Source organism: Mesocricetus auratus, unplaced genomic scaffold (assembly GCF_017639785.1).
Source record: "Mesocricetus auratus isolate SY011 unplaced genomic scaffold, BCM_Maur_2.0 Super-Scaffold_100010, whole genome shotgun sequence".
Lineage (NCBI taxonomy): Eukaryota > Metazoa > Chordata > Mammalia > Rodentia > Cricetidae > Mesocricetus > Mesocricetus auratus.
Genome location: NW_024429194.1, coordinates 58608928 through 58753106, shown reverse-complemented (window position 1 = coordinate 58753106; position 144179 = coordinate 58608928). Strand labels below are relative to the sequence as shown.

General features: G+C 40.0%; 1 protein-coding gene and 2 long non-coding RNA genes across 5 annotated transcripts; 2 read left to right on the top strand and 1 right to left on the bottom strand.

The window, feature by feature from the left end:
* Positions 1-27455: 27455 nt before the first annotated feature.
* Positions 27456-34922, bottom strand: LOC121142835. The gene is made up of 2 exons (XR_005879945.1): positions 34320-34922; positions 27456-27838 (listed from the first exon to the last, which is right to left on the bottom strand). It is a non-coding gene; the product is annotated as an uncharacterized LOC121142835 (long non-coding RNA).
* LOC121142836 lies at positions 32693-37357 on the top strand. Its single transcript, XR_005879946.1, has 2 exons — positions 32693-33889; positions 35384-37357. It is a non-coding gene; the product is annotated as an uncharacterized LOC121142836 (long non-coding RNA).
* A 41403-nt stretch (positions 37358-78760) lies between these two features.
* Positions 78761-143756, top strand: Gls (glutaminase). Of its 3 annotated transcripts, XM_021235576.2 has the most exons (18): positions 78761-79303; positions 88850-88946; positions 89270-89391; positions 93401-93530; positions 94362-94441; positions 96014-96177; positions 101131-101189; positions 108599-108631; positions 108715-108773; positions 112601-112667; positions 113304-113354; positions 115379-115555; positions 116994-117125; positions 118139-118231; positions 137966-138027; positions 138770-138846; positions 138936-138999; positions 141215-143756. In XM_021235576.2, the coding sequence occupies exons 1-18, from the start codon at positions 78912-78914 to the stop codon at positions 141369-141371; spliced, it is 2016 nt and encodes a 671-aa protein (XP_021091235.1). In that variant the 5' UTR covers positions 78761-78911; the 3' UTR covers positions 141372-143756. The 3 variants fall into 3 exon arrangements, with proteins under 3 accessions (XP_021091235.1, XP_021091236.1, XP_040609597.1); XM_021235577.2 differs by lacking the exons at positions 137966-138027; positions 138770-138846; positions 138936-138999; positions 141215-143756 and adding an exon at positions 119204-121665; XM_040753663.1 differs by lacking the exons at positions 137966-138027; positions 138770-138846; positions 138936-138999; positions 141215-143756 and adding an exon at positions 119145-119278.
* Positions 143757-144179: the final 423 nt, after the last annotated feature.

Sequence of the window (144179 nt, the reverse complement as noted above, 5' to 3'; positions counted from 1 at the left end):
CTACCCAGGCCCAGAAGCAGGGTTATGTTGGCCCATCCCAACATCCACCCCATCTGTGAGCTACTGGCTCATGGGTGGCGGTCAGTCCCATGGACCAGGGCAACAATGGGATGTCCAGAAAGAGTCCTAATGAGGGCTCAGTGTTGATGTTGCCACAGACACTAGGGGCCTCAGATCAGATCAATAATTCTTTTCAATAAAGTCCTGCATGTAAAAATATACGGATAAAGGGGTTCACTCAGTGATTCACTGTGTCACATCGCAGCCTCTATGGCAAGACTTTCTCCCTTCTTTTTCTTTCTTTCTTTTTCCCCCTCTTTTTCTCTTAAATTCTATTTTGGTTTATTTTGAGGTGGGGAGGGAGATGGGTGGGATAGGGAGGAATGAGGTGAAAGACACAAAGAAGGAAAAACAGAAACTAATGTTATTAAATAAAGGAATCCGTTTTTTCTTGAAAAACAAAAAACCTGGTTCAGCGGTGCAGCCTGCTGGGTGTTCCTGGCATTGCAAAGGAGAAAGTCGAGCTGTCACTGTGTAATATACTTTTATGAAAAATTCTTCACTGGTTATTAAAAACATCCTGTACATGCTTGTCAACAAAGAACATCAAAAACTTTGAGGAGTTCAGTGTTTTCCTAGCTTTGTGGCCTTCCCTGATATGAGATTTTGGACAAGTTGATAAGTAATCAACTTTTGAGTAGAAAATGTTTTTAATTTTTATTTTTATTTTGTTGTTGTTTATTTTATTTATGTTGTGTGTGCACATGTCCACCAAGGCACACGTGTGGAGATCAGAAGACAGGTAAGTTTTGGAATTGATTCTCTCCTCCTTCACAGGTGTTTCAGTCTGAGGACTTCAGTCAACAGGCTTGCTCTAGAGCAATTGCCTTTACCCACTCAGCCATCTCAGTGCCCCTGAGTAGAAAAAATTGAGAGAAATGAAAGGATAGTATTCTGTCCCCTCAAATCATGATGACCCATGTGGTTCTCGAACCTCCACGTGCGTAACACTCAGTGATATTTGTAAGAACATAGTCTCCTAGACTCCTGAAAAACTACCTAAACTTTAGATCTGCCTCTGTACAATGGAGCAACACCAGAATTTCCACCCATAATTTAGATCAATTAAATTCCCACTACAACGCAGGGCTCAGTGTAAGACCATACAGATTTGCATATATACATGTGTATATGTCTGTGTATGTGCATGCACATGCTTGCATACATACAAACAGAAAGACATCATCTTCTGCTCTTGAAGAATTTATCAGGACATGCGTGGACTTCGTGTTAATGTTTCCCTGCATTTTTGTCTTGACAGTTCTGTGCTTCTGTGAATTAAGAAAGAGGGCACTAGAAGAGTCATATAATTTTGTAGGTATTAAATACTGATCATGAAGTAAAGCTTCCTACCTGAATAACTTACTGTTCTAATCCTTACTCATGACAAAACAGGAAAGGAAGTCACATTAAACTCTGATGCCACTGGGCACCAACTATGCTTAGAAACTCATATCGTGAGTCCCTTGTGATCTGCACATTCTCCAGTGGTTTCATGTGTACATGGGAACAGGTTCACTTGTTTTCCGTTCTAGCCTCCCAACCGGTCAATCCAGACTCAAAATTCAGTGATCTACATGAGAGACCAGGCCTTAAAACAAACATTCCAATGAAAGGTAATGGTTAAACTATGCAGGGAAAAAATGGCTTGTTGTGAAGAATAGAATAGAATCAAGTAGAATAATAGTCTGTGGAAATGCTCATGGAATATCAGTTATTATTGGTGGGGGTGGGACACTGTGTATCAAGTTAAAGGTATCCTGAGCATTCCACCTTGCAGATTGCAATGACATAAAATGCCTTTTATGCAGTGGAAGACAATTACTCCTTGCAAGGAGAACTGTACACACACACACACACACACACACACACACACACACACACACACACGAAAAAAATCAATAAACACTAATAAAATGGATTCATCAAAAATCCCCACGTTACCTGGTACATCAAAGGTAGAAGCTCAATTAAAAGATATATTTCCTTGTCATGTTTTTGACAAAGCAATCATCCCAAGCCCTACATACCCATCTGTTGAAGCCTGGTGACTTGGCAGAAGGAATTGGGGGAGTTCCAGTCCAGATGTGCACAGGAGAGATGAACTACCACGTTTTCAGATGTATCAGCTCTGTCAGTCTCCTATGGTGGCTTATCAAAATCCCACCCCATCAACATTCTTAAAATAAAGTTGTGCTAGGACTTGGATGAGGCTCTGGTGAAGAGAGAAGCAATGAGGACTCAATGTATTGAGTAATTAATAAAGGAATTAGAAAGGTTCTGTTAATGGTTAAGGGTTCTCCCTTTGAACAATCCTGCATAGTCATCCAGTAATGTGGACTGAGCATCATAGATCAGATGGCAGATCTTTCTTGCATTTAATTAACACAGGGTGGATTTTCCCTTTGCTGACTCAGTGAAGTCTATAAGAAATAAATGGCACCATCTCTCTTCTAGGATCAATAGAAATGTTATTGGCATGTTTTATTTTTAAGTCAAGAACCTATGATGGAAATATCATTAGGACTAGCACTAATGAGCAATCTGGGAACGCGTGTGAAAAGAGTGATGCTCAAGAACTATTAGTGAGTGAAAAAAGTTTGATTTGAAAAATGATTTTAATCTGCTGAAAATACTTTAGGGAACATTCATCATTTCCTCTTGCTATGAATTTTAAGTACATGCCCCAAACACCTACTTCAGAACGAGTGTAACACAGAGACATGGTATGTAGGGTAGTGTGATGCACTCTCGGCCAGAGGAACAGCTTACTCAACCTCAGTGAGAACTAGGGTGTGCCATGTTCTTCCAATGCCATCTAGTGGAGGGCTCAAGTGATTTTTATTATCTGAGTTTGTGTGGAAAATCAGCAATCTCTCTTTCCAACTTTTAATTCATAAAGCATTATACCTAGTAAATGGTACGTATCAAGTCACACATTCAAAATAAACTAAACCCAAGGAGGTAAAGTACAAACCATGTTGAATGTCAAAGACAACTTTATGACAGGGTATGCTCATTTCCAGCTCACGCCACTAATGATGTGACAAATCACAAGGTCATCACCAGTATCACTAAGGCATTCTATTATGGTGTCATTCTATTATGACACATCCTGATTTAGTCAAGAAAGAACATTCTTAAGGACAGAATTATGGACTTTAACATATAATATCTTACACATTGATGTCTGTCTTCCTTCCCTGACTCATCCATCCCCTTCTTTACAGGAAGAAAAGCCCCTCTTTCGCATGTCACCTGATCGACTCTGAGGCTGCCTTGTGAGTCAGCCTGCATATGGCATAGGCTCACTCCAGCGGGACTAACTGGTCCTCCCAACATGGGAGCACCTTGTTCCTACATCTCTGCTACTCCATCAAATCCTACTGTAGCACCCAGAGATTACTGGGCTGGTTAAGGGCTGTTTGAGTCTCTTAGAGCTGCTTCATGTTCAGACTCCCCATAATTATCAGTGCAACAGAACCCTATCAGATAGCATCCTGCTTCCTTGTTCTATTTGCCCTGGGTCTGATTGGACTGAACGCCCCCTGAAGACAGAGGAGGTATTTAATCTTGAGAGAGAGCAAACACCCATGTGTGTGCACACATGCCTGCTCATGGTTGCATGTGTGCCTTTCTGTGGAGGTCAGGGGTCAACCTCTGCAGCTGTATCTCAGGAGCTGTGCTTTTTGTTTGTTTGTTTTGTTTTGTTTTCGAGACAAGGTGTCTCACTGTCCTGGGCCTCTTCAAGCAGCTTAGTTGAGGAGGCCTATGAACCCCAGATCTTCCTGGCTCTGCCTCCCCTGCACTGGGGTTATAAACATGTACCACCACACCCACGTGCCACCACGCCCAGATTTTTATGACAGGCTAGGGATTGAACTCGGGTCCTCAGGCTTACACAGAAAGCACTTTGCCATCTGAGCTATGTGTTGGTCCTAAAGTAGAGCCCTAGTAAACTCTGGTTAACTGAAGGAAATACCTGTTACCTATATATCCTTCATTATATTTTTCTTTCACATCTACTCAGGTATATGGCTTCCTCTTTCCTGCATGCCAGAACTATCAGACCTATTTTACAGAGCATTGTGTTCTTACAGTCTTCGTTACTCAGCTTCCCTTGAGTTGCCCTGGAAAGTGAACTTCGGAGTAGAGTGAGGTGATCAGACCTCACTGAAGAGAGAAACTGAAACTGAGTGTGTCCCACCCAGGGAGGAGCATGGGGTGGGGTTAGGGGCAGATGAACAGGTCATATCCCAGCTGCAGGAGTCACAAGGTCCGTGTATCCACACAGGGAGGAGCAGGAGGGAGGGGCAGATGAACTTGTCATATCCCAGCTGCTGGAGTCTGAAGGTGTGTCACAGTCATACTCTAAATCAAGGTGATCTTACAATCGCAGCATCCTCAGTATCTTCTCCTTCATTTCCCAGTTGCAGACAGACAACAGTCTCTGGCATCTGTCCCCTGCCCAGCAAACCGAGAAAACAACAGTGCTATTGAAGGCTAACTTGCCATTTTTTCATGGTTGTGGGTTTTATTTTCTCAAACTGTCCATTGTTCAGACTAAGAGTATAGGACTCAATGTGCAAAACGCACTTGAGATCTATAGAGTGTGTGTTAGGTCACAGCTGATGAGTGATATGGCCAGAGGACCCCAGTTAAGACTTGTTTTGGAGAACCACAGACAAGGGAGATGTGTCCAGCATCCTGACGCCTGCTTGTATTTTCAGTGAGTCCAAGTCAAAAACTTCACAGTCTGCTTTCTCTCTCCCATCACATCCAACATCCAACTGTCTGTCTTGCTGGTTTGGGGGCAGATTCCGTCAAATAATGGCTAATAGCTTCCCTTCCCACTATTCAACTCACCAACCTAACCAAAACTACTATCATTCAAATAAGAACAAGGGCAAAAGCCTCTGACCTGGTCAGAGGTTAGATGGATTGACTTTATTAGGCCAGAAGGACAGAGAGGAAGGTTAAAGCCATATGTTGCAGATATTGCTATAAACCTCTGGGGTCATGATCTATTAAAGCAATGGAATACGCAGATTAACATTCCTCCTGTATCAGCTAGGAATTATAGACAAGCTCTTAGTGGTAGAAAGAATATAGTAAGGCAGTGCAGAAAACAGATGCCAAATGTACAGGGTGTACAGAAGCAGGATGCTAGTGCCAAACCTACAGAGCAACCAAAAGCTCTACCCTTAAAATGGCTGACAGATGAACCCGTCTGGGTGGGTCAATGGCCTATGACATCTGAGAAGTTAGAGGCTTTGGAGAAGTTCGTTCAGGAACAGCTGATGCTGGACATATTGAGGAATCAACTAGTGCATGGAATTCACCTGTTTTTGTTGTCAAGAAGTCTGATAAGTGGAGAATGGTTACTGATCTTAGAGCCATCAACAAGGTAATTCAGCCTATGGGGTCTCTACAACCTGGGATGCCGTTACCTTCTCTAATTCCTAAGGATTGGCCAATTATAGTTATAGACTTAAAAGATTGCTTCTTCACTATACCGTTACAAGAAAATGACAGAGAAAAGTTCGCCTTCACGGTACCTACCTATAATAATTCCCGTCCGGTACAGAGATTCCAGTGGAAGGTACTACCTCAAGGTATGTTAAACAGCCCAACTTTGTGTCAATATTTTGTGAACAAACCTCTAGAAATAATTCCTAAAAGATTTCCACATTCGTTAATATATCATTATATGGATGACATATTACTGTCTGATTCAAATAAGGATACTTTGGAAAAGATGTTTGAAGCAGTAAAGGAAACTTTGCCTCGCTGGGGATTACAAATTGCCCCAGAAAAAATACAAAGAGGAGAACCTATTAACTATTTAGGTTATAAAATAGACGCTCAGAAAATTAGACCACAGAAAGCCACGTGGCAAGGTTGCCAACATGAAAACAGAAAGAAAAGGGGAATTAGAAAGACAAGATGTATTGAGCTACTGTGGTGGTCCTAATTTTTACATATGTCCAGCAGAAAGGCAGAAGAATTCCACTACACAGGAGACAGTAGTCCAATTGAATCTTCAACCAATGTCCCTACTGGAGCCAGCATTGTGCCTATATGGTTACATTTTGAAGAAGATCTTTTCAATCACGGTTGAACAGAGAGCTGGTAGCGTCAAATGGAAGGACACCAAGACAGTGTTCAAAGTACCCTTTGAATTTTCCATGACGTTTTCTGTAATCTAGTTCAGGGTGGCTATTTCTAGTGGTGCAGGGGCCCAAGAAGTGGACCGAAGGTGGTTAGGAGTCAAAGTCTGAGGTGGCTAAATGTGGATGTATCTATTATCATGTGTCTGGTCAAGGATCACAAATGTGAAAGAGAGAAATGAAGCAACAGACCAAGTGCAGCCACGGGTAGGGCTGGGTTTGTCCACGTAGATTGCTGTTGGCTAGCTGCCATTCTTGTTACCATGTACACACAGGCCCTCTCTGTCTCACACATAAACCTTCAACAAGCTTTGGTTTATTCTTCACATCTCTTATGCTTTACACTGACTCCTGGCCTAATTTGAATATAATTAATGTTCCGTGTAAACATAGCAGAGTGTGGTTTAGTGGGAGCTAAACATTGTATTGTTGGTTTGATCATTTTTTTAAGAAAAGAATGTAAAATTATAAGTATAGAATTCGGTTCAAAAAGAATATTTATTAAGGCTAAGAAATAGACACAAGGTGTTGCAGAGCCTTGGAAATCTGGGGCCTTTCTCTGACACATCTTTAGACAGTTTACCTGAAATGCTTGCGGGGAATGCAGCCTTCTTACTCTGCCCATTTCAAGGACTCCCTACCTCCACAGATGCTCACTCAACAAGGGATTGACCTGAAGCACTATTTCATTATGCCTCCTGCATCACAACGAGCATCCTCAGCTGGCTTCAGTCTTCTTCCCTGTCTCCCAGGTAAGGAAACGAGAAGAAAACACTACCATATGTCCTCCCTTGTACAGGTTCACTATAAAGTCTCCATGTATTCTCCTCGAACAGGCCATAGACTGGGGAATAGAACAACTGAAAACTGAGCTGCAGGAAAGTCCTAGAGAAGGTAGCCATCCTAGGCAAGAGTGCCTGGGGCTGACTAGCACAGTGTCAAGTCCCTGACCTGTCTGTCATACAATGTTCCTTACCCTGGTGTCACCTAAGGGCAAATGGTGCATCAGGGAGGACTCTGGTCTCTGGGATTTCTTCCATTGCTCCATACACACTCAGCTCTGCCTCGTGCCCCAGGAAAATGATCAGGATAAAGGCATTCCAGATGGCTCCCTTCCTGACCATGGCTGACTCCTGCCACTGTGAGACACCAGCAGGACAGATCCTTCTGTTGGCTCTCTGGTGTTGGCTGTGACCTCTGATTATACCGCCGCCTCCACCAGCATCTGGATACAGATTTCCTTGATCATCGAGTCTGGAGTGTAGTGATGACTGCCCAGCGGTCCTGTTGTAAGTGGTCAGGGAAGTCAGGGTGCTTGCCTATGTTACCCAAAGAGATGTTAGTGTGGATGCTAAGGCTCTGTAACTCATTTTGAATCTATTTCTTATCCTTAATAGATATCCTTTATCACTGTTTTGTGTGTACATGTGAGTGGTGGGTTGTGCATGCCACAGTACAGCTGTGGAGGTCTGAGACAACTTGCAGGGATTAGTTCTCTCCTTCTATCACATGGGTCCCAAGATTGAACTTGGGTTCTCAGACCTGGCAACAAGCACCTTTACTGCTGAGCCACTTCTCAGGCCCTTGTATCTGACTTTATATTTATAATTTTATAATCTTTGTCTAAGAGATGGGACTGCACTATGTTTTGATGGTTTCTTTTAAACATGGTTCACATTGGTAAACTATTTGCTTTACAAATTTGTATTAAACTCTCCTCATGTTCCTCAATTTTAATAATCATTTAGTTTCTGCTTAGGCATTATTTTTAATTAGGTATGTGCAGGGAATGCATAGGTCAGTGTTGGGACCCACAAGTTCCAGTATATGGTGTCGGATCCCCTGGAAATGAGTTATAGGCAGTTGTGAACTGTCTGATACACACTGAGAACTAACTTCGGGTCCTCTGCAAGACCAGTAAGTGTTCTTAACCTCTAGAGCCATCACTCTGGTCCTTTGGATGTTAACTTACATCATAGAATTATTCACAAGAGGATAGGCCTTCAGGGACTCCTGCAGGAGGCCCCAAAATAAATAAGAAGTAAAGAAAAGTTAAAAACGTTAGATAATGTTGAGCATGCCAGTCAATTTGTTGTGACATATTGGTGGCCATAAAAAAGTATTTCTGGTTATTTTCCCTCTTGGAAGGTAGTATTAACTGGTAAGTATCCCTCAAACAAAATATGGAGAATGTAGTATCCTATGTATAAAGACTCAAGTTCATATTAAGTTACAGCTCCTCTAGTCAGAAAGGAATTTGTACAAAAGAGCATCTATTATTAGTAAGTCCAGTTATCAAGCATTGTCTACTCAAATGCTTGCAGGGTATGGCTTTACCATAGCCTATTTTGTTACCAAGCATACCTAGCTGTTGAGCAACATTTGCCCCCTCTAACTTGCCTTTGTCTGCTACCTTTCTTCTGAACAAGTACAGGCAGATTTTGTTTGTTTCTTCCTTACGGTGGACCAGCAGACACCAAGTCACCATAACTCTATCTATAAAGGCACTGTTAGCATTTTGTTCCCTGCCCTGGTGTCTTGGATGACCTGATTCATTGAAGTTGCCAGGTGACTAGTGTCCAAAAGTAACTGGACTCCTGCTTGATGGGACCATGAAGCACTCAGCTGGGTTTGCACATCATCCCTCTCTCTTCAAGAAAAAAAAAGCTCTCTCTTACTTCTGGGACACATTTAAAATTAATCCATTTCTTCACACCCCCAGCTGCTGCCTCCTGTAAGTAGGCTAAAATTATCTCCCCTTCTCACATCACTTCCTGTTTCAAATGCCTCTTTTATAGTTCCCTGTGGATTTTTTTTCATCAGATTCCAGGTTTTTGATCTGTTATTGGCTGGCCCCAATCATTCTTTTTATTGCTTCCTGGTACTTTGTTCACTTTTCTCTTCCACAGCTTTGAACCCTGCCACCTCTACTGAAACTCCTACTGATTTCACACCAAACCTGGTTTGACATATCCAACCATTTTTACCCTTTCCTCAATTAGAAATTCCTTTTATATAACCACCTCATGTCTCAAACTTGTAAGAAACACAGCACAAATGATCTTCCCTCCTTCAACATCCATGCACACCCCCACTACGGTGCTTTGAACACATTTCAACATCCATGTATGCCCCCATTACAGTATCTTAATCACATTTTCCTTTAAAAATTGTTAGAGAAATTTATATGTGATTACTATATTTATATCATTTTGATGATGTTTTCTTAGTTGAATACTGGTGTGAAGAACAAGCTATTAGAACCCAAATCATATCTTAGAATACATCATGAACTGTGGAGACCTTCACATAAATGACGTGGTTTTTGGAGTAGCATAGAAATGCCACTTATACTGGCTAACTGTCATTCTACTGAAAGATGAGTCATATGAACCATTCAGATTAGCTATACACTCTCTTCTGGCCTTTGGGGGAGTCTGCTGCACACACATGGTGCACATAAACTCAAACATACCTCAAGGCATTCACTGTGAGGAGTACTCCCCCATGTCTCCAGATGTTGAAGGATGGGACTGAGCTAAATACTTAACTCTGGGCATCTGAGTCTATGGCTATGTGTAGCTCTGGACACAAGCCAAGTTTTTAAAAACATCCAGAGATAGGAAGTTTGATACACAGAGTCACAATGTCTGTCTACCAGAACTCTCAGGCATGTAAATACAATATTTTTATTGAATGATCTCAAAGTCCTCTGCAGATATTATCTTTATAATTCTCCTAACAGTTCCTTTAGGTATGAAGAAACCAGAAGGGATTGATTAACACTGCATGTTTTTGAAGAGCCGACCTTTAATGGTGGTAGCAGGCCCATATTCTTAAGGTTATTTCTCTAGACAGGTGGATGGTCTGCCTGAAGTCAAGGTCATGCATTAAGGTACTGGCATGCTAAGAAAAAAAACCCTAGTTTAATGATCTACTCATGAGATCTGGCTATTTTCCATGTGTACAAAGTCAGTCCCAAGACACAGAAGAGTTAGACTAAAACTGTCTACGTAAACTCAGAGTGTTCTATGGAAACACTTTCTGAAGGAAGGGTCAGGCACAGAGAATATGAATGCCAGTCATGTGGTAATGACCCCTTGGGCCCCACCGTTCCTCTGTGTCACAAAAGAAGACTAGGTTGACCAGTAAACTTTAAAGGATTTGTTCCCTGTCTCAAAATGTCCCTCAGTTCCTGCTCGACTTGCTGGCCCCTTACAGATATTCTAATATGCAGTTACTCACATTGCTACACACCTTCTTCTGGAATTAAAAACCAAAAGGAGCCCATGAGTTTGCGCTAATGATCCTCTTTCATTCACAAATCAGTGGGGGTGTGGTGAGAGCCATGCGAGACTGAAACCAGTAGAAACAGCCTTCCCAGTCTACACAATTACCCCGTGGGAAACCCTTCTGACAGACAATCCTGAGGAGATTTTTCTTCTCAGAGTCGTTTGATGAACACTTTTCCAGTTTTCCACATCTGCCAATGTTATGGTCTTTCCTTCCTCTTTCTCTCTCCTTTCATTCCTTCTTTTCCTTCCTCCTCCTCCTCTTTTTTCTCATATATGTCTTAGAAATATCCCATCTTGCTTGACTCTATCCTCTCTGCTTCAGAGCAGGGTTTCCTGATAAGAGCTTGTCCACTCACAATCTCTTTAGGCCCAATTAGTTTTTACACAGCTATGGGTATGCACCAATATATAACCGGTGTGCAAATTAAGTGTTTACTGAACTAACCTTAAAATAACTCACCGGAATCTATATAATTTCACCATTTGTTAAAGATAAAGGAAAATTTACATACTAGTGAGATGGCATACTTGTCTTAATAGTTGATAACTGCAAGAGCTAGAGCATCTTCAATGTTTTTCAGAGTTGATCAATATTTGCTATTCAAATTCAGTAATGAATGCTACTTCACATAAGTATGTACTACAGTAGTAGAAGCATGCTTAGGGCCACTGTAGAGATTATTGGAAATTCCGTCCTAATACGAAACCAAAACTCACTGCATATCTTTTTATAAAACTCAAGTCGACTACTCAAGTGCAGATTTTTAGAATATGTCCTAGCTTGTAACAAGCTGAAGATAAGCAGCAAGAAAATATTAGAAATTTTTGTTTCTTATAATTAATACACAGTGTTCTACAAAAACAGAAAACTATTGTGTACACAACAAAAGCACTGTAATCAATAGTATACAACAGCCTTTAATCTGCCCCATGCTGTGTTAGGCAGAGTTCATTGATGTTGGCATGCATAGTGTAACAAAACGTCCGAGCCAGGGTTACAGTCAAGGTGAGCCTCGCAACCCCAGGCAAACGCTTCCAGACACATCTGCAATTCATTACCCATTTAAGCAGTTTTCCCTCCTCCTACTTCTCCTCCCTCCCTCCCTCCCTCCCTCCCTCCCCCCTCCCTCCCTCCCTCCCTCCCTCCCTCCCTCCCTCTCTCTCTCCCTCCCTCCCTCCCTCCCTCCCTCCCTCCCTCCCTCCCTCTCCCTCTCTCTCTCTCTCTCTCTCTCCCTCCCTCTCTCCCTCCCTCCCTCCCTCCCTCCCTCTCTCTCTCTCTCTCTCTCTCTCTCTCTCTCTCTCTCTCTCTCTCTCTGTCTCTCCTCTCTCTGTCTCTCCTCTCTCCTCTCTCTCTCTCTCTCCCTCCCTCCCTCCCTCCCTCCCTCCCTCCCTCCCTCCCTCCCTCCCTCTCTCCCTCTCTCCCTCTCTCTCTCTCTCTCTCTCTCTCTCTCTGTCTCTCCTCTCTCCTCTCTCTCTCTCTCTCTCTTGTCAGAGTCTCATGTAGCCTAGGGTGGCCTCAAACTTGCTATATAGGCCAGGATGACTTGGGGCTCCCAATGCTCCTGCCTCCACCTCCCAGTTGTTGAGATTACAGGCATACACTATCATGGCCAGAACACATGTGATTTTGTGTAAAGAGAAGCCTTCCTGCCATCCTGGTTCCAGGCCACATCAGTTCCAAATAAACACACAGGAGGCTATATTAATTATGAAGCTGTTGGCCTTGCTTGTTTCTTACTGGCTAGCTCTGACTTAAGTATTTATCCCATAATTGCTAATCTAAGTATTTCTCTTACCGGAGAGGTTTCCGGGCTTCCTACCCCATGGCGTTACATCTCAACTCCCTGTGTTTCTCCTTCCCAGAATCCTCCTGGACTCCTAGTCCCACCTATCTTGGTTCCCTATTGGCCAACAGTGCTTTATTGACATATACACAGGACTTCCCACATCAATTTTGAATTAATTTTTGTTTATTGAGTGTTCAGAAACATTTTGCCGTTAAATTTTCTGCAATCCCCACATGCAGTTAATGCGATCCATATAGGGTTGTGACCCACAGTTGAAGAATCTGTGTGCTAGACTTCAAAGCTTCCACTTTAGTGTGTCCTAGGATTCCCAGTGCATGCCCACAATGAGTCTGAATTTACCATCCTCTTTTTGCGACGTTTTCCCTTGAAGCCACACTTCGTTAGTCATTTGTCTACTCCCCTGTTGGCTTTTTACTAGCCCTCTTCTGCCTGATCAACTTCTTCACAGTTTTTCCCTTAGTGCCCTGTGAAACGTCGTAAGAGCTTTCCACACCTAGCGATGACTCCCGTTAACAGTGTGTGTATCTCCATAGCACTGCAGGGACACTTTGGGGAGTCCTGAGGTTGGTCAAAGGGTAAAGGAGAGGGGCGTGTGGAAAAGAGCCACTATTGTGGTTTCCCTGAAAGATCAGGAAAGGTGAGGTCTGTATCTCCCTTCGAGAACAATGTAAAGGGGGAATGAATGATCCTGACACAGCCAGCCCATGGCCGCATGGCTCTGGGACAGCACGTGGTAAGATCACAGTGTTGTGGTGCGAAGAGTACTGTATATCAAAGTGACTTAGTTCACGGGAGACGGGAAGTCCAGAGGGGCAGACAGGAAAGCACCAGGGACATAGAGTACCCTTCAGGGGCATGCTCCCAGTCACCTACTTCCTTAAGGTGGATCCCACTTCCTAATAATAACCCATTCAGCATGAACTTACCCAGTCACTAAAACATCGATTAAATCGGTGTCCTTGTGAGCCAGTTACATTTTGCCACTAGCTAGGGACCAAGCCTTCAAAAAATGAGCCTTTTGAGAGGACACCTCAGATTTAAAAAAAAATCACAAAATTCTTGCCCTGGTCCCTAACACCCATGTCCATTTGGTACTATAAAATGCATTCAATCCACCTCCGACAGTCCCTAGAGTCATTTTTTAAAATTTCGTCTTCAAAGTCTTCCTTGGGACTCAAGGTAAACTCCCAGCTAGAGGTCCTGTTAAAAATAAAAACTAAAAAGTAGAGGGGATGAGGACTAGAGAGATTAACATAGGTGTAAGAGCACTTGCTGCTCTTCTAAAGGCCCCAAGTTCAGTTCCCACCATTCATTTGGCAGCTTACAACTCTCTTTTATGGTGACATATTTTTATGATTTATTAAAACCACTGGAGATCAAAATAGCAAAGCAGCCATACTAGTCAGCTATAGAAGCCAGGCACACACCTTTAATCCCAGCACTCAGGATTAAGAGGTAGACAGATCTCTGTTAGTTCAAGGCCACACTGACTACAAGAAATTGATCTACTCCTAAAAGAAACAGCTCACACAAAGGTGATCTCAGCACCTGGGATCACATGCCTTTAATCCCAGCACTAGGGAGGTGGAGACAGGAGTGATATGGCTGGGTGGAGAAAAGAGTAAAAGGAGGAGGAGACAGGAACTGAGAGTTTTGCCTCTGAGGATTCGTGGAAACAGGATTGCCATCTCAACTGGGTAGAGGTAAGATCTACTGGCTTGGCTGCTTTGCTTCTCTGATCTTCAGCTTGAAGCTGGAACCTCAATATCTGACTCTGGGCCTTTTATTAACTTGTGTTACAGTCTGTAACTCCAACTCCAGGGGATATGATGCACTGGTTTTCAAGAGTGCTGCATGCATGTGGTATATATACATGCACACAGGCAGGAATTATACATAAAATATAAATAACTAGATCTGGTACTGGAGAGAGGGCTCAGTAATTAAAAGTGCAAGCTGCTCTTCCAGAAGCCTCAGGCTTGATTTCCGATGCCAGGGCATTTGATGGCCTATTCTGGCCTCTTCTGTCATCAGACATTCATGCAAATGATTTTTTTAAAAGATAAGTCTTTTTAAAAAGTGAAAAACAATGTATATACTTCCAGCATACAGTAGCACAAGGTAGACATTCCCATTCCAAAAGAAGAACCAGCAGAATAACAAGAAAAATGGGTCAGAAGGAGACCAAAACCACACAGGGTGAACTTCAAATCCTACAGCTTCATATCTGGCATCTGGGGTGTTGCTGGCATCATTTGAACTCCAAAGATCTTGGGTAGCCTGGTCCTTTTAGCTCTATTTTAGTCTGTATTAGTTAGTGTTTTTGTTACTGCGAAGAGACACCATGGCCACAGAAACTCTTACAAAGGAAACCATTTGACTGAGGTGGTGGCTTACAGTTTCAGAGATTCAGTCCACTATCATCATGGTGAGGAGCATGGCAGTGTACAGGCAGACATGGTGCTGGAGGAGTAGCTGAGAGTTCCACATCTTGCAGGCAACAGGAAGTGGCCTGAAATACTGGGCAGTATCCTGAGCATAGGAAACCTCAAAGCTCACCTCCACAGCGACACAGTTCCTTCAACAAGGCCATTCCCACTCCAACAAAGCCACACCTCCTAACAGCGCCACTCCCGATGAGATTATGGGGGCCAATTACATTCAAATTACCACACAGTCCGTGTGGCCTCTCTCCCGGTTAGTTGTGTTTCCTGCCTTCAGATTTTTCAGAAGACGTCCCTCATTCCTGGCGTATCTAACTTTGTGAAGTTTCCACTGCATTTTTGTCTCCACTTTCACAGCTTCGGACATCATCAGGCCCGGTCTGGGCTGCAGGGCTTCTGGCCCTGATTTGCATATTGCCTGTCCTCTGAGGTTTTCCTTTGAAATCTGGGTGGAAGCCTGGTGAGCCCATAGCTCTTGTAGTCTGCATGCCCACAAAAGCAGTGCCATGCAGGTGACTTCAGGAGCTGATGGCAGTGGGTGAGGTGGACAGGCCCATTTGGACTGCAACTCTGAGAAGCTAATTATGGTAAAATGGATCCTGAGAAAAACAAAGCAAAATACACTCAGCGGGGCCTAATGCTTGTAGGATGGATGCTTTCTTCTGCAAGTTGTCCTGCTGATTCCTAAGATGCTTTTGCTATGTTTCCTGTCCCAGGGCTAAGTGCTTGGCTTCTTTTTTAACTGTGTTCTCTCTCACATATCATACCTTTCTTAACTCCAACTTCACATATTTTTTTCTGAATAAACCACATATTTCCAAGTCTTTTTTTATTTTTTTACCTTCCAATTCTCACTATAAAGTTAAAGACATCTGGTAATACCTTGCAATAACCCTCGAGTGCTAGGTTGCTTTGAAATGTCTTGTCATATTAACTTACCCATCAATTTTAAACTCAGTCTCACACAGAGTCTTATGTCCTGTTCTCTGACAAAATGTAAGCAAGGCAGTGAGTCCAATTTCTGACAGCTTTCTTATTCAGCAAGAGCCCTGTCAATCAACCTGCATGGGCATATAGGCACTTTGGTCTTCAGCACTTCACCAAAATTGCCCACCAAGCCTTTTGTACAGGACGCTATGCTCTCTCTGTCCAGCTTCTTCAAACATCCCCAAACTTCTCCTGCCAACCAGTTCTGAGCCACACCATTAGGCAAAGTGTTGGAACCCATAAAAATGGCTCCACTTCATCTCAACTCAAGGTCAGAGAGTTCAAAACTGTCCTTAGTACGTCATAAGACCTAAAGGTCTAAGGCGTGGCTACTACAGGAAGTTTTGATATTGGTTGAGGATGTCTTATCTACATAACAACAGACTTGGTTAGAGGTGTGGTCACCTTGCCCGCCTGTGTCTCTGTCTTTCTCTTAGGGTCTTTAACTGCTGTTTCTCAAGCCACACTCCCTGTCTCACAAATGGCTGAGTGCACAACTTAAGGAGAGGGAAGAAGTGCTTAGCTTTGGCTCATGGTTTAAAAATTTCAGTCCCTGATTATTTGGCTATGTTGCTTCTGTATCCATTCCTGGCTAAGACACAACATCATGGTGGCGAGTGTATGGAGAATCAAGAGTTGCCTCATGGTCACAGGAAGTAGAGAGAGAGGTAAGATGCAGCTATGGTAGAGTTCCTCCAACAGAACTCCACCTGCTACCAGCCCATACATCACAAATGTCTCTATGGATTAACCCACGGATGAAGTTATCCCTCATAGTGCCACCATCTGAGGACCAAGCCTTCAACTTGCAGGCATTTTAGGAACACTTCATACTCAAACCATAAGACAAAGTAAGCAAGCCTTTTACTGAGTTGGATAATTTCAACGGGCTCAAGAGCCCTGAGCTCTCTAGTTTAGAGTTTATATTGGCTAGTTTTCATATGAAAGGTATGCTTTCAGGTTTAGATTTTATTATTTTTAAGAATCAACTAGTCCTAAGAAAGTTAGACCTACCAGGGATTTGAGTATCAGAAATACGGAAAACAAAAATGCATGACTAACACAGAGAAACAAGTGTACAAACTGATAGCTTTGTAAGTAAAGAAACACAGCAAATGTTCACTGTAGACTCCAAGTCTCTGATTTTCTGTACATCTGAATATTTTTGTATTAAAAGTTTATGGAAGACTAGAGAGACTGGCTAAGAGCCCCGGCTGGTCTTCCAGAGGACCCAAGTTCATTTCCCAGCACCCACACTGATGCTCACAGCTACCAGTAATTCTAGTTCCACAGGATCCAGTGCCCTCATCTGGCTCCTCTTGACACCAGACACACACATGGCACACAACATACATGCAGGTAAAATACCTGTCCTAGTTAGGGTTGTCATTGCTTTGATAAAATATCATGACCAAAGCAACTTGGGGAGGAAAGGGTTTATTTGACATATACTTCAAAATCACTGCTCATCACTGAAGGAAGCTGGAGCAGGAACTGAAACAGGAAAGGATCCTGGAGGCAGGAGCTGCTGCAGAAGCCATGGAGGATGCTGCTTTCTGGCTTGCTCCTCATGGCTTGCTCAGCCTGCTTTCTTATAGAACCCAGGACCACCAGCCCTGGGATGGTACCACCCACAATGGGCTAGGCCCTCACACATCAATCGCTAATTAAGAAAAAGATTTCAGGGTTGCCTGATCTTATGGAGGCATTTTCTCAATTGAGGTTTGCTCCTCTCAGATGACTCTTACAACTTCTTACAAGCTGATATAAAACTCCTTTAGATATCTGACCTCTTGCCTAGCTGGATTCGGTGGTTCTCCATTCCACCCACCTGTTGAGATCCCCGACCTGCTTGTTCTGCTCGCTACTGCTGCCTGCACTTTTAGCTGTGACATTCAACCAACTATTCTCATCAGTCAATGCTGTGGATCCCACGATGGCTTGTGAATCCATGGCTTATCGTTGCACAAGATCACATGGCAACACTCGTCTGAAGCATAGTGTGAATTAGGAGTTCTATATTCAAGTGCAATGATTTACATACCTTCTCCCTTAGACTGTTGCAGAATACACGCATGCATGCCTATGTTATAAACAGAATTGTAACCCCCCCACTCATGTCTCAGTGCCCTCACCTGCTCAGAATGAAGGCTTATTTGGAGATCAGAACTTGACAGAAATAATCAAGTTAACATTAGGACATTGGAATTGGAATGAATCATACAACTTGTGTCTTTATAAAAGAAAATTGAGCAAAAACGTGTACAGGAAGATATGAGAAGTTAGCCATTTGTAAGCCAGGAAACTCCTGAGGCAGCAGAAAGTCAAAGAGAAGCCTAGAACAGACTCCTATCCAGATCCCTTTGAGGGTATGTGTTCTTACCACATTGATTTGGAGACACACTTCTGTTTGAAGCTCCCAGTTTGTAGTATTTTATTACAGCAGCTCCTAAAAAGCTAATGTTCACATTTGGCTTTCCCCTCTCTCATTAGTAACTCAAGAACCTGTGGCCTCTATGATTCCCCACCCAGGCTTGCATTTATGGACAGTGTCTTAGTTATTCACTTATCCAAACATTGATCTCCAAGTGCCTTTATCTCAAAGAGTTATCAGGGAAGAGCAAAGATCTTAACTAAACCAACATTAAGTCAAAGGGCAGTCACAGACACTGTCTCAATGTCTCATGAGTCTTCTGGATACGAGATTCATGTTTTAACTCACAGGCACAACTCTCCAAGGGGGAAGCCCCAGGAAACCAAAGTGGCAGGAAAGAAAAACAGTCTTAGGGGAAAGAAACATGTCACAGTTTCTCCGATCATATCACTGGTTGGGTTATCTTAGAAAAGGCACAGATCGGTGCACACAGTTCAACAGGCAAATGTTGGCTTCCTCCAGGGCATTACTTGGTATGTAATGGCATTCCGATCTATTAAACCATCCCAAAACTTCAGGTAGCCATAGCCAACCTCTTACTCCCTCTGCTTCTGTCGCACAGTGGCATTCCTGAGGCCAGCACAGTATTTACAGAGATGATTTTCCGGTCCTGTTTGCTCATGGAGGGAAAAGTCAAGGACTGGTCTTTTGTCTCAGCTTGTAGAGAAGTGAAAATGTTTGCCTTGAGAATCAGCCACATGTCACACTTAGCCAAGTAAAAGTAACTATTAAAAATAAACACAAAAGTACTAAAGAATAGAACTTTGCACAGCTAAGATATAATTATTATTTATGATGACTGACATTCGGTTTTAGAGAAAATACTCTTTTTTTTATGTCTTTAGTGTTATAGACTGGCCTCAAATCTCTGGTTCTGCAGTGGTGACTGGAGCTGGACTCTTGATCTCGACCCCCAGGGTGGGGGCGGACTGCAATTATATGAGCGTGCCACTATACCCAGCCACTGTTTTGGGGCTGGGATTATAGGAGTGTTCCACTATACCCAGGCACTGGTTTTGGGCTGGGATTGTGGGATTATAGGACCGTACTACTACAACTTTTTATGTTTCTAAAATGTGAAGGCAGTTTTCTACAGAGAGAGCAAGGGAAGAGTGTCTATCTCCCTCTACTGTTTCTAGTGAAGCATGCTTGCCTTTTTGCTGTACGAATGAAGAGGAAGAGTAACTGGCCCATCTGGGAAACCATATTGGCCTGAAATTCTGGATTTTGTGGCTGCTCAGGATGGCTGTGTGAACACAGTACGTTAGGGCGTTCATGCAGATATGCTCTTCCTACACAGCCTGGGCAGAGTAAACACCGTGTATGTTCCTGTTCAGAATTATAGGAATGTGTATCCTTTCTCTTAGAATTGGAGGGATGACAACATGACACTGCTGGGGTACGGCTTGGGCCTCCTCTGTCCTGTGAGCCCAAAGCAAGGAAGCTGTTTTCATGGAGCTGGTCATTGCATCTCTCCTTACTTCCTTAAGTCTCTCTCTGGCATTCTGTTTGGAGCACTGTGAACCTTCAGGATCCAGTGTCTGTCCAGAGAGAACAGCTGCAGTGTCGGCAGATCAGATCTACTGTAAACCTATATACCGTAAACCTATACACCGTATCCCATACCTGATCTCAGGCAACTCCCGTTCAAAGGTGAAAAGTGAAATCGATTAGTAACACTGGTGTGGCTTACCTGGAATGAGCAGGCTCCTTCACTACTCCCAGAGTACTCCGTGTGCCTGTCATAGAGAAGCAAACTGTTAAAGACCCAACTAACGTTTAAATGAGGAAACTCAGGGCAGAAGTTTCAGTTAACAGAGGAGACGGTGAATGTTGACAGAAGTCTCTACCTTATCTCATTAGGCACAGAAAAGGAAAGGGCCTCTGGTTCCTTAAGTTGGTACTTGGTACCTGATAGTGTTTGTTAATTGACTTGCATCTCTAAAAACACCAGTTCAGAGGCCAACCTATTCAGATGGGATTTGGGGAGTGGGATCTGTTTCTAGCATGTGCCCCACACCCCATGTCTGATTGTAAAGTTCCAATTGTCTCCCAAATGACTCGTTTCTCAGAGTCATAAACAGACATCAAAAACATTGGCTCTAAAAAGGAGACAAGGTGGGTTGGGGGATAATTCAGCCACTGTGTTTTAGCTTGCAAGCACAAGTACCTGAGTTCGATTCCCAGAACTCATGTAGGAAAAGCCAGGTATTACAGCTGGAGAAATGGCTCATTGGATAAGAGCACTTACTACACAAGAATTATGACTGGAGTTAAGATCCCACTGTCCATATAACAAGTTAGGTGTGGTCACATGAATGCCTATAAATAATGTCAAAGGTTGTCCTCTGCCCTGAACATATATGCACATGTATGTGCACCTGTACTCATATGAGCACATGTGTACCAATGTACACACAATAGGAGGCTTTAGGGCAGTGATTCTCAACCTGTGGGTCTTGACCCCTTTGGGAGCCACAGGGGTTACCTAAGACCATCAGAAAACACAGGTATTTATATTACTGTTCATAGCAGTAACAAAATTACAGTTATGAGACAGCAACAAAATTAATTTTATGGCTGGGGGGTCACCATAATATGAACTGTTTTAGAGGGTCTCAGCATTAGGAAGGTTGAGAATCATTGGCATAGAGGTTATTTAGGAATCTTCTTCACACATAGGATGAGAGGACTAGGTGTAGGCAAAGCACTCACTTGGGTCACTCCAACTGAAGAGATTCTAAGAACTAAGGAATTGCTCACCCACAAGTACCTTGACATAAAAGTTACTTGTTTTGATAACATGTATATGCATTTCCCAAAACAGCAAAGTCTAACAGATCTCTCCAGAATTCAGAGTTCCCCATACCAGTGCCTACCTGTTCCTCCTTACCTGTGCTTCTCTTCCCATGACTAGATCACAGCAGCCACAGAAGTGGTTGTCATAGGGTGAGCAGACAAGCAAGAATGAGAAGAATACACTCTCACTCTCTACAGCCGTCTCTTTCCAGAACCAAGACCATCATGAACTGTATTATTCTGTCCCACACTTGGTGCCCTCATGAGCTCATCAGCTCTCAATGGTTCTGCTACCTCAACACACTCACACTGAGATCCAGGCTTCCAACACTTGGATTTGTGGAGGACAAACCATACCCACATCATACAAGGTGTGAACATTTAAGTGACACACCATGATGCAAGGGGTTGCATGTGTATAGTCAATATGCTGTTGTAGTAAAACAATTAGCTAAAGTATCATCTCACATAGTACTACTTTTGTTTTGGTTTGCCTTGTTATGTCAAGAGAGGGTAAAAATCTATTCACCTAACATGAATTCCAAGTACAGTAGTATTGTATTACCCTTAGTGCACATACTGTGTGTGAGCTCTCTGAATTTGCCCATCCTCTTCATTTGCTACTTTATGGTCTCTGGCCTAAAACCCTCCACTACACTTCTATACCCCTAGTAACCACTGTTTAGTTCTCTGTCTTTGTATGCCAATTTTTTTTAAAGATTCCTCATATCAGTGAAGTCATGAAATCTTTTTCTTATGTTTATGGCTTATTTTATATAAAAGATGATGTCTTCCACACTTCTTGTACTGTGACAATAACAGGATCTTATGACTTGGGAAAGGTGAAGGATATCTCATCATGTATATATAGATGTCTTTATCCATTATCACGAAGTCTTTATCCATTTATCAACAGATATTTGGTTTCTGCCATATCTTGATCTTTATGAATAATGATACATTGAATGTGCGAAATTCAACCCCATTTGTACAGTCCTCAAGCTGGCCTTGGAAATAACATAATTACATAAATAGATTTTAATGCATATACTAGTCAACAAAGACATAATACAACTATTTTCTTTATCTTGTAATTAACAAAATGCATTACCGTTTATAATACTAAAAAATGTCAAAATTCATCAGCTTTCCTGAATTCTTTGGCTATGAGACATCCAACAGCAGAATATGGACATTCCAAAGTAACCAGTAGATCTTCACCTTGGAACCCTGACCTTACATAGTGATGCCAGCCTCATTCTGCCAACAGGCTCACAGACCTCCTCATTTGGAAAGGGACAAAAAGCAGGAAGGATCTGCTTGCTTCAGTCGCCCTAGTCTCTTGCTCTTAGGTTTAAGGTTCTGATACAAAAACTGATGGAACCAGGAGCTAATACACTATTTCTTACCATCTGTGACCTTACAAATGTTGATGCTTTCCTAGTCTTGGAAAGAGGTACCTCTGAGGACAGTACCAGAGACAACTAGTTGGCCCCAGTAGCTTCTTGCATTCTCTCTGAGTGAAGAAAAACTTCTTAGGGAAGTTGAGGCTCAGACTCTGTGATGGTTTGACAAAGAAAGACCCCCATAGGCTCAAATATCTGAATGCTTAGTCATCAGGGAGTGGGGCTACTTGAGAAGGATTAGGAGGTGTGGCCTTGTTGGAGGAAGTGTTACTCTGAGGTTTCAAGAAGGCCAGGCTAAGCCCAGTGTCCTTTCTTCCTGCTGCTGTGGAGTCAGATGTAGAACTCTCAGCTCCCTCTCCAGCACCATGTCTGCCTGCATGCTGTCATTCTCCCTGCACTGATAATGGACTAAATCTCTAAAACTGTAAGAAGTCCCAAATTAAATGCTTCTTTTATAAGAGTTGCTGTGATAATGGTTTCTCTTTACAGTCATAGAACACTGACCAAGACCCCAAGAAGTCAAACAAAAGCACCTAAAAGACTACAAGATGGGCGGGCATGTGGAGGTATCAAAGAGGGGTAATGAAGGATTGGAAAAAAGAAAATAGAAGATATGGCATATTACTTTGGGAGAAAATACTGAGATGTTTTTCACTATATCACATTCCCAACAGCAATATGTAGTATTACAGTTTTCTGCATCCTCATCCTATCTGATTTTTCATTAAAATAAATTCATAACAGTGAGTATAAAACAGCATCTCACTGTGATTTTTGATTCACATTTCCCTAATACTTAATGAATATGAGCATCTTTTTGTGTTCTTATTGGCCATTTCTCCATTGGAGAAGTATGTATTCAGAGTCCTTTGTCTACTTTAAATTAACTTGTTTTTCTTTCTTGATAGTGACCTTTCATTTTTAAAATGTTTTAATTGTGGGTGTCAGTGAGGAGGCCTAGGTAATCTATTGATCCTTGGGCAGTAGATCAGTATTTATCCCAGGTATACAAATGGACTTAGGACACCCATCCAACAATGAGAGATGCACTCTCACCCTGGACTCTTATGGGAGGGTCTAGGCCCTGCACTGGATGAAATGACAGACTATGGACACCCCCATGGAGGGCCTCACCTTCCCTGGGGAAATGAGGGGATATTGGAGGGGTTGATGGGAGGGCGTGGGAGAAGGGGAGGGAAAGGGAGTGGGACCTGGAACTGACATGTGAAGTAACCTTGTTTCTAATTTAAATTTAAAAATAATAAAAAAAGAAATTGGCTATAAATAAACCAAGCCAAGGCAGAGCATTCATAAATAAGGAAAAAAAGTTTTAATTTTGATGACCTCTAATTTCTTTGTTATTCATGTCTTAGGTGTGTTATTTAAGAAACAAAGGTCATAAGGAGCAATACCCATGCCTTTTTTTTTTAAGAATCTAAGGGCTTGGGATTTACTTTGAGTACTTTTTTCCCCTCTTTTTAATAGAGTGAGGAAGGGGTCTAAGTTTGCTCTTTTGCACGTGGGTATCCAATTGTCCCTGCTCCATTTGTGTTTGCCCAGATTCTGATAGGATTCATCTTGATCCTATTAGAGACACTGTCCTGGTAAACCACCATTAAAGAAAGATACTAAACCTTTCATTTGTGTCATGACCACTGTTTCCCTCGGCATGCTATATATTTTCCTTTGGAGCCAGAGGGTGACCTGTGCTGTTAATCTCGCATTATGAGAATGTCTAGTCAGTCACCAGCTATTCTCCCCATCGTTTTAACAGGTATCATTAAGGGCCATGTGTTGCCTGCTCTGTAGAAGAAGGGATTAGACAAGAGTATCTCAAGCTTCACTTTCAGTTCCACCATATTTCCACCTTTTAGTCTAAATATTGACCTTGTCTTCACCAAGCCATTCTCTCCCCCCTGCAGTACTGAGGCAAAACTAAGGGAACGGCTGTGTAACCACAGAAAGAGGGCAGCAATACTTTGGCTAATAGCATTTTAGGGGATCTGCTGGTTTTGTCCTGCATGTGTTGTCTTTCTTTTATTTTGTTGTGGTTTCTTAAGACACTGAGATGATGAAAGCCTTGGCCACAGAGAATCAAGGTCATAGCACCAAATGTGTAACAAATCTTGCCTCTGGAGATGGGGAGATGTGATGGCTGGAACTCTTGGCAGAATTTTCCTGAAACCTTGGAAACATTTTAAGGGAGGTGGAGAGACATAATAAACTGCTTCTAAAAGTCTAGATGACTTAGTCTTAGGTGTAAGAAAACAGACCTATTTTTTTTAAATAAGGGAATTAAGGTTAATTGGTGGGGCCTGCTATTAGTTAAAAATGGAATAGTTTATTGAGAGTAAAGAACTGTTAATGTCTAACTAGAAAATAAAAAGGTTAATAGGCAGAATTTTAGGCAAGTTCCAGGTCAAAATAAACAGTTCTTTCTAAAAATCTGAGTAGTTCAGACCAGTAGAGGCTGCTGCTCTTTTAGGCAGGCAGCGCCTACTTCTAGAAGATTCCTACAGAGACTGGTGGGCCACCTTTGGGTATATGACACCTGCATTGATGCATAAGGACTAAATAGCACCTGAGGCTACTTCCTACCTAGCCATCTGTCATCTAACATCCTCTTAGTCATCCTCTATAACATTGGGCTCTGCCTTGACATCTCTCATACTTAGCCATTCCAATTTTTAGCTTTTCTCCCACTGAAGCTAAAATTGAAAATTCTCTACATGAGCTCCACACACAAGGTGAAATTCATTACAGTATCTTTTCTCCTTGTTGGTACCACTATTTGTTAACACTCAATTCAAAATCTCTTCCTGTGGGAAGCACTGTGTGTGGGGGCAGGGAGTCAAGCCCAGAAATCTTTGACTCTTTCTGCTATAGGTCTACATTGCAAGTTATGTTTACCCATCTGGCTCTTCTACTGAATGCTGACCACCTATGTTGGTCAGCTCTCTGTCACTGTGTCAAAATACCCAAGATACCTACTTTAAACTAGAAAAGATTTCTTTAGGCTTGTCTTTTCTGAGGTTTCAGTTCATGGTCCTGTTGCTCTGGTCTAGAGATAGCTAGCATTGTACATCATGGTGGGAGCTTGTGGCAGAAAGGACCCATTTACTTCATGACAACTGGAAGCAAAGAGAAGGCAGAGTAGGATCTGGTTTCAATATTCCCTCCAAGAAAATGACCTGACTTCATTCCTGTGTCCTACCTCTTATAAGCTCCACTTGGTCCACACACAGGTTGTGGACCAAGTCTTTCTCACATGGACTGTTGGACCTAAGAAAGGCTTGGATGCGAGACCCAGTATAAGCTCCTGAGCCTGACTTGAGTTTAGGGCTCGGATGTGAGGCCCATTGTAACCTCCTGAGCCTGGCCAGAGTTTGGCAACCTGTCTCTAATCTGTAACCTCCACATGGGGGTGACTCAGCCAGATCTGATGCAAGATTGCCCCCTGCCTAGATACCTGCCTGCTTGGTGGAATACTATTGGCCCTTAACTCCTCATGTCACCTTACCCTATCCTAAGATTCCCATCCCCTACCTCAGTCCTATATAAGTTCCTGCCTGTTGAAATAAATCAAGATCCTGCTTCGACAGACTCCCTACCCAGTGTATGTTCTTTTTCTCCCCGGTAACTAATGCTGCGGGGCAAGGGGGGGGCAGGTCTGAGTCATCGACACTCACTATCTTGCTCAGCCCCCGGGAAGAGGCCGGCTAGACCGGCCCTTCCCCGCACTACCTGCAGGGAAGATCCTGCAATGGACCTTCAGGAGATGTTCCGGGTCTGAATGGTAACACATCCTCCAGGGCTAGGATGGCTCCATATCTTTGTACTACTAGAAACTGAATGATCCCGCAGTTGCTTAGCACATACTGCTGAGTAAATGGATTAGTGAATGTATTACTGGGACTACACATTTCTATTGAGGGCTTATAGTCATAGGACACCATCAAGGATAAGAAAGGCATAGTAATCAAAACCCATACTTCTATATATGAAATATTATTTCATGTATATATGCATAAGCCTTAGATTCCCCCATCTTTCTGCCCAAGGGAATGAATTTCATCTAGCTGATGAAAAGGCAATGTTTACTAACAGTAAATGGAATGTTATTGCAATGAGTTCTGGGCTCTGACCTAAACTGAGGATTTCATATTAATGGGGAAGGAGAGATGTCAGGAAGTCTGAAGGACATCATCTGAGAACAGAGAAGCAATGAAAACATGGTTCGCCGTAATTTTTGGACCTCTTGTATATATCAGTGCCTGTGGAGAGAGGAACTGGAGTTTCTTTCACAAGATGCTAAAAGTTCTCAGTCCGTGGGCAAGGATTGGGGCAAGGGTGCAGTTCTGCTCGTAGGAGCCTTGTGTAAAGCAAGCAGAAAAGAATAACCTAGGGAGTTGTTCTAAGGGGTATTCAACAGCCGGGATGACACCTCCTCCACCTCCTGGCGTAAGCGCCATGCTGCTGCCCCTGTGCCAGCAGAGGCGATGTTCACGTAGCTGAGATCACCCCCAGGAAATCTTGAAAAGCAGACAGAGTTTACCACCAGCTCTTTTATAGCTTCCCCTCTTTGACAGCTGCGAGCATCATCTTCTGTCTTCTCTCAACTCCCCCTTCATCTTACTTGTTTATACAGCTCTCACTGCTATCTGTGGCTCCCCATCGGGGCATCCTGACAGGCCATTTCCTGGAACTTATTGCCTCCTAGTCCTCCCCTGGTCACCATGGCTCCATGTTTTGTCTCGAGAAAAATTGTTTGACCAGTTTGAGCTAAATGCTAGTGGCTGATTCCTAGTGTGTTATTCTTCCCAGGTGGGAATTCTGCCAGAGATTCTCAATGGTTTACTCACAAGGTGGAGTAAATATTAAATATTAAGTAGAAGAAACCACTTTAAAAGCTTATTCCTACTAAGATTTCCATTTAAAATGGGTGTTTAATCTTTAAAGCAATTGAGATTTTTAACAGATTTCACAGTGTGTGTTACACACACACACACACATATATATATATATCAGTAGAATAAGCAGAGCACACAGCACTTGAGATTCTGTTTTTACTTTAACGATTTTAACATCAGCATTTGCAATTTGAGGAGAAGTGCATTTGTCAAAGAAACTAATCATCTTGGTTTTTAAGACCCAAAAAAGCAATAATAATGAAAATTTGGATGTCTTCCCAGTAAATTTTTGGGAGCTGACTGATGGTGGCTGGTGTATCTTCTTTGTGCCCTTCCTTGACAATTCCTCACCAGGGCACACTCTGCCCAGCCCAGGGTGAGTATAAGATAGACCATTGTTTCATGTTCTAATGACACAGACATCCATTGTGTTCACAGTACGTGGAGAGGGAAGTAGGGAGGCTGCCATGAATTATTAACTGCTGCTCTTCTGAACTTATTCAACAATGCAATGCTAGTCGCTTCCTGTGGGGAGAAAAATGAAAGAGAGGAAAGAAAGGATGGGAGGAGAAAAGGAGGAAAGAAGTCTGAGTCCATGCAGTGTCAACACCGGCAATGAAAACATCTTTGAATATGTTTTCCCAAGATTCGCCCAAGGGTTTTGATCGGTTGTGCTTGCTCGCTGCATGTTCCTTATTTAAAGATAACTGTCCACACAGTTGCATATTTCCTCTAATCCCTCTGGCTACCTGTTAGAATGTCTCAATTTTAAGCGGGAGGGGTGGTGGGGGGTGGGGGGCTGGGGAGAGGGGTTGGGGAGGTTGGGGGTGGGGGGTTTCTCTGTGTAAGAAAGGCTGCCTTTAGTTTTCTTTTTGTTCTTACCTATTCTCGTGACATTGTAACCACATACACGAAGGGGCGAGGGGGGGTGAGAAACAGAGAACACTGATCATGATCTCTGATGGGGATGAAGTTACTTAGTATAGCTCACACTCTGAATACAGCTTCTTTTTAAAATAGTTTGTCTTTAAAGTAGTTTTACTGGAACACAGCAGTGTTTGTTCACTGTGCATTGCCCATGGGCATGGGTGCTTCCACATTAAATAAAATTAACATAGCCTACATGGTCCTCAAGGCATAAAAGTTTGACTATTGGGCTTTTCGCAGAAAATACATTTTCTGCTCCTATATGTTGGGTCATTATCCATAAATTGCAGCTGGCCTATGAACTGCTTACTGCCTACTAGCATCAGCATTAGGACTCTGCAGCACAATAGTAGCCAAGCATGCCACTGTGCACGCTGTCTAGTCCAGCGACGCTCTTCTCTGCAGGAAGACCTCTTGAGGAAGGAGTGGTGTGGAGATTTGCACTCTGGTGTCAGCCTTGGCCTCTTGTGGATCAGCGCTTTTATTAGCACTGACATCAGTGAATCTACAAAACTTTAACTTTCTTTGAGGAGAATACTTTCTTTATAACATTTCTGGACTGTGTGACTCACAGAGATGTGTGGAACTATGACTTAGCTTTTGTTGTTTAATAAACGACTCCAGAACTCTGTGACCTAAAACAAACTACAGTTCAGCGATTCAGCCTGGGCTCGGCTTGGCGGCTCCGGCCATGACTGGGCTCCGAGGCTCTGCAATTGGGTTTATTCATGCATCTGTGGGCAGCTGGCAGACCAGCTGGGGCTGGTAGGGGAAGAAGGCTTAACTAGTATAGCTTTCTGCTCCATGCGGTCTCTCTTGGTGATCAGGCTGCCATGCTGGGCAGGGGCCTTGAGAAGCGTCTGCATGGTCCCCATGAAGCTGCCTTCAAAACTCACAAAATGTCACCTCTTTCACAGTCTCAGACCAAGCAAATTACAAAAGCAGCCCATATGGGGTGGGAAAACAGATTTCACTTCTTGGTGGCATCACAGCCATTCTATATAGTCAGTCACAGGAAGGGAAGGAGGATTATTGCTCCCCTTCATTCCTTCCTTCTTTTCAAACTTTGGTCAACCATGGGGAATTAGCTAGAGTGGTAGAGTCTTGTTTGCAGGCTTTGGTCAGGTTTCCCTATGCATTCTAGCGTGCACTGTGACGTTGCTCGGTTAACTTGATCTAAGTTTGGAATTGCATGTGAGTTTGATGAGAGGCTGACAGCAGGAAACAAGCACTTAGTTTAGAGCAACAGTGGTGCACATAGGCTCAGTTCTGGTCTCGCTGTACAGGAAACTACAGCATTACAGATCACATACTAAGCATTTCTATAGTTGTGTGTCTGAGAGCAGATTGACAAGGCTTACTGAGCCACAGAGCCTCCAGCACATTCTCTACACAGCGAGGGAACAACAAATTTCAAAGAGAGAGATAGAGGATTCTTAATAATAACTAATATCTATGATCCTGGCCTTGTTCTCTCCCATTACCTGTAGTTATGTGTTAGTATTTGTTTCTGCAATAACACATTAGCTTTCTTTAAAACTTTATTTGGGAAGGAGGAAAGATCAGATGAAGGGTAGCAGACAAGGGGTGGAGGATTGTGTAACTCACTTTGTCATACCTGGAAACTTATTTTAAGCTCAGTGCATTTGCTCAGGGAAATTGAGTTCACAAACTATTTCTATGAGATAGATTCTGCCCCCGTCTTACACTTGAAATGAGTTGATATGTTGAGAAGTTTCACTATAACATTTCAAAATAGAGATAATTAGTAGAAACAGCAGTTAATACATGTCTATTATTAATAAGAATGTATGGATGCAATTAGACACAGGTGTGTGTGAGTGTGTGTGTGTGTTTAATTCTGGAGGCAGAATCCAGGAATTTATGCATTTTAAGGAACCCTTTGTACCAATGAGTTTCATCTCCAGCCTACACACAGAAAACTCTCTCCTTCTCCCTCTCTGTCTCTCTGTCTCTATCTTTGTATGCGTGTATGTGCTCATGTGTGTGTTCATATGTGCTTATATGTAGGCCAGAGTTCAACACTAGTGTCTTTCTCAATCTCTTTTCTACCTTGGGTCTCTCTTTGAACCTGGAGTTGACCAATTCAGCTCCATTAGCAAATAAGCCCCAAGGGATCCCCCTGCCTCTGCTTCCCCAAGTGTCTTGAAGTACAGGTGTGGCACTGCTCTTTTTTCCCCACCAGTACTGGGGATGAAAGTCAGATCCTCAGGCTGTTCAGTCCAACTCTTCATGTACTGCTGCAGACACAGAGCTCTTGAGTTGGAGGCCATGTTGGAAACTTTGTGTCTATCTTATGAGTCATATTTGCCCTTCCTTAGAATTGGCACACAAACATTATCTGTGATGCTCCTTGAAGGACTCTGAGACGGAAAAACCCAGAAGTTCCAGCCTGGAACTAATTCTTTGTCCGTTTTGTTTTGCAATAGTCCTCCCAGGCTTCTCTTCTGCCTACTGCCATAAGCCTAGCTTTTACTGAGCAGTTTCCTAAGAATCTTGGTTAATTCTCAGACAGAACTTTTTTATTCCAGAGCGACTTCTCCACCTGACTCCTCTAGTGTGTGATGACTGCAGGATTTTACATGGTCTGTAACACTTCACCATCATGGAGGTCCCAGATCCTTCATTGGACTCTGACCCCGGATCCTGAGCCATGTTCTGTCTTTATCAGGCTTGCCTGGTTGTTTCTCGAGTAACACAGGGCTCTTGTCTCATATTCATGAACTTATACCAGACATAGCAGTTCTTAGAGTTCACACCCCAAGGCCTTCCACAGGAGTGATCAGGGATAGCTCTTGCATTGGCCTCCAACCTGCTAACATGGCACACTCTCTCATGTCCCCATGGAGAGTTCCCTCAAATACATTATTCTTTCTTAGGGGTGAGGCCATGATGTAGTCAAGATGGAAGAAATTCTCTCCTGGTCCTATTTCCTACCCAAGGAGGACCTTTTTCAGTATTATACAATTGTGGGATGAAACATAAGCTCAGAAGAGTAGAGACTTTTTTGTTTTCACTGACATATTTTGAATTAAGGAAACAGTGTTTGGCACTCTAGGAATTTGATGACTACTTAGGCATTGAATGAAACAGTTTGTTCTTCACAATAGTAACAGTAATAGCCCAATGGCCATGGAGATGGCCCAGTTAGTAAAGTGCTTGCTGAACATTTACATTTACTTGTGGGACCCAAGTTTGGATAACCATCACCCATATAAAAGCTGAGCATGTTGGTGAAGGTCTATAACCCCCCAGCATGGAGGAGGGTGTAGAGGTAGGGGTAGGGAGACAGATAGATCCCCCACTAGTCATTGTAGTTAAATCTGTTCATAAGGTTGCTTGGGAGACCCATCTCAAGAACTAAGGCAGAGAAATGGAGGAAGACACCCAAGCTTGACCTCTGGCCTCTGCATGCAAGCATACATGGGTGAGCACACAGACAGACAGATGACAGACAGACCGACATACACATCAGCTGAGGCCTGATAAATATTATATTTCCAGAGCTCAATTATTTATTTTAGAACAATGGCAGAAATACCTAGTCCAAGAAAATCCATTCCACTATGCTGTGGTTCTCACCCTTCCTAATGCTGCAATCCTTTAATAAAGTTCCTCTTGTGTGGTGACCCCCATAAAATTATTTTGTTGTTACTTTGTAGCTGTAAATTTGCTACTGTTATGAATTGTGATGTAAGTATTTTTGGAGACAGAGGTTTGCTTATATGAGCACTTCAAATCTTTTCTATAAAAGTTGCTGCTATCCCAGCTGGCCTTTATGAGTGCTCACATAACCCAACACCAAATCACCTTGTAATAATAATTTCAGACACGCTGAAGTTTAACTCCACGCTTGGAGAAGAGCCATCTTGCCAGAAGATACAATCTATAGAAATGCATTTGCATCCTCAATTAAAGCAGATTTTCACTGTTTTATAACTCATCCCCTCAAAACCATCATTCCAAATTGGGATCCGGTTAGTTTGCCATAAAATAATAATGCAGTGGTGATTTCTCAAATTAGATATGACTTCCTCCAAAATCATAAACTCCATGCTTGGATAATACAGAATCAGTCTTCTCACTTCATATAGGCATCAATGTATCCCAAAAGGCCTTGGTGGCCAACTCCAGTAGAGCCCCGGCTCTGGGACACTAGAAGACAGACCTTGGTGTGTGGAAAATTCTCTCTGATCTGACTCAGCAGAGACGTCCTCATCCTCTTGTCACTTGGGGACTTTGCAGCATATGGATCCTTGTGGATGTCCGCATCATGTGGGAGACCCATGCTGTTTCACCATCCTTCAGTCAGCCAGCAGCACCCCTGTCAGTGAATTACTACCAGGTCAATCAAAGGTAAAGAGGGTGCAGTTCATTTCACTAAGGTCATTGTCATTCCTTCTATGTTTTCTGTTTCTTTTTCCTTCACAGGAAATTATCATTCTTCCTTACCATCTCCACCTATTCTCTGTGGTGCACCTCTCAGATCTCCGACTTTGGGCACCACTGTGAAGTCTACCAGTGCATTTGATCCAAATACGTATCGTCTTTGAGCTGCTTCCAGACATCTGTTGAGCAATGCAGGGATATTAAGGCAGCTGCTGTGAAAAGCCCGGGACTCCTCTGAAAGGAAACTTAGACTTCGGGACTTTACTAACCTCTCTTAGGACTAACCTAAGCCCAAGCTGCTCAGCAGCTGTCCAGGTTAGCTTTTACTTGACACAACCTGGAACTACTTTGGAAGAAAATCTCAACTGAGGAAGTTCCTATGTCTCACTGACCTTTAGGGATGTCTATGGGAGAGTGTCTTGATTTTTGATTGATGTAAGAGGTTTCACCCCCCACTGTGGGTGGTACCATTCCCTATGTGGGTGATCCTGGACTATGTGAAGAAACTAGATGAGCATGAGCTTGCCCAACAGCAAGCTGTGTCCTCCATACTTCCTACTGTGCTTCTTCGGGTGTGAAGTGAGTTCTCTGGTAGAGATCATACTATGTGGGGTAATAAGCAGGCTTGCCTATGAGTTCCCACAGAAATGACTCAAAGACGGCTGCATCATCAAAGCCCATCCCTGCATGAGTGACATCTCACAGAAGCTGTGAAATCTGGAGCTCACTGCACAGCAGCTCAATAGAATGGACATTGTTCTTTCTAAGTGACTTAGCTGTTCTAAGCCTCTTCTAGGCAGCTGGTCTGGTCCCAGAATCTTCTCTGCAGCTTGGCTTCTCTGAGAGGTGTTGGGATATTTGTACACTGTGTGAAGATATATTGCTGTAGATTGATTTAATAAAGAGCTAAGTGTCGAAGGCAAGAGGTAAAGCAGGACTTCCAGGCAGGGAAAGAAGAAGTAAGAGATGAAGCTAGGCATGAGAGAGACAAGGAACAAGTGGGACACACAGAATGGGATAGAGGTAAAAGCCACGTGGTAGAATGTAGATTAATAAAAATATGGGTTAATTTACATTATGACAGTTAAAAATAAGCCTAAGCTCTGTGCCAGTGCTGAGGTATCACTTTGATAGCCTGTTGTTATATTCTTAGAGAATCTGAATCACCTGCACATCCCTCAGAAAGTCACACTGGCTCATCATATCAATGACATCGCGATGACAAGACAGGAATAGGTGGTGAGTATCTTGGAGGCAAGTCACACATCCACACTCCTGGGGTAGATTCAGGACCTCTCATTTCTGGGAATGTTTTAACAAAGGTATCAGGGTAGTTAAAAAGCAAGTTTCTAAGCCTTGCATGCTATGCTACAAAGAGAGATGCAAGACTTCTTATAGTCTTCATTTTGTCCTGGAGGCTACTTATTCAACCCCTAGGAATATTGATTTTGTCACATGAAAGGTGTCAGCTTCTGGGGAATGGGGGACTCAGAGCAGAAAAAAAAACTGATTGAAGCCTAACCATGTGGCTTGCACCATTTGATCTTGCAATGCTGGAGGTGACAGTGGTGGGAAAAAAATTACAAGATGGTATCAGCGACAAGCCCCAGTGGGAGAATCACAATGTGGAGACCTGTAATACAGATAGCCCACACCCTCTGACACCTACCTTGGTAGCAATGTGTGCTCCTTTCTCCAGAACAGGGCATTTTGAAAGAAGAGCTGATGAAAGGAAGGAAATAGTCAGGCTTGGTTAAGCATGACTTATCTTAATACACCAGATCATGCTGAAAAGAGACGGACCTCATCTCAGCCACTTTGGGGAAGTCCTGAAAGACAGTGGACCCAGGGCAGAGCGCAAAACAGTATACTTGGCATCTACACTAAGTGGAACAAAAAGTGACCCAAGGTCAGGACTTATACAAACTCCTAGGTAGTAGCCAGGACCCTGGCCCTCTCACTAGGTCTCAGGAAAGAAAAAAGATTAGAAAAATATGAAGTGTGGGTATATAGTAAGTGGCACAAAGTGTGAAAATACTTTTATAGCTCAATGCCCAGCAAATAGCGTTACCATGAATAAGTGCTTAGTAGCCAAGTAGACGAAACGACTCAGGCAGCTGATATTAATCATCAGTAGCCACCTCAGTTGATGTTAGTCATCTCAGAGCTGGGACAATGGATTATATTAATGAAGAGCAATGATGGCTGATGTAGAGGCTGCACATAGGCCCAGTTACATGAACCATCATGTGCTGAGACTGCTAATAACAACAGTTGCTTCTAAATACCTAGCCTTTTGGTGGTAGAGACAAAGACTGAGTTCCCAATAAAGCATCTGGGGTCGGTTCTCTCATTCCTTCCTGGGACGGTTCAGTCACACCTGTGAGAGGTGGCAGGGGCTCTGAGGGAACCCCACAGCAAAGACTCCAGTCATGCGACTCCTCTTCTAGCTGTCTCCTGTCACTAGACAAAGCCTGAACAATTGGGCACTCCAATAGGACAATAAAATCAACAAATTTTCCATATGAAGACTATTCATTTCCAGAAAAATAAATAACATCAAGTATAAGTATTATTAAAAGGTGAAAAATTAAAACAGTAGGCCACTAAGAAAAGCCTAAGTACAAGAAAAAGAAAGTCCAAAAATGAAGAATGGCCCACAGGGAATTCAAGAGAATGGTATAAGATGGGGGAGGCATCTTTCAAAGTGTCAGTGGAAATTTGCCTTTACAGATGTCACAGAGCATGTGACAAACATACCAGATGAAGTTCACACAGCAGCAAGAACTCCAAAAGGATGCTCAAGCATCATCAGAACCAAGGATGGTAATGCATATGTAAGGCCAATGCTCGGGAGACTGGGGCAGGCAGATGCAGGTAAGGCCATCCTGGACTGGTATGAGACCCTATGTAAAATATATTTCTTATGTATTTATGTAATGTATAATATAATATATATTGCAAACCAGTTGAAACATGATAAGCCTAACTGTAATTGCTTCTTGATTTCAGGCTTGTCCAACCTTTTGACATAGGGAAATGATGCTACTATCTAAAGTTCACCCTCAAGGATCGTATGAATCAAGTTATAAAACCTATTGCAAAAAAACAAACTCCTAATTCTTTAGGTGAACTTTTGACTTTGTGTTGAACTGTATTGTTTATCATCAGCTTGCACATTAAAAACATTGTTAAAATGGTTACAAATGCTCAGATCTTCTAAAATTAATTAGCCAACAGTTTATAAAATAAGGCCTTAGAAGCATTTCACCAATATTTTATCACTCTTATTAAATGTCTTACCAAGGGCTGTAACTAGCCTCTAGGTGCCTCTGCAACAATTTGAGAAAAGCTTCCAGTCTCCATGGTGCCCTTCACAACCACTCAACCCAAAAACCACTTAGCTGATCACCTTGCCTGTGAGCTCAACTATGGAGGCCAAGAGCTCTGAAGGCCAGATCCCACATTCCCCGCCTCAAAGCTGTGACTCTTTCTTCTTCATGCATGGTCCCTGTCTGAGACATATTCTCCTGATCCCTCCTCTTCTCCTTCGTATTCTTCATGGTTCCTTTATGCTTGCCTGCACCTTTAGTCCTTAGCCTCCAGATAGATTCATGTTGCCTTAAAAAAACAAATGATTTCAAGCTAGCCTCTAGACATTGGAGTCTAAAGCCAAACATCTGGGGTAAATGTTGTGCATCTGTGTTTCTGCTTCTCTTCTCGGCTCCTGGCCTTCTGCACAGCTGTTCCGTTCAAACACGTTCATCGAAGTCACTGTAGACTTTCTGTTGCTGCCGTTGTAACTCTGACTAAACCATCTTTCTTTGAACATTCCTCTCCAGGAGTGTCTCAGAGATGTCTGCCTCTCCTGCTTCTCTTTCTTGGCTTATTGTCCTACTTTTATTATTATTATTATTGTATTTTTTAAATAGTAGGCAGCACAGACTCACTTCTTTCTAAGCTTTAATGGTGGGATCTGTCATAGAGCATAACACTGCTGAAATCATATACACGCTCAGCATATTGGTAGAGAGTATTGATAGCCAGCATATTGGCAGAAATCCTATTTCATTAAGGAAAAATGATATCTAAATAATGGGTTAGATATTGTAATGAAATTGTAACACATATTGTTTTGGGATAAGGTTTATTTATTTTATGTTTATGAATATTTTGTCTGCATGTATGTAAGAGCATCCTGTGTGTGCAGGGCCTTGGGAGGCCAGAAGAGAGTATCTCCTGGAGCTGGAGTTAGAGATGAGTGTGAGCAACCATGTTGGGGCTGTGAATGTAACCCAGGTCCTCTGCAAGAGCAGCAAGTGTTCTTATTTGCTGAACCATCTCTCCATCCACACTGGAAACACTTTGTAAAGGGTCAAGCAAAACTCACCGTGGAATATATTTAATGGATAAATAACGGCTGAAAAACACCAGAGACAAATATAAATGTGCACCTGTGTGTTACTAATGCAATGAACAAGAACCAACATGTGGGATGGAATCAGAAAAACAACCTCTTTTTCTCTTCCATCACCAACTTAAAAGCATTGGATGCATCTGGTCCTTCCTTTGTTTTCTGTGGAAACCTGAGTTTTCTTTTTACTCCTCATAATAAAAGTCACTTTAAGGGTCTCTCTTGACTTAAAAGGGGGAGGAGATATTTAATGACTATTGCTTTTTGAATCATATAATAAATGTCCACCTGCTCTTTTGTGTCCTTGATGTTGGTAAAGGCACTAAGAGTGTTCTAGTATTTGGTTGTATTGACTCAGAAGCTTACAAATTCAGTCTCTTCAGGTAGCTGAAACCTTTCCATACTGGGCTTTCGGCCAAAATGTTGACTGTAACATTCCATTGTGAGTAGATGAAGAGACTAACCCAGCAGGGTACCCCAGGGTTGGCTTGAAAGCATTCTTATGAAACGCTTTGGTAAATGATTCAGAGCAGATGCCTGAACTCTCCAAAGTAGTAGGGAACACAAAACATCTCCACGAGTAAAATGCCAAGTCAATAAGATAGACTTCAGGAAGATTGCACCAGCTGGCTGAGTGGGCAGAGCAGCGGCAGATGAATGTTCAAGGACAAGATAGCAGATGCCTGTAGGACAAACAATCCTAAGTCAAGGAAATGGTCTCCAAAGGGCTTTGGAAGGTCCATGCTTGCACAAGAAATAGGCTCTTTACAGTTCTGTGTGATTGGAAGTCTTTGCACACTTGAGGTAAGGTAATGTATCTCCATTGAGCTATTCTTCCTGTCAGTGAAGGAATTCTGAAACTCAACTTCAGGATTACATTGTGCTACAGAAATTCACATGTAGTCAATATTTCCGTGAATATATGCGATTTGGATAAGGTTTTATACATATTTTTCTCCACATAGAACTACTTAGAAGGTATTTTTGTGAGTGTACTAATATTTTCTTTTTGTTCTGCAGAAGTGTTACATATCTTTCCCTGTGTATTTCTCTCTACCTTGCACATGTACATTGACAATGCAAATGTGCCATAATTTGAGATATATTTAAAAGTCATCAGTAGAGGATCTCTGCATGTTGCTTTCCCATTGAGAGGCTAGTGGGTTTGGATGGCGGGTATGCATTCTTCTAATAGGCAGAGATGCCCTTCAGACACGAGTCAGGGAAGCAGTCTGCTTCTGCAGGAGCTGAACAGCAGCCAGCCTTGTACAAACTCATTTCATAAACATTTCTCCCTTCAAAAAACATTGAGAAGATGGATGGTTTCAAATTTTTCCAGGAAGACATAGAAAGTCTGCTTGTGACTAAATCAGGAGGAAGAACCCCTCCATTTTCAACAACGGTTTAACTTCTTTTATGTTGGACCACACACATCAGCCAGAGCTTTGGAGTTTCTGTGTAAGACCACGTATCTTTCTCATTTCCCCATTTTATTAAGATGGCACATTTATGTGATGGCTATGTGCCTTACTGTGTTGCTCGTGATACTGTTTTAGGGTGGAGGGAATGCTTTGTTGCAAAGATTTTATGACATCTCTGTGGCTATAAATATTTACATATTCTTTTAAATGTCGTGATTGATTGACCATACGGTAGCATGTCAGGCTCCACCTAACTTCTCTACCTCCTCAATGAGTGTTCCTTACTCCCTGCATTGCATCTACTTAATGCTGCTCCTTGGAGATAATGTGTATAGCCTAGCCACCCCCACAAAGTCATCCCCCACAAACTAGTGTGAAGGGCTGACGGTGCCACTCAGTTAATGCAATGCCTGGCTAGCATGTGTGAAGCTCTGGACTACATCCCTAACACCACATAAACAGGGTCTTTAATCCTAGCACTCCAGGTAGAGGCAGGAGACAGGAGGATGAGGAGTTCAAGGCCATCCTCAGCTACAGAGCAGTTCCAAGCTAGTCTGGGATATATTGAACTCTAAACACAAGCAAACGAAAAAGGCAGTGTGAGCAGCTTTCAGAGTGAGTAGGACTTGAAGATGGTTCAGGAACAAGGACTCTATTAAGCTTTTGACCACTGTCAGTAGCATTAGAACAACTACACAGGCTTTTCTACGGAATAATTAGAAAATACAAGTGCTATTATATTTATTCACAGAGTATTTGTACTTCTTATCATCTTCATTTCTGATACTAACATGCAACACTGCATCTTCTCTTTGAAACAAAATGTTGCTTCTCTCTAATATTTAATGAATGGGTCTTAATCTTTATCAATCCTCATTTCCTCATTATATTCTCATATATAAACATGGAAGATATAAAAGTGGATATTTTGTGATTTTTTATAATTTATTTATTTATTTATGTGCATTGGTGTTTTGCCTGCATATATGTGTGAGGGTGTCAGATCACCTGGAACTGGAGCTACAGACTGTTATGAGCTGCCATGTGGGTGCTGGGAACTGAACCTGGGTCCTCTGGAAGAGCAGCCAATACTCTTAACCACTGAGCCATCTCTCCAGCCCCTGATATCTTTAATTAAATGACATTTCAAAAATGCACACACACACACAAACCAATGGGCCCAATAATTTTCTAATCAGTGTTTAAATTCTGTTTGGAACTCTGGAAACTTTCCTGCTACTTCAGTTTCCAAATTAAAAAAAAAAAGTAAATATGGGCCTATTAAGACACTTTCCATCAGGACGCACAGATCTGAGTTAGAGGGGATGTGTAAGGGGAGGGACTGGGGGGGAGAAGAGATGGGGAAACTGTGGCTGAAATGTAGTATCTGAGAGAAGAATTTTTAAAAACGACACTCCACCCTCTGCGAAGGTTCTCCTTGACAACAGTTCTATCTGATAGTCCCCTGTAATTTTCCACCAACAGCTGGTACCCAAGCTTCTTTTAAGCAGACACAGGGTTCATATGCATTAAATGTGAGTAAACCAGTCGCAAAAGCCTTGTACTCTCACATGTTTGGCTCCAGGCATGGGAAAGTCGAGTTAAAAAAAAAATCAGCACTGAAGGATAGAATGAGGAAGTCACGGAGTAAACACACCCAGTCTGGGCCAAGGGTGTGCGCTCAAGATAAGCCAGTCCTACCTGCCTGTCCTGAAGGACCCAGACCTGAATCCATAGGTAAGAAACCCCCACCTGGGCGGTGGTGGCACACCCTTTTAATCTCAGCACTCAGGAGGAAAAGGAAGGCAGATTCCTCAGTTCAAGGCCAGCCTGGTCTACAAAATGAGTTCCAGGAAGGCCAGTGAGTGCTACACAGAGAAGCCCTGTCTCAAAAAAAGCCCAAAACAAGAAACCACCACCCCTGAGAGATATGGAAGATAATGTACCCTTCTAGCCCTGAAAGGCAGGTAGTATTATTATCTCCATATTATACAGAAACTGGAATTTGAGGTCTTTTTTAGTACCAGTTAGGAAATTGGACGGCTAGCTGCCTGAGTGAGTCATGGTCCAGCTGCTCAACCCTGTAGCTACAATGGTCCAAGACTATTATTCAGGGTTTTTGGAACTCTTTGCTTTAACTGTGCCCAACTTACATCCTGATTATTTGATAATGTATACATTACAATAATTCTGCATTGTACCAATTAGCATGAAAATATGTGTGTATTAAATATTTCTTTTCTGTGTTTGAATAATCCCTTTTCATGTCAGTGTTGAATTTCACTTTGGTCTTTGCTGCCAAACCGAGAAAGCATTGGCACGGATATTGGAAGTGGGCAGTTCTCCCACCCAGCAGGACAGTCTTCCTGACACAAAGTCACCACAGAGAAATTTGCTGTCACCTCATCCCTTAAAACGAAAGCCAGAATGGAGGGACTCTCCACCAGGGGGCAATGTATCACATGATCAGAAAAAGTAATAAATTGATAGCAAACAGCCATGTTTTGATTATAAATTTTCAACTTGTTGATTTTTTTTCTTTTTTGAGACAGGGTCTCTCTACATAACCCAGGTTGTCCTGAAACTCTAAATATAGACGAAGCTTGTCTTGAAATCATGGAAATTCACTTGCCTTTGCATCCTGAGTGCTGGCTGGGATCAAAGGTAGCTGGTTGGTTTTACATTTGAACTAACTTGAAACATCAGAAGATCCATCAATTACTGGCTCTGCATTTCTTTATGATAGGAACTGGTTTGTGTGTGTATTCAAGCCCATTCTCAGCCTCATTTAACTAGCCAGGAACTCCTAGGCACCCCATCCTTTGTGTAATATATGCTCATATCTTTCTGCCCTGCCTCCTGCAGTTTACCTACCTGACCTCTGTGGCGTTTCCATTTATGAATTCCTTGTGTAAACAAGGCTATGACATGAAATGTAATTGCAAGGAAGGCTACGTATGTTAAACTTGTAGGCTTTTTCAAATTAAGAAATTTTCACTTTGTTCAGAATTATTACTTTGCCATCAAAGAATACAATAATTTTAGGTATTAGCACACAGATCAAACTATTTTTAGATTGATGCTTTCACTAACGCATGAGTACTTTGAATTAACCTATTCTTTGTCTTGTCCTCCTGCTGAAACAGAAATTTTCATATTCATCTTGAATCCTCTCCTCGGGGAATCTAGACACTTCCCTTCCTCTATCCTATGTCTATTGTTGCCTCAAACCAATTTGGCATCTAGCCACAGCTGCAGGTAAGAGTAAGAATTATCCAGCTCTAGGAGCTTGCTTAGATGTTGTTTCTTAACTCAGCTGCTCCCTTCTCTCTGGTGTGTGAGGGCAAAGAGTGCTGAGTCTCACGTATCTGCTACACTCTTCTGTGAACTTACTTACAATCCATCCAAGGGAAGCATAGCCAGCGCTGCTCTCCAAGACCTTGGCAATGCAACCCTCTCTCCTGCCAGACTCCCAGACTGTCCTCACTCCTCAGGGTCAAACACATTTCTGACTTCACAGAGCAGTTACTGTTGCTCTGTAGAGGTGGTGTAGGGTAGAAGGTAGCTCCAGCCTGGGGTCATCAAAGCTTGTTTTGAGTTATTATTCTGTTTGTTATCGAATGATTTGCTATCATATGAGAATGTTTCCTGAGTTCAAAATGAAGGATAATTCTTTATAATTTGCTGCTTTCCTGAAAATAATTATGTTACTGCAAATAAAACAACACTGAGTGCAGAACGGTCTGGAAAATGCTCCAGAGGCAAGCAGACCTGAGATATCCAGTCTTCTAATCTCAAGGCTACAGGAATTCAGATGCATGTGAGTGTGTTCCTCATTCTCATCCTCAGGGAGAAAAATTTTAGGGCAGAGTTGGTCAGTTGCTGAAATTCTGCCTTTAATTTTATAAAGGACATGGACTGAAACACATTAGACTGTAGATTCCCATGTCATATGAGCCCTTCCACCAATCCAGCAATCGAATAGGCAAACTGAACCTTAGACATGGCTCTTTATGGTTCTTTAGGGACTAGTGAGATTGCACAGACAGCAAAATGCTTGCCATGAAAACATGGGAAGCAGAGATATATCCCCAGTCCCTACATAAAAACCCAGGCATGACATTGTACACCTGTAATCCCAGTATTGGGGAAGCAGATGGGAAACTCTCACTGTGCAGCTCTGCTAACTGAATTGGTGGACTCTAGCTTCAATGACAGTCCCTATCTTAAAAAAATAAGATGGAGAGTAATAGAGGAATACACACAAAATCAAACTCTGGCATCCAAATGCATATGGGCACATATGCACGAGCAACTGCATGCACACACACACACACACACACACATACACACAAGCACACACACATATACACATGCACACATATATATGCATACACACATTTACACATGTACAAATACATATACACATGCACACGCACACACATATACACATGCACACACATATACACATGCACACACACATATACACATGCACACACATATATACACATGCACACACCTATATACATGCACACATACACACAAAGGCTATAGGCTCTGTGGGGGGGGCGGGACTACAATATTAAGCATCTTGCTTTATCACTCTCTAGCTTATTCCCTCAATACAAGGTCTGCCATTGAACCTGGAGCTAGGCTGGCAGCTAGTAAGCCCTAGTAATCCTGGTGCCCCTACCTTCCACAGAGCTGAGGTTACAGTCACATGAGCATCAATGCTCAACTTTTCTTTTTTAAATGGGTGCTAGGGATTTGAACGTAGGTCCTCATACTTGTACATCTCTGCAACATTGAAAGATGCCTCTTTAAAGAGAACCTCAGCTGAACTTGGTGGCTTACACTACTAATCCCAGCACCTTAGACACTGAGGCAGGAGATTGCCACAAATTTTAAGCCAGGCAGGGCTACACAGTGAATTTCAGACTATCTTGATTTAGTGTGTGAGCACTTCATTCCAAAACCAACAGAAATAAAAATCTTTCTACCAGTCCTACCATACCCACCCTCAAAACTATGGTGTTAGGAAATAAGATTTCCATGATATAAAAGTAAGATAGGAAGTCTTTCAGATTCACAATTTTTTAGTTAAAACACACACCAAAATATGTTATTATTCTTGCTTCACACTTACTTTGTATGATTATACACTTCATGATTTCAAAATAAAGCCATATAAAGCACATTTTGCTGCATTGCTGGGAAGGATCAATTATCCCTTCTCCTCCTCATTTTAAACCCAGAAGGAGCTTGAAGCATGCCATCTCATAATAGGGTAAAATATGATGGTGTGTCATAAACACGTCCCATTGGCAACAGCTGGCATCCAAATATTTTTGGTAAGGTATTTTATCTTGATTTTTCAGAATCTAGGAACCTTGCCAGCTTCTGGGAATGTGAGCAAATTTAAACGGAGAACATCTCGGTCTTTGGAATCCAAATCACTTTCGAAATTCAAAATATACATTAAAAACATAAAAATACCTAAAAGCTATAAAAATAAGGTGCTGGGCGCTGTGACAGAAGGATCCCAGGCTCCAGGCCACCCTGGGCTACAAAGACAGCCCCATTCTGGGGGATGGAGTCAGGGAGGAGAAAAATGAGGCAGGAAAACCAGAAGGATGCAGAATGTGGCTGATTCTCCCAGGGTCCTCTTTCTCCTCCTTTGCTTAATCAAGGATGGGGAAGCCTACCTTGTGGAGAATCAGCTTAGTGTGCCTTGGGGAAGCCTGCCCCACTTAGGACTGCTTCCCAGCAGATCTCTCCCAAAAAGTGAGAAAGGAAAGCAAGCAAACAAAACAAACAACAACAACAAAAAAAAACCAAACAAACAAAACAGAAAACCCACTATGGGTATTTTAGCTCTCATTCGTTTTCTTGGTAGAACTTAAGTTGATGCTGGACTGCTGGTTTGTTGAGTCTTGATACTGGCCTTTAAATTCATGGTGTTAAAGGCTTTCTTCTTTTTCTCTTTCTTTCTTCCTCCTTCTCCCTTCCTCCCTCTCTCACCCTTCCTTTCTCTGCCCCCCCCACTTGAAACACCATTTTGTTATGTATTCCAAAACTTATGGTAATCCTCCTAACTCAGTGTTGCTAGTGCAGGACTAAAGGCATGCATGAACACATCTGGCTTCATTCATATTATTTCTCCAACTCCACCCTTATGCCTCAGAGCCATCCCTTCAGTGAATCCTTTTGCCATGTATAAAATGCATCCAAGTATGTCCACCTTACTCCTCTTTTACCTCTGACACTTTAGAGCATCCCACCAACACTTCTCAGTCGGGGCTTCAGCCATAGCCTGCTCCTGCCTCCACTTCCTCCCATCTGTGACGGGATCTCCTGGTAGCACCATCGAATTGTGAACCTCTAGGGGTTTTCCTCTGTGCTCCCTCCAGAGACCCCCTTCTTTCCCTTGCTCACCATGCTCTGTTACTTCATTTCTGCCTCTGAAGTACAGCAGCTGTAGTGGCTTCCCTTCCCTGACTCCCTGAGTTCTCCTTGTGTGGTGTGCCCTTCTTGTCATCCTAGGTTCATTTGATGTGCTGCTCACTCAGAGCTCTTGCTGTTCGTGCTAAAGAAGCTCTCTTGTGGCGTGGGTACCAGCCATCGCTCATTATTCACTACATTCACGAGATTCCTTGCTTTGTCTGTGTGCTCATCAAGGCTCCTGCCTCATGTGGTTCAAGCTCTGAGTTGAGGGTCTCACTTAGTCTTGTTTCTACAGCACCTACAATACGCTAGCACATAGTAGGGATGGGAAAATCAATTAGTCAGTAATGAATGAAAACTAAGTTTGCCTCTATTCTCCAGACTGAGCATCTATCGGTTTGACCACAACTGGAGGGTGTGTTGATGGTGATCTACACTGAAGGGTACGGCAATTGTGACTGGTCACCTTGTCTACTGTCCAAAGGTTAGGAAGAGGGGTATTTTGCAGATTGGACCTGGTATATTGAGCCCTACTTTACATACTCAAGCTCCACAGAAAATTTCTAGTCAACCATCGTCTCATAATTTGTTGTTGTTGAGTCTCTGAAGGAACTGAAATAAACTACAGGATTCACTCAGGTGCTCTACTGAGATTCTATATTTATGAACATTTTGCCACATTTTTCTGTCTCTCTCCTCTCACTGTCTGTACAAACGCACAACACACAGCATGCAGTCCTCTAGACCAGTTACTGTGGTGATTGGTGACTTTATAATAGTGAATTTCTCTCTATCATTTCTTCCCGGCTTATCAACTGGCTTAATTTGCAACCATGGCTTTTAGTCCCATGGTGAACATTTGAATTTACCCTATGATTACACAATGCCTAATTAGAAGAAGCATGCACGGCCCAGTACCTGAGTTATGGGGTTTACCTCCATAACAAAAAAATTCTGAGATACTGTCTCTCTCCTTTTGATATGAAGGTGTCTCTGTATAGTTCCTATTGTTATTAGCATAATTCTATCCAGTCCATAGATGTATTGAGCTATGTTGTTACTAAGGATACAAATACTAAAAGCAAGAACTCTATGATGCATGTTTGAGAAGGGAGAAGCATTTGAAGCTTCAAACAGCTTATTTCAAACTTACACTTTCAGAGGCTCCCAGGAAGGAGACTCAGAATCAGCCTCCAAGTGAGGTGTTGATGCTCTCCGGCCACTGACGCAGGCCCAGTATTACCAAGAGTCCATGTGTCATCTCGTCAGTTACAGAGTATTAACCAGGATGTTTCCTCCAAGGGTTTTAACTGCATGGTTTTTGCACAGGTTGGGACTTGAACTGATTTTCTGAGGACGTTGTTCATAAAAGGCGTCTCCATGAGCTAACCTTGAGTTTGATTATTCTCCACAATAAAGAATAAGAGAACAGGACAGAAAGGGTTTTGTTGTTGTTGTTGTTACAATTTCAGCTTACAATACTGACTCAGCCTGCTGTGCCACCAGGGTGACCCTTCTCGAAATTTCAATACTGGGGTGACCACTGATCAAACTTTATAAACTTGGGTTGCTTAACAGTGTAGCAACATGTACTTTCAAAATGTTTTTATTCATCCATCCAACTTGAGTGACATTCAAGCCAGCTAGTGACTCGGTGGAGCTGGGAACACTGGCATGGAGTGCCATCCGGAACCATCCAGCTCCCGTTGGTTTCCTCAAATTCTAGTCCCTCCCTGAATGAACAGATGGAGCGAGGGTGAGAATGTAGGAAGTGATTTTTTAAAAAGTGGGGGAGGGGTGAGCTGAAAAGGGATTCTAGCTAAGAGAGAACAAAGAGTCCCTGAAAACATAATGATTAACAAACATGCCATTGGAACCTAGAATGAGAAGACAGCCCAGGAGTAGGGCAGGGCTGCCAGGGCCAGTTACTCAGAGCACTATACAGCAAACAGATACCAGATGAGCAGCCAGGAGTGCAAACACCAGATCCAAGTTTATTTGTCTTCCTCGCGCCCTGGTGGAGAGGCTTCATCTATCCCTACAGTCAGGTTTCCTTTACCAATTTGAAGAAGCATACAGCATAGTGGATCTCAGCTTGATCCCTGGTACCCACATGATAGGAGAGAACGGAATCCTGCAAATTGTCCACTGACTTACACACACACACACAAATGCTGGTCATAACACATGTACATGTATACACCCACCCCAGCCTCCACACAAATAAATAAATCTAATACAAATCTTTTACAAAGAGTGCATTTTCAAGACTTCAGGTGCATGTACTGTGATTGAAAATAAGATATAAGCAACAGGTTTGAACACAGAGCTTCATCTACTTTAACATGTTAAATAAACAAAACACTCAGTCTTGGTCACCTTTGCATTATATTAAATATTATCTTGCTCTTCCAGTGGAAGGATTGGGACACCAACCATTCCACAAAACCCTCAGCCTACAATTTGTCCTTCCTACTAGATGTGCTGGAGTAAAGGTGGCACAGAAATTATAGGAGTGGCCAACCAATGACAGGCCCAGCTTGAGACTCATACCATAAGAAGGGGTTCAGCCCTGACACTGCCTGGAGGGCCAGGACCCAGAGGCTGGATAGCCCAGAGACCCTGAATAGAACCAAACATGACTGGCAAAAAGTGTTTAAAAAGCCAATGGAATGATTGCTAATGATATTCTGCTATATTCATCGATTGATGCCTCATCCAATTGTCATCAGAGAGCCTTTACCTAGCAACTGATGGAAACAGATGCAGAGACCCTCAGCCAAACATTAGGCAGAGCTTGGGGACTCTTACAGAAGAGGGGGAGAAAGGATTGTAGGAGCCAGGAGGGTCAAGGATATCACAAGAAAACCCGTAGAATCAACTAACTGGGCTTATAGGGGTTCATAGAGACTGGACTGACAACCATGGAGCCTGCATGGTACCCTCTGCACACATGTCACAGTTGAGTAACTTCTCGGTCTCCTAACAGTGGGAACAGGGGTTGTCTCTGACTCCATTACCTGCTTTTGGGATGCTTTCCTGCTAGTGGTTGTCTCATCCAGACTCAATAGGAGATGAGGTGCCTAGTCTCACCTCAATTTGAAATGCCATGGCTGACTGGTGTACACGGGAGGTCCACCCTTTTCTGAAGAGAAACCAGAGGAAGAGTGGATGGGGGTGGCATGGGGGATGGAGGGTGGAGGTGTGGTGGGGGAGGAGGCATGGACTGACTAGGAGGAGAGGAGGGAGGGGAAGCTGCATTCAGGATGTAAAATAAATGAATAAATAAGATTTATAAGCATATTAGTGAATATCAGTAAGGTTTTAAGAAATTGGTTGGAAAGAGAAAAAGAAAATATTCATCTTGTCAGGTATGGTAACATGAGTTTATAATTCTGAACTCTTCGAAGAGTCGGGGTTACCACAAGCTCAAGGCCAGGATGGTTTATGTAGTGAGCTACAGGCCAGCTAAGGCTTTGTAGTAGGAGACCCTGTCTCAAAAATCAAATAAATAAGTAAAGAATTATTGGGCATATGGCGACATGGGCCTATAGCCACAGTTCTTAGGGGTGAAAACGAGGGTGTGAGTTCATGGCCAGACTACACTAGTAAAAAAACCTTGTTCTAGAAAACTAGGGACTATGGTAGCATATGCAGAGTCCAGCATTCAGTCCACAGCACCACACACACACACACACACACACACACACACACACACACGCGCACACACACACACACACACACGCACACTCACAAACACACAAAACATCATTGTTTTGTTGTTGTTGTTGTTGTTGTTTTTCAAGACAGGGTTTCTCTGTATTGCTTTGGAGCCTGTCCTGGAACTTGCTCTGTAGACCAGACTGGCCTCAAACTCACCGAGAGCCTCCTGCCTCTGCCTCCTGAGTACCGGGATAAAAGGTGTGAGCCGCCGGGCGGTGGTGGCGCACGCTTTTTATCCCAGCACTCGGGAGGCAGAGGCAGGCGGATCTCTGTGAGTTCGAGGCTGGGCTGAACCGACAGCCTCCAAAACAATACAGAGAAACCCTGTCTCATAAAACCAAAAAAAAAACAAAAAACAAAAAAAACAAAAAAAAAAGGTGTGAGCCACCTACACCTGGCTTGAGAACATCATGTTAGATGAGGAAAAGCACCAAGATTCAGTGTGATCCACATCACTACTCAGACAAGCTCATTTTCATTTACTTTATTTCAAGTCTTTAAGTTGTATGCTTCCTCATAAAATAAGGGCACAGGACCTAATCTCTTCAAATACCGTGCTGAAGTAGAGTTTAAAGTCCACTTTGTTTGTACCCAGGTCCAGTTTCCTCTGAAACACCTGGAAGCATTCCTCCTGAGAAAAGAAAGCAACTTGTGTGTTCGCTCGTGTTCATAAAAGCTGTACTGTGAACCTAAAACACAAACAAGTCATTGTGTGGGCATGTCTAACCCAGGACCTGGAGCCTGGTAGCTTTTGGAAAACCCATCTGGGGTAGCAGGAGCTGTCAAAGCTTAAAGATGCTCTCATTTGTAAAGCCTCATGGAGACACACAGGTAGGAATGGCGATGCTATACTTGGAAATGGCAGGTTATGTTGACATTTCTGTTTAGAAAGCTTATGGCAGTGACAATGCCGGGATAATGTGGGCAACACTGGATTTCTCCTTTCTTCTATTTTCATATCTCAGTCCATGTTCCAGTTTCTTCTCTTCCTATGTTCAGGTCACCACTCATTGCTTATAATCTATTTACTTTGAGACCAGATAATTTGATAAAGTTTCTCATGCTATCATTTGTATTGTTTTTGCCCATTAAATATAACATGTTATATTTTAAAGTGTGTTTTTAGAAACAATATTTAATTTTTAAATTTATTTTTTGGGCTCTGTCTGAACCCCTTCTTCAGCCTTCATGTGTAGACTGTTTCACAAGCCTGATTAGTTTAATAGTGGGGTTTCCTTATGTACCCTGGAACGTTCAGGGCCCTTCGAATACATAATTTGAAGGGCAGCCAGATTTGTCTGACTTTCTTGAGGGCTGGGAAGAGGAGGAATGGTACCCACAGAGGAAGGTAGGTCTGCTGTATCTCTCTAAGATCCGCTTTAAGCAGCCCTGCCAGACTTCCTCAGCGGCTGTTGGGGAAACAAACGATTCTTAAGGGGGAATGTGACTGATGTTAGATCTGGACAATTCTTTGTTATTCATAACGCTATTTTGCATGGTAGGAAATTTTAGCATCCCTTGTTTCATCCCATTGAATTCTAAATGCAACTTCCTTCCCCCACTCCTGCCTGCCAGTCACTGTGGCAACCAACATGCTTCCCACACGTTTCCAAATGTGTCTAACCCTGGTGAGAGCTATTAGCTGATTTTTTTTTCTAGGAACTGAACTCAAGATCTTGCACATGCTAGGCAAAGGCTACATCCCCTACTATTAGTTGGAGCTGCTGTCTCATGATCGTTTTCCATCAATCATACATACAGAAAAATTGGGAAGGAAGTACTATGCTTTACATGACATACTAAAACAGTAAAAGAGGGGCTGCTCAGTGGGCAGAATGCTTGCTTATCATGGCCAAAGCATGGGGCCGGATCACCAGCACTGCATAAACCCAGCATGGTGGTGCTTGTCTGTGGTGCAAGCACTTGAGAGGCAGAGACAAGAAGATCAGAAGCTCAATGCCATTGCCAGTTCCAGGCTGCCCTGAGGTGCATAAGACCCTGTCTCAAAAATAAAGCAATTAGATCATTTTCATATTCAATCCTGTCTCAACAACAACCACAATGTTTTGAAAAACCCACTAAAAGCTTTTGAATGCATGTAATAAGAAAGCAGAATTGGGGAGTAACTTGAGGAAGAAAGGAGGCCAGCTAGGGAAGGCCACCAGGGAGGGGAATGGATGAGAACAAAGTGTAAGGACACATCAGTATGAAGCCTCTCTGATGAAGCCCATTACTTTTTGTGTGCTAACCTAAAAATTTAATTAAAAACAAAACAAAATAGAAAATCCAAAGAAATCATGTTAACCTAAACATTTTAGGAACAAGAAAATATTGCATGACACAATTTTAGCCTAATCAACTTCTACTAAAGATACTAAAAAAAGAATAAAAACTACTACATACTATCATTAACAAAACACGTGGTGAGCTTATGGTAACTAAATCATAGTTTCAGGGGCCATAAAAAGTTTCGTTGCTGGAGTAAAGTCCTTTTGTTTTCTCTGAGATAAGATACATGTGTATGTAGGAGGTTCGTGAACACTCATTGTGCCATTTTATTAAGAAGTGCTCAAAACATGATTTACAAGACAACCACATGGAGACGAACTTCTTTAAAAATTAACTAAAGTAAAACGTAGGAGGTGGGCATGTAGCTAATTGTAGAGTACCTGCCAGGCGTACAAGAAACCCGAGGTTCAGCCCTCATTACCACATAAACCAGGTGTGGTGGTACATGTCTGTAATCTACACTTGGGAGGTAAAGGTGGGTGGGGGTCAGAAATTCAATGTCACACTCAGCTGTAAAGCAAACTCGAGAACAGCCTGCTAGCAATGCGAGAGACCCAGGAGAGAGATGGAGACAGAGACAGAGAGAGAATATCTGGACCATATGAGAACATGGGAGGCAGAGAGGTATAGATTTGACAGTATCTGCATATTTTAGTAATATTGACTTGCACTTTACATACAGACTATTTGATACACAATGTTGCAGTTCAGCTCTCCAGAGGTGGCTAAATTGCTAGTTAGATTGAGAAGAAAGTCAGTTCTGCCTCTCCCCTAGTGATCCATGGTTGGGCCAGCAGCCAGTGTGGGGAATGAAACCTACCACTCCATGGGTTCCTGGGTGTGCCCCAAGTGTGGATGCTGCAGTCTCTGTGCTGTGTTTCTGAAGTTGGCGCATGCCAGGTCAAAGGCTCTTGAAATACAAATAAACGAAAAGAAATCCATTCTTTTTTAGTGTCACAGCAGCAAGCATTGGTCACTGTCCCTCTGAACCATGCTCACCCTGATCAACTCTGATTACTAGCAGTAAAAACCATCAACATTCATTTACATATGCATCAATCACATGCGAAGACCATTGTGTCACGTAATTATTAAAATCAACCTCATGGCCTAAGCATTATTATCAACATTTTAAAAGAAGGACCCAAGTCTTAAGATTCTAGCTTGTTCAAGACAACATGGAACCAAGACAGAAATGCGGATGGCTGTGGCCTGAGCCTGTGTACTGAGAGCCTGTTTGAGGGAGGGAGGGTAAGGCACTTCCAGATCAGCATTCTGGTCTCCACAGAGGGACACAGCATCTCATATAGACCAGGTTGGCCCTGAATGCCTGATCCTCATGAGATGAACCTATTACAGGTGTAGGCTCCACACCTGGCTCCGTTTGTTTCTAAGTGGATCGCAATAGAAGCGGTAGCAAGACAACAAGTAAAAGGACGAGAGGAGACAAGAGCAATGGCCTGAGTTTAGAGACTGCTGTACTAGGATACATGACGATGACAGGGTCTATGTAGTGACCACTCTGGCCTCCCAAGGCAGGCAAATTACACAAGAGCAATAAAACCACCCAACATGCTGGGTGGTAGTGGCATATGCCTTTAGTCCCAACACTTAGGAGGCAGAGGCAAGTGGATCTCTGTGAGTCTGAGGCCAGTCTGGTCTACAAAGCGAGTTCCAGGACAGTTGGGACTACAGAGTGAAATGCTGTCTTGAAAAAACAAACCAAAACAAAACAAAAACCACACAACTGGTTGCTACCCAGTTGTGTCGCCAAGTCTATGTCTCATCGGGTTACTCTCCAGTGCTCAGGAGTGCTCAGCAGTGGGGATGGGGGCCAGCAAGAGTACTTTTCATGAATGCCACAACGCAAGCCTTGTGGAATAGATGTGCTTCACATACAACTCTCAGTAACTTAGAAAACGTCTGTCTCCCTCTTACTCCGGAGAGCCACAGAGGAGTGCCTCACAGGGAGAAACAGTTTTTTCTCCACTTTGTCAGAGTCCCTCTTGCCAAAGACCCACCTCACTAAAGCTTCCCTGAAGATCCCACTGCCACCCCCATGAAGGCAAGCCTGCAGTCCAGTGCCTATGTCAAAAGACATACTCCCTATTTGCCCCAGCTGTCATCTCACAGCAGAGTTGCTAGAAAGAGTACCTTCTTCTGCTGGAGACGTCACCATTACCACCCAGTTTCAAGAGTTTTCTCTCCTTTTCATCATCTTGGCTCCAAAATTTGTCCAAACAGTGAAAAGCATCAGACTCTGTGTTCTGTCCCCTCTTTACACACATCCAAGGAAAAAGACGTCCTTTCTCCACCATTAGAGTATAAGTAAACACACTCTGGCTTGTTGACAGAAGTCTGGCCCCAAATTACACAACCAACAGTTTCCATCATCTAACCAGAATAGTGTCTGGTTTAGGTTAAAGGTACAGTTTCATGTTTGTTTATTCATAATTAAAATGAATCATTTTAGTGGGTCCCCCAAACAAAAACAATAAAATAGTGACATTAAAGGTAAATATTTTCTTGAAGTGATTCAAAATAGAAAAACAATGAACAATTTTAAAAGCTCAGCCTTAGCGGAGACACCTTTTAACATATAAATTTTTAAAATTTCAGAAGTTTGGTGGCTGACATAGGTTGCAGCAGGCACGGAACTGGAATCTAGGTTTTCTGATTCCCCAGTCCTTTCTCTGGGAGAGAAGGGAAGAGGAGGCTAAGAGAGGTGCAGTCCACCCCCTGCCCTGTGGGAGAATGAAGAATGGGCCTCTCTGTGCTGCCTTGGTAACTTTTGGTCATTTTCAGGGTATGTGTCATTTCTGGCTCTTACATTTTCAACACAGCCCACTCTTGTGCACTGAGCTCAGTGTCGCCGTGGCTTTCTGGAATGCTCACCAAAAGCCTCTTTCAAAGGGAGTGCTGCACAGGCTACCCAAACATTGCACAGCCCTCCTTCTAAAAGCTGTCTATCTGTTTTGCTTGAAATGATTAAATCACTACCAAGGCTCTTTTTATTGTAGCTTAGATTATACCTGAATTCCTTTCATTTTTTTCCTTCCTAGGTTCCTACACTGAGCAATTTTTCTACCTCCACATTTTATCCTTGAATAAGCTATTATATATTCCCTATAACCTAGAATAATTTACACATGCTTCCCAATAAGCCAGTTTCTGTATATTTTCATGAATGTTCAGACCTTTTTGCTTGGTGTGGCTGAACAGAAATAGTGCTAAAGCGCCTGGGCATTCTGCTCGTTTCCCTCTCCCTCATCCAGAGTGGGGCTCTCTCCTCATTCTCCTTGGGAAACAGAAACCTACCTACCCCTCTGTCAGCTCCAGGAATGCTCTAGGATGCTGAGGGTGTGATGTGAGAAAAACCAATGGGTAAGTTTGTAGTGGCTGTTTTACCACATTCCTGTTAAATGCCTGAAAGTCCAAACCGTTCCTCCCAAGGCACAGAAAAACTTTCCTCCTCCCCAGGTAGAGATGGGAGGAAAACCATCTATTCACCTCTGCTGCCTGATGGCTGCAAGGATGCAGAAGCTCTCTAAAATAGGTTAACACACGCATGGTCAGCCCTCCATGTTCATTGGGCTTCACATCGGTAAATTCAAACAACTTAGATGCAAAACAGGACATTTGCATTGATACTCATCATTTTCATATGCACCTCAATTATTAGCTCTGTTTAAACAACAGAGTACACTAACTATATAGCACTGATACTTCACTAGGACCAAGTTAAAAGGAAAGGAGAGTGCACAGTCACAGACTTCAGTATAAATAAGAACCAGCCCAGGGGCCGTGGATGCAGCTCCTTTGACTGAGTGCTTACCTGGCTCGAAAAGAGTAGCAGTTTCATCCCTAGCACTGTGTAAACTGAGCACGGCAGTGCATTCTGTAATCCTAGCATTATGGAGGAAGAGGCAGGAGAATCAGGTCAAGATCATCCTCTGCTATGTATCAAGTTGGAGTTGAGACTGGAATACATGAGACTCTAAATAAACACGCCTGAGAATGAGAGTCCTGTACTTCCTTCACTTCTAAGACCTTAGGAGTCTGCATGCTGAGGGCTGAGACCAGAGATTGGCCAGCAGCTGTGCAGGCAGGCACATGTTTTTAGAAATGTGGATTGGGATGTTAAATTATTTAGTGTCATTTAAAACAATGGGGGGTGGTGTGAGGACTTGAGTTCAGATTCTCCAGGACTCGTGTGAAAATGGTGTGTGTGTGTGTGTGTGTGTGTGCAAGGTAGCATGTGTTTACAACATCAACACTAGGAGAAGAAAGTGGAATCCCTGGAGTTTATTGGCTATCCAGTCTAACCACTCAGTGAGCTCCTGGTTCAGTGAGCAACTGTCTCAAAATTAAGGTAGAACGTGGTACGGGAAGACAACGGATATTAACAACCTCTGGCCTCCACACATATACCCGCACAAACACACACTCTATACATTCTTTTTATACATATATACATATAATATGCATATATATGTATATCTTATATATACATATATATCTGTGTGTATATACATACATACACACACACACATATGTGTGTGTGGCTAGATATCACAGTTAACAATATAGAAGAGATTGACAAACAGATGAAGAGAGGGCCAGGTCTTCCACGTCCTTTCCTTCCCACATTATTGTTTTATGATTCTGTATTGTTTAACTTCTGTGCAGAACATATAGGTCCATGGGCTTCATGAAAACCTCTCCCTTCTGAGGACCCTATACGATCTGAAGGGTCATGTTCAAATATAGAAGATGTGAACCCTGAACCTTCCATGTCTTTCTGGAGTTATTAGCTCCTAACCAAGGAAAACTCTAGTGCCTCTCCCTTGTCACCTTCTGAGTACACTTTTCCTGGCTTCAAAATATTAGAATTGAAATGAGCAGTCTCTATAAATAGGAGACAGGAGGAATGTGCCCAGAGAACCAAGGTGAGCCTTGGAGACTGAGACGGGATTTGGAATCGCAGGACAGGGCAGGGCAGGGCTCGCTTACCTGTGGAGCTGGCAGAACTTGTGTACTGCAATTGTGTAGGGGACAAGGACTCCTCTGTGTGAAGTCCCACTGAGGAGGTAAAGGCTCTAATGAGAAGTGACAGAGCCCCAAACTCTCTAACGACACAGCTGAGTCAGGGATGAAACCAGAGTCATATGGAAGATTCTTGTAGAACTTTCCAGAAAACAGTTATTATTTACCTGTAACAATGCCTTGTTATATAAAGCAGGTTTTTCTCACAGTCCTCCTGCCTCAGCCTCCCGAGTCCTGGGATTATGCATGTACACCAGTATATCCCACAGAAACACAGAGGGGAAAACGTTGCCATTGAAAGTTTGTGTCAGTCAGGCATGGTGGCTCACACCTTTAGTCCCACAGTATTTGGGAGGCAGGTGGATCTCTGAGAGTTCCAAGGCCAGCCTGGTCTACAAAGCAAGTTCAGGACACCCAGGGCTGTTACACAGAGAGACCCTGTCTAGGAAAAAAAAAGACGTAAAACAGAGGGGAAATGTTGGGGCCAGGGGGAGCAGTGGGAAAATGCAGATGAACCATGGAGTACAGAAAGGTACCCGGTTCTATGAATGTTCTTATTACGTTTATCTTATTTGCTAGGCAAAGCACACCATTGATGCTGGAGAAAAAGACCTGACTACTGGATGCCTCCCAGTAGTAGGTGCATAGAAATTTTAAGCAAACATTAGCACAAAGCCTAACAAAGCAGTTACTTGTTCATACTGCACAGAGGAGTCCCTGTGAGTACAGCAGCCACTTCAAGTCTGACCATTCCATCAAAACTATACATATGGTTTGAACCAGAAATGTCTGTCAGGTCAAGAGCTAAAAGCTTAGCGGCTGGAGGCATTATTGAGAGATGGTGCATATGGGGGGTGAGGGCTTGTTGGAGAACGTAGGTCACTGGGGTGTACCTTGATGGATGTATCTTGTCTTCTGCTCCTCCCCTCCTATGCACCTTTGCTTTCTGGTTCCCATGAGCTGCAGGTTTCCTCAGCTCTGATGTACTGTCCTATCATCGACCTAACAGTAACCCTGTCAGCATAGACTGGAACTTTTGAACCCATGAGCCAAAAGAAACTCAGCCACTTTTCAAAATTTTGTGTTGTTACGGTATTGTGTTACCATAACAGAAAGCCAGTGTAATGTGTTTATTGTCTCCTGACTCTGGGGATATAATGTGGGGCCTTGAACATGCTAGGCAAGAGCTCTCCCACTGAATTACAATGCCATCCTGCTCTTCTGCTGTTTAAACACATGTGACACTCTCCAAGAACTCGAGTAACTATTCACATTCAAAAAGAAATGATGGACTGCAGCCAGGTGATGGTGGGCTTTTTTTTTTTTTTTTTTTTTAACGAGACAGGGTTTCTCTGTATTGTTTTGGAGGCTGTTGGTCCAGCCCGGCCTCGAACTCACAGAGATCCACCTGCCTCTGCCTCCCGAGTGCTGGGATTAAAGGTGTGTGCCACCACCGCCCAGCGGTGGTGTATGCTTTTAATCCCAGCACTCAGGAGGCACAGGCAGGTGGATCTCTATGAGTTCAAGACACAGAAAAACCCTGTCTCAGAAAATAAGAAAGAAAGAAAGAAGAGAAATGATGGGCTGCTAGACAAAGACACTCCAAGGGAGGAGGCACTGGCCAAGGGGAGGAAACTTTAAGAAAAAAAAAAAGTCATGTTGCAAGGAAGACTCAAGGTGGCCAAGAAAATTCAAGAGAAACACAACTTAGATAAAGGCAGTGGATCCAGAGGTTACCTAATGCAGGAGGGACAGGGGTTCTGAGCAAAAGCCTCCTACACTTCAAGAAAGGACTACAGAGTGAGCAGTGGTGACTAATGACAATAAGACCAACCACGGACTCCAAACAGAAAAGGATGCCACATTCCTTCCAGAGGCCAGCGCAGGGGACAGCCGAAGACAGGCCTAGTCCTGTGAGAAATGGCCAGTGTGTCTGCAGCAGACTAGAAGGTGGTAGAGAGCAATGCTTTGCAGCAGCATTCTTCCAGGCTCTGCTCGTGTGCATGCATGTTCTCGCTTCTGCTCGTAGTAAGTTCCCTCACCCTCCGCCCCCTTTTCTCAAATCTCACTACGACTCCGGGTCTCATGCATCTAGGGTGACCTCAAACTTGTGATGTCATTGAGGACGACCCTGAACTTTGATCCTCCTGTTTCTACTGTCCCAGAGCTGAAACTGAAGTCATATGCTACCACATCTGATTTATGTGATGTTTAGCCTATCAGCTGAGTTACCACATCCCTAGCTTCAAATTTCTCCTGAGTAAAGTATATTTTTGCTCCAGAACCATCTGTGAATACTAAAATGAAAGAGATGGCATGAAAAGAGGAAGTGAGTCACACAGGATGTAGGTAAGGCTCAGGATGCCAAGGCATCACCTTCAATAGAAGCAGTTCTATTCTCTTTTGCACTCAAGATTTGCCATCGGATTGGCTGGGGCAATGTTCCCCAGTGTTCTCCTGTAGGGTAAAACCTTATTGCTCAATGGATTTTATTTTGATTTGTGTTTGGCCTTTTGAGACATAATCACACACAGTAGCTAGGACTGGCCTTGAACTAATGGCAGTCCATCTGCTCAGCCTCTGGAGTACTGGGATTGCAGCCACGATGCCAGGCATGGCTGTTAACTCATGAGTTCCAGTGACAAACACTTCCCCCATGCCTTCTCTAACCCACACCGAAACACTGAGAAGCTCAACCACTTAAAAACCTTAATGACCAGCAGGGAGGAATAGTCCCAGAAGATTATTCATTTTCTTGAGAGGAATGAACAGGGAGCAACAAGGGGAGTTGACATTTAAGATGAAAAGTGATTAAGGTTTTGCCAGAAGCAAACAGGAAAGATAAGAGCTTCAAGCAGAACAAATGTTATGTGTACAGACACTGACAGCTCCCCAAATGACCATTTAGAAGGGCCTTCAAGGCAGTAATCGGACTGAATGGTGGGTTAGGAGCTGTTTGTATATAGCATTTTATATAAGATTTATAAAACACTAAATTGCTCATATCAAAGACAGGATAGGCTTTATGCATGTTACAGGAGATAAACCCCGCAAACCTCCCATTGTGTTGGGACTCTGAGGGAGTCACGAGCTGAGTCTGGCATAGTTTGAAGATCTGAAACAAGGCAGCCACAGCTGAAACACAGAATTTCAGTGGGAGACCAGCTGAAGCTGTGGCTAACATTCAGAATCAGAAAGGCCTTGAAGTAAACATTATGAATTTTTTTTATTTTACCCTAAGTGGATGGCAAGCCATTAAGAGGTTTTAGTTGGAGAGTAACAGAGCCCTAGTTATATTTGAGAAGGATCATTTCGGCTCCTGCTATTAAGGACATGGGTTGCAATGGACCAGAAGCTAACATCTGTAGAGTTTCTGTGAGTGCCTGTCTCAAAACAGTAACTATGCTGTGCGTGCACTATTTATTTCTCACAACAGCTGTGAGAAGTGTCTACTTTGCCCTTCACTTAACAAACAAGAAAACTGAGGTCCTTTGAGACGATGTAAATTTTCTTTGAGTTTAAGAAGATACGAGGAAGTGAGTATCCTTTCTTTTTTTTCTTTTTTTTTTTTTTTGGTTTTTTGAGACAGGGTTTCTCTGTGGCTTTGGAGGCTGTCCTGGAACTAGCTCTTGTAGACCAGGCTGGCCTCGAACTCACAGAGATCTGCCTGCCTCTGCCTCCCAAGTGCTGGGATTAAAGGCGGGCGCCACCAATGCCCGGCTTGAGTATCCTTTCTTTTATCATGCGTTGAGTGCATGGGGCGCAGCCCAGCCTTCACAGAGAGCTTCCCAGGTGGTTTTGCATTTCTGCAGGTAAGGGCTGTCATAGCAGAGGCAGTGAGCCAGGAAGAGTTGTTTCCACAGCAAGTGTGTCTATGATCCTGGCTCTTCACCTGACAGATGCTGGTATAGATAGCCTTGTATGATTAAAACTATCCTAGGACTCTGCTCTTAAAACCTTTAAAAATGCTTTCAAAACCAATGGTAAACGTGCAGAAGACCTATTTTCATCGTTTTGGCAGATTGTTTGCCAGGAAGTGGTTGCTAGGAGTAAAATAATTGTATTATTTTGAAAGAAGGGGAGCACAGATAATCTTAAGAAGGCATATGCGTATGCGCACGTGTGTACACACACACACTCACATATTAAGATAGAGCCATATAATAATCGACTTGAAAACTATTTTTTGACAGTATTGGTGCCAATCCACTTGCTGTCTGTTTATCTGAGGTCGTCTCCTTTCTCTAACAACTCTTTGGAAGGACACACGAAGGGTGCCACCGCAGCATGGACCTGGAGACTGCTGGAGGAGTCTGACCACCAGGGCTCTCCAGAGCCAACAGCTGTTGCTACCAACAGTGTGTGCTTGCGTGTTCAGAGACTTCAGTCCCCTTCCGTAAGTGTGAATGGCAGCCAACTGCACGGTGTGCCAATTATGATCGGGTACAGTTGCCTTTATATTGTAGAAACATTCACCTCCGGGAGGAAAACGACATTTTACCAGTTACAGAGCTACTGTTCCCCCACACTGCCTCACTCCCATCCCTGAGGTTCGGGATAGCTCTGGACCCTTTGGCTATGTATATCATTGTCCTTCCTCATACTGTGATTATTAACTTAACAGAATACAGTCTTTATTATTGCTCTTGGAAAGCTGCCTTATGCTAAGTTGTTTATAGCTTTTGTCTAGTCAATATATTTAAACATTCTTTAACCATATTTGGTATTCCGAATGTGCCGCCTGCAATATCTGTGGGGGAAAATAGACATGAGGAGTCATTAGTATGTGTCTACTGCTCTCCAGATGAAACCCATAAGTCAATGTAACCAGGGCTCAGAGTCAAGAATTGGGACCAAGAGGCACCCAGGGGTCACATTGACAAGCTAATACTTTACAGATCCGGGAACAGAGGCACTGACAGGTCAGAACATTTGTCCAGGTCAGCCAGTTAGATGATATTAGCACTCTAGGTCCCAGGTCAAAAAGACCCTAAGCAAAGATACACCATTAAATGTTGAAATACAGAAATAAAAGTTTGTTTGCTTATTCATTCATTCATTCACTAGGGGTTTTTTTTTGAGACAGGATTTCTCTGCACAGCTCTGACTGTCCTGGAACTCCATCAGTAGACCAGGGTGGCCTCAGACCCACAGAGATTCACCTGCTTTTGCCTCCTGAGTGCTGGGAATAAAGGCGTGTGCCACCACCTCCTGGCTAATGAAAGTTTATTCTTTAGACTTGAAATGAACATTATTTATTGACTTTCCCACTGTCACAAAGACTTGATTTTCTTCTTGACAAGTGGGCAGATCCTAGCAAAGACATTCAATGAAGGCATGCCCCTGGCCCTCTTTACACAGAGGGGAAAACCCAGTTATCAGGACATCATTATTTCTAGGATCTTTATCCTCAGGCTCATGCTCTCTTCTTCTCCTGTCTGTGTACCTTAGGTTAAGCCACCCATTCACGAGCCCTTGGCCTCCTGCCCATCATGTTGAGAGCTTCCATTCCTCATTCCCTCCTTGCCTGTACCAACTAGAAGCTCCCTCCTTGCCTGTACCAACTAGCAGCTCCCCTCTTGCCTGTATAAACTCACACCTCTTCTCCGAGGGTACTAGCAAAGCTTGTGTGCTCATCCACACAAGCGTCTCCTACTTTTGCCCCTCATGGGATATCAGCTCTACACATTCCAACCACTCTCCTGGATTAGGATGCTATTTCTAGAAAGCCCTGTCAAAAAGTAATCAGTGTTAGCTGGAAGGTGTAACCATGAAGGCAGTCCTTTGGGGAAAGCCAAACGGCATGATGAAATTCAAGTTGAAGCCTGTCTAACTCCAAAGCGTAAGTATTTTCCTTAGTATCGTGCCTCTTGCAGTGGAATGTGTCATCTGGTCCCAGCGAGAGGTCTGGCCCATACCTTCTGACAGTATAGCTGCCTTTGGATACTCTTGTCTTCCCTCGGGAGCTCCTGTCAGAATCCATAAGCAGATGAATGGTGAAGGCATCTTTTTGATGACTCAAATTACACTTGTCAACTTTGAAATCAGTCGTGGAAGTAACAGCTAACCAAAAAACAAATTCAGCACTAAAAGCATAAAATGTGCTTCCTTGAATCCAGGGATTCAAATATTTGGGGCGTATGCTTTTTAAATGGCCATTTATGGGTTAACAATTTCCCGTGCTGCCAAAAGACTGGCTTCTCCGGTCTGAGGTGCTTTCTCCTACCTTTCTGTCATAGTGAATGGTTCAGTTACAGCAGAGTATATTTTGCTGTGGTAACAGCCTCAAAATTACAGATACTTAAAATGACAAACTTGCTTTCCAAATACCAAGGCAGTAGCTGTAACAGAGGAAAGGAAAGTGTAGAAAATTACACAATGGGTGTTTGCGCACAGATGTTTTATCTTCTTATAAAGAGTTATTTAAGCCATTATTATGCAAGTTTATAATATGCTTTGAACGTATTCCCCTCTACCTTTCTGTCCTTTCCCTTTCTCACCATCATCCTCCCATCATGTCCCCTTGTTCCCCATGTCACCTATACATACACCATTCTTTCTATCTATATAAAACTTAGGGTTCACAAGTGAAACAAAACGTGCAATATTTGTTCCTCAGAGATGGGGAAGTCATTTGATAGGATTATTGCCAGCTGTATGCATTTCCTGCCAATTACATAACTTCATGATTTTTTATTGTTGAAAAAATTCCATTTATGACAAGTTTGCAGTATAGAACTTAGCCTAGCCTGATCCTCCTGCCTTGGCTTCCTACAGGTTAGGATTATAGGAATGTGCTGGCATGCCCTGTCTGTGTATTTGCTTTTAATGTTTGTGATGATGCATCCATGGTCAGTTCAAGTGGCATGGGTACATCCCGTTGCAGGTGGGCCTATCAAGGAGACAGGATCTGCTTCGTGAGTAACATGCCAGGCTACAAAGCGTTCTCTGAACCAGTTAAACTCTGTTCTTTTTGTTCTTAAAGCAGTGCCCTTGCCACAGCTGCAGTCCTGGATCTTTCAGGGTATATCGATATCATTTTATCTATTGACTACGCAAGACACACAATGTTTATATCCTCTACAAGTTGTATGTAATTTTCTTTATATATCTGTATGTTACCTCATTTATCTATGTGACTTTATACCCATCCATGGTGGTTGGTATGAGTATATAAACAAGGTACCCATAAATCTTTCATAGTATAAAATTCTGGTAATTATGAAAGTTTGTTCTAGTACAGTTCTAATTTCTAGGTAATAAACTCTAGGTTGCAATTCAGGGCTCCAGTTATGTTATTTTACATGTTTCAAATGGTCTTAGATATTCTGCAAGCTAATATAACCTAGAACTAAATAGCTTAACATTTGAAACATTTTAAATGTTTGCATCTCACAAACACCCTGTGTTTGCATTGCTTAATCTACTACATGGTTAAAAACACAGATTGAACCATCAATGGTTTCTTAGAGTGCCTAAAATAAAATTGCAATGGCTTAGTGTGGTCCACATGGCCTTATAGAAAGTATGCTTTGTCTGTCTTCCAATTATTCCTGCCACACAATCTCCCTTGTTTACCTAAAAAAACTTTTCTTTTTTTCCAAGCCCCTTTTAGGGTCTCTGAATATCTGGAAATGAATATTTTAGCTATAAATTAAATGACTTGATCTCTGGTCTCAAAAGCTGAGTTACCATCAAGGGCTGTGCAGATACCTAAGGTCTGGTCAGCTACCTGTGACCAAGTTGGTGTCAGGGGGCCATGCTGCCATCAGGTCCATACAAATTTGGGTGGTCTGTGTTGCCACCCAGGGCTATGGTGTTGCCCAGGCCTGGGCTGCTGCCAAGAACCATATCTGGGTTCACGGTCCTGTTGCAGCTGAAGTCTGTGTTGATCTCTGTAACCCATGTTACCACAGGGAGCCATAGGGACCCTGCATGTTGAAATCCAAGAGCCATGCTGGGCTACCACCACCCTTCGCTGGCCCTGGAAGAGCTGGCCCTACCCCAAAGGAAAGAACAGGCCCATGCTTGGGAGAAATGGCCACACCCCCTCACGACAGGAGTGGGAGACCTGGCCCCAATGGCATAGGCATAGAAGAGCTGGCTCCACACCTCAATGAGGAGGTAATCCCAGTGGCCTGGACTGATAAAACCAGGTACCATCCAGAGCCAAATCCAGTGCTTTGAGTTGGCCCACTCCAACATGTACCTAATATGACCTGCTGGGAGAGTATGAAGTGACTGATTTTGCCAAGCCATAGACACAGGATCTCCATGACTCAGGGCAACAGCAAGATATTCAAAGGGAGTTTCAGTGAGGGTTCAGTGATGATGGTGTATCAGAATCCAGAGACCTTGAACAAGACCAGAAACTCATTGCAATGAACATTTGCAAGTAAAGCTTAGTGGACAAAAGGGTATACCATGTGACACACCTCAGTTCCCAATGCCAGTAAGACTAATGAAGAGGGGTTGGGAGGTGGGAAAGATGGAGGAGCAAAGTGGTTTTTTGTTATGTTTTGTTTTTTAATTTTCTTTTGGGAGAACACTATAGGAGGAGAGATGGATAAGGACTGGGGAATGAGTGGGATTGGTGTGCATGGTGTAAAATTCTCAAATAATCAATAAAAATTATGTTAAAAGTTGTAAATCCTCTCCAGTTAGAAGAGAGACTCACATCAGCCATTAGTGTAACAAGGTAAATATTTCCAAGTAAATCATGATGTGAAGAAGAAGAACCACTTAACTGTGCCTAGAAAGGTCAGGAATGGCTTCTCTAAGGAAGGAGGCAGTGGTGCTATTTTGGTTTTGTTCTAAGAAATAAAGCTTGCCTGAAATGCAGAGGACAGAGCTAGCAACTACTTAACCATAGAGGTTTGGAGGTCTGCACAGACATACAGGAAGTGATATGGCTGAGCGGAGAAAGGAATATAAAGTGGGAGGAGACAAGAGCTCGCTCTCTTTTCAGCTGAGAAGTTGGCAAGGTAAGGTGTGGCTGTGGCTTGCTCCTTTGTCTCTCTGATTTTTCAACATTTACCCCTTTATCCGACTCTGGGTTTTTATTACTAATACCAATTAGAACTTGTGCTACAGTTGGTAACCAATGTGGGGCATGAAACCATGACCCTGAGATTAAGTCACATGCTCTACAGACTTCTAGCCAGGCTTATATGCTCTAAACTGGCTGGCTCTACCTTCGGGCATCTCCCGCCACATGTACTTCTTCCACACAATCCCATGTGCATTTTTCAGACAGCTGGCTCCCTCTGCCCCCATGGGTTTCAGGCTTTTCCTAGACTCCCTCTACTTGGCTGCCACTCTAAACTCATGGCTACATGCTAGCAGCTACAGCTATCCTTAGTCAGACTGTTCACTGCCTGTGTTCTCTGCTCAGAGATGCTACGCTTCATATTTCACTGCCATTGTTGGCAAATTTGGTGAGGCAATTGGGAATTCTTAAAGGGAGGAATTAGTTTAAAGAGAAAGTTTTTCCCCACATTAAAAAATAGGAAATACTATTTCAATGAGGGAGTGTATGATAATATACTAGACAGTTTGAAATGGAATAATTAAATGAGAGGATAACTAATTTAGATGGAATTTAGGTATTATAAATTATAAACATTATCAGTTTTATTATATTTGTTTTGTCACTAAAAAGTTGGCTGAGTATGAGTGCTAAAATATATGTTTTAGGAAAGCTAAAAAAAAAACAGATTACAGACATATTCAGACCCAGACAGAGGAATTTTATGGAGAACCAATTTCAGCATTGCATTATAAGGTTAGAGAAGAACAGCATGAGGTTTTCAAGTTTTAATTTATCCAGTCACCTTACAGAAACAATTGACAAATGATAGATAGTCTCAAGGCTGTGCAAATGTTAAATGGACTCCTGTGGGAATGTTAAATTTAAGGAGATTCAAAGAAGCAATAGTTGAATATGACATGCATTCATCATTTGTGAAGCAAATGTTAAACTCGTGGTCAACTTGTAATAGAATTATCCCTCAAGACTAGAAAATCTTGGTTATAGCAGTTTTGGAATCTGGTCCTCAATTACAATGGAGGATCTGGTAGACAGATGAGGCTAAGACCAAAGTAGGGCTAGAAGTATGGAAATCACCCAAGACAACTTCTTGGAGTACAAAGTCAATCTATACATCTGACCACACCCTGGCTTTATGCCTCATGGTATCTTAGAATGCTTGGGACAGAGTTGGAGGAGTAGGAAAGAAAATTGAGCCATTCACTAAAGTTACACAGAGCCCAAAGGAAACCTTCCCAGAATTCTAACAAAGACTGACTTCAGCAGTAAATAGAATGATGCCAAATTCATAAGCTAGGCAAATAATAATTGAATCTCTGACTTCTGAAAGTGCTAATTCTCAATGCAAAAGGGTGATTAGGCCATCCATCAAAGGCCTAATCAAGGCACATTTGGAGGAATGGATCCAAGATACAATTGATAATGAATCTCATGACCATGATGATACTTAGATAGGAGAGGTGATTTCCAAAGGTTTGAAGAAAAATCAAAATGTCAAATAACAAGGTCACTTTAAAAGGGATTGTAAAGAGAGAGTTCCTAGAAACACTGATTTTTCTAAGCGTAATTCAAACGGAACAGCCCCTCCCTTCTGTATTATGCAGAAGGTATGGTAAGGGAAAACATTGGACTAATGAATGTAGATCAACAAGGGACAGTCAAGGCAATTCTTTGCCATTGAGAAACACCTTGAAGGGCCTCTCGCAGGCCCCCATGTCAAAATCAGTTCAGTCATTTCTTGTAACCATGGAGGAAACTCCTTCCCAGAACAATTAAAGAACCTAATACTTATTGTAAAAAACCATACTGCTCTTGATGATAGAAAGGCTATAGAAGAGAACAAAAAAATTCAGGAGAAATTGTAAAGCACATATTTTGGCAAACTTCTATAGATGAACAAAGACAAAAATTAAAAATACAAATAAATGACATTGTCATTAAAGGTCTTATAAATACAGGTGTGGGTGTAATTATAATTGTGCCAGAATCTTGGCATCCAAATTAGCTTCTTCAGGAGGTAAATGTTCAGCTTTCAGGGATTGGAACATTATCTCAGGTAAAACAGAGTGTGAGATGGGGTCAAGTTGAATGTAGAGGACTGGAAGGACAGAGAGGAAAATTAAAAGGTATATATGGCTAACGTAGCAATGAATTTATGGGGACATGATTTGTTACAGCAATGTAATACTTAGATAAACATTACTCCAATCTTAGAAACAAACCATAAATTAACATGTTTCTGGGGAAAATGTTAAAAGGTATTATAAAGGACAGTCACTGAACATTCAGGTTATACAAGAGCAGGGTGCAACAGCTACTGATCTTTCAACGGCACTAACAGCCCTACCTTTAAAATGGCTGACAGTCAAACCTGTATGGATTGAACAATGACCTTTCACAACAGAGAAACTGTAGGCTTTAGAGGAGCTGATACAGGAGCAACTAAACCCTCATCATACTGAAGAATCAATCAGCCCTTGGATTCTCCTGTATTTATTATTAAAAAGAAATCTGGAAAATGGAGAATGGTAACAGATCTAAGAATTGTTAACAAGGTAAGGTGATTCAGCCAATGGGCTCTCTACAGTCTGGAATCCCTTTGCCTTCCCTATTACCTAATTGATGGCCTCTTATAGCTATTGCTTTAACAGACTGGTTCTTCATTATAACTTTATAAGAAAAAAGACAGAGAAAAAATTGTCTTCATAGTGCCTACTTTAAATAATTCTCAGTCTGTTAAAAAATATCAGTGGAAGGTTATCCCACAGAAAATGTTACATAGCCCAACCCTGTGCCAATATTTTGTATGTCAGCCATTGAAAATAATATGTAAGCAACTTCCTCAATCTATAGTTTACCATTATAAGGACGGTATTTTATTAGCTGACTCAAATGCTGCTACTTTAGAGAGAATGTCTGAAGAAGTACAGAAAGGTTTACCTTGTTTGGGATTACAAATTGGTCCTGAAAAATACAAAGAAGAGATTCTATTAATTATTTAGGATATAAAATATATAAATATACAAAAATAGATCCCAAATGTACAAATTAGGAGAGATCAATTGCATACTCTGAATGACTTTCAAAGATTGCTAGGAAACATTTCCTATCAATAGCCCACCATTGGGGTAAAAAATGATGAACTGAGCAATTTTTTCAAAACCATAGATAAACAGTCCAAGAGAATTATCAGCTGAGAGAGAATTGTCTTTGGTTGAAAAGAAATTACAGGATGCACATGTTGATCATTTGGATCCAAAGCTTGAGTATATTTGGTTGTTTTACCCTCTAAGAATTCTCCTATAGGAATATTGATGCAGATGGAAGATATTATCTTAGAATGGATATTTTTGCCACATAAACAAAGTAAAAAATTAAAAACTTATATGGAAACGGTCTCTGAGTTGATTCTAAAAGGAAAATTGAGGCTGTGTTAATTAGCAGGAACAGACCCAGCAGAAATTGTAGTACCTTTTACTGAGGATGAAATTGACAACTATGGGCAGAATATGAACTTTGGCAAAGAGCTTGCAGTAATTTTTTTGGGAGAGATTAACAACAAATATCCAAAAAGCACAAGAATTTAATTTATAAAGAGAACTAACTGGATTCTTCCTCACATTTTATGGGGAACACCAATATTTGGCATCCCTACATTCTATACTGATGCAAATAAATCAGGAAAGGCAGGTTACAAGTCAGAAAATTTAAGTAGAGTGGCTCAAAGTCCTTATGACTCTATCCAAAAGTCAGAATTACATGTTATTCTCATGGTATTAATGGATTTTACAGAGTCTCTTAACATAGTTACTGATTCACAATATGCAGAGAGTTGTTTTACATATTAAAACCACTGAATTTATATCAGATGATATAGACTTAACTTTATTATTTTTTCAGTTACAAGACATATTCAAGAACAGGAATCACACATCCAATCCCATATGGGTCTTCCGGGCCCTCTAGCACAAGGTAGCGATTAAATAATAAAGTATTGATAGGAAATGTGCTAGAGGCCTCAGAATTTCATTTTAAAAAATCCTGTCAACAGTTAAGGTTAAAAAAAAAGATTGTTTAAGAGCTTAGCAACAAGTCAAGGAAATTATAAGGAAATGTCCTACTTCTTCTTTACACAACTACTACTGGCAGTAAGTAACCCAAAGGGTACTCAAAGGAATGAAATCTACATATGGATGTGTTCCATTTTATAGAATTTGGAAAATTAAAATACTTACATAACACCATTGAGAGCTATGCAGGATGTCAATGGCCAACTGCTTTGAGTTCTGAAAAGACTGATACCTGTACAAATTAAGACAGACAATGCTCCGGCATATGTTTCTAAGAAAATGAAACAGTTTTTTTATTTATTACAATATAAAGCATATTACAGATAAACTACACAATCCTACAGGGCAAGCAGTAATAGAAAGATCAAATTGAGCTCTAAAGGATATGCTAAATAAACGGAGAGGGGTAATAAGACTCCCCCTCAAATAGATTTCACAATGCTCTATTAATTTTGAGTTTTCAAAATGTGAATGAGAAAGAATGACAGCTGTGGAGAGACACTGGGTAACAGAAAAAAAAACCACAAAATTAAATCAGCCTATATACATTGAAGATGTGCTGACCTCAGAATGGAAGCCAGGATATGTGTTATGTTGGAAAGGGGGTTTTGCTGTTGTTTCCACAGAAGAAAAGCTATGGATACCATCAAAATTGATAAATATTAGATTTGAAAGAGAGACATGTCTTGATTAGAAGAGGTGGTGGCCTATTAAACAGCATGGCCGTTCAATCTAAACTAACTTGACAACTAACAAATGCTTTTCCTTTTATCAGATATAACTTGCCGTGAGGAAACCTCCCCAAAATGAAGGTTGGGAAGGGTTTTGTTTGTGTCTTTTCAGGAGAATGGAGGCATCCAGCTAAGGAAACTGAAGACCACTGAACAAATAAGATGTGTGAAGAAAAAGGACAAATCATCCAGAAAAATAAAATGTCCAAGAAAAGGAGTAAATTAGGTCTGTTAGTATATGTCATCTCCAATGGGATAAAAATTCATAGATCTTTCCATTTGTTTCTGCTTTCCTTTATAGACATATAATGCAAATGGTCTTTTTGTAATTCCAGTCCAATTAAAAATTAAAGCTGGCTTTGGAGCTGGAGGGTGGCTCCAAAGTAAAATGCAAAATCTCTGTCTCATTTCAGGAGTACCACCTGAAGTAAATCTAAAACCATGATGCCCACATTCCCAAGAGATGGGGGTGGTTTTTGGTTGTTAAATGGGTTATGGCTATTTGTTATTGTTTAGGGGGTGTTGGTTACAAGTTGTTATTGGTAATGAAAGAAAAAATGGGGCTATATATGGGTTAGGATATAAGTGTAGATTATTTAATCTACTCTGAATAAAAGGGGGTGATATAGAAATAGAATAAAAAGTTAGATTATTGAATCTACTTTTAAGCCAAAAAAGCAACTACCAGTTGCTTGAATTTTTTTATATGTTGATACAAATTTAAGATTATTTTTGTTAGAACATACTGTACATACATTTCTAATATTTTTCAAGGTATTGTGCCTATGGAACTCATAACAATGTAATGCAATTTTTTAGCCCTTGAAAGTTATTACCAACTACTTAGGATAATAAGGAAATGCAGGTTAGTAATCAGTCACCTATTACAATCAAACAGTCATATTAGATATGTTTTCAAGGTCAAACAGATGTATTTTAGATAGACAGGTCATCTTCAAACACTTCAGAAATCTACAGAATATGACACATAAGTTGTTTTAATGACATAGGTTTTTATTTTTTATGACAATGAGATATGACTGCCTCTGGCAGCACCAATCTACTTCAAAGAAGATGATGGTCATCAAAGAAACTCCTTATGGAGTTTGCTTTCATTATGGCAAAAGTTAGTCAGTGGGCAAGAAACTGCCCTTGCCCTGACTGCTGACAGTATGCTGTCCATATTGACACAAAAGAAAGGACTGCTGAATTTTGCCTAGACAAGGTAAGACAGTCCTTCAGAATATGCTGCTTCACAGAAAACTCTGTCAGATATGCTAGTCCTGTAGGCTGAAGATAGATGCCCCAATATTGCAGAGAAGCCTTGGGTGACTGTCCAGGCAGCCAGCTGTTTTTCTCATTTCTCACATCTTTTGGAAGCAGCTTGCTTTCACTCCCTGCTTACAAAAGCCATATTATTTCCTTCTTGGGAATCTGATAGAGTTGAAGACTTTATAGCTATAGTTTTTCTTGTTACCAGAAGCAGAATAGAAATCCACTAGAGAGGTGTAAAGAGTATACGGTTGAGAGACGTTAAACGATAGTTTTGGTAATGCAAGTTAGAATAGAAAGTGAATTAGGTACAGCCTTTTGGACTCACCAAGATATGATAGATACAGAGTATTTTCTCTGAATTTATCAGTTGCTAATGGACTAGACGTTGTTGATGTGTTTGTTATTGCCTATATATTGTATATAGTTATTGTACTTATTGTATATAGTTTTTCTTATATTAATTATAGCCTTCTTTTATTTTAGACAAAAAAGGGAAAATGTGGTGATATTTTGTTTGTACTCTAACAATAAAACTTGCCTGAAGATCAGAGGGCAGAGCTAGCCACTAGATCGCCATAGAGGTCTGGAGGTCTGTCCATATAGACTAGCAGAGAGGAATATAAGGCAAGAGGAGACAGATGTCAGTCTCTTTTTGGCTGAGAAGTTGGCAAGGGAAGGTGTGACTGTGGCTTGCTTCCTTTGTCTCTCTGATCTTTCAGCATTGACCCCGATAACTGACTCCAGGTTTTTGTTACTAAGACCAATTAGAACTTGTGCTACAGGAGGCATCTGAGATGAGTCCTGGGATACAGAAGTTATATTCAGGTGGGTATGGAAAGGGAGATCACTGGTGCAAAAGCCATAGGGCCTAGAAATACATGGTGCTTTTAAAATAAGTCACTGAACTGTTGAGTGGATCTAACATTTCTTTGTCAATTTTCTCACCTGCAAGCCGAGATCACACTTTAAATGACTGTTTTGAAGTTGATTTGAATCCACAAAGTTACCTTGGACATACAGGGCTTAGGACTCACAAATGAAAGGAAAAATAAGGTGGAGGAAACTTATTATTCTTTTCTCAGTGTAGCGGAACATTTTTGCGGGGGGGGCAAGGAGAGGGAGAAATCATTTGCAAAGTTAGAGGGGTCACTCTGTGTTCAAACCTAAGCTTAATTAGGTTTTTCAGTGTTTACTGTGTCTCCTATTAAATCTCTGCTTTTAAAAGCTATAAGGTACCATATGTGATCCCTAAACAACTGAGAGTCATCAAGCATACACTGGTTGAAACACAAACATAATTTACTGTAATTTCAAAAAAGTATGAGGGGCTGGTGCAATAGCTTAGCAGTTAAAAACACTGCTTTTACCCAGGACTGGGGTGCAGTTCTCAGCACCCACATGGCAGCTCACAACTGTCTATAACTCCAGTTCCAGGGGATGCAATGCAGGCACTTCTGCAGGCACCAGCACACACATGGAGCACATATATACATGCAGCCAAAAACCTCATACACATAAAATTACAATAAGTCTTTTTAAAAATGTGAGCAAATAAGAAGCTATAATAAATTCTACTTAAACTAAGTAGAGACAAAGATACCATGATGGCTAATCTTCTCTGTCGACTTGACATACCTGGGTAGTGGGAGCCTACTACCCAGTAGAATTGATGTCTATTTTCTTTGATCAGATTGACCCGAAGACATGACTGTGAGGCTAATTGATGATGTAGGAGGGCCCAAAGCAAACCAGGATTGAAATAGACACAGAAAGTTGTAGATGTGGCTTTGAATCAGTAGGATATCTTAATGGAAGTCCATACTTAATCAAATTCACTTAAATAAGAAGGTGATATTTCATGTGTAACAAGGAGTCCTAGAGTTGAGTCAGTGACTCCAGAATGCCATGGAACTTCCAAGTTCTTTTTCTGTCTCTTCCTTTAATTGGCTTTGGTGATCTGGGTTTGCTACGAGGAGGGATCCCGTCCTGGTAACAGGACGGTAGCTGTAGATTCAAGGGAATTCAGTGTTCATGTCTGGTCAGGTCCAATGATGGGACACAAAATCAGCTTTGGGAAACAGACATTTAAAAAAATGTTACATTGCTATTACCATGTGGACTATTCATGGTAAAGTAGAACATGTCCCTGTTAGCCAAATTATTATTACAGATGTTCTGAATGCTGTCTCACTCTACCCCCCAAATGAGTGAACTCTTGCATTTAAAAGTCATGGAATGCACTTTAGTTTTAAAATTTGCATATCTGTATCATTTGGGAAACCCAAAGTCCCAGCTAACTATGCCCACAATAGCTAGATTTTGCTGGATAGATTAACGTTGCCATTTCGACGGGAACTTCTAATTCCTACCTGCTGCAGTGTCCACTCTCTAATGGTGACACTGGTCTGCTTTTCTCAGGTTACCTACCTAGTCCCACACTTTGAGGAAATTACTGTCACAGAAGGCATTCTGAGGCCTAGGTGATTTTGTGTCTATAAACATAATTTGCATAGGCATTTATTTGATGGTTCAAAAGAAATGAGGTCAAGTGCCAGATCTAGCTGGAGGGTATGTCTTCACCAACTCTATTATTAATTAGCTATATGCCCTTATTAACTTATAACTTTTCTAGTTATAAAATTAAGCAATTGAAATGTGCCACTGGAATATTACAAAGATAAATTAAATCTTCATGTTTTATTGATGAAAGAATTGTTTTTATGGTTGAGCTAGTTATTAATAGTTTTCTCTACAAATATTTCAGTTAAATATATGCCACTGTTGTATCTTGTATACAATCTGCAGCTGAAATATAGTTTCATGTGAATTGTCCTCTTGAAATATATAATGTAGCTCCATTGCTTACCAGTTGTACTACCCAGTGTTGACTGTAAAATTAAACTCAAGAGTTGCTTTAATAACTTATCATTTATAATAATTGTTATAGAGTTGTGATGGCTTTCAATACTGACACAAAAATCCTCTTATTGCACTATTTCAAATAGAGTAAAAGTGAGTATAACATCCGTATTTGCTTCAGAGTTTTCAAATTCAAATTGCCATTTTAAGAGCTCAATTACAATAAGGTTCCTTTCTTTTCACGGTATTCGTCAGTAATAAACATTGGCTTTGCTTGGAGTGGCCGGGTAGAGAAGAAATTCTTTCTCTAGACGTGTCAATCGATCTTGAAAGGAAAAGAGAGATGGCAGAGCCAAATGATGACGTGGTAGTGGCATGCCAGGTTGTGTCCTTGCATGTTTTATTCAAGGTCAAGTCTGAAATCCAAAAAAGTGAAGTAATGAAGTGTCTCTTTGGGAGAGACGCAAATATTTGGGGACAATACTACACTCTGTCACAAAGGACATTTTCTTCTTGAGCAGGAATCACTTGACTAACTTTTGGACTATTTACAAAAACACAGGCGGATGCTAACGTATAAGAATAAGACTGTCTTATCTCTTGGATGAGGACATTTGACTTAAATTTCCTATGAATCCACAGAAAAATCAGAAAATCACTTTGAAACTTAATGACTCATTGGAGGTCCAATTGTTTTCAGTATAGTCTAAGTACAATTAGTACTAACTTACACACTCAACTGATGAAATCCTCACCATATCACCGACTGGTCTGTTCCCCCCTCAACTCCCCTTCTAGCCACCAGGGGATTCTCAGAAAGAGGACATTTTCAGTTAGACTGATATCACATGCCGCTCATATTTAATAGAATTCCATTATTTTTGTGTGCTATTATAATTAAGGAAGGTGCAATTTCATATATATAGATGACATGTTTGAGAAGGCTAATGAAAAAAGCCTAAAATGGCAAATTTTAAAATGTAATTGCTACATGCATGTAGCAGAACATGTAGATTCCCCCTCCTCCTCCCTAGTGACTCTTTCTTAATTTTCAGGTTATTTGTAAGTAGCTGGTACCTCGGGAACCAAGCCCAGCTTGAAAAAAAATGAAGCTTTGCAGCATTCCTTTACTATCTTAAGATACTTTGAAATTTATTTTCTAAAAAGCAAGTAAATAATCTCATTCAGGGGTGCTAGTTTTAATTCTTTAAATAGCATTTTCCCAAACAGTAAAATTATTTGAAATAATTTCCTTTTTGGCTTTTCAATAACGGACCTAAGGACTGATCACTTGGCAGAACAATTTACCACCAGGGAACATTATTAGCTAACAGAGCATTATTGGTATTTCCTGAGTGCTTACATTTGTTGCTATTTAATCCCACAACAGTCTTATAAATGCTAGTGTTACCGTCATTTTATAAATGAGAGATTTACAGTACTTAATGCAGATCTAAGTTCAGCACAGGGAAAAGCAGTCATGTTCCACAGGGTTTCCCAGCAAGGCCTAAGGAGGCCTGATAAAAGCAGGAAGTAGCAACAGAAAGGTTCCCCGAGCCTTCTACATGTCAACAAAATTTCAAACAAAGCAACAGAATGCTAGACAGGTCTTTTCAGCTTTTGTCTAAGGCAATGTTTCTCAGCCTTCCTAGTACTGCAACCCTTTAATACAGTTCCTCATGTAATGGTGACCCCAACCATAAAACTATTGTTGTTGCTACTTCATAACTGTAAGTTTGCTGTTATGAAAAGTAATGTAAATATCTGTGTTTTACGATGCTCTTAGGTGACCCTTTGTGAAAGGGTGGTCTGACTCCCCCCACACACACACCATAAGGGTTGTGACCCCCTGGTTGACATCCACTGGTCTATAGAGAATTACTTACTGTTATCCTCTTGGACAACATACACTAAGCTTGTTATTTGTAAAGATGAAGATCAGAAATGTATAAAGAAGTTATGTTGGCATCTTGAGGCATTAGCCTTTCCTGACCATGAAAGACACAGATGCTCAGGGCGAGCACAACATTCTTCAGGTTAGGGCAGAAATGGCCCACATTCCAGTTTCTCCCTTGGATTGTTGATTACCTCACCAGGGCTGTGAGCGGCACCCCACCTGGCAAGGTGGGGGTTCGAGTGTCTCAGACAACCTAACCACACACTAACCTGGAGAACCTTTCCTCTTGCAGGCATTTTCCTCAGGTTCTTATATGCATATAAAGTGTTTTGATAGGGATAGTTTGGTTTGAAGGTGATATGGTTAACTTGAACATAATAGAAACACTATTTCCAAAGTTGTATGTTTAAAATACCATTGAAGATAAAAACATATAAAATGAAGAAAAGGATCAAAGTATTCTGTCATATTTGTATTCTATTTGTAGCAGTTTTGATCTGCTGTACCTTTTTCACTACTTGTTTTATTATTAGAGATTAAATCTCAGTGGCCTCAAGTCTTCTGAGTGTTAGAAGTAACATTTGTCCTTTGTCATCGGTTTGCTCTGGAAAGTAGAAACTCTAGAAAATAATCTACCAATGAGTGCCTTTAAATTTTTTCTTTTCCTATGTTGTATGTATGCATATGTGCACATGTGTGCACTATGCTTGCCTCTCTGTGAAGGTCAGAGGTTCTGGAACTCACCAACATAGCCAGAGTGACTAGCACTGAGTCCTAGGGTTCTACCCCACCCCCACCCCAGTTCCGGGGCTGGGGTTACAGACCTACACACCTGCAGGCCTGACCCTTGGGTCCTCATGCTTGAGTAGTCAGCCCCTCTACCCACTTAGTCGACCTAATTAAATATACTAGAAAGTGCTTAAACCTTTAACCATCAGAAGTCATTTCATTGAGAAATGGGAGAAACTAGGACAAACTTGGCTAAGAACATTGTCTGGATTGGTGAGTAGTGAAAAAGGAGGCAGTAAAACTGATAACTAGCTGTTTCTAAGAAATCGAACAACACTACTGTTTGTAAGCCATCCACAAATCAGTGGGAAAAAAAGTTAGATGTTATTAGGGACAGCATTTGCTACCTTTCCCCCAAAATCTGATGTTCTCCCCTAAATACATCATAATTTTGATTCACTAATGTTAATACTTTTGAAAAGTTCACTGTCCCAGTTTGGTTTCTTATTGCTGTGAAAAGACACCATAACCACAGCAACTCTGATAAAGAGAACATTTAATTGGGGTGGCTGGCTTACAGTTTCAGAGGTTCAGTTCAGTATCATCATGACAGGAAGCATGGTGTGCAGGCAGGTGTGGTGCTCGAGCTGAGAGTGCTACATTTGACTCATAGGCAACAAGAAGTCAATTCACTGTGACATTGAGGGAAGCTTGAGCTAAAGAGATCTCTGAGCCCGCCCCCACAGTGACTCACTTCCTCCAACAAGGCACACCTCCTAGAAGTGCCACTCCTTTTGGGGGCCATTTTCTTTCAAACCACCATATTCACGTTAAGCAATAATAAAACCCACCCAAGTAATTTGCAATTCTGGTTTTTTTTTCTCTACAAGGTCACTTTCCTCATTTTTCCACCTAAAGAGCAGATTGAAAAAAAGAAAAAAAAACAATAAAAACCAACTTAAACATGGCAAGCCTGTGTTATATAATAAGTGAGTACAGGCAGATTCTTTGGTTACTAGTACATTTCAACATTTAAAGATTCATCGATTTACTAAATCTGGTAGAATTAGTGATGCAGCTTACACCCTTTCCGTCTCAGATATCCTGTTAACTTTGGTGAATCTATGCCCTTAAACCTATTTGTTTCAAGAAATAGTTTTAAAACATTTTAATTATAGAGAGAACTATGTGCACAGGGCCGGGGAATACTGTTTGACCCACAGATCTAAAAGGATAAATGTACAAAGTGATGCTGGGCTGAACCGGTTTTGAGAACTGGTATCCAGACGATTCTATTTTAAACCAGCGAAACCGCTTTTAAAATAGAAAAAGTATCTGCAATTTTGTTCTCAAGCCAGTAAGCACTAATGAAATTATCGCCGTTCAAAATATTTGGAAAATTGGTGTACATAAAAAAAATAATTCCAGGAGAGGACAGCCACCCTACTCTGGCTTTTTCTCTTTTCGTTGCCCTACGCGTCAACGTTCTAAATGTCTTAAGATGCATCGCTCAAAGGATTTTTTGCTCATTTTTTCCAAAACATTTCACTTCTGGGGAGTAGCCAACCATGGAAAGTTTTAAGCACATTTGTGAGAGGGATGGAGCTCGTCAGGGCTGCCTGGGCAGGACCGATGCCCTCAGAAGGGCGGATACAACCCCCATCACTAGCAGGGGGGCGAGCAGTAGGCGTGGACCAAGCGATCTGCCACCTCCCGGCCTCGCTCCAGCCCCGGGCGGCTCGGACTTGCGCGCTCCTGCTTCCCCGGTAGCTCGAGGACGCGCATCCCGGGGGCGCACCTGCCTGGTGAGCGGCCAGACTCCAGAGGCGCGGTCCCCGCCTAGCGTGGCCTCAGGCGGCCCGAGGAAAGGCGAGCCTCGCCGGCTGGGATGGGCTGCCGGCTGCTCACGTCAGTCGCCCTTCTCCCCGCCCTCCAGGACCCCCGGGACTGCGCACGGGCGCCGAGAGGAACTTGACAGATTCCCCCGCCAATCAGGAGCGAGGTCTCAGGCTGCGCCAATGGGAGCGCGCACAGGGGGCGGGCCGTTAGCGTCTTCCCGCCCCCGGCCGGGGAGCGCGGAATGTCTCCAGCCCTCCCCAGCGCGTCCGCCTCAGTGCGGAGCTCGCGGCGGCTGCGGGAGCGGCGGCAACCGGCAACCTCGGCGGCAGCAGCGGCGGCGAAGCAGGGGCCACACCCCGCCGCGGATCCTCCCTCCTCTTCTCAGCCCTCTCTCCGCCGTGCGCGAGACCATCCCGGGAGGAGCGCGGCCGCCCACGCCCGGAGCATCCTCTGGTGACGAGCGGGCGCTGGCGGCATGATGCGGCTGCGAGGCTCGGCGATGCTGCGCGAGCTGCTCCTGCGGCCTCCCGCCGCCGTCGGAGCCGTCCTGCGACGCGCGCAGCCCCTCGGCACGCTGTGCCGGCGCTCCCGGGCCGGGAACCGGCCGGCCGCGGGCCTGGTGGCCGCCGCGCGACTCCACCCGTGGTGGGGCGGGGGCGGCCGCGCCAAGGGCCCGGGCGCCGGCGGCCTGTCCAGCTCGCCCTCGGAGATCCTGCAGGAGCTGGGCAAGGGTGGCGCGCCGCCCCAGCAGCAGCCCGGGGCGTCGCCGCCCGCAGCCCCGCCAGCGCCGGGCTCCAAGGACAGCCCGGGGGAGACGGACGCGTTCGGCAACAGCGAGGGCAAGGAGATGATGGCCGCGGGCGACAAGTGAGTGGCGCGTGTGAGCCGAGGAGGGGTCGGGCCCGGGGCGGTGGGCGGCGGCGGGTGGCGGCTTGGCAGCCGGGGTTCGCGGAAGAGAAAGAAAGCGATGCCAGGCGGCCGGCGACGGCTGCCTGCGCCATGTGATTAGGCCCGGCCCCGCCCGCGCCCCTCCGCCTGCTCCCACTTCCCCTCCGCGCCCGCGCGGGTCGCCCCGGGACAACCGGCGAGCGCCCGGCGAGGGTAGCCGGCCTCCCACCACCCCTGCCCTCGGCCCGCGCCGCGTGCTCAGCGCCCCTGCTCGCGGCCGCAACCCTGACCCGTCTCCGGGCTCGGCGAGGGTGATGCCACACCAACATCCATCTCTGGCGAGTGACATTGAGGAGTCGGGCGGAGAGCGGAGCCTCTACCCTCCCGACTCACCTTTTTACAGGGCGTCTTGCCCCTGCCTGCCTCCTCTAAGCCTCTGCCACCATCCCACTGGATGCCAGATGTGGCCGAGGGCTCTTAATCCTTCGGAGGTGGATCTTTTTGGCGTGCGTAGAGCCATCTGGGCCACCGGAAATAATGCTTGAGAAATGAGATTAGGCGGAATAGGGACATGTGGCCTAGAGGATGAGGCACGCAGCACGGACCACCTGTTCCTACGGGTACCAGCAGTGGCTTGTCTGATGTCTTCTGTGAGAATGACGGGTTTTCGTTGTTGTTGTTGCTTTTTAGAACAAATGAAGGGTGACAAACACGCAAAAATCGAAGTAGTTTGGGGGACTTAATTGTGATAGGATGTGTGGGAATTTAGCCTCAACAAAATTGGGTTTTCTTAAATGTGACACTTTCCTGAGTGCTTTTGTGTAATACAAACAGATTTTGTTTTCCCAACTAGGTAAGCGTTGACTTTTAGACGGATCCTATTTTTCTGACTTCGTACTGACCCGTGTGTCCTGTTTCTGCATTTTGCTTCTCTTTCCAGCTCTTCAGTGTAGCTTAAGTCAAACTGAAAGTGTGAATTTATAACCTCAAGCTCAGGCCTGCTTAATGTTTCCTGTAATTGATGTGGGGACCTTCCTAAAACATTCCTGGTTATTTTCCCAGAGTGAAAAAAAATGCTATTTCAAAACAAATAAAAAAAAAAAGCAAGCACTTTATGATGGACAAAATTTGTGCCACAAACTAGCTTTGATAGTCACGAGCACATTGAAATGTGTTAGTTTAGGTAACATTGATCCCTTTTAGTGTGTGTTTTTTTTTTTTTTTTTTTTTGTTTTTATGAGACAGGGTTTCTCTGTATTGTTTTGGAGGCTGTCGGTCCAGCCCGGCCTCGAACTCACAGAGCTCCTCCTGCCTCTGCCTCCCGAATGTTGGGATTAAAGGCGTGCGCCACCATCGCCTGGCCCTTTTAGTGTTTTTTAAACGTAGACTTAATTTGCAACTCTACTATTTTAGAAAGTAGAATGTGTATTATGTATGCTTAATCACATACAGGGCTCGCCTTACCATCTGGCTTACCAGGCTTATGGCACAAAACACGTTTATACTTAACAGAATTGCATAGTGCATTTGATACCATTTAATAGTTAATATTCACAGTTTGCAGGATGGGAGGTGCTTCCTATTAAAAGTATATCTGGTTCTGTGACACCCCTACCCATCCCGTGACTTTAGTACCCTTTTTTAAAAGTCAGATAGGAAAATGAACTTTTGTGTTTTGCTTCCCCAGAAGTTTCTGGTTTCATTGCCCTATTAATAATACTTATAAATCATTTCAGAGCAGCAACTTAGGAAGGCTATTTTGGCTAATACCCCCATCCTGTTTCCCCTCATTTTGCCCAGCATAAGGAGCCAGTTTTTAGGTAGGGAATTCCCCAAGATTTGCTCAGATTCCTGGAGAGTGTTAAGTGCCAATAAGATAACCTTGTTTACTTTAGTTAAGAGACTAGTGTGAGAGTGTGTGTTTGCACCAACATTTAGATAACAACTAAACAGGTTCAGACCCACTTCAAAAAGTTCTGAGAGCTTTCAGTCAAGGTTCAAGCCACACTGCCAGGAATTTATGTAAAGGGAAGATAGGAAGAAAGTATTATGGTTTGATGTTTCTATTTGGTCTGTCTTCCAAATGTAAACTTTTCCTCTCTTGAACAGTCCATTTTGTCTGTGAGAAGCATTTCTCTAAGTCAGCTCCTGTTTGACCTTTCTAAGCTTTTTGTCATTTCTAAATGCTCAGTCTCCCAAGCATAGGTCTTCCTCAGTCAGCAGTCCATCTGGTTTGCCAGCACCTTCGGACTGCCAGAGCTTATAGTGTTACTAAGAAATAGCCATGTGGAAATTAGAGTTGCTGTATTTTATACAAGGCTTAGAACGATGTTGGGCATGTGTTAAAAACTATACTTTATTTACTAAATAAGAGTTTCTTCTTTTAGTTTAAAAACTTGTTGTGGGTGTTGATCTTTGAATTTCAGACTCATGTGACAGTTTTTATTTTTAGTTCCCAGAGAAAGTTTGTCTTGAAAGAAAGCATGTCTTACATGAAAGCCATGTTTTTAAACTTTGTTGGGAAATAAGGTCAGAGCAAACTGAATACTTAACCACATTGCTCTCATTAGTTCATAGTGCTTTTCTTTCCTTGGTTCAGACCTTATATTTTATTAACCTTATCGTAAATTGTAGCTGTTGGAATGCAATCAAGCTGTCTATTTTTTTTTCCAAAAACCAGTAAAACTCTGAACCCATATCACCTTACACTATATTGTCACAAACCTTCATTCAGTCTGACTAACATTTTAATAGCTTAGAGATAAGCATAATGATCTTTGCTCAAGCTTTCTCTGCAGTGATCTTAATTTATTATCATCATTCAGTCCATCATTAAAAAGCAAACAGCTTGGCTTGCTTCTTTTCATCTTAAAACAGTTGTTCAGTCTGCTTTCCTGGTCGATTTGGGGTATCCTTCCTCACTGAATTCATTATTGCTTTCCCCACTTTACCTTCTCAACAGAACAGGACTAACATTCCTTTAGCTCTGATACTTAGCTTTGTATAGATAATGCCTTAATCCTTAAGCCAGGCTCTATCCTTACATTTATATTTGACTTGACTTGAAATTTAACATTTGTATTGCCAAATCCATCTTTTTTTTTTCCCCTGTCTGTTTTGCACGCTCTAGGTTATCACTTCCAGAAAACAACATGGGCTAGAATGAACATTATCAGTTACAAATGTGTTGTGGCATTAAGAGCTTTGGTTAGCTTGCAAATCTCTCATTGTTTTGTGATTTCCCTAGGAGTAAACTTTTAGGTCATGTGCTTTCTCCTGTTTGTCTTTTGCAATGCAGAGGATTAAGCCTAGCCCTTGCACATACTTGAATGCCATGCTGCTAAACTACCTTTCAACCCTGTTTTAATGGGAAATGAAGAGAGTACCAGTAACTATGTCATATTTTTGAACCCTAATATAAATCAGACATTGCATAGTCATTGATAAACCTGTATATGATCTGTAAGTAATTCATAATATTGAACAAATTTATATAAAGTTCAAAGAGTACAGAAATTTGAGTTCTGAAATTTTAGCTTCTTGCTTGCAGCTTCATTTTATTGAGAAGTCTGTCACCCACAAAATTTAGGGAGCTACCAAATGGAATTCCGCCATTTTTTAAAGTTATTATTTTTAATGTGTTTTACATGTATGTATGTATGTATGTATGTATGTATGTATGTACACCATGTGCATGTTTAGTGCCTTCATAAGTCAGAAGAGGACTTGGGATCCCTTGGATTTGGAGTAAGCCACACTGGATTCTGGGATTGAACCTGGGTCCTCTGCAAGCCATCATCTCTATAGCCCCTAATTTCATCTTTTTGTTAAATGAGGCAATAATATCTAGCCAAAAAATGGGGAAGGATATTGTTTTCTTCTGAGAAGTAAATGTTACCTTGAAGAGCAAGTTTGTGATAATACTTGGGTTTCTACAGTTTTTACAACATTTGAAATTGGTTTAAAAAACAAAGCTAAACAAACAAAAAAAATCCCTCTACTATATTCTTGTAATATTTGAGGTGAAAAACATTCTTTATTAATAGTTCAACAATACCAAATCCTGTATAAATCAAGGGCATGTTTGATAGTTATGTGGGCATTTTCACCTAAGGTACCTACTAGCTAGTAAGAGGAATTAAAGCTGAGGGAACAAATAAATACATTTTTAAAGTTTTGTGATTATTGGTGTCTGTCAGTGTTGTACACAGAGACATTATTCCCAGATTTTCCCTAGACTATGCCATTATACAATTAAAAATTGATTTGGTTATGAAATAGTACATAGAAATAATGTCTGAACTTAGCAGCCTTCTGACTGACAAAGCAGGAATAAAATGGTCTCCTTTGAGAGGTATCCACTCTCTGGTGTGTGACATTCCGTATTCTTGACTGATTTCTAAAGAAAAGTTTACGTGAAAGTGTTATTTTCAAAGCATAGAGCTTGTTTTGGTATAATGAATACCAATTTGATAGTTTTAGGATTTGGAATATATTTTCATTTATTCATTTCTGGTACAGTTTTAAGATTTTAAACTTGTCTTAATAGTTTGATAAGAATTTTTTTTTGTAGGAGTCATTAAAGGAATACAGACTTTGGAGAATATTTTTTAACTTAGGAGTAACTAATAAATTATTCATATTTTAGCAACAAAATAAGCTGAAATATAGAAAATCTATTCCCTAATATTTTTAATATAGTATCTTATGTAGTGGCCCAAGATACTTTATTTGTAGAAAGAGATGATCACTCCTGTTGTTTGTTCAGTCCTGTGCTAAAAGGTAGTTAGTTATAATGAGTTACCTTGATCAACATCAAGGGATGGTTAAGTAAAATTATCATTTCTTAAAGCTATAAGGAAATGGAGTGCTAAGAATACAAAATTTCCCACGAACCATATGATCTTAAATTTTAAAGAAAGATTAGGAAGAGTAATAGATGGACAGCAAAAATTACAGTATTAACTGGGCTTATGAGAATGGACACTGTTTCCCCACCTCTTAATAGTTGTGTTTAAGCAGAATTTCCCTTGTGAATGGAAACAAAAAAATTATCAGTTAATTTTTGATAACCTGCTGCTACTGCTATCCTGGATGTCTCATTTCTGGTTGTATAAGAATAATAAATAAGTATTACACTGAGAAAATCACATAAAATGATTCATACTGGATTTGGACTGCTTGTTTTTTTTCTCATCCATTACCCAGTCATACAAGCTAAAATCCTCAAACATCTGAATTCTAATCTAGTTTTGGTATAAGTCTCCTTGGTGATGTACTCTGTCGTATTAAAACAACAGACTTTTAAATATTTTTCATATTTTTCTTGAGCTCTCTGGTTCGTAGAGCAGGGCAGCTGTGGTACAAAGCAGGCATCAATAGTAGGTAAGTGAACGAGCATTTCTGTTTTCCAGTGCTGTGAATGAACTTCATTTACAGAAAGGAGAGACCAGCACCATAGTTTCCTTACCCCTGCATTAAATATATTTCAGTATAAAGGTACTCTGATGGGTTCTGCTCCATTTAAAAATGGTTTTCTTAGGATAGATTAATTTTTATCCTCTTTAACAATCTCCCCTGACTTACTTTCTATACCCAATTTTTAAATTATAATAAAATAAACATATAATAATACACATAGGTGACCATTTTCGCCATTTTTATTAGGTATACAGGTTAGCAACATTAAGTGCCACCCATAGTTTTTACATTAAGAATGTATTTGTAAATACTAAGCGAGTAAAATTATGTTTTTATTAGAGTTTATGACATTATTTTTAGCAGCTCATTAACAATTAGAATTGGAAAATGACTTCAAAGATCATTTAATTTTGTTTTGTGTATTTCACGAAATACCCCAGAAGAGTAAATTACCTAACCAAGTTTATAATTACCCCCCCAACTGCTATCAACAGTTTTGTGAAGCACTTTATTGAATTAATTGGTCTTTTTTAGGTTTAGGTTTGGGAGAGATCTTAAAAATTCATCTCTCCAACTGCTGCCCCTGCCCTTCTGTTATGTTATGTAAAGGTTATTTGTTGCCTCTATTTAAATACTTGGACAAGAGTTCATGTCTGAAAGGGGCCACTCATTATATTTTCAAAGCTATTTCATTTTCCCTTACTTTTCCCTATAAATTACTTCGTGTAAGTCATCTATAGTGGTACCAAAGTACCACCACAGTAGTATTTGTTTAAAATCTCTTGGTTTTGTAAAAGATTCTTAGTTTGGTTTCTTTTGCTGTAATAGACACATTTCTTAGTTCAGATTTCTATTGTAATAAAATACAAAACCAAAAGCAACTTGGGAGGAAAGGGTTCATTTTGCTTATACTTCCATACAGTTCATCATCAAGGGAAGTCAAGAGTATAAACTGATCAGAGGCCATAGAGGAGTGCTGCTGTGAATTGCTCCTCATGACTTAGACTGCTTTCTTATAGCATCCAAGGCCACCAGCCTAAGGGGGTGGCACCACCCATGGTGGTCTAGGCCCTCCCACATCAATCATTATTCAAGAAAATGACAGTAGTTTGCCCTCCAGCCAGTCTGATGGGGGCATTTTCTCAATTGAGGTTTCTGATTCCCATTGACTCTAGCTTGTGTCAAGTTGGCATTCAACTAGCCAGCACAGCACCATAACCAAAAGTAAATTGGGCAGAAAATATAAAGGGTTTATGTCATCTTATAGGTTAAGGCCAGAGCTTAGAGCAGAAACCACAGAGGAAGACTACTGGCTTGTTCAGGGTTGAATGGTACCCCCTACTTGAACTAGCAATTAACATGCCTCACAGATGTGACTACATGCCAGTCTGACCTGCTTATTAGTTGATGGTCCCTCCTCCCAGGTGACTCTAGATTTGTCAGATTAACAGCTGAAGCCACGAGAAAGCAGGAAAAAAGTCATCTAGCATATAGTTTAACTTTTGAATTCTAATAGTAAAATATATGGTTATGACACCATAAAGGCAATAATGCTCTTTGGTGTGATTTCTGCTTTCTTGAGTTCAAGCTATTTTCTTTGGGTTGTTTGCTCTGTAGCTCTGTCTGGCCCCGGACTTAGAATCCTGCTTTCTCTGTCCTAAGTGCAGGGATTACAGGTATGAGTTGCCACACCAATCTTTACAGTTTAATGATCATGTATCTTAGTCATGGTTTATGTTTTTTCCTATGGACGCAAATTAGTTTCTTCACCTTTAAGCAAGTAAATATTTACTCAGTTTGCTAGCTGTGGTAATAAAGGGCCATTTTTATTTTTTTCAATATGTACCATAAGTGAAAGAAGTGTATATTTAGTGTCATTTACATAGCTTTTAGGCAAAGTAAATACCATTTACCGGTGTGATAAATATGTAGAAAGCTTATTCTGCAGTTTTTAAAGTAATAAACTGCCATTATCTAAAGTTGTATCTGACAGACCACTTTCTGTAAATAATTGGTATGTTATTATTCACTGATCTTGACAGCTGGTTCAATTTTTCTTTAAATATTAGGTCATCAGTATTATTGAACTCTTGTTTAAGGCTATTAGATCAGGATAAAACCTAGAAAACATGCTTGTGCCTTGGTAAAGAAACAAGTAGGAAGTAAGTCAAAGGACCCACTAGTGCCATAGTAATTTAAATCCCACATTCAGAGACACAGACATTCAAAATTCATTTCTGCTGTTGTGCAGCCTTGGGAAGGTTCTTAATCTTTCTGAACCAGTATCTTTCTCTCTCTGTGGTCAGAGATAGTGTTATTCATTTTTGTCAGCAAGTAAATTTGTTTAGTACCAGAAATTATGTGATATTTTTGTAATACTTATATTTCTGTCCACAGATCATTAATTAGAATGAATTAAATAAGAATGTTTATAAAACACTTAGCACAGTTATTATTAAAATATTGTAGGTACTTTTAAAAAACAGTCCTCTAAGGTCAAAATTGTGTCATGATATGTCAGCATTTTATAAAGGTTAACTTTTAGAACATACTAGTATTGATAAATTGATATATTTTTAGGGTTTGTTTTTTTTGAAGGTTGGGGCTGGTGAGGTGATGGCTCAGTTGATAAAAGCACTTGCCACCCAAGGCCAGAATCCCGAGTAGGATCATTGGAAACCACATAAAGGGAGAGAGCTAAAGTTGTTTTCAGACTTCCCTCATGCCCCCATGCCTGCTTGCACTCACACACGGTATTAATAAAAAAATTTTAAAACCTTCAAGATTGGTGCAACAGTGTTTTGAAAACATGAGTGATGTTATTAGAAATCTTATATGTCTTATGAATGTACATGTTTGTGAGTCAACTATTTTATTGTCTTTAAAAAATGTGTGTGTGTGTGTACGTGCACACACACTTATGCATTGATGAATCATACCAGGTAGGTGGAGGATTGGTCTGCCTTAGACCTGTGATTCTATTCTAGTGTGAGACAGGGTCTTAACTGTAGCCCATACTGGCCTAGATTTCCATCTGTAGTCAGGCTGCCTCTGAACTCGGGGAGATTCTCCTATCTGAGCCTCCCAGAGTTGAGGTTGCAGGTGCTAGGAATGCCTTGCTGAGACCTGTTATTCTTATATTTCTGAAAGTGATTGATAATTGGAATAAAGAAGTATGTTTTGAGTTTCTGAAACCTTTCCCCCAGAATACATTAAATTTGTGTATGATAGTTTACTTAAATCCTGTTCAATAGGAAAAATTGCTTTCCTGTTTACTCTTAACATTTTTCTTACATTAACTAATTAAGAGTTTTACTATTTCTGGTAAATTTTTCTTCTAATACTCTTATTTATGAAGTTTCATTTTTTTGTTTATTTTATATTTATGTAAGTGTACATTGCTTTAGAAATAACAAGAGATGGAGAGATGACCTAGTGGTTAAGATCCAGAGGACCCAAGTTTGGTTCCCAGTATGGCAGTCAGGAAGCTCACAACTGATGTAACTGCAGGTCTATGATATCTGATGCCCTCTCCTGGCCTCTGCAGGCACTTGTACACATACATGCACATGGGGAAAAAGAAAAGAATAACTAGTTGCTATCAATTGAGTGCTTATATTCTATCAGAGTCCATGCTTACAGTCTATCAGAATCAGCACAGCCGTGGTTTTCATTGCTGTAGTATTCACAATGGCTAGGAAGTGTAACTGTAGATACCCATCAGATAGATGGATAAAGGAATGTGTGTGTGTATATGTGGAATTTTATCGAGTTCTAAAACACAGTGAAATCATTTGGAAGCATCATATTAAATGAAGTAAGCCAGACTTTAGAAGGAGACATACTGTATATTTCTTTCATAAACAGACACCTAGATTTAAAATTGTGTGTGTGTGTGTGTGTGATACTAAAAATGATCTGGCATTGGAAACTATTAATGTTTTTTAAACTTTTCCAGTGTGGTTTAGGGGGAATCAGTGTTTATTTTGGCTGTGTCATCTCAACTATAGTTTGGTACAGTGGTTATTTAATTATAGACTTGATTTTCATCAATTAGAACAGTCACACAAGGATTAATTTTGTATTATTTTCCTTCTCCTTTAGCAAAATAAAACAGGGTCTGTTACCTAGCTTGGAAGATTTGCTGTTCTATACAATTGCAGAAGGGCAAGAAAAGATACCCGTTCACAAGTTTATTACAGTAAGTTTGTATTTTTCTCTCAACTTTCAAAGAAGTAATACTGAGTCACATACTATTGAAGTATAGTTTTAATGTTTATCTGACATGTTTAAGTTCTGACAGTGTTTCTCTTGTCAGATTTTTACCATGCTCACTTCAAGGTAGTCAATGAAAGAAAAACAATGAGAAACGTATCCAGAAAGTGGATAATAGTAATATAAATACATCATACATGGTTAAATCTTTCGTAGAAACTTTTATATACAGGAATGAAACTTATAGTGGAATAAGCATATACATTATCTGCGCTATATATTTACAAACTCTTATTTTTTTAAAAACAGGCACTCAAATCTACAGGATTGCGCACGTCTGATCCCAGGTTGAAAGAGTGTATGGATATGTTAAGATTAACTCTTCAGACAACGTCAGATGGTGTCATGCTAGACAAAGATCTTTTTAAAAAGTAAAAATTTCTGCCAAACCTTTAATGGTGATTTGCTATGCTGTATGCTGATTTTGCTTTTAAAACACAATTTTACATTTCAAAGACCAGTGCTTTAGTGTAACCAAGAAAAGAAATTTGTCAATATTTCTTTGAAAAACAGTGATGGCATATATTGAAGTGCTATTGTATACTAGGTTTAATTAAGTCAGTTGTAATGAAAGATAGCCATCAATGTTGTTTTGTGCCTAGAGATTATATTCTGTTTGGGTGTTCTATTCAATCCTCATGATTTGCTGACTTTTTTCAATTTGGTATGTAAATTAATTTCCATATGGTGATTAAGATGGTGGACATAGGACTTCAGACAGCTCTGTAGTCCTTATATTTATATATTTGGATCACCTGATTCTCTTTTAAAATGTATTAATGAATGGGTTTTAGGCTATTTTTTTTCCAAAACAATTGAGAATTTAAGGATGGAGTATTTTGACATTGCTGAATTTGTATATCTGTTTCTTAATATTTACTGTTTTTGTAAAACAGTATGAAATTACAAACAACTGTAAGACATGGTGGTTTTGTTCTTGTTGTTTTTCCCTAAGCTACAAGGCTTAAGTTGAGGTAGATCCAAGGAATGTCTACATTTAATTTAAAAGTTCATTTTTGTGTGTCTGTGTTTAATTGCCTTTCTTTTCTTTGGTGGATTGAGAGATTAGTTCTAGATCTCTCCTGGGGTTATTCCAGCATCCCTAGGAGGTATAAGTGTTTAAGTAAGGTTCTATGAAGTTTCTGCCATACTTGCTTGTGACACTTCTCCAGTTCCGCATTCTCATCGGAAGATTCCTGGTTCTGTTAATGCAGCCAGAATTAATGTGTAGCTATTTTATTAAGCTTGCTTTGCAATTGGTATTAAGTCTGTTGACCAGTTTATTTTATGAAGGGAATGAATTCACCTTCAAATTTATTTGTGCCTTTGGAGTAAGGATTTGTCTTATGAACTGTCTGTACAAAGTACTCTTTCTTGATTATGGTGCCTTCTGGGAAGTTATTTTAGTTTATCTATGAGTATAGTTAATTGATGGTAGGTTGGAGTGTGAATAAAGGTGTAGGGAGCTGGATTTGCAGTTTTTAAGGGAAAGCACTAAATTGCAGGTTTAAACCTTCTTTAAAATGTGCTTTATGAGCATTGTTTCATTATAAAATTAAAAGCAATTTAAATACTCTATTAGTTATGAACCCAAAGAACCACAGTTATAAAATTTTGCTTGTAATTGAATTCATATATAATAATTACCACAACTTTAAACACAAATTCAAGTTTTAATGTAGTCTGTATAATGGGTCATAGTCAAAAGATTTTTCTTCCCATTTCTAGAATGAGATAACTCGAAACCTCTGACTATGAGCTTTTTTGGTCACTTAGAATGCTGATTCCTCCAGAGACATTCCTTCTCTGATTACAAGTATACAAAGTTACTAGTTGGGGTGCTAAAACTAAATAGTCTCATCTCTATGCTGTTGGAAAGGAGTTGTTAAAACATGGAATTCCTTTCTTCTGAGAGAAGAAATTATAAAGGTAGATAATTCAGGTTTAAGGGAAAGTGTTGATTTTTACCTAAAACATAAATCTACTTAACCATTATAGTAGAGAAACAAATATTGGATGTGACTTTTTAAAACATGGATAAATGAATTTTAACATTTGAAGGTTGGAGGCTGCCTATGTCTCTTTATATAGTCAGTGGTTTTTTTTTTTTTTTTTTTTTGGTTTTTACGAGACAGGGTTTCTCTGTATTGTTTCGGAGGCTATAGTCAATGTTTTTATACTAATATTTATTAAAGTTACAACAGGAAGAAAATATTTGTGCTAAGAAATTCTTCATTTACTCATTCATTTTTAGACCATAGATAAAGTAATTGCTTTCATGTGTGATCATAGTTTTTGAACATGTTTTTAGAGATAGCAGTTAGTTTGCATTTATAATTATTTGGTTTCTCTAAAAACTTATGTATTATTTATTAATGAAAAATTCTGTGAGAAAATTTTACAATACATTAATGTGCATTGTATTTGTAAGACCTAATTGTCAAGAAAGTGATTGAACAAAGCACAGAGACAGCTCTTTACCTGCTGAAAGGCAAAAGTATTTTTTCCCCAGACTTCATTTTAAATAACTTCTATTTTATAGTACACTGATGACATCAATTTTAAAATATTTTCCAAGGAAATCTTTACTATTTGAACACCAATCATTATATGAAGTTAGGTTCTTCTGAAGACTATCATGGTAACTTACCATTTAAGGCTTTTTTTTTTTTCTGATAACTTATGCTAGAACAAACACAACACCCAGAATTCTTTGTATAGTTTTGTTGACTGCAAATCCTCTTTAGAGGTGCTGATTAGTGTGCTTCTTTTATTTTGAGGAGATTTATGTGGATGGATGTGTTGTTGCCTGCATGTGTGTCTGTGCACCACATGCATGTGTTTAATCGATGGTATTATTAATTGGTATATTTCTCAACTTCCTAATTACATTTATTTATCTGTAAAGTGGGAAAATTCTTCAGAAATTGTTGATATTTTTAAGGTTAAATATGATTATTAATAGTTCCCATTGTTTTTCTTCAAAGCATGCTGATTTAGTATTATCACTTATCTGTGAGGAATCCAGTTACATAAATGTCTTCTTATAACAATAGTCTGACTTAGACATTTTTCATTTTCTTTCTTTCTATCTTATCTATCTATCTATCTATCTATCTATCTATCTATCTATCTATCTATCTATCACCTACTTACTCTAACATCTATCTCTTAAGAGTTTTTGAAGCAGGGTTTCTCTGTGGAGCCCAGGCTATCCTGGAACTCACTCTGTACACCAAGCTGGCCTCAAAGTCAAGAGATCCATATGCCTCCTGAGTTCTGGGATAAAGGCATGCACCATTACCACCAGACAATTTTATTTTATTATGTATATGGGAGTTGTGTCTACATATATGTTTGCAAACCTGAAGAGGGCATCATATCCCATGGCACTATAGTTATACACTGCCATGTGAGTGCTGGGAATTGAACCCAGGACCTCTGGAAAGTACAGCCAGTGTTCTTAACCACTGAGCCATCTCTCCATGGTGACAGATTTTTTTTTTTTAAATCATATTATGGGCCTTGCCTTAAAGTGTTTTTTGTAGTTTATGTTGTAGCTAGATGTTCATGGGTAGAAAGTTGTCTTTTGTCAGTTTAATACTCTGACTGAGTTACTAATACTCAGAAATCTTAAGACTGTCCAACTCAGAATTTAAAATGCACCCAAGTCCTTACTTTGTCTTTGAAATGGTTTTAACAGTGAAACATTTTTTATTCTTTAAATGTTCTATATTTACATGTAGCTTGGTTTTGGTAATATAAAATTTATTATACTACTTCATTAAGAAATTTATTATAAAGTAAATGTAATTATTTTAGAAACATCATAACGTGTTTTTTCACTTATGAAAATTGATGAGTTTGTTCAAACCAAATTGGTTTTATTTTACAAAGCTTTCAAAGTGTTATTCAGGGAAAATACATGCAATTATTTTAACTTTTTATGAAATACTATCCATTAGTTATACAGGAACTAAGAAAGATATGCTGGAGGTTACTTAATATTGAAAAATATTTATAATCTCATTTGTGGTGTTTGAAAGGCTGATTTTTGTTAACCAATCTCATGTTTAGTATTTATCAATTCTAGTAAAACAGCAGTGCATTCTTTAAGGTTTAAGTATTAGAACTAGTAGAATGCACTGCTGTTTTAGTATCTGACAAATTTTAGGCACATTTAATTTATTTCTAATCTGTTCAGGATAAGCTGGACGGAAAGAAAGTAACAGGGAGAGTATGTTCTAAAATTGACTGGGATAACATATCTCCTTTAATAAAAATGTTATTATTCCCCTGATTAGTTAGTGGGTTAGCAGGTAACTGATTATTAGCTGATAACGGAAAGGTGCCCACTCTTTTTTCTGTCGCATTCCACAGGTGTGTTCAAAGCAACATTGTCTTGTTGACACAAGCCTTTAGAAGGAAGTTTGTCATTCCTGACTTTATGTCTTTTACCTCACACATTGATGAGTTATATGAAAGCGCTAAAAAGCAGTCTGGAGGGAAGGTAAGGTTTGGATACACATTTTCCTAATATAAACATGTAAAGAGAATAAACCTGGATATTTTGTTTACAAATGAAGAAACTCAGTGAGTCTAGCCATTACATTTGGTGCTTTTTAAACCATTTTAAGTAAGTACTTAACTCTTTATAGTTATTCTGCCTAGAGTGAAACCAAACTTTAAAAAAAAACTTAATTAAAATCTACTGAAGTGGCTTTGCATTTTTTAACTAATAAAAATGACTTTGACATTTCTGTAGTTCTGATACCCATTATAAAGTAAACTATTTCTAGATTTTAAAAATTATTCAGGAAAAGTCAAGAATGATGGTGCCTACCTGTAATGCCAGCATGTAGGAGGTAGAGAAATGAGGGTTAGAAATGTGTCAGCAAGTATAAGCCCAGCCTGTGAGCCTGTGCTACAGAGAAACCTGTACCAGGCCAGCCCTAACAAGTCAGGCACCTGCTAGTCCTCCCAACAAAGTACTGCACGCAGTAGCAGAGACTCATATAATCTCAGTGTTAGAAAGTCTTTATGTTCTTTTTTAGAGTCTCTGCATGTTTAGGAAGAGAGAGTGCATTGGGAATTAGAGTGACAGAGAAGTCACCAAATATCATGTTGATAGAAAGATTACATCAGAAGTTAGAGAGTGGTAAAGAAGTCACTTAATGTCGTGCAGATACTCAAAGTTATGTATTAGTGTTCTTAATTTTTACACGTATCATTAAAAGACTGAAGCTCCTGAGTATACTATAAACAGCTAGTCATTGGTGAAAGAAAACATACTGCTGTCTTGCCTATCTTGTGTCTCTTAAATTCTTTCCATTTTGGGTAGGTTGCTGATTATATTCCTCAGCTGGCCAAGTTCAGTCCTGATTTGTGGGGTGTATCTGTCTGTACAGTAGATGGGCAAAGGTAAGTATTTAAAAATCTGGAGAACAACTTTAACCCTTCAGTGTTGTATAACAATAGAAGTGAAGCAGAAAGGAATGTGATTTTGAAATTTTTTGAGGCTTTTTTTTTTTTTTTTTTTTTTTTTTTGGTACTGCTTGATTTCATTTAGCCTGGTGTGGCCCTTAAACTCACTCTGCAACTGAGGCTGGCCTTGAACTTACATAACATACCACATTATCTATCAGTAATTTGCAAAGTGAAAGTCAGTTGCAAAATACAGTATTATAAATTCATGAAAACCATATTTGAGAAGTGTTTGTATTTTAAGTAAGTGCTGACAAATGAGGATCTTGCAGAATTCTGAGAAAGTGTTATGGTGCAGAATAACTATGAAGAATATGATATGATTTTAAAAATCACAATTAAGAGAGACCTTTGAAAAAATGCTAAAACGTGGGAATGTTTTTTTCAAGAACTATTTTAGTAGATGGGGTGATGGGTGGTGCTTGAGAGATGATGGCTTCGTGAATAAAGTGTGTATGCAAGTGTAAAAGCCAGGGTTGGTCTCTGGTACAAAATCGTGGGCAAATATAGTGGTTCTCTGTAATCCCAGCAGTTGGGAAGGAGGCAGAGAGATCCTCAATGCAAACACGCTAACAAAACTGGTGAATAGGCAAGCTTCATGCTCAGTGTGAGACTACTTCAATAAGTGGGGAAGATGAAGGGTTTGATGTCAGACACTGTCCTCTTCACACACCTCAGTGCAAAAATATTTTTATTTTGCTATAAGTCAGACTTTAAAGGTTATTGTCAAGTTCTAATTAGGATGTCAGAAGTATTATACAATAAGTCTTGTTGCTTTTCCTACTGGAAAAACTTAGCTTAGAAATTCTTCTTTAACTTATAATCCTGCCTTAAAATTGCTTTTTAAAATGAAACTATAACTTAACATAAAAAATGTATGTAACTTGTAAGTGTTGTTCATACAACTTGATGAATTTATATTAGTGATAGAATTTTATTCCTCCCCACCCCAATTTTGAGTGCCCGTTTCTTTATGTAGCTGGACTGACCTAGAACTTTCTCTGTAGCCTAGGCTATCCTCCGACCTTGTATCTTCATGCCTCTGCCTCTGATTTGATTATAGGCATTTGCCACCATGTTTGTCAGTACCCTAAAGTTTAAGACTATAAGTCAGGAAAATGTAGAATTTTTAGTTTTTTTTTTAAGATAAAGTTGAAAACTTTTTCATCTTTTTATGTCTTAATTATCTAATCTGAAATATCCTTAAGTTATAATAAAAGCATATGTTATTTTTGATGTTTAAATTTATACACACATTTTTGTGGAGATCAGAGGATAACCTGCAGGAGTCTGTTCTGTCTCATGTGGGTCCCATCGATTAAACTCTGGTTGTCAGGCTTGGTGATGGGCACCTTTACTAGACAGCCCTTAAACACCTTTAATGTTGAAATAAACATTTGTGGTTGAATTATGGGAAAATACTATGAATTAGAATTAATAATGTAAAAAGAGCAAGACATGCAGCTGTTTCTCGTTGATGCTAATTATTTTTAAAATCTACTTTAATAGGCATTCTATTGGAGACACCAAAGTTCCCTTTTGTCTTCAGTCCTGTGTAAAACCCCTGAAATATGCCATTGCTGTTAATGATTTGGGAACTGAGTATGTGCATCGCTATGTTGGAAAAGAGCCAAGTGGATTAAGATTCAACAAACTATTTTTGAATGAAGATGGTAAGGAGTACTAAAGTTGCTTGGAGAAAGAAATAACTCATTTTTCTGTTTAAATCTCAGTAATTTGAATTCTGCTGTTGAAGAAACCTTTTCCTATTTTTAAAAATTTGCCATCGTTTTTTGATCTTTAGAGATAGTTTAATCACTTACTTTTCAAAATGGTTATTTTATGCTATTAAAAAGAGAAGTAAAGAGGTAAGGGCAAGAAATCCATTACACAGCTGGGCATAGTGTACGCTTGTAATCCTAGGAAATAGGAGATGGAGTAAGGTGGACCAGGAGCTCAAGGACATTTTCAGCTGCATAACAAATATGAGGGCAACCTTGACTACCTGCGACCCTACCCATTTATAAATAAATAACTTACATTATACTCACCCACCAGGGATTATTTTAATGTTTGAAAATGTTTAGAATTTACTTAGGAATAACCCAGTGGGGGATGCTCATATTTCTGGGATATTCATAATTATTGCTAATTTTTTCAGTTGAAAGCACCTGTTTGGCAAAGGTGGTAGAAATTACTAGATTCAATTTCCTTAGCAGTTCCAATGCTAGAGACTCTGACCCTCATTTGTCCATAAAATACATAAACCACTCTGTTGAAATAAATGTTATACTATAAAGGACATACAGAAATGAGATAGCATGGCTTTATCTTGTGGAGATAGTATTCTCTTTTTCCATAGTCACATAATGTATGTGTTTATAAAATGCCTTCATACTTGAGGAAAGTTCTTTACTAGGCTGGGACTAGAATTTGAGGATGTTCATATACTATGGTTTTAATGCTAGATAGTCAAGATAGTGGGGTGTGTTTCTATGTGACTTTGGTCCTTCTCCTTCATAACATTTGCTATTTGGAAGAAATACAAAGGTAGATAGTATTTCAGTCCCAGAATTTTAAAATCTGAGCCACATGTAGCTTAACTCCATTCTTGTAGGTTGTCTTCTGTGTTTATCCTGCAGGTATGTGAAGGTTGTAGTTTTTTGATGATTTAAAGTTCTAGATTGAAGGAAGCAGGTGAAGTTGTGAAGTTTGGAAAAATTGTAAGATGAACTTTTATGATTTTTTTTTTTTTGAGACAGGGTTTCTCTGTGTAGCTTTGAAGCCAATCCTGGCACTCGCTGTATAGACCAGGCTGGCCTTTAACTCACAGAGATCCACCTGCCTCTGCCTCCCAAGTGCTGGGATTAAAGACATTCGCCACCAACACCTGGCGAACTTTTATGTTTTCTTTCTGCCAGATTTTTTTAAAAACTGAAATGTCTCATTGTTTTATTAGTTCATCAAATAGAGTCTTCTATGTTTTTCTTTCTATATTTTATAGAGCAGCTACATTTTTTTCTGTTTTTTACCATAATCTTTGTGCTGTTTCCATAATTTGTATGCTAATATAAATGAGAATGTATTAGCAACTTCATTGAGGATATCATATTCTGAAATATTTATTAGGCCCATTGACATCCAGGTTTAATGAAAGAATTCATTCTGTTATTCCTGGATGATAAGACATTCTATAATATAATCAATACTTCCTTTTGGAAGGCAAGGTGGAATAATCAAAGTCATTCTGGCAGATACATTTATTTGGAAGAAGGTATTCTAAAGATCTAAAAACAAATATAGGAATTTGAATATTAGAAATCTTTTTGAGGGGCTGTTTAGATGCTCAGGGATTAAGACCAGATTGGATTACCAATGTGCAGCTTCAGTTCCAGGAGATCTGATGTCTCTTCTAACCTCCTTCACCATCAACACACACATTGTGCCAAGTCATACATCCATCCAGGGAAGAGACCCATACATGTAAAACCACAAAATACCTTTTGAAAAATTTAAAAATCCTCTTGAAAAAAAAATAGTTAAGATGGGAATTGGGATACATAAGTTTAAAATTACTAATAATTTTTTTGCTGTGTTCATGAAGTTTTTTTTTAAAAGTATGATTTATTGCTGATATACTCTTATGTATGAAAACAATTGTAATGAGAACTCAAGACTTCAGTGCTGGTATTTCATAAGACTTGGAATAAAATTTAACAGCAGTTCTTGTCTACCAACAATCTTTAATAGAATGGTAGGAAGGAAGGCTTCAGTGTTCCACTTGTTCCTGAATTCTCAAAGGATGCTGTGCTACTGAATCATGGTTTATACTAACACCAACACGAAATAGTTTGAAGGTCTTTTTCTCATTTAAAATTTCACTGGTAGAGTGTAGTTAAGCTATGTAAACAGATGTGCTTGTGCCTCTATTCATTTCAGCATTATAAAGTTATATCACTCATGCTATGTAAGATAATAATAATAAAGATGGTGAATAGATAAGCAACAGTGCTACTTTGTAAGCATATGTAGTACTTTTAAAATGTTTGAAGTATAAATAATTTTTGCCCTGAGATTGGAGTTGGCTGATAATTTCTTATCGTAAGTGAGGAAACAAGTTTATGAAGATGATAGTTTTGGAAAATATCTTTTAGGAAAGGTTTCTTTTAAAAAATAGTTTGATGTATTATTATGGTGTTAATGTGTGTTGTGGTCTGAAGGGTATGTGCATACCACAGAGGTCAGCAGACAGCATTGTGGAGTTTGGTCTCTCCTACTTTTACATGGGTTCCAGTGATTAGACTCAGGGCCTCAGGCTTATCCAGCAAGCACTTAATATGCCAAGCCATCATGCTGCCCCATTCTTATCTACCCTCTAGTGACTAAGTTAACTGACTACTATTTACATAGTTTTCTTGTCGTGTAATCAGCTCAAGAGACTGCAAGGGGTTTGGTTCTTGGGGTGACTTATTTAGCTAATACTCAAAGATGTAGAAAATGATACATCTAATACATGATAGTAGAAGACAAAGTTAAGCTTTTTATAATCTTACCTCTGATGAAAAATTTTAGAAGACAGTTTTAAGTTTTGTTAATGATCTTAAATCAGCAAAGCCAAAATGTTATGTGTACAGGGTTTAAGAAAGAAGAGTTGAGTTGGTTTATATGAGATGGCAGCTGGGTTACTGAGAAAGACTAGAGCTTGGGTGATTGAGGAAAATACAAGTGAGTGCTGTAAAATTGAGCTGTATGTACACTATATTGAAAATAATGTCTTTATGGGATAATTAGGTTTAATTTTTGTGTTATTGCTAAATTCCAGGAACCCAGTAATGTTGTACAGGTAAATGTGTGTGCTAGGACTGTCAGGTTCGATAAGCTGATCACAAGAGTAGAAGTTTAAGGCAGGAACTTGTGTAGCCCAGGCTAGCCTTGAACTCATGATTCTGAATGTTGGGATTAGGAAAATGCACCTCCCTATCTTGCTGGATACTTTTATGTGGATATTTTTAATGCAAGAATTTTGTGTTCATAATTTGTTGTGCAGTGAATGGTAATGTAATAAACTTAAAAATTGATTTAAGAATTAGAATTGTTAAGCTTTTACATTTAAGAATTAAAATTGAGAATTTAAAGAATTTAAATTTAGATTCTTAAAAGTTTAAGAATTTAAAAATTAATTTTAAATGTAAGAATTTGAATAAGTTAAGCTATTAAAGTCATTTTGGGAATTAGAAGAAGTTAATTTAAAAGTTAAATTTTATTTTTAAAAATGTGGCTGGAGAGATGAGCCAGTGGTTAAGAGCACATACTGCTCTTGGAGAGCACCCAGGTTCAGTATCCAGCACCCACATGGCAGCTTACAACTCTCCATAACTCCAATTCCAGGGGACAGCCTCCTCTGTCCTCTTCAGATACTATGCATGTATGTGGTGCACATACATACATTCAGGCAAATACACACAAAATAAAAATTAAGTACTCAAAAAGCTATTCAAGAAATGTATACTTTACTGCCAGGAAATGTTGAAGGTATGGAAAATACTTGTAAAATGCCTATAATTTTTACTATTTAGGCATATCACTAGTGTTTGTACCTTCAGTGGCTACACATGCACACACGTTTGCGTTAAGTTCAAGAACATTTTTAAAATGTAAAATTGGAAACACATACAGGTTTTGTGGTGATACATTGTTTAGGTGGTAACATTGTTTATGATCTAATAAAGCTTGCTTGGAGATCAGAATGCAAAGGTAGCCACAGCCATAGATGCCAGGCAGTGGTGGCACACACCTTTAATCCCAGGACTCAGGAGACAGGCAGATGGATCTCTGTGAGTTCAAGGCCACTCAGGGCTACAAGAGAGAGAATCAGTCTAAAAGAGAAACAAAACTCATGCCTTTAATCCCAGCACTAGAGAGGTGGGGACAGGAGCAGGATCTCATAGCAGACTTTAAGTCTCATGGCAGTTCAGTCTTCAGCCACCGTGAGGACAGGATCTCTCCAGCCCTGGGAGAGGTAAGAACTAGTGGTTGGCTGCTTTACTTTTCTGATCTTCAGCTTGAACCCTAATATCTGTCTCTGGGTTTTTCTTATTTGTGCTATAGGGCTTTTTCGAATATTTTTAAATATAGTATCATTTAAGTTCTTAGTAGGTGTTAGCTACGCGTATGCATTTTGTGAGCTAAAATCACAGTAACATATATTCAATCATTATAAATCTGAGAAAGAAATTTGAGAGTGAAACGGCAGTTACAGAATTTGAATGTGCTTTTTGGGGGGGGGGCTTATGAGACAGGGTTTCTCTGTATTGTTTGGAGGCTGTCGGTCCAGCCCGGCCTCGAACTCACAGAGATCTGCCTGCCTCTGCCTCCTGAGTGCTGGGATTAATGGCGTGCACCACCACTGCCCAGCCTTGAATGTGCTTTTAACAATGACTTTTTACAGACTGTTGTATGAATTCTTTTTTTTTTTTAAACTATGTGATTACCACAGAATCCTAGGTGTGAACAACTGGTTTGATTTGTACCTGACTCCAAACAATTCTCCCTGCAGAAAAGTACCCTCCATCCAAGAAAATGGTACCAAGTATTTGAAACAATGCTGTCGCTTTTATGTTTTACAGATAAACCACATAATCCTATGGTAAATGCTGGAGCAATTGTTGTCACTTCACTAATAAAGGTAAAATGTTGACGTTTCCTTTTAACCTAGTAAAATTTAATAGCTAAGGAATAAATATGTATTTTGGATTGTTTATGTAGGACTATGATACATTTTCTCTCAGAATTAAGAAAGTAGTCTTGTTACTGGGTTAGAATTTTTTAACTCCCCCCCCCCCCGTGTCATTTCAAGGACAGAATGAAAAATATGTGACTCACCATGAATTCCAGTCATTAGTTAACTTCTGGGTATAAAGCTTTGGCACAGATTTAAGAACTTTACAGATCAGCAGGAATTGTGTTTCTTCTTAAGGCGTTTAATACTTTTTCTTTCTCTTTGCTTCTAGAAAGAACACATTTTTTTTTCTAGAAAGAAGCATTTTCTATATTATATTTTAGTTAGTAAATGTAGGAGCAAATGTCCTAATTTGCTTTTAAGACATTTATTATATTACAAACAGTAAATTGTCTTTATCCTTATAAGCTGAGATCACAATTCTCATTTAAATTTCTTTCATTTGTTTTACTTATATCATGTCATAAGTAAAAAAAGTAAGGGTTCTTCCAATTATTACATTACTTATGTTTCTGTGTTTGCATTGTATGTTGACTTATTTATGTTAGTGTTTGTATTGCCCTAATAATTGGAAGCTAATGTTTTGAAATAAGTATTTCAAAATGGTTCTCTTGTGTGATAGATTTTTATATTTATCACACAATTTCAGATCCCCCGCCCTTTTCATTTTAAATTTCTAGTTACTTATTAAAATAAATTTTGTGTTTTGGACGCTTGTATTCCTCAGTAAACTTATGCCTGTCTATTTCAGGTTAAAATAAATCATAACTCATGGGCTTGTACATGGATTACTATAGATGGGGTACTCTGGATACTAACAAAATGCTGAAGGGTAAATTACAGGCTTAGTCCAGTTCACAAAAATTTATCTAATTGCTATAGTAGAAGTCCTGCGTTAACTGTCAATGCATTTCAAAGCAGAAAACTGCTATCTTAAAATACATGCTTATTTTAGGACAATGACATGTAAGCATTGGTCCACTTAACTAATTAAGTAGATTTTATAATCTAGTTTGAATGGAGCTAGTTTTAGTAAGTTTATGTTATCTAATTATCCTGAGGTGAAAATTATTGTAGAAATCAGCAGAGCAATTTTTTTATACAAGGCACAGCTCTGTTTAAGTGTCCTTAAATATGAAATATACATAATTAAATGAGCCTTTATCACTGAATCCAGTAAATGTTATGAGAGAAAATCTCATTAATAATTCAGAGTTGAGCAAGCAGTGAATTAGAAGTAAGGAAAATTAATCTACACTTTCTGTTAATGCTTAACTTTCAGAATACTAGAATGTCTCTAAACCATTTTTGGGTCTTTAACAAAATGTCCAGATTCCATGATTTTGCATATATTTTAGTGGGTTCATTTACCTTCTTGAAGATGATTCATGGAGTCCATCTTAAAAACTACTTCAGTGGTGTGACTATCAGAGTTCAAGGTTCCTCAATTACATAGACTTAAAGGTAGACGGGGACAGTTGAGATGAGACCTTGCTATAGGAAGTAAGATACTGTCACAGGAGGGCGTGGTTACACTGGAGAAGATTGACATGGCACAATAGGGTTCTCTTTAGAGGGCATATGTAAATGATTTACAAAATGCCTCTATAACTGCATGTAGTTAAAATCCTTTCATTGATTTATGGGCTCAGTCAAGTACACTGACATGCTGCATGTGGGAATTGCATGTCTGGTCATACCACACCATCATTTCATTAGTTTCACTTACCATAGTCAGTCATGTGTCATAAACCACATTGATCACATTAGTGTGAATAATTAGGAACAGTAAAGAAACACATACAACATAAATGCAGTTCAGGGTACAGTAGTAAAGAAAAGTCATCTTGTATTTATAAATTTGACTGATTTTAAATTTGTAAAATTTCAATATACCAGCAAAGTTGGCAGTTCATATTTAAACTCATTATCTTTGAGTCTTTGTTTTCAGACTATGTTTCATAAGTATTTTTTTTAACTGAACATAATGTAAATCTTAAAAGGTAGGAACTTGGTACAGCTGTAAAAGTGCCCTAGAAAAGAAGACATTTCTTAGGTTAAAGAATTTAGATTTGTTAGGTATCGGTGTGGTCTCTTTATGATTTTATATATATGAATTGGTAATGGTTTGGAGTTGAGTTAATAAAACCTGTGCCATATTTAATGTAGGGGATTGCTGTTTCACTTAATGACATCTTTGACTGTAGCAGTTATAAAATCAGAAATACTGTGTTATTTTCACTTGTACAAAAGACGGTGATTTATTGGCCCTAAAAGCTGCATCTATTTTTTAAATGGGTGTATTTAGTCTTCATTTAGACACTAGCTGGTGCCTGCTCTCTAAATGCAAACAAGCTTCTTCCAAGGAGCTTGAACTTGAGTGCCTAAAGCAGGTTTCAGTCCATGGCTACCAGATGCTTTTAGCTTTTGTCTTCATCTGAAGTCTGTTTTGTTTGTTTTTCCATTCAAAGTTTGGGGCTTTGTTACGGTGCCATTGCAACAAATCTCATGTTACACCCCTCCCAAAAAAGTAGAGTCTTTAGTAAGACTCTTTATTTCATAATTTTGTAGTATTGATATTTTTTCCTTGTAGGATTGGTGGTGATCCTCAGGAAATGGGGGAAGAGGCAGAGCAAATGTTCAAAAGGATTAGCAGATTGTGGAAAAAGGAGGATTTGGACAGAAGGAACCTGTTGCATTAATTCTTAACCACTAAGATTATAGGAAAACTCCAATATTTAAAATTTTAAGCAAAGCTATATAGGTAAATACCTTTTTAAAAACAAATGTAATTTTACACTTAAAATGCACATAATTAAAAGACATTAAGGGTTACTCTTACTCGCTTTTCTCCTAGTAGCTACTGACTTTAAGGGAATACTTGGTTACAGTCTGTTTTATCTCATAATGGTAATGTGTGATTGTGTGGTTTAAAGGAAAGAATGAGAATAAGAGGGATAGTTACGTTTAGATGAAAAGACATATTTCATGTTTTTGTTTTTCAGTGATAGAAACTACTTATTTTTATCTTAAAAGTTAAAGTCTGGTGCCTTGAGTATTGGGGAAGGAAACTTGAGGGCAACATATTGCAAAATGATTGTCACTATTGCATTTTAATTTTGGAAATGTAGTAAGCCACACTGTTTTCTATATTTATGTCTGTTCTAGTGGTCATTCTAAGTTTTATTTAAAAAGTTTGCTTACGTATGTCCCCCCACCCCATATTAGAGAGCAATCACATTTTTTAATTACAACACTGGTGATTTTAAAGTGTCGCTCTGTAAACACTCAAGACAAGTTTAATTCCTTTGTATGCTATTTTCCATTTGCTACATTAGCCATAATCTGGCAGATTTCTCGGTAAAATCCACATCTCAGATGGTCTGTCACTTTTCAACCGTAGTACCTGATGCCTTGGGTTTGGCACATTTAGAACACAGGAATTTAGTGCCTTAAATACGTAAGGTTTATATTAGTAGATACATTTGAGGAGCTTTTTCTTTTTCTTTTTTTTTTTAATGAAAGGTAGTTTTTTTTTTCCAACTGAGTTAATTGTTCTGTTCCTTTATTTTTAGAGATATTCTATAAAAATACTAGATCAGCAGGGCACAATGGCACATGTCTTTATCCCAGTTCTCTGAAGCAGGATCTCTGTGAGTCTGATGTCAGTCGTGTGTGTATCATGAGTTCTAGGCCATCCAGAGGTAATAGTAGGGCCCTGTCTCAAACGCCCTAAAACCCAGATCTAGAACAATGTTACTTTTTACTTTTAATACTAATTTGTAAATTAGTAATATTTAATTTTGGAGATTCTTCTGTGGCACCAAGACTATTTTATAAAACCATTTTCCATAACCTCTCTTTGCCTCTTTCTTCTGTGATCTCTAGTATTTAATTGACTTGCATGCCTACTCTTTATGACCATATGTCATAATAATTGATTAACATACTGGTTGTTTAATGAAACATTTCAGTGTTGTCAAGTATATTTGTTGTTGCACAGTTATGAATTCATTCATGACTATGTTGTAAAATCAGATATTAAAATATTCCCACATAGTTACAATTAATTCTTTCAAATTACTTATTTTTTGTGATGTTAGGTATCAAACATAAGATGTGGGTCTAGGTGAGCTTTGTACCCTGAACTTCCTCCCTAGCACTTATATTAAATTGTTTTAATAGAATTAAAGCTCCATCACCTTTATTAAATTTTCACTTACATTTTTCCTTCAAGAGATAAATTCTGTAGTTTAATACACATGTTTATAGAACTTAATTTTATAATTTTCTAGCATTAATCTTTTACTCTTTTCAACCAGACTACATGGTTTACTTTAAAAATCATTTAGTAAATAGATTAAAATTTTAAAATATATTTGTCCAGTTTAATTTCTTTAAAATTCTTCCAATTTGCTGCAAATTTCTATGAATGTTTTCAGAATTAAAACAGCACGGAATGTAATAGTGCTTGTACTGTGAGCTTTATGCTGGAATAAATTTATCCCTCCGTGGTACATGAAGAACTAAGGGGCAAGGAGCATTGGTAGTTTAAGAATATTACTTTCCATATGTGTTTTCTATGTTCCCTTCTCAAAGTAATTTGCTTTTAGTTTAGGTAGTTCCCATTTTTCCAGAAGACAGACCATCTCATGTGTTCCAGATTTTATCACAGTTCACTGCTCTAGGGTAAAAGTCTCGTTTGTTAACGAGACAGTACTATAAAGTACTGAAGTTAGTAATATTGAGCCTATGAATCGGTCTAGGTATGTAAAGGACTGAGTAACACTGCCGTGATGAACCCTTGCTCCATGTCAGTCTGCTTATTGACTATACAGACACTAAGAAACCTTTCTCATAAACTTTGGTGTGAGAATTCTAACCATATTCTGTCACTAGAAACTATTAAGTGGCATATGAACTAAAAATCAGTTATTATTTTGAAGACCAAAGAAAATGTTCTAAAAGATACTTATACAAATCAGTGTGCAAGACGATTAGCAAGTCAACATTATCTTTCAAGCATTTTACTATGAACAGATGGAATGACCAGCCTCAATTACCCATTCCCTGCTTCAGTTATTATGTCTATTCTTTCACCCCTCTCAACTTACTGTGCCATAGCAAATTGATTATCTTGGTTTTTTTCAGTTTTCCTTTTCTTTGGCAGAGCACATTTAATCTGCTTTATATGTTTTTCTCCTAAGAGCTTTGCACAAAAGCTTTTTACTCAACATTTCAATATTATAATTAGGTCCCATCTATGTGATCTCATCTGTTACAGGAAATCTTTCCAAAAGATATGGAGGCAACTAAATTGTAAAGATTCAAGTTAAACATGATTTTCAGGATAGATAAGAACAAGCATTAATCAAATGCTTTTACATTTATATGGGAAAGAGATACTCTTTAGTCATTGTAACCATTCGGCAGTTTATTTTTCCCTACTTATGTAAATATGCCTAGGGCGTTTCAGGTCTGTATTAAAAACATTATTTAATAATAGAATCCAAATGCAATAAGTAATACAATAAAGACAGGTTATTTCTTTCTTTTTTTTGGTTTTTCAAGACAGGGTTTCTCTGTGTGTAATCCTGCCTGTCCTGGAACTCCCTCTATATATAGACCAGGCTGGCCTCGACCTCACCTGCCTCTGTCTCTTGAGTGTTGGAACTAAATTTGCTTCTTAAAAACAATTTCAAAGCAAAATTCAATTTTTGCAAGCCATAAAATAGACCAAATATATGACCAAATCTAGAGTTGAAATGTTTTTTACATTAAATTTTATAATTCAACAAAGAAAGCATATTAGTTTTGCAAGGTACAGCTTAGGTTAGAGAATGAAAGTTTAATGTAACTTGTTTATTTTATACTGATTAGTTGTATGACCAGTGATTATCCATGTGACAACACAGTTGTGCTTTTTTTTTTTTTTTTGTGCTTTTTCTAAGGTTAAAAAGGTTTTCGTGGCTTAAATGTTGTTACATATTTTACAGCATTAGGATCTATGGAATATTTTGACAACCGCAACAGTTCAATGAAGTTGGTAATTTCTTCTTTTAATTATTTTTCATTGAACAGCTTTGGAGTTACATTCTGGTGTATTATAAGAAAGGTTTAAAAATGTCAGGATGCTTTACAGAAAATATATAACCCCTATTGTAACAGAGGGGTTATACTGTAACTGTCATTAAGTTATTTTTATATTATTTAAGTTTTGTTAATGTCTAATTTTGATGACATACTCTGGTGTTTCTTCCCATTGCTGATTGTTATGCATGTGTGATTATACTTTCTAGATAGCTTGATTTGTAGGGTTTTATATATTTGTCAGTCATAACTTGACTTCCTATAGGGAGGACGGTATAGGGAGGACGGACCTGGTTTATTCAGTAGATGACACTCTGGAAAAACTCCATGTAACCACATTCCAAATTAGAATGCCTCTGACTTTGAGGGTAGATTCTTAACAATTTGCTTTATAAGATGGTTGTCAAATTATTTTATGTGAATCCTGTTTTAGAAATTTAGAGATGTATTGTTTCTATTGGGTGCATATCACCAATTAATACGTTTGATTTCAGATCTACAGCTTACTGCTTTGTAAACTTCGCCGAGGTAAAATGAAACCATTTGGCTACTTGAACTGATCTTCATTACACAGGCGTTTTCCTAATAATATTTGTGGTAGATAACATGTCAGAACTAGAAGTAATGAAACAATACATCTTTCACACTCTGAATTGGCATAATGTTAAAAAAAATTGAAGTTGATTTTTAGAACTATGAAGTAAACAGTGTTTAGCTCAAGTAGTGTTACCAGTGAGAGAGTTACTGAGGGTAGAACTTTATCCATGCTAGCCAGCTTTTGCATATATTAGAATTAGAAAAGATGAGTCAGTTTTGTAACAACTCAGTTTTCTAACTCAATACTGATTTAGACTTTGCTTTTCAAAAATACATTGTTCTTTATTGAAAATCATGCTTTATGTGTTATTAATTATATTTTAAGGGTGAATTTTTAAATGTTCTTGAAACTCTGAAATTAACATTTTAGCAAACCACTTGCTGTTATGAAAGATAAGGGGTTCCAGGGTAACTTGTGTTCTGTCTGAGATTAGTAAATACATTCTTAAGACACATATTCCCTTTGTAATTTTTTGTTTTTTTTTAACATAGGGGTTTTGATTTGTACAAAAGTTTAAATACTAAGATACTTTAGAAGGATTTAGATGTAAAAGTACTGTGCAGTTCATTGATTACAGTGGTAGCGATTTAAAGTTTGTTTTGTATTAACTTTGTACTTAACCTTAGTTGTGTTTGTATTAACATACTTGCCTTTCACTTCTTTGCAGCAAGGAGTAAATAATGCTGAGAAGTTTGACTATGTAAGTACAACACAATCATTCATTCGTACTACATTCCTCAAGTATTTAATTTTGGTTACTAATACTCCTAATTTGGTTTCTAGGTGATGCAATTTTTGAATAAGATGGCTGGTAATGAATATGTTGGATTCAGTAATGCAACGTGAGTGTCTGATTTGTTGTTTGGGCTTTTATAGTTGATCAGACTTCCTAAATTCACCTGGTAATTAGACATTCAAGTACACACATAGGCTACTTAGGTACATGCACACAGTCTACTTATGGCTCTAGAACTTACTTTAGTGAATGGTTTAGTAACTTAGAATTTGATCATTAGAGGGAAATTAGTCAGGTCTGAATTGCCTGAAAGAAACATTTAAAAGAAGCAGAGACCCACAGCCAAACCTTAGGCAGACCGCAGGGAATCCTGTGGAAGAGGGGGAGGAAGGATTATGGGAGCCAAAGGGATCAAGGACACCATTAGAAAACCACAGAATCAATTAACCTGAGCTCACAGGCTCATAGGGGCTCATAGGGGCTCACAGAGACTGAGCCGCCAACCAGAAGAGCCTGAATGGGACTGACCTAGGCCCACTGCACACATATTACAGTTGAGTAACTTGGTCTTCTGGGTCTCCTAACAGTGGGAACAGGGGTTGTTTCTGACTCCATTACCTGCTTTTGGGATGCTTTCCTGCTAGTGGTTGCCTCATCCAGACTCAATAAGAGATGAGGCGCCTAGTCTCACCTCAATTTGAAATGCCATGGCTGACTGGTGTACATGGGAGGTCCACCCTTTTCTGAAGAGAAAGGCAGAAGAGTGGATGGGGGTGGTAGGTGCTGGGGAGAGGGACTGGGAGGAGATGTGGAATGAAGGGGAACTGATGGATGCACAAAAATTAATTAATTAATTAAACAAGGAGAAACATTTAAAATGCTTTTCAAAAGTTTTAATAAATATCATAAAGATAATCATAGACTCAAAGGGACCTCAAGTTTATCTCAAAGTACCTGGACTTAATTAATTTTGGTTTTGGCTATAATACTTGTCTTACCTCATTTCTCTGTACCTGGCTAAGGTGATTTTTTTTTAACCCCAGTTTTTTGTTTGTTTGTTTGTTTTCTTTGAAATTTTTGGTCTATTAAAAAAGTTGAAAGATATCTGTCTTTTACTTATGTTTAAGAATGTTTTGTCTCTGTTTTTCTTTTCATTGTTAAAAATCTTGTGTGTTGTGTATGTGTTTGTGAGGGTGTCAACTTATATATGAGCATGTCTGACAGTCAGAGGTTGATGTTGAGTGTATTTCCTCCATTGCCATCCACATTTAGGTTTTATTTATTTTGAGAAAAGGTCTTGCACTAAATTAGAAGCTTATTGACTCAGCTATGTTAGCTGGCTGGCCAGCGAGTTTCTGGGCTCTCCCTGTCTCTGCAGCACTGGGGTTACAGGCGCACATGCACAACCATGCCTGGGATTTTAGTTGGGTCTGAAAATCTGATCTCAGGTCTTTGTGCTTAGAGGTAGTGTCACTTAACCAAATGAACCATCTCCCCGGTCTGTTCTTTTATAGGAGTGGGTGTGTATATACATTTTTTAAAGATATATATGTGTGTGTCTTTGTTGGGGTGACTGGATGCCAGAAGAGGGCATCAGATCCTCTGGAGCCTTGTGAGCCATCTAAGGAAGCCAGTCTGATCCCTGCAAGAGTAGCAATTGCTATTAATCACTATGTCATCTCTCCAGCCCCCAGTTATCATACATAATCATATTACCACTGATACATTCAAGAACAGGACATGAATGATTTTATAAAATGTCTGAATATTGTTTTATGGCATTCATAATTTTTAGGAACAAATTTTATTTCTGTGTTAGTTTCTAAAGCAGAACACTTTAGTTTCCAGACCCTTTGCGTTTAAATTCTTAATTTGTGGGATTGTAATTTTGTTTATTCAATTGTTTTTGAAGGCTCAAGTTACCTATTTTACAGAGCAGGGACAGACAGGTTTTTTTTTCTTTTGAGGTGCTGCTACCCCAACTTAACTTTTTCCAGGCAGCTTTCTTGGGTTCTCATGAAGAATTTTTGTGTTCTTCAATAAGCTAAGGCTTTTGTGTTTTGTTTTTTAAGGGATACCTGTTGAGTGAAGCCTTTTCCTTGCCGCTTTGGTTTTTCCCCACCAGTTGCCTGGGCTCTGCCACGTTGTAGTCTGCAAATAACACACAAGACGCTGTATTGATTATGAAGCTGTTGGCCTTGCTTGTTTCTTACTGGCTAGCTCTGACTTAAGTATTTAACCCGTCTAAGTATTTCTCTTACCGGAGAAAGGGGTTCCAGACATCTTACTTCTCTGGCGGGCTACATCGTGACTTCCTCTGTTTCTCCTTCCCAGAGTATTCCTCGACTCCTAGTCCCACCTATCTTGTTTCCCTTTTGGCCAACAGTGCTTTATTGACATATACATAGGACTTCCCCATTAGATACCAAACAGCCTACTGGCACAGGTAAATCCTAGATTATCTGGAAACTCAGTCCATGGGATTGCTAAATTCAAGCCTACCTTGGCTGCAGAGTAAGTTTAAGGATAGATTGGGTAACTTAGCAAAGCTATCTCAGAATAAGAAGTCAAAGGAGGGCTGGGGAAAATAGGTCATTGATGGGCCACTTCTCTAAAATGCCTGAGGTCCTCATCCATTCCCTAGTGCCAGGAAGGAAAGGAGGGAGAAATGGAGGTAAGAGCTTTTCCATATTTATTATTTTCAGACCATAGAAATGTTGGAAGTACTGTGTCCATGTAAATAATACTGAGTGTCACTCTTAGGTCTGCTGCTGTTCAGCAGAAATATTATTCTGCCTCTGGAATCTGTTAGGTTGATCTTTCAACATACAGTGTAATCCGTCTGCATGATAAATCATTCTCTTCTAGGGATCTCTGTGTAAAATGTTAACAAAGATCTTTAGGCGAGACTTCACCCAGTCTGTTTCCTGTGCCAGACTAGGCCAGCTATATGAATGTTTGATTACAGACCACCTTTTGTATCCCTCCTCCTTAACTGCAGACTTCTTCATCTCTCCTTCCAGTAGTCTGTTGTATCTATCACTCGATCCTCTTTATTTCCCTTTCCCCAACCAGTGTCTGTTATACTTTCAAAATACATATCTGACAAGGAAACTTGGTTAAAAGTCTTCCAGCATGTATGTGTTTTCTGTGCAGTTTTGACATTTAATACTTCTAAAAATATGATTCCCAGGGTAGAGAGATGGTTCATGTGTAAGATCTGTGGCTGCTCTTCCAGAGAACCTGGATTCAGTTCCCAACACCCACATAGTGGCTGACAACCATCCGCAACTTTAGTTCCAGGGCATGATGCCCTCTTGGCCTGTATGGAGGCCAAGCACATATATCCAGGCAGACACACACATTACAAAATATTTGACAGCTCTTGGGAGGCAGAGGCAGGCAGCTCTCTGAGTTCAAGAGCAGCCTGGTCTACAAAGCAAGTTCCAGGACTATACAGAGAAACCCTATCTCCAACACACAAACACACCCAAAATTGTCCTGGGTTCTGACAGTTTGTTGGTCCTCCATTATTCTCCATAAACCATTTCCCAGATGCATCAGATCTTAGCCATCCTTTCATACTTTTGTACTTGTTCTGCTTTAGGCATTTGCCACTGTTTATCCAGTGAGTTTTCAGGGTTCTTTTTTATGTGACACTGCACCAAAATTCCATCAGTTCCCTCAGCATACTGTGCCTTTGTGACTCTACAAGACAGTTTGACAAACTTTCTGTTTGTTTTAGTTATTCATTCAGAATGTATGAAGTTTAGAAAGGATGAGTTCATGTCAATTCTTTCAAACAGAACCAAGGTAGCGTAACTGTTTTATTGAGAGAAACGAGACAAACTGCAGTCCTGAGTGTTAGATCACCATCTTTATACTGTGTTTTGCTAGAGCAGTCATAAAGTTAAGCCATTTTTTTTCTTTCAGGTTTCAGTCTGAACGAGAAAGTGGAGACCGAAATTTTGCAATAGGATATTACTTAAAAGAAAAGAAGGTTTTTACATTTTTATTTCTATTCATAGTTATGTTTACTGAAATGACATCTAAGAGCTCAACAATAGCTTTTAATTATGTAAAGGGAGAAGTTTTTGAAAGCATTCTTGAGTCAGTTGTTAGAAATTACTCATGTTAACATTGAATTGGTTTTATGTGTCTGGTAGTATTCAAATATTAGTGTAAATTCTGGTTGAAGTTTGCATTTTATTTTTGAAATGCAGTGTCTGACTAGTGTTGATTAAACTTGAGACTGGTTAAGTATGATGATAAACTACAGATTATTCTTTTTTTCTTAAGGATTATATAACATGATGTAACTTTATTTTATATTTATGCTCTATGGATTCCATACTAATCTGATATGAAATGAAACATTTCTTACATCTTTATTATTATTATTATTATTATTTTTTTTTTTGGTTTTACGAGACAGGGTTTCTCTGTATTGTTTTGGAGGCTGTTAGTCCAGCCTGGCCTGAACTCACAGAGATCCGCCTGCCTCTGCTGGGATTAAAGGCGTGCGCCACCACCGCCCGGCTACATTTTTTACATCTTAAACTGATGTATTTTCTTAGGTGTTTTTGTTTGCCTGAATTTTAATTGCTTTTCTGTATTTGGATTTTGCTTTTTTCAGTGCTTTCCAGAAGGCACCGACATGGTTGGGATACTAGATTTTTATTTCCAGGTAAGTTTTACTCTTGATATGTAGTTTATTTTTATAAATACATAAAATATAGACGTCTTAGAAACACTGACTCAGCATTTCACAGTGTCATTCTTTTGTGCTATCTTACCATTTTCTCTTACTGCATCTTCTTGATCCTGGTTTAATTGGCACTGAGAATAGTTAAGCACATGCCTGCCGTGTCACGAAGTATGTGTGTTCCTCTTAAGAGTTTTTCATACTTGTGTCATGTTAGGGAGCATCCCACACACATAATTTCCTATGGTACAGTTACTTGTTTAGTACAGCTTTTTTGAAATTCCTCCCTTCCCCATGTATTTTTACCTAATCCAAGTTGTAATAGGAATATGTATAGACTATATTTAAGTTTCTAGTTTACTTTGTGTCTGTCTTGACTTATAAAAGCGCTTTGATTTTAACTTTCTAGTATCCTTATAAGATGTTTATCAAAGGTTGGTAATTAAATTTGATGGAACTACAGGTCCTAGATTTACATTTACTCAGTGTGAATGTAGTACTGCAAATCTGCTCTATCCATACAAAATTCAGTTCAATGGTGACCTGTTTGAAAACAGAGCCCTATTTCATACACCAGCAAGTACAACATTGAACATAGCTTGAGATATGTATGACTTCTCTAAACTGTCACTTGTTTTACTCTAGCCAATAAAACACATATATAATTTTGACTATTATAGTTTAAATAGTACTACTGTGTATTGTGAAGTTTTGATTCTTTAGTACAGAAATCAAGAGACAGCTATAGAGGTGCTCTCTTCTTTGGAGAAGTGAATTTAGCTAAGTGAACATCAAGGTATCAGGAAATCATTCTTAAATTGGCATTTGTCCTGTTAAGAGACTATTTTATGACAAGCAAAATTTGATTAATACTAAGCATAAATTGGCAAATGATGATGGGAATTTAACTTTCGTTTCTGCAAGCATTTCTCTACTCAGGCAGTGATAATGGGACTCTCCCTCCTCTCTGTTTTGAGATGAGGGCTGGCTGGCCTGGGACTCAAAATGTAGAACAGGCTAGCCCCAACTCACAGAGATCTGCTCAGTGCTGGGATTAAAGGTGTGTGCGAACATACCTGGCTAAATCTTTCTTTTAGATTTACTAAGTCTTTGCTCTGTAGGCTAGTATAACTACTTGATTATGCAGTTAGGAAAGCCAGTAATTGAAAATAAAATATGGAGTAATATTATTTTAGGTTTTTGGGTAAATTTGAGTTTGTAAGATGAATTGTTAATACTGTTGATGTTATGTTTCAGTGCTTAGACCAAACTCAGGACTTTGTTACACCCTCACCTTTCATTTTTGTTATTTTTCTGGCATTTAAATTCAAAAATTTCATTCTGCCTAGGCCCTCCCTTTTTGTTTGTTATGTTGTGTCTGCTGTCTACAATAAGTAATAAATGAATATTGATGATAGGGGCTTTAAAGGGTAGCATTGTATAGGGTCATGGAGCACTCAGTCTGACTTGACTATTTCTTTCTTTTTCTGTTGCTGTGGAATGATAAGCTTTGTTATAGGTGAAATGTCAAGTGTATTATCATTATCTTATCCCCCACCTCCTCTGTGGGCATACAGTTAGTGATCATTTTTCATGCTGAAACTGTATGTCATAATGTTGATGTGTGTTGCTTTATCTTAGAAGATGTTATGGCTTACTTTTCACTGTTACATTAACAATGATGGATAGAAAACATTAATATTTAAACAAGTTTGAATACTGTATAGAGTAGTAAACAAAGCTTAGTGTGCTTTGGCTCTTTTTCATCTAATTCAGTCACCAAAATATTATAAATTTTCACAAATCTAAATAAATCTTAAAATGTCTAGAACTTTTGTCAGTTGTAATCTTAGAAATGTCATCAAATTTAGAGTAAAAAATCATTCCTTTTGAAGCCATATTTCAGATTTGTAGGCGATATCAGGTAAAATAGATTGTCATAGAAAGCAGGCGAGATAAAATCCATAAGCCTAAATTTCCATACCAGTTTTTTTTCTTACTTTTAGCTGTGCTCCATTGAAGTGACGTGTGAATCGGCCAGTGTGATGGCTGCAACATTGGCTAATGGCGGCTTCTGCCCAATCACTGGTGAAAGAGTCCTCAGTCCTGAGGCAGTTCGAAATACCCTGAGTTTGATGCATTCCTGTGGCATGTACGATTTCTCAGGGCAGTTTGCCTTCCATGTAAGTAATTGCTGATTAATTTCCTCATGTAAGGATCTAGTCTAGACTGTCACTTTTAAAAATGCAGCTTGAACTTCGCTTCTAAAGCTATCTACTATATTTGGAGAGAGACTTGTTTCCAAGGTTAATTGGTTACAAATGAATAAGGAATAGAATTAAATAGTATGCAAGGTGTCCTTAAAAATTCAGTCACTTTTAATTATAAAGCGTCACCACTCTACTGAAGGCATTTCATGATACAAGGTTAGTCCCAACTTGCTGTGGTTTTCATTGTGGTGGCTTATATTTCAAGAAGTCCTTAAACTCAGAAAAGACACAGATGAGTTTTTGCTTAAGAGTATATAATTATAAGACTTAAAATGTTCTCTCTCTCAACAGATTTCTCCATTTGAAAATATTCTTTAAGCTTTGTGTATTTGGCACTTGTGAAATATGTAGACATTTCTTACTTGATCTTATTTATGTTGTTAACTCATAATGCCCTTCCATAAATTGTTTTTGTAAGCTTTTTGTTTTTAAGAAATTTGTCTTTTTCATACATTTGTGTGTATGTTGGTGCATGCTTTGATGCCTTCACCTTGGTTCTAAGGATTGAACTTTGTCCATCGTATTTAGTGTCCAGCAACTTTACTATACTGAGCCATTTTGCAGACCCTGCAGTTTTTAGATATAGTTCAGCAGAGAAGTAGATTTCATGTTATTTATCATTCCCCTTTGATAATTAAGAATATATGACTAATCTTTATCATAATTATAAAATGACACCTGATCTTACATGATAAAAATTTAAGCTTTTTGAAGGGGATTAATTTGTATTAACCTTTATCTATTGCTCTAACAATACACTACTAAAAATCTTACAAAGATGCAATTCTTCATTATTATTTATTTATGAAATATTTTAGAAGACTATTATATTTAGAATCAGTAGGCTTTTTTGACATCATTAGAAAATACAGCTCTGTAAAATAACATTCATAGTCTCATAGTTCAGATTCAAATACTTTAAGTTACAAAATGTCTTTCAGTTTTTTCCTGATATTCCACTGTATTCCAAGCTCCTTTGAACCTCATTTATTTTATTATAAATATATTAATGCATATCTATACAATACTTTTAATGTAGAAATGAACTTATTTGGATATACACTTAAAATATTTTTACATTTGTTTATTTCAGGGTGGGGGAAGGTGAAGGGTTGGGAATTATTTTCTCACTTATTGGAACGGGAAGGTTGGAAGTATCATTGTACCCTGTGGAAGTCTGAGGAAAGCTTGGTGGAGTCAGTTGTTTTTTCCTTCCATATACGTCCCAGGGATTGAACTCAGGTTGTCAAAATTGGTCTTACACATGCCATTGTTGTGAAACAGTTCTCAAATGTGATTTTTTTATTTATTAAAATATTTATTTGAATACCTTTTATTAAATTAATTTTAGGTTGGTCTTCCTGCAAAATCTGGAGTTGCTGGGGGTATTCTTTTAGTTGTCCCCAATGTCATGGGCATGATGTGCTGGTCTCCTCCTCTTGACAAGATGGGCAACAGTGTTAAGGGAATTCACTTCTGTCATGTAAGCAAATTTTCTTAGTGGAAGGGGGTGGGGCATACAAACTGATTTCCTCCTTTACCTATTTTATGTAGGGGTTTTTAATCCCCTTGGTACTTTTCCTGTCTATGGCATTAGAGGTGGTTGTAGAGAAGCTTCAAATTACCTCTAAAAATGGGTTCCATTTAGTTTCCTTTCAGAATATTGTCTGTGTTTATTTTTTTTTAACTATTGTATGTGTTTGGGTATTTTGCTGGCGTGTATATGTTCTGCAACTTGTGACCTTTGAGTCTAGAAGAAAGTGTCATATCCCTAGAATTGGAGTTGCACATAGTTTTGAGCTGCCATGTGGGAGCTGAGAATCAAACCTGGTTTCTTTGGGAGAGCAGACAATGCTGTTAACTGATTTAGTGTGTTACTTTCCCAGATTATAAATTATTTTCAGTTTTTAAGAACTCAGCAATAGAGAATTAAAATTCAAACCTCTTATAACAATTGGGTTATGCTGTAAATAAAAATGAAGTTTTAAAAATTATGTGCTTTTACTTTTAGCTTAATGGTTTGTTACCAACTAATTGTTGCTAATGATTGAACTTTTGTGTTTATTTTCATTTATTACTTCCCAGAGTCCCAGTGGAGTACTGCACATTTGTAGGCTCCCCAGTTGAAATTCTGATTACTGTTCAAACTTCAATATTTTATAATCTAGAAAATGGCTCTGTATTTTGGATAAGTGATTTTTAAGAGATAAATTTTATGGTATTTTTATAGTTGTTTTACATAGCTTGCCTTCATGTGACCTGTTAAAAATCCTATGTTATAGAAAATAATAGTTTGAGTAACTGAGCCTTTATGTTCATGTCTTATCCTGGTGTCATTCCTCTTCCTTACTCATTGGGTTGTTTGACTAGCTGGCATTGTGGTTGCTAGGAGACAGTAGTGAAGCTGCATAGTATAAGCATAATTTGTTGGAATATGAATAAATACAGCCAGTGACTAGCTGATTTCTTAAATATATTCTTTGTAACTTTTTGCAGGATCTTGTTTCTCTCTGTAACTTCCATAACTATGATAATTTGAGACACTTTGCAAAAAAACTTGATCCTCGGAGAGAAGGTGGTGATCAAAGGGTAAGCCAGTCCTTTCTTAGATTCTTCTCCATTGTTCTCTAAGACAAAGGAAGTAGACTCGCTTGCTTAAGTAAAACCAGTTTGTTAACAGTCTCATGTCATTGCCAATTTCAAATAAATAAGGTGTTGACATTTATATTTCAAGTAGCTACGATGTAGGTAATCTTTTATATATATATATTTAAACTGGAAATAGTTTAGGAGTGCTGGTTTCTGCTGCTTTATGTACTTGTTTTATAATTGATTATATTAAAAGGAGATATTGGAAGATTTTATGTACTGTGAATCTAATTTTTAAAACCTTGTTTTTACTCTTAATATTTATCAGTAATTGTTTGGAATTAAGTGATACTTTGTGGATGGATATGTAAATGGAAAGGTACATTAAACTTAATAACAAAAAGGCCACTGAAGACAAAACACTTTTTCCAGAACATACTGACATAGTGCTGACGGAAGCAATGAAGCTCTAGTACTCATGCTAAATACCCTTAAGGTCTTGTTTATTATCACGGTTTGTGGCCTCATTATGTTTAAGTATTTTTTGGTTATAGAGCTTAGTTTTAAGATCAGGATTTAATTTTCTTTTTCATTGGACCAAAGGACTTGCTGTTGAAATTTAATAACATTCCTTTGTACCCCACATGAAGAATAAGATTACCTAGTACATTAGAAAAGCACTTACAAGTAATAATTTTAATATGTACTGAGTACATCTTTGTAAGTGCCAGCTTAAATTTGTGTTGGTTTCAGTCAGAGTAACCTTCGATAATATTTGAGAACTTTGAAAAGCTGACAGTGTAGGAAATTTCCTACCAATCAACACGAATAACATGTAAGAAGATGTCAAATGGTGGTGGGTAAAGATATTAATGGATCTTAATAACTTTCATTGAAAAATACCATTTTATAGCTTGGACCTTTCATCACTCAAGTGCACTAATAAATTGTGTATGTTGCTTGAACAACTAGCATTCCTTTGGACCATTGGACTATGAGAGTCTCCAGCAAGAACTTGCTTTAAAAGACACAGTGTGGAAAAAAGTGTCACCTGAGTCAAGTGAGGACACCTCTACAACTGTAGTGTATAGAATGGAGAGTCTGGGGGAGAGAAGCTAAAGACATGGGCTCTAGCTGCAAAATTTTTCTTCTTTTAACTGCGGAAACATCCTTAGGTTTTTTTCCCCTCCAAACTAAGTATTTATTCGAGTTCTTCATTGTCAACCACCTAGGGTACTGGAGCCATAAAACTTAAAAAAAAATTTTTTGCTGTAATCTTTGTATAAAGAAATATAAAGATTTGTTAATTTTTAGATCAATTACAAATAAAGCAAATGTGCTTTATTTTAAAAACTGAAAGAAAATACAATTTCTTTAATTTCATTATAATTTTAACCAGATAGATAACCACATTGTCCTTAGTTCTAAAACCTATGTATTAAATTGAAAGTATTGTTGGATTTGGTTTTTCTTTTCCAGTTATATATCCTATCCTATCCTATGGGATATTGGTAAGGACAGTAGAAAGTACTTCCATACTAAATACAAAACTAAAAAGGCAAAGTAATCCAAATTATTTTTAAAAGAGCAGTAGATTATAAAATTAGCATATATGCATATGCCAGTTACAGTGATAGATTGGCTCTGAGTATTTAAAATGCAGTTAAATTTTATGAAATACTTTAAAATGTAGCTTTGTTTTGTTTTGCAAGTCCTCTGTTCTGTGAGAATCACATGTATTAGGAGTGTTTCACATTTCACTGAAACAGTCCAGCCAAAGAACTGCAGATGTGTGAGAATGGTGTGTTCTGTTGTTAAAAAGCTATAATGGTTAGTTGCTCAGAAAAGGAGACAAGTAAATATCTTCAAAATGGATTGTATTTTCATGTTATTCATGTAATTTTTTGATGTATTTAAGTATGAATGATAAATTTTGTTTTTTAGCTTTTAGTAATTTTATTATGTTTCATAAGTGCTAATGAATATTATTTTGTGATAAATTATGACATCTCATGAATTTTGTTCTTTTCAAACTTTTATTAGAGTACTTATGGAATGAATTTAGTTTAACTTTATGCAACTAAAGTATTTGTTAAATCTGAATGCTTCTGTTTGTTTTTAAAATGCAATATTGAGAATCAAAACTTGTTTTCAAGAGAACCATATTCCATTTAATTCAGTTTAGAGCAATTATGCATATTTTTAAAATCTGTCTTGGCAAAGTAATATTAAAGTTCTGTAGAATTTATTTACATTTTTTTTCATCCATGTATCTTGTTTCTCACAATTTCAAGTTTATTTTAAACTTGTAAATTTTAGGCAAGTGGTTGAGAATAAAAGCTGTATATCTTTTTAGAATTATGATGTATACATAGTAGGGTAGGTTCTGTCAAAGTAAATACAGCACAGAAAAAAATTTCACTGATACAAATACTAAATAAGAAAGTACAGAGAAATCCTGATCTGTTTTGAGACTGGAAATTACAACATTAAGAAAAGGAGTTTCTTCACAGAAGTGCTACCTAAAAACCTGATTTAAGTATTAAATATCATATTTAAATGATTACATGGTGAGTTTCAGGAAAGGTTTTGCTGTTGCTCCAGTGTCCAGATGCATTTCCTAACTGGATGCTTCAAAAGTCTTGCCACTGCCCCTGCTGCGGACATTGAACATTTCTTTTAGTTGTACCCAGGGCCATTTGTTATTTAGGTCATTGAATGCCTTAATTAGAAGATTTTTGTTTTTTCCCTCCATTCTCTATACTTAAAATTTGCTGTTTCATTCAGAAGTTGGCTCTACTTTACAAAATAATTGCTTTACAAAAAATTCATATTGTGTGCATATTTGTGTAAATGTCAAAGTGACTGTTAATTTGTGGCACTTGGTATATAAAATTCTGTGAATGCTCAAATGCACACTTAAATATGAAGTGGGATTAAGTCAGCTGCTGTGTTTAAAGAACACTGTTATGAACAAGCATTCAGAAGCGTGTATAGGAAGATATTAGTGTAAGAAGGGGTAAGATATTGTGAGTGTCTGCAGACAGAAAAGGAAAGGAAAGCTTTGCCAGTTTGCAGGTGCAGCTCAGTTCCTTCAGTATTCTCAATCTCTTTTCAAATAAAGTTCTTTGAGAAGTACCCAGGATTGTTGGGTTTAATTTTTCCTGCCATTATTGATTCTTGATATTCAAGCATTTACATAATAGCATACTTTTCTTTTTCCTGTTTTTTTGCCATCATTAACATTTCATTTGAAATGCATATTCCTAAAATATTTTGTTTTTAGCATAAATGTTGTGCATTTTATCTTAGTGTTTGGATTAAAACATTTGTGTTGTTGAGCTTTCTTCATTTGCTTTGTATATTTAATAATGTACCTTTATTTTCTAGTATGCCTACTTTTTGTATTGTACAATAAATTTATTTTAAGCTGATTTTATTGTTTTTTTATATGTAAAAACACCAGTGACATTTAAAAAAACAACACTTGTGGTTTTAACTTAGAAAAAAATACATTTTGTAAAGATACTGACTATTCTGAAGATTGCCTAGAAAGGAAAGTTAAAAATACTGAAAAGTTATTTGAGTTTTTATTTTTAATGATGTATAGTATGGAGAAATTTTCCTGTTGGTTGTACTTGAATTATTTAAATAAAGACTTGACCACTGCCAGCCCTCCATCATCCCCCTCCCCACTCACACACAATCACTTAGAAGACAAAAACACTTTTTTCTATTTGCAGGCTGTTCTTCTGAGGAAGAATGTAACTAATTTGATATGTTTAGGAGGGGAAAATCATTACCAAACCAATAGTGTATCATAGTCTTTGCTTAGAATAAAATAGTTGTTCTCAGTAGAATACAATTTATAGAGTGGGCTGACTAATACAGAAGTCTACTTTTAGGAGCTTTTGTTTATTTTCACAATTTGGTTCAAAGTGTCATCCAAATTGCATACACTATGTGCATTCATTGTTGGTACATTTTTGTATTTGGCTAGATCTGCTGTTCACATTTTAGAGGGATCCCTAAATATGTTTTAAGATTTTTGAAAAGGAAAGTATTCTTGTTTGCATTAATTAGCATATTAATATGTGGCATTTAAAAATACCTTTCAGGACTAGTTAACAAATTTCAGTATGGCTCATGTGATATGTGTAATACTTTGTTTATTTAAGTGAAAGAAAATCTGCTTGGACAGTGTAGGGATTTGTAGGAATAAATGGAGGTGTAGAAGGAACTGCTGACATACTGAGTGTGTGTGTGGTCTCATAGGCTTACCTATTTAAATTCATCAGTTCTGAGAATGATCAGCTTTTCTTTGCATGTAGTCTTTTAGATATGATTTATTGAATCACTGAATTCCTGCTCCAGGGTTTGCCATAAAGAACTAAAATTTTTGATAGTCTCAAATTAGTAAAATCTGTCACTATTCAATATCACCTTGAACAGTTCACCTTATAGATGGGTTTTGTTCAGCTCACTGCAAATTTTAGTTATGAGAATTTGCTTTATTATTTCAGTATTTAACAGTTATTTTTTATTTTGTGTGCATTTGTGTTTTGCCTGCATGTGTGTCTGTGTCAGGGTATTGGATACTGGAGTTACATACAGTTGTGAGCTTCCATACGGCTGCTGGGAATTGAGAGATCTGAGTGATCTGCTGGAAAAGCAGTCAGTGTTCTTAACCGCTGAGCCATCTCTCCAGTCCCTGTTACTAATTTTTTAAGAGTCTTGATTTACTTCCCAAAGGGACTTAGGCTGAAGAATGAAATTTTTAAGAGGTTTATGATAGTTTATTTACATGGGATTTTATCATGTATCCTCTCAGGTCTCTACCACCTTCTATTACATGTTGCATGTGAATTGTGTAATGGCGTCAAAGCCCCCCTGAAGGTGCGGTGTAACGATGCATCATCAAGTTCAGAGTTTAGTTCAGGGTTACTCAAAACGGACTGTATGTCACTCATTCAATACCACTATCTGATGTGAAAGTTCTCTGATAGGGCAATTATGTATGAACATATGCTTAAATATAGTCATGTTACATTTCAAATTGCACAATTCAAAAATTTTTTATATTTCCTAGATATGGAAGAAATTTAAATATATTATGAAAGGTTCTTTGTGTTTAGATTTTGTGAGCCAGATCCTGATGGAAAAGGGAAATTTTTTATATTTAAAGTCATTATTTTTATTCACAGACTTAATAATATTAGAGAGATGGCTCTTAAGAGAGATTACCGCTCTTGCCAAGGATCTAGACCTGTTTCTGGCCCCCATGGGTGGCTCAGGTCACCTTAACTCCTGTTCCAGATATCCAGCCAGTGTCCTCTTCTAGGTTCCATACATACCTGCATGTATACTTGGTGCACACAAACACATACAAGCATACACCGGTTTCTTTTGGTTTTGTTTTTTTAAATATTGATCTTACATTGCTGAAATATTTTCAGTTCTAATTGATTAAAATGACCTATTTTGAAAGACAGCCTTTGAAAGGAAAGATTTTACCTGCAGTAGTCTTTGCTTTTATATCACAAATTCTGGTGATTTTTGTTTCCTTTAGTGAAACTCTTCTCTGCCCTGCACTGAAATACTTGAGACTCTGAGTAATATGATAATTGCATTTGTATTCTATAAACATCTAAAGGGCTTTCCTCCTTTGTCTTATAAAGTTTTGTCATCCCGTGACTTGCTCTGATCTCTTGTGCCATTTTGATTTGTTTAGAATCACTAGATGATCTTGAATGTAATCTTGAAGGCTCCCAAGTATAAGCTCCCACCCATATGCTAAGTACCATGCTAGCTGTATTTACGGTTGTGCTTGATAGTGCCCATTTTGTTTTCACGATTAGCAATGATAGGACTGCAAGTTACTAGGCAGGTTGATTATACTATAAACATCTATTAAAACTGCTTAATTGTATTCTTTGTTAAGTAATGATGCAGTTAATAAAAAGCAGTCAGGTTAGAAATGAATGTTATGATTATACCCTAGTTCTAAAAATAAAAATATTACCCTGGAACCTTTGAAAAAAAATAAGTGTAGAAGTGTGACTCTAAAAATAAACGTTGCACCACTGGTTTAAAAATAAATTTATTTGGTGTTAAATATAAATAAGAAGATTGAAAAGTATAAAATTATTGAAATCGAAAGTAGCACTGATAGAAGCAAACAATTGTTTTTCTTTGAGTGTTGACTTTCCCTAGGAACATGTAAAATAACAAACTGCTACTCATCTTTATTGTGTCTATGAATGGCTGCAACAAAAATGTTCAACTCTAGTGCATTGTATCTGATAAACAGTTCTTCACTTTGTGGTTTGGGAATTTTAATTTTTTTATGAGGAAAAATGTTATATACACAGGGCACTTGAAATGCATTTGCTTTTTTAAAGATTTTATTGACTTGTGAAATGTGAGCCTTAGTTACTGTACAAAAATTAGTTACTCTTTTAATAGATGCATAACACAGTGTTGAGTATGTGCTTTTCCTGGGTTCATTCCCAGTACCAAGAAGCTTAAACGAGGGAAAAATGCTGGTTTTGTTTTCTAAATTTCAACTAAAACTTGCCTAGTTTACTCTTCTCCCTACTAACATAAAGATACATGAATCTCAGCTTTTCAGAGTCTAGCTGTACTTGTAAATCTTGGTTGCCCACATACCAAAAGTAGAAAACTAGAATATTAATTAACATCAATATGCATGTAAATAATCATGATTGAACTATTTCATTGTAAAATTAAGATCTCAGTCTTCTGTCTCTTGTTAAATTTCTCTAGTTGTAGTTTAAAATTAAGCCTTCAGTGTTTTGGTGTCTATTCGGACATCATTACTATGCAGAGTCATAGATGGGACAACATAAAATTTGATTCTTAATCTTGGTTTCTTTAGGTGAAATGTGTAAAACCATTGCATGCATAATTAATTGAATTCTAGGGCTAGCCTGTTCTTTTTCTTTATTAGTCAAAAATCTTGACTGAAAAGTCCCAACATGTATTAAGTATTCCTGTTTATTTTTAATATTTTCTTATCATAACTTGCTTCTGACAGAATAGGAGATGTTTCTTAAATTTTACCATGGTTACCCCAGAAGGGATTTTCATTTCTGTATTACCATGTTGCTCATATGCTTCTTAGTAGTGTTGGTATCTGTTACTTCCTTTTCTTTTTAACCTTTTAAAAGTTAAGAAAACATACATGGAATATAAAGCCCAAATTTGTTTTATTCAGCATAGTATAATTTAGTCTTTATTATTTTACAAACTCAGAACATGCATCTTGGGTTCATGGCTGTACACATAACTTACAGTTTAAATAAAAAACTAAATTGTGATTACTGTTGGAACTGAGATGTAAATGTTTGCTTGGTATGTTTGTGTTTGGGGGCTCTGAGCAGAGTGCTGTTTTTCTTCTGTTCTGTAATATTTACAGTGTTTTGTCAGGCACCACTGTTAGACATAGGCCAAGCATTTGGGTCTTCTGCAGAAAGCTTACAGGTCCTAGGCAGCTTTAGTGTGCGCTGTTTTGGACGGTCCACAACAAGCATGTCTGGTTTTCTTTAACTATAAGTTTATACTTCATTCTACATCACAACCACTATTTTTATATTTTTGAAACCGTGTTTACTAGTTCTGTGGCTGAAGTTTTCTTACCCCAGTCTGAGTAAGACTGACTTTGTGAAGAGATGCCATATTTCCTATATTGTAGTCATTTACAATTCTTTTTCATTTTTACTTTTAATAGGATATATACACATACCATCTTTCCCTGGAGCTAGAGTCACAGACAGTTGTGAGCCATCTGATATAGGTGCTCCAACCTGCTCTCTTGACTCATGCGAAGTCTAATTACAAGTTTGAAGTGACCACATATACCTAAAATTGGCACAATTTCAAACAGAGTGAAATGTTTTGTCCGTGCCTATTTGCTGGGCCAACTGCTTCCATTACAGGAGCCTTAGTTGTACAGATAGGGGCTAATTTTCCTAGGATTAGTCATCAAAAGGTTTGGACCTGAACACGTGGTCCAGATTTATTCAGTTAGCCTATCTTGCTAGCTTAAATGATCAAGTATTCTGTACACTGTTCCTTTGTTTTTAATAACAGCAATTGCAATCAGCTCTAGCATGAAGGCATACATGAAACACTAACAAAGACCAGGTAATGTGGAGTCATTGCAATAGCTAACATTGTGCTTGCTGTGGGGCCATCCACCAGTGAATAGCCATGTTCTGAGGGTTATTTTTACCCTCATGGGAACTGTGAGACAAGCCTATAACACCATGAGGTCTTTATTGTCTGGACGGGTTATGTTAAATTCCCTAGTTCACATAGCTCTAGAAGCTTGAAGAGAGAATAGCTATTCTTTTTGTTGTTGTTTTGTTTTGTTTTTTTCTGATACAGGGTTTCTCTGTATTGTTTTGGAGGCTGTCCTGGAATTCACTCTGTAGACCAGGCTGGCCTCGAACTCACAGAGATCCGCCTGCCTCTGCCTCCCGAGTGCTGGGATTAAAGGCATGTGCCACCAACACCCGGCTAGTAGTTTGTTCTTGACCACTGACAATGCTTTGTCCTGTTGTGGTTCACATAGTATCATTAAAATGAGGATATTTCATGAAAATCAAAGGACTGACACTTTCAAAATGCCTATTTAGACCAAGAATTGAAAGAAACTATGGTTTTCTGTAAGTTACTTTTAACTAAAAATGTAAGAGGTGCTTGAAAGCCATTTCACCAATATTCTGTGATTTTATATGTGTATTGTGGGTTCACTCTGAAAAGAAAATCTCCAAAGATCCTCCTACAAGTGTGGTGGGAAGCCTTGGGAAGTTTTGAGCATGACCAGACATGACCTGGTGTGATCAGGTGTCTGTTCCAACTAAGAAGGCTCCTATCCAAAGTGGATGATGAAGTCCCAATCTACTACTTAAATCATTCTTGTTTTCCATTGCTTAGAAATGTTTTTACGTTCACTGCAGTGAATGTTAGCACTAAAAGTTTAATCTGGACAAATTATTTTAGAAAGTACAGTTTTTAAAATTAATCTGTCTCTGAACTATCTCACCAACTCTGATCTCTCAGAGTTCCAAGAGTAAGGTTAGCTTCTGCACTGAATCAAAACTATGATGATTCAGTGACAGATGAGATTTCCCTATTCACCAAAATCTACTCTAGCTGTCCTTGTATGATTGCTTGCTTTTTACTTTAATGATGAGATTGAGTGTACATGGTGGGCTGAGTGGTTAGCACAGTCACTCCAGAATACACTGTCCTGAAGTCTGATGCAATGCTGCAGTGAGGGGCTATCCTATGAGAACTGTCCTGGTCATTTGCTGTTGACTCCTTGTCACTGTACCTGCCATAACTTGCTCTGTTTCTGGGGTTGCCTATGTAATGAATAAATGTAGTGCAAGAGTAGTTAAGTAGTTCATTCCTCTTAGGAATCTCTTTCCAGCTTGTGTGATTATGAAAAATGTGGTTTCTGGGTTTCCGTTTCAGTCCGTATTTTACATAGCTTCCAACGGTTTTTAGTCCTTTCTCCCTAACAGAAATTTTCTTTTATGTAGTGTTTTCTCCTCACTTCTGGTAGTGCAAATACATGCTTATATACATGGAAACATAATCCATATATATTTTCCCCTGCTGATGTCCAAATTTGTGCCCCCTATATATAATGAAAATGCATAGCCTTTTAAAGCTTTTCTATCAAGAACTAAAAGGGGGAAATGTTATTATCATTCTTAGCATTTCACTATGTCTTATTTAAATAGCACATATTTAGCTAGATCTGTTTGGCTTTTTGGGGGGGGGTTCGAGACAGGGTTCCTCTGTGGCTTTGGAGGCTGTCCTACTCGCTTGGTAGTCCAGGCTGGTCTTGAACTTACAGAGATCCGCCTGCCTCTGCCTCCCGAGTGTTGGGATTAAAGGCGTGCGCCACCAACGCCCGGCCTGTTTGGCTATTTTAACATGATGGAGCAATTTTCCATCTATATGAATTAATTTAAAATGTTTATTTTAAAAAGACTGAGGTTTATGTATGTGACTATTTTGTTGCATATACTCTGCACCACATGTCCCTGCTGTTAGCTGAAGTCAAGAGGGCATTGGGTCTCAAACTATCTGCAGACAGTTTGGGCTACCATGGTGGTGCTGGGAATTGAACCCATGTCCTCTGCAAGAACAAGAAGTGTCCTTAACCAGCCTCTGACCCACCTCTCCAGGCCCCAGGGTTTATTTCCTTACCTGGGTTATATATGATTGGTTGAGTATGGGAAACAAACAGAAACACGTCTTTATGTGTCTGGTTTATTTTACATAACTTGATCTACAGTTCCATCCATTTTCTTACAAATATTATGACTGCATGAATAATCTGTGTGCATACCACATTTTTCTTATCCATTTATCAGTATAGACCTAGGTACGTTTCATATTTTTCCAGTTGTGCACAGTGCTGCTGCAGTAAAGAATGTAAAATTTTACTGTGCACTCCAGATCTATCAACAGGTATTTCTCTGGATAGTTTGGGAAGCATTTATGCGGGTCTTACATGCCACCCTAAGGACTTAAGGATATTGTACTTGAGATGTGTGCAAGGGATAGACTTAGCAACCAGTGGGTGAGAAGAGTGATGTCAAGTTCCTTGCCATGTCTAGGACGAGCAATGGGAATAAAACTGGTATCCTACCTAAAAACACCACAGAAGCACATCTTGGGAGAGAAGAAATGAGCTCACTTGTACTCTTTAAAAGCGCAAAGTCTAAGTAGGTAGCAAGGGTCATTGTCTTCTAAAATAGCATCGGGGTAAAAGCCATCCCAGGACTAACACTCTCAGCATCTTTAGATTCCATGCCTGTCACCTTGTACTTAAAAGCTGGTGCTCTGCCTGAGCTGCACTGACCTTGATGAACTCATGGCGAAGAGGCGGGAGAGAGGCACCTCAATCAAGAAAAGTCTTTCTCAGAAACCCACTTGGCACTCTTCACTCCAGTGATGGGACTAGATCTAAGAAAACAATTTTATTTGAGCACATTGCTACCCCTAACAGATTATGCTTCTGCAGCTGGTGCAAGTGGGTACTGATCTGACTTTGAGCTGTAGGGCGTGTGCTGTGAAGGTGCAACGGTGGCCATGAGGACATTTAAGACAGGGCGGTAGGAGGGGTCTGAAGTTACTGCTTAAGGAGACCTCAGATGTAGCTCTGGGAAACTCTTCTTCCTGAGTAAGATAGAGCAGAATGGACCTTTGCTAGGGAAAAGTAGCCAGTGGAGAAAACACACGGACTGTCAGGAGTCTAGAAAAGTGTTTCTGGCGGTTGGGAATATTGAACTCTATTAATAGAGAGCTAAGATGAAGGCTCTGCTCATGTGTCTTCTCCCACCCCACTTCACTTAAGAAATGATGAGAATAGATGCTATGGACATTTTTTTTTTATTGTTGCTGGGTAACCTAGCCCTGCCTCCTGTTTTCAAATAAATGTTACTGGCTTTGGAATGTAAAGGTCCTAGAACTGTTTGCTGCCGATAAAAATGATCCTGTCAAGAATTAGACATTGAAGTAGACCCTGGAGAGGTAGTGAGGAGGGAAAACACCTCCCATAAAACAGGACAGGGAAAAACAGGCAGATTTGTAGACATGTTGGCTTGAGAAGTTGTCTTAGCTTTTTTTCCTGGTGAGTATGGGAGGGTGCTCTCTGCTGAAAATAAATCATGAGCTTACAAGTAAACTGCAAGATTTCAGATGTAGAGGAAAACGCAGGAGATTTGGCAGTGTCCTTCAAATGCTGCTGGGGCAGTAGCCATGGCAGTCTGCCTTGTTGACTATCTTGCCAATGTACCTTGAATTGGGGTTTAGGCAAATAACAACTACAGAAGACTGGGAAGAAAGGGGTTTTCCCGTGAATTTTAGCAGGCTTTGGAGCCTACTTCACATTTTTTCCACACTGAAGATATAACCTGACATTCTTTTAGATTGTCACCCTCCCCCCTTTTAGACTGTGGTTAAAACTTGGCATTAGTGTATTACATACTTACAGGGGGGACTGTGTCTTAAAATAAGTCCTGTGCTATGCCCGACCTCCTCGCTTTCAGAACATGGTGGGGCAGTTATGTAATCACAGTGCTCAGAAGGCTGAGGCAGGAAAAAACATTGTAAATACTGAAATAAGGATAGTTGCTAAGCTATGATAAAGGTTTATGAAAGATGTTGGAGAATGTGTGTGTGCACATCTATCAGATTTTAAACTTTGTTTTTGATGAGAGTAAACATCCCTTTATCCAGAAGCTGTTGAAAGTACTTGACATTGTAATGTGAATAATGATCAGATTAGAGTGACTATGAAAATGCCTTGCAAGAAACACACCTCTGTATGACCCATAAAGTACACACTGAACTTTTCACAGAATTGTGAAACAGATAGGTACGGTTCTCTGTAGACCAGTGAGAATTAGGACAACCCCCTAATGTCAAGGCAATAAGTGTGTGTTTTGATTGCAGTAGCTATTGTCAGTGTAGTGGTGTTCTAAAAGGGGTGGCCACTTAATTCTGAATTATAGCCATCATTTACCTGTAGCATTGCCATGACTCTCAGAAGAAGTACAGCCCCATCCCCTTTTCAGGACCTTGTGTTTATTTTCGTAGTTTACCCAAGATGGTCTTTGTGACCCCGATTATGTTTTCTCTGAAGTAACGTGTAAGTATTTGGTAACCAGTTTCTTCTCTACACTACCTTGGCTCTTGGATTTTTTGACTCTGGAGGTTTGCTGGGCTCATTTTTCTACAGCTGTAAACAGATGTAGCACTTTTACCACCCACACACATGTGGTACCTTGTCCTCTATAACACCATCTTCATCAGGAGAAGCCTTACAGTCATGTGTATGTCCCAGAGAGTGAATGCAAACTGTTGTCAGAGATGCAGGTTGGCTTTGGTCCCCATGGAAAGTGCAGTAGGGTTACCTGTGCTCTTAGTAATGTTTCCTTTTCTGTTTTACTGCCTCTTTGCTAAGTGTGATACCCCAGGGCACACAAAGTTAGGCTGCTGGCTGCTTATATAACCCAGCATAGAAGGATGCTTCTGGGTGCACTGCATCTCCCAGGCCAGTCATTGGCATTAGCAGAGACATGAGCCACCAAGATAAGAAGCTGTGTGCTGCCAATATTACTTAACTCGCATTAACCCAAAAGTCGGGTTTCACTTTGTAGAGAATTTTTTAATGTAGACAACAAAGATAGACTCTTTAACATTTTTTTGCATTTGCTCTCAAACTGAATTCTTCCCTCATTTTCACAACATTAAAACTTTTGATTGACACTGTAATAAAAATTAGGATCTCTGGCTTCCTATCACAGCAGGTTTTCATCTTGGCATTGCAGGGTTTGCTTGGAGAGCTCTTGACCTGATACAGGTCCCTGGCATCAGGCAGACTCGTGGACCACTTGCCTCTCTGGTACCCAACCAGGCACTTGAATGCCTAGCTGTCAGTAGCAATATTTAAAGCCCTTGATTCGGCCAAGAAGAGGAAGTGCTCTTTTTTTTGTTTGTTTGTTTGAAATGACATAATCTTAAATTTTTTTTTTGTTCAATGGGTAGTAATTTTTTAGCAAGACTTCTTAGATTACACATTACTGAGAAATTTTAACTGGTTTGCTTCAGTTTATTTTTGAGCTAAATGAAGAGAAGAATACAGTTCGGGGCTGCCATTTTTAGCCTTGTATTTTGAAAGTGAAATTCCTGTAGTGTAGGTGTTAGGATTTAGGCATCTGTACTGGCCTGTCCTTGGGATATGCTCTCAGCTGCAGCCACTAAGAGCACCACCTGTGTACATTCACTACATTCCCCTTTAAAAGGGCCCTTCTCTCCGTCCCTCCCTCCTCTTTCCTCTGCTCCAGTTCCCTTAGGCTAGGCTGGACTCCCGTCCCTGTCCCCTTTCCCCTTTTTATGATGCCTTTCCCTAATAAAAAAAAAAATGGCCTCTACTTGAACTCTGTTGCCTGGAGTCTCTCTGGTGCGCTGGTTTTCTTAAATAAATTACAGCAGTGGGAATTCTATCTCTTAAAGTAAAGTTGGCTACTTGATTTCTCTATTGAAATTACCATAGGAGAACTTCCTGTGTTTATGGCAGGGAAAATGGAACTACAACCATGAAATGGCTACATCAGTCATCCTATAAGGATTGTGTCTAAGCCCTTGATCTGACCGAGCAGGTCAGTCTGCATTAGCTGTACCTATATATAGCACAAGAATAGCTGTCCAAGTCAGTCACTGAAAGCCTAGGAACAGGTGCCTAAGCGCTCAGGTGACCTCCTGCTCAGGTGGCCTCCTCTCAGCCTACTTAACCATACAACTGCTGTAAGCTGTTTCCTAGATCCTTGCTGATACGTAAATGCCTCAGAAGTTACAACGTCTGCTCACAAACACTGACGGGTTTGTTTTCTACCTTTGTTGTCAAATGTTCCTATGGCCACCCTCTAATAGATGTGTGTTTTTCATCTCAAAGGAAGAAAGTTTTTGATGACAGAAGCCCAAGAACTTATTTTCATTTCATGCTCAGAGCCTTTGAAGTCAGTCAAGGAGAGGAGTGTTTTTTGTTATGACTAATCTCAACTTTGTTGTAGCTGGTAGTCATTTTAAAGCAAGACTTCTTGATTACATACTACTAGGAAATTTTAGAGTGAGACTTTAAAGCAGAATAGGATCTGCAGTCATGATTTATTTAACAGGTGAAGTATCCATTCCATGCAACAGATACTACAGGGAGCAGAAATGGAGAGCAGGCTGGTCAGATGGGACAGCCTTTCAGTCACCTACTTAAGTTTTTCATTAGAACCATTCTAACAGCTGGATAAGCCTCACGTAGACACAAACTAAGAAAAATCAAGGGACCAGTTTCCAGCTGGTGATAGAGCTGGGCCATTCAGTTGGGGTAAAAGTAAAACCAGTGACCCAGTCTTCCCAGCTCCCCTGCTCCCTCCTCCCTCCCCCCTCCTTCCATCTCTCCCCCTCCCTCCTCTTCATTCTCTCCCTCCCATTCCCCACCTCCCCTACCCCTGTCCTTCCCAGTACTTAGCAAAGGGCACTTAGGAATTAGAAATATCTTGTTAAATTTCCTTCTCATCTTCGGCTAACAATTTAAGGTCTTTCAAGGACTCTGTCATGGCCAAGTGCAGAATTGAGAATGCAGGTGTCGGAGTTCTGGACCTGATCACTGATGGTGTCATGTGCCCTCAAGTCCAGGCTCTTAGTCTCAGTAGCATGTAATAGATAAAACATCACCATCTATATATGGCCTGTCAAGGATTCAAAAATAACTGTAAATATTGAATTTCTCATAATTTACCCACTACATTTTAAACTCAACATGATTCTAATAATTACTACTTACAGGTGCAGTTAGCAGGGAATTTGAGAAGCAGACAGAAGTCACAGATGAACTTGTAAAGAAGTTGAAGACATTGGGGTGTTAGGATTTCGGTCATATTTTAGAATAGTTCTAGCTGTTGTGGAAAAAGTGATTTGGGCATGCCAAGTATGCCAGAGTCAGGTGAACTCAAGTGAACTCTTCACATTTTTGTCCCACTTTGTCATGACTTTGTGCAAATAAACTAAGATAACTGTGGCTGGTTCTGGCAAAGATTTAATCAGGAAAATAGTACTGGGAAACATTCAAGACAAGGGAACTTAGCATTTAATTTATAAACTTTTGATGACTACATGCCCCAAGGGAGTTTTTCACTGTGGAGAGGTATATACTAAATGTTAGAGCCTAGATTTACAGAGGCCCCTGTCCCTGCCTTGTTTGGTAGGTTTCTATGTTACTAAGGAAGCAGAGAGGGGAGTTAGTCCTCTTGCAGTTACTGTTAACCCATTGTTTTCTGGACCTCTAGTGTCAAGAGGAGAGTTAGGGAAGAGCCTCTAGCTCTTAGCACACCCACATCCTCAGGTTGGCCTGGCCGTGGACTAGGGCCACCAGTGCCCCTTTCCTTCAGCGTCCTTCCCGTGGCCCTTCTATAGGGGATTTCCGTTTAACTGAAGAGAGCAGGAGATGGGACTACCACTAAGTAAATGTGATACTCCTCTTTCGTCTACTCAAAGTCCATTACATGATTTATATAAACTGAATTTAGGTGGTATAGGATATAGATCGCATCTCCCTGTGATCCCAGGAACCCACAGGCCGAATGGGAGGATGAGTTCAAAGCCAGGGCTTCAAGTGTGGACTTTAGAACAGAAAAATGTGTCTGAAATAAAATTTGTGATGTATTGTTAAGTGGTACCAAGGCATGTGATACCTTCTAGTGCCTTATGTCTTGGAGAGAGGTGAGGAGGAGAAAAAGAGAAGAGGAGAGAGACTGAGAAACTTTGTGATTTGGAACAAATTCAGGCCTTTTGTTTTAATGAGAAATAATAAACTTCCCTGGTTAGTTACCCTTTAGTCAGTTTTGTTAAGGCAAGTTAGTGTCCCTCCTGTTGACCACAAAGCCTCTGTATATATTCATTCTGTCCTCATTGAATTTCAATTTGTATTTTCTCTGAAGTGAAACATGCTTGAGGATTAAGTGTTAGTGAGGCTCAAATAGGCTAATTATATTATAAGACAAGCCTGTCCTAGGCCTTATAAGAACATTTCTTTTGGCACTTCTTTTTATCAGTGGCTAAGGGACTGAAGCAAGGCGCAAAAACTACCTTCAAAGATGCTTGCTCTAAATTTGGGATTTTAAAAGGCAAGGGCTGGCAGAACACCTTCCTCAGGTGTGCAAGGCCTCAACACTGAAAACAAGCACAGCCCAGAACAAAGGCATGTAGTTAATTATGTACAGTAACTAAAACAGATGGAGATTTTTACTGCTTAGAAAAGGTAACACTTTAGGACAATGGATAATATAATATTAATATGTACGTGGAGGTTTCTTCTGTAATGAGGGAGGTAAGATACAAAGTAAGTAAACCATAGGGTCATACATGATGGTGCTATAATGAGGCAAATATAGGAGAACTTGCAGTTAGATACTGGATTAGTGTTATAGAGGGACACCAGTGACATCTCACTGAGAAATGGATAGGGGAATGGTGCTTTCACAAACCATGCACTGTGTCTGAGGAGCAGACTTTGTATTCAGGCTGTGGAGAAAGGCCTCTACTGATGGGTCCTGGTACGCTGTGGCAGGGCAGGCAGGAGTCTGAATGAGTCCAATATGGAGAACAGAGATGCCTAAGACAAGCAGTTGTGGAAACGAGGGCTTAGTGAGTGAGACAGCTCTGTTGTGTCGAAACTGAGAGGGAAAAACAGATTAGCAAGACTGAAGAACCTTGGATGCTAGACTAAAGCTTCTCAGCTCCAGACAGTAGTAACATTGAATGTTAGATGCTTTGGGAGGGAAAATTCATTTAGTCAGTATTAGTGGTCACTTTAGGATACACGATGGGCCCAGGTCACAGTTAGGAGAGAAAACATAAGAAGTTCTGCTTATATGGAGCTTGTATTTAATGGGACAAAGATGATAAATAAACTGGGGGCTGATAGTAATGGTTCCCCTGGGTAGAAAAATCAAAATAAAGGCTAAGGAGTGAAGAAAAGGCAGGCTAAGTCTGCAGTAGTTGACCTGGGTAAAATGAAGGGCTCTCCCCTCTGTGGGAAAAGCATTCCTGGGAGCTTTGAATTCAAAAACGAGCAAAACACTCCAATGGGGTAAAGCTGTCAGATAAGAGTTGGTAGGGAATGGCATGCAGTGTAAGTGAGGAATAGAACATGTGTGTTCTGTATGTCACGGTGGAGACGGATTCTGTAGGTAAGCTGGAGGTAGTTTCCTGGGGTAGCTGTCAGACAGGAATGGGTAGGTCGTTGTAACATAAAGCAAGGCTGTGGCCTAGGCAAACCTAGAGCTGCAGTGATGAGTGATAAGTGGTGGGTTTGTAAATGTCTTGGAAGATTTGTTGGGTAAACTAGGTGGGGGTTGTAAGCACAGAAAGGAGTGTTGTGTGATAGACTTTCCTGAATCAGAACTTTGGTGCTCAGTTTCCCCTGGATAAAAGGCCCCTCCCTTCTAGCAGGTGCACCATGTGTGGGACACTTGGTAGAAGGAGCTGGTTCTGGTACCCTCCTATGGAGGACCCAACCAGCAGATGAATCAGTTCTTGGGAATATCTGGGTTTAGAATGAGCAAGTGCTGAATTGTATCATCACAGACTGGGGGCCTGAAGGAGAGGAAGGCAGCACAAACCAAGATGCATTTGGGACATGAAGATGAGGGGCCTGTTTAAGATCCTGAGACACTGGCCAGTCAGCGGGTAGACAGAGGACTCAGGCCTGTGTCTGGTTTTTAATGTGACATGTCAGCTGGGCAGTCAGGTGGAGTCAATAGAGTTAGAAATTAGAATTAATTTATAATAAGTATTAATATAGTTAGAATTAGGACCTTTGACATCAAAGGTCTAGATAGGAAAGGCATTCTGACCAGAAGAATCTATGAACCCATCTGAGGGACACTGCTCAAAACAAGAATGGTGTCAGCCTTTGGAGTATGACAAGGCCATAGAGGAAGGCCAATCAAGAGGAAGGTGTTCAGGAAGCTGCAGTATCTTGGAGAGAAGTCATGAGAGGATTTGGGTTGGGAAGGCATGGGAGCTTGGAGAGTAACATACAGAATGTGGAGGTGTGTAAAAACAAATGTATTCAGAAAATACTTCCTAAAAGGGGAAAACACAAGGGAACCAGTGAAGGAGGCAGATGAACATGCTACAAGCAAAGATGCTAGCAGCAGGGTGGCCGTCTGGAACACTGCCTGCATGCCTGAGGAGACAGCACTGCTTTGAGGCAGGAATTGAAGGAAGAGAAGCTGGAATGTTAAACAAGAGTGAAGGGGAATCATGAAAATGTGTATATATGGTCGACGAAGTTGTAATCGTTATTTTGGGGTCACCAGTGGGGTTCTTTAACCCTGGGCTTCTCCTGTAGAAAGTATAAAAGAAACTAATGAGGAAAAAGACTGAGCAGAGGCAGACAGTGGGATATGAGAAGTCTGTCAGCCTCCTGTGGCCCAGCAGCACAGAGCAGTTGGGACTCGAACCAGTCCTGGGCTGGAGAGATGGCTCTTCCATGAAGAGCATGGCTTGCTCCTGCAGAAAACCCTTGATTCACAGCACCTTGTGGGTGACTCAACAACTGACTAACTCATTCCAACGACTCTCATGCCCTCTGCTGGACACATCAAGACATTCACGAGTGGTGACTCAGCTCAGCAGAGCCATCGAAGTTACCAAGATACTAATGGAACCTGGTTTTGCCACCTTTCCTAGAAGTCAAACAACTACAGATGGAGGAGTGATGTTAAATATGCTTTCAGAATTGTCATGGTGAAAGCCCCTTCCCCCACCAGCTCCAGAGTAATGTTGACATAGAGGCTGGCAGCCACAGTGACAGGTGGCAGAAAGGGGAGCTTGTGGGCTGAAGGGATAGGCATGGAGGCCTTTTAAGGTGACTGCAAGTAAGCAGTGGTGTTTAGGGATGTGTCACTCTCATAGCTAGATAGCGCGCACGCTTCGGGACTCCAGAGTCCCATATGCCCATGAATCTCCAACAGCAGAATTTAGTATTATTTTAAGTACTTATGTAGGGTCTTTATTTTCATGGAGAATTTGACCGATACAGCTGAAGTTCGGAGCACATGGAGCTATATAGCAGCCGCACTGTTTGCTTTCCCCCGCGAATATCTGTCTTTTCCTTGTTCACAGGTAAAGTCGGTAATAAACCTTCTGTTTGCTGCATATACTGGAGACGTGTCTGCCCTCCGGAGGTATGCTGGCTGGGTGATGCGCTGTGTGTGGCTTTGGGTGTTTGAAGGTGCATCTGCTCAGCACCTGTCTTAAGGTTAAGGTTTCACTCGCCCTTCTCATAAGTCACCCAAACAAGGTATAAACTACCCCACTTCCACTTAGACCACCTCCTCCCACTACCAGGGTATTGGGCCTGCTTCTTATCCGTCAGGAAAGCCCAGGTCTCTGTGGTAACTGGCCAGTGGGTCACTCTAATGGAGCTCTGGTGAGGCAGGAGGCAGGTGTTTGGTGTTGTGCATGTTACCAGGACTAGAAAGGCCATGGACCACTGAATACCGAGTGTGAGTTCCCTTCAGAGTTGCAAGTAGTGTTTAAAGTGGACATGGCTAAGCTGATTTCCATGCTGTTTTAAAGTTTTATCAGTATGTGAAACTCCAGGCAATGTAGGTTAAAGAATGGGAGTCATACTGAAAACATGTAGCTTTGCTATAGGCGTTTTTGCCTCTTTAACGCTAGTTTAAATAATAACGTAATGAAGCTTAGTTCTGGGAGAGACAGCTAATGCTTCTCTTCAGAGTAGCACAACTAAGGAAGTGCAGTCACGTGGCGTTTACCCACAGCTTTGTACTGGGTGAACTGGTTACCACTTAATGACGCTGGCAGAGCATGGCACCTGAATGAGAGCCCTGGAACTGGTGGGGTAAATGTTACCACTGAATTAAACTGATCTTGTGTAGTGAACAGCTGTTTGTGAATTTTCAGATTTGCTTTATCAGCCATGGACATGGAGCAGCGGGACTATGACTCCAGGACTGCACTCCACGTAGCTGCCGCAGAGGGTAATGCATAAACCACCTATTTGCAGTTTTTACAGGTTTAAATTCTACTCAAGACTAAAATCATTTTTGTGTGTTTTGGGGGGGTTTAGGTCATGTTGAAGTTGTTAAGTTTTTACTGGAAGCTTGCAAAGTCAACCCTTTCCCCAAGGACAGGTGAGTGTTTATATTACCTTCTAACATAATTGATAACACAGTGTGAATACACAGAATTGGAGTGTTGAGCTATGGTTACATGTGAACCCACCAAGGGGCTTTTGCATTTGTGGTGTCTTACAAAGACAACACAGAAAACCTTGATTTCTGTGTGACACTGAACTCTGTCTCTAAGAGTGAGTGGTATCTTACTCAGGTTGGACATATCAGTCAGCCCGTTTGAAGAAGACATTTCTTTGAAAAGATGAAATGGAAATTATATTCTCATGGGACTAACTACACAGGGTGGACACACAGAAGTGTGGGAAAGTCTGTAAAAACACACCAGCTTGAGTGAGTTGGAATTGATTGGTATTCCTGGATTTGGTGCAGTTAATTTTAGAAGGCTTTGTGGAAGTTGGATTTTCAATGCTATTGGAGGAAAGGACATTGGAAGCATTGAATGAGGAGGGGGTATTCTGCCTGCAGTGGGAAGGACTACCAAGCACCTTGCTCTTCTGTGCTCCCTCCTGGCCCACATGGCCACTTCCCAGCCTGGGGCTGAAGGAAGTGCTAAGTGTGCACCACTGCACCCACCATTTGGAATCCTCTCCTAGAGGAATAGGTGAGCCATCAGTAAGCACAGAGGCTTAGAAGACTTCAAGGGAACCAGACTTGGTGCTGTTGGGTGAGTAAAGTTTGCCATGAAGTCTGAGAGCTGCACAAAGTTTGGAACAAGTTGACTACCTCCCAGGGAGCTGATCTGATTACTAAGCCTTTGTTTGGAGGGGACTAAATCTTGGCAGACTGCAAAAAGTGAGAAGTATCTGAAATTTGCTAGCAATTTTGTGAGGTGGTAGCATATTGGCCGTCTTTCCATTCCAGTGGTTATTAAACGGAATGATTGAAGTTATGTTGGCAGTCCTCTAAAAGCTCAAGGTAGTTGACAGTCCTCCTGTCTACCCAGTATAGTGCCCACTGTAGTTCTCTGTAGAGTAAGAGACTGAAAAGTGTCTCCCTGTGTTTATAACTCAACTCAAACACTACTTAATACATGTCAGAAATACTTACTATGTGAATTCTTCCACTCCAAATTGGCCTCTGAGAATGTGGAAATACAAATGTCCATCTTATAGACTAAGGTAGCTAAATAACTCAGTAATGTGTATTTAATTGTATATCTAGAATGAAGCCTAGACCCAGGAGTATTTTCCCCATCAGATAGAATCAGCATCACCTAAATTATAAAATACCAAGAGTGAAACAGTGTGTTTGTTACCTACGGTCTTTTCATTGTGTAATGGAAGAGATGTAAAGATGATTTGTCAATTCCCCCCCAAAACTGACCCAAATATTCGGTCACGTTAGAGCCAATGACTTCCTAACGAAATCCATATAGAAGGATTCAGCTGTGCCTTGAGAAACATCAGAGACACGTAAAGTGTTACTTACCTGATTTTAAACATTAAGAGCAGGCCACTAGAAACAATTAAAACGCTAACATCAGCATCTGTTGTTTTAGGCTGTGACTATTAAGAGGGTGAGAGGTTCAGGATAGATGCCGGAGGATGCAGAGAAGCAAAGCAAACACGGGGAGTTGGGAGGGGAGCAGGCAGGCTCATGGTGGTGGAGGAGCCAGGGGCCAGGGAGTGTGCCTGGTGTTTGTTGGGTCTTGGGCTTCTGGGGTACACAATGCTCAGCTGACACTCATTGCTATGGCAACTCTGCCTGTCCTTGAGTCTCTGTCTCCCCCCACAGAGTGGACAGGGAGCTCTAGCCAGGTCAGGTCATTTGAGCCTGCAGCTTCCTGCCCTTTCTGGATACAATAGAAGGTTGCTTCCACTGGGCAGACCACGCTTATCTAACACATTTAATGTCAGGAGGTCATTAGAAACCTGACTTTTAAATTCCAGGGACATACATTTTCTGTGAAGGGTTAGGATGATTGATGCATGTTACTACCTGAGTTTACAATGTCTGCCCCTCCTTTGACACGTGGATATGGAAATGGCCTTTTCATCGAGCTCATTCTGTTGTCCTCCTCCTTATCAGAGGGCTCCCTCAGACCAATCTCTGTACTCTGAGTCCTTTTGTGTGTTTCTGCTGTTCTCCCTTGTAATGCTGCTAATGCAGCTGAACTTGAATGGATGGAACCCGGACTTAGAGCCTGGGGATGCTGGGCAACCATCTCTATGCAGTAGTTCTGAGTAATGACCCTGTCTGCGCTGTGCTGCAGGTGGAATAACACCCCCATGGATGAGGCTCTGCACTTCGGACACCATGATGTTTTTAAAATCCTCCAGGAATACCAAGTCCAGTACACACCTCAAGGGGACCCTGACAATGGAAAGGAAACTCAAACTGTCCACAAGAACCTCGATGGGCTGTTATAACGGTCTGAAATCACTTACCTACGGAGTTGTGGAACATGATTATGAAGAAAATGTATATTTCTAGCTGGTAGTGATGTGTATTTTACAGCATTTGTCATTTCAGTGTTACTGGAGTTTCCTTCATTGTGCGCACAGGACACATCTGATTTCTTTGGGAAAAATAGAAATAAAACAACTTCCCTTCATAATGTGAGCAATAGTTACCTCGTGCGTTGTACAATTTGATGTAAAAGAATAGTTACCGATGCTAGCTGAACAGTGTGATCTTCATGATTTGTGTGATTTGTAAATTTTCAACCCTGGGTGATGATATGCTCATATGCATTTATGAGTTAAGCTTTGATGTACAGTGTATCCACAGGGGTCGATGCTGTTATTAGATGAAAACAGTGCGATTTTCAAGACTTTAAATATAGATTTAGTTGGAGTGTTTGGACAGCCGTATGTGCTAACATGGTTGAGAGTTTAAAATGTCTCCCATCACCCCACCTCACAGTGTGACTCCTTAAATATTAAAATAGCTACTAACTGTTCATAGAATTTGCCAATTCTGATTAGATTTTATCAGGGAATCTGTTGTTTGGTGACCAAAACCTATGTGTGAATATAGTCTAGCACTTTGAAACCCTTTCCTTTCTATATAGTCCTTAGGCCAGCCTCTCTGTGGTGTTTAGCTCTCTGTCTGGGAAAGAGTGAGTGCTGGCATGCTATGCAGTTTTCATGTTTCCTCAGCACGTCATCAAGCCTCACAGTCCGAGCATCAGAGAGAGAGCTTGGCCGTCAATCTAGAGCAGATGAAGCAACAGTAAGACGTCTAAGTTAGCCGTCAGTCTTAAGGGTAAAGACCGTGCGGACTCGTAAGTTCCTTTTCAGCTTCTACAATAAAGAAAAATTCAGAAATGCTTTCAGTTACCAAAGTTACAGTGATACACTTAGGAACTGCTACAGGTAACATTTGCTTTTAGCCTACTGTCAGAAGTCTGCATTAGCTGGCACTCTTTCTGGAGGGCCAGGCATCATTCTGGATTCCCTCCCTCTGTTTCTGTCTGGATTGTATCACTCAGTGAGAAGAGATCACTTCACTGTAAAATTTAGATTCACCATTGCTTTGTGTTGGGAAAGTAATTTATGATTAACTGAGAAAAGAGGTAAAAGGGACCTTAGGAAGAACACAGTTTTCTAGGTATTGAACATACTGTACCCTGTTGTACCTCCAAGAGATGAGGGGTATGCTAGTGAGAACTTCTAATAATTAAGCACATGCGTGCATGCATGTACACACACAAATGCGCTTCTTGGAAACTGCTTTGGAATAAGCAAACTTGTCAACTACACAAATACTAGTGGTTACCACACTGATACAGCATCCCCTTTGACCCTCACTTCAACACAGATGGCACATTATTCACTCCAGTAGCCTCCAGATGCTCTGATCCTCTTTTTAGCCACCCCTCCCGTTCTCTAGCCAGCACCTCCTTTAACGAAACTGTGGCTAGTGTCTCTTTACTGAACCAGGCACCACCATGTTCCTTAGTTCCAGAGACAGGGAGGATGGTGGGTAGGCACCCGATCCTGTCATTGCATTCCTGCCTCCACAAGCCTCTCAAGACAGGTGAACAGGTGGTACCTGGAAATTTCTATGCAGGGACATCACCTCCAAAGTTAAGGAGTGAACATGCTTTAATTGGAATCAACCAAAATAGCACTATTCCCAAAGCAGCTGGCTTTGTGTGATTCAATGCCTGACGTAAATATTACCAGTGACTTTGAGGCTTCTCTGAGTATTATTCTGTATATTATTTGAAAACAAAAGTTGTCATCTTTTCTGAGATCAGTGCTGTTTTGTACAGTCTTTGTGGCTTGGTTAAATATGCTTTTTTCCCTCACGGTGTTATGACTGTTTGCTATTGGCTGATAACACCGAGAACATTTTGTTTGAATGCTTGAATGAGCTATTACTGCTGCCATCAGTAAACTCCAAAGATGGTTTTTGTTTTTGGCTTTACAATCTTGTGTAACTTTTCTATGCCGTGGAAACGGTACATGGTCATGTTGCTTTGAAGCTGTTCACACTGCTGTTTCTCCGTCCCTGTTCTGACACCCGTGTCTGGTGACACACTCCCTCCTACTGCTGCCCACAGGGCGCTTTAGCTACACAGCTGGATTCGCCGTTCCTGCTGTCTTATCAGGGACTAAATGACCTGATGTTGGATTTAGGGCCCTCCTGGGGAGTCCAAAGCTATGAATGTATTTACTTCCGACGTTCCCAAAATGAAATCTTAAAATTATACATTGTAAGTATTCTGAAATTGGGAATTATTTATTTTAAATGAGTTCAGGTAGTGTTGCTTTTTACAGCATAATAAATACATGTGTTGAAAACAAGTTGTGAGAAATGAATTTTCCTAAAACAACTAAGGTTTCCTCTGCACTGTTGAGTTGTAAGTCTAGCTGTTTTATATCCAGCCTGCTGTGAGCCAGGGGGCATACAGAGTCATGTGGGATGTTTGGCCCACAGGACCAAGATGAGACCTGGGAGGCCTCAGCTGTCACTGTTAGTGGTGGGCAGGCTAGTTCAGCTCGCCAAAGGCTGGTCCTGTGTGTGTACAGTTAGCGTGCTCAGGAGATCCCTGCTGCACTGTGTCATTGCAGGCAGCCTTAAAGGACAGCGTGTTTCTATGGAGCCTTGGAATCTACTGGGAGAGCAGATCCAGTGCTGCCATACTGGCATCTGAGTTGGACTAGCTGGCGGCTCCCCTGAATTCCTCTCATGTTGAAATGGCTTTCAGTTCCAATGACAGAATGCCC

Excerpts from the sequence above, each read along its gene's own strand:
- Gls (XM_021235576.2), top strand. The coding sequence starts at position 78,912 with ATGATGCGGCTGCGAGGCTCGGCGATGCTGCGCGAGCTGCTCCTGCGG. Across the intron at positions 138,028-138,769 it reads GACGTGTCTGCCCTCCGGAG|ATTTGCTTTATCAGCCATGG; the intron begins GTATGCTGGCTG and ends GTGAATTTTCAG. Across the intron at positions 138,847-138,935 it reads CCACGTAGCTGCCGCAGAGG|GTCATGTTGAAGTTGTTAAG; the intron begins GTAATGCATAAA and ends GGGGGGGTTTAG.